Consider the following 144,179-nt stretch of genomic DNA (forward strand, 5'->3'; position numbering starts at 1 on the left):
CACACAGCTAAGATAACTGTGTAGGAGACACAAAGCTTCACCTCAAAAGTAACTCATCATTATGCAAGGAACAGGATAATTCAAGCACCAGTTGCTGTTAAAGGTAATTTAATTCTCACAGTGATCAAAATTTACTTATTAGACCAATGCTGATCTTACAATTCATGAGGTACAGTTTCTGTTTTAATGTGTTAGTGTATCTGTAATTATACAGAATTGGTATTAGCTTTAAAAATATAGTAGATTTATCTTCTATCTGCAGAAGGTATTGTAAAATATGACACCAACTATACTTTACAAGAAAAATATGACAACTGTCATGTTCTGCATGTTACACTCATTGTAAATGTCTCAATATTGTACATGTACATGTTTTGCTGGCAGGATTTGTTAACCATCTGTGATACCAGGATGACAACCACAATCCCTCAAAGAAGTAAATTTGTACTTTTGCGCAGTTTGATAAATGTTGTTGCATATTTGGCAAGTGTCATATTATGAAATATAGTCACTGGACTACTTTAAATCAAACCGCCTTGCATCTGTCCTCAGAAATAAAAGCAATTTAATATTTCTTACTCTGGCATGAGCCTAAAGTTATAGGTGCACCCACCATTTAATTTTTATTTTCAAAGCAGATACATCCATTTTAACTGCCACTACTATTTATTGTTTTAAAGTAAGGGTACTATCATCATAAAGACTTAATAAAAAAATTACAATCATTAAGGGTGTATTTCATTTTCACACATGGTTTCTGTATGTGCTCTTTTTTTTTGTTGACTAACTAATGACAAAGTAAAATCTGTTAAAACTGATCTGTAATATCTGTTAAGTATTGCCTGTCACACAAGTTTAGATTTATTTAGAGCATGTATCCTTAATGTATATAAATTGTATTCATTGTATAAAATGCAAAAGTATATGTGTGTTCTATGTATACAGATGCCCAACAGGAATGTAATACTGTAATTGACAGAAAATAAGAAATATTGATGGTCCTAAAAAAAAGAGTTAATTAGGCCAGCTGCAGAGAAAAGGGCCAGATGAAGTGAATGGGCTGCTTCGAGCAAGGACGGAATGTTAAGAAATGAGATATAAAGTGTGATTTTTGAACTGTTCGGGACTCAGCCTGATTTGGCCGAATTGGGTTGAGTCCGTGTTGTTGTTTATTGCAATAAAACAATAAACTCTGTTTGCCCATCCTCTTGACTCCTGAGAGCCTTCATTCCGGGTGAAGACCTCTGGTGCGTCTGCCGACATTTTTCTCTTTGACAAGAACAGACAACTGAGGCTACAATTTGCACGGGCTTGCCAAAAATGTAAAATAGAAGATCAGAAAAACATTGCCTCGTCTGATGAGTGTCAATTTCTGCTGCAGTATTTGGATGGTAGGGTCAGAATTTGGCATCAACAGAATGAAAGTATGAATCCATTCTGCCTTGTACCAACGATTCAGGCCGGTGGTAGTGGTGTAATAGTGTGGGGGATATTTTCTTAGCATACTTTTTAGTACCAGTTGAGCACATTTAAATGCCACTTGAGTATTGTTGCTGACCCTGTCCATCCCTTTATGACCTATGACCACAATGCACTTATCTTCTGACGGCTACTTCCAGCAAGGTAAACGTGCCATGTCACAAATCTCATGTCATTTCAAACTGCTTTCTTGAACGTGACAATCAATTCACTGTACTTAAATGGCCTCCACAGTCAAAAGATCTCAATCCAATAGAGCAGCTTTGGGATGTGGTAGAACAGGAGATTTGCATCACAGATGTGCAGCGGACAAATCTACAGCAACTGCATAACGCTATCATGTCAATATAGACCAAAATTCCTGAGGAGTGTTTCCAGCACCTTGTTGAATCTTTGCCACAAATAATTTTGCCAGTTCTGAAGGAAAAAGGGGGTCCAATCTGGTACTAGCAAGGTGTAACTAATAAAGTGGTTGTTGAGCGTATATAATGTATATACTGCTCAAAAAATTAAGGGAACACTTAAGCTTCAGGGATATCAATCTGTCCAGTTAGGAAGCATAATCGATTGTTAATCAACTTCACCTGCTTTGGTGCAAATGAAAGTGACATGTGCACTGGAGAGGCAACAGCAACACAACCACCCAATAATGAATGGTTTTGCAGGGGTGGCCAAAGACAATTGGTCTCTCTCCTTTTCCTTCCTGACTGATTCTTCTGTAGTTTTGCATTTTGCTAGTGTCCTTGTCACTACTGTTTGAAAGAGGAGGTACCTGCAGCCGATTCAGGTTGCACAGGTAATCCGGTTCCTCCAGGATGGCACATCCATACGTGCTGTCATAAGAAGGTTAGCTGCGTCTCTCAGCACAGTCACAAGAGCATGGGGGAGATACCAGAAGATGGGCCATTGCACAAGGAGAGCTGGACAGGGCCCTAGAAGGGCATCAGTCCATCAGCCGTACTGGTATGTGCTCCTTTGTGTGAGGAGGAACAGGAGGAGCACTGCCAGAGCCCTACAAAATGACCTCCAGCTGGCTACTGTTATGCATGTTTCTGACCAAACTCCATGAAGGTGGCATTAAAGCCCGACATTCTCTAGTGGAACTTCTGCTCACAGCCCATCTCTGTACAGCTCGATTGGCATTTGCCAGAGAATACACAATTGGCAGCTCCGCCATTGGCACCCTATTCTCTTCACAGATGAGAGCATGTTCACACTGAGCGCATGTGACAGACATGAAAGAGTCTGGAGACTCCGTAGTTAACGTTATGCAGCCTGCAACATCATCCAGCATGACTGGTTTGGCAATGAGTCAGTAATGGTCTGGGGAGGCATACCTTGGAAGGTTGCACAGACCTCCATGTGCTAGGCTACAGTACCCTCACTGCTATTAGGTATCAGGATGAATTCCTCAGAGCCTTTGTCAGACCTTATGCTGGTGCAGTTGGCCCTATACTGCATTTTGGAATCTTAATCTGAGGCTATACAGTATTTATCAATACTGTATAGCTTAAATAACCATGCCATGTCAAAGTAAAAATGCAATTGTGTGGATCTTTCTGATTTATCTATGTTTACAAAGTCCTTACATATGCAGTTTATTTATTCTTTTATATTACAATTCAATTGACAAGCACAAACCAATGCATACATTTTCAAATTTTAACCTATGATTGTGCATTAAAATCTAAAATTTTTACTTCCTACATGTAATAATTTACATTTATTTATATTACATTTTATCTGCTATAAATCTACCCAAGTCTATATTCTGTCCAGGATCCTCTGTAATGAGTTGGCTTCAAATCAAAGAGCACTTGAATCTCAAGTACCAGATGTTGCTAAGAATATTACACTACATACATTATCCACCATTCCACCTTAGTTTAGTGTCTACTTAACCAGCTTCTTATTTATATCCTTATTAATATTGATTGTATATATTGAAAAGAGCATTAGCCCACGTACTGAACCTTTAGGGACACCACTTTTAATATCAGCTAAAACAGAAAAAAGTTCTTTGGATCATAACCCTTTGCACCTGGTGTTTAAACCAATTTGTGCCCATCTCCTTACTCCACCTTGATCATTCTCTTCTTCATTTTGATGTTGAGCCTTGTGTGGGGGACCTTATGAGAATCTTTCAGAAAATCAAGCTAAATAAAATTCAGTCACTTTCTCCTTGTCAGTTTGCAATCCCTAATATGCCTCAAATGGAGTATTTACTACAGGTGCCTTGTGACAGTCTTCTACCTATCATATCCTCATGGCTGGCATTTCCAGTGATGTTTTCAAATATCTAGCAATGTTACTTTTGATCCAGAATCTGTATATCACATTGGTGTAATAAATCACTTCTAACTGAAAATACATGTTTTAGTTTTCATGTAATAAAGTTATTTTCTACTGGGGAAGACAGTGGTTGCCAAGTGGTTAGAGCTGTTTTATTACAGTTCCAAATCTCTGTGTTCAAATTCTGGCACAGACACTGTGTACTTTGTACTTTGTACATTCTACCCATGTGCACGTTTTTTTTCCTATTCAAAATTCTATACCTCCTTCCCAAATATGTGCAAACTCAGTCCATAACCTGTTTTGACCTGACCCACAATGAGTGTGTGGATGTGTGCTATATGATGACTTTATTTACTGTTAGTATCTATCTTTGTTTGAGACTGTGAAAAAGCTTGAGACCCTTATCTAAGAAATTCTGGTACTCTGAATTCAAGTGCTCTTTGAATCCCTTTGATTTGCAGTTGTCATGTTGTGCTATGCTGTGCTGAAAGTTATTCAGTGAAGAGTTACTATGGAAGAGAGGAATAAAGCAGCTTACATTATAGACATGCTATATCGATATAAGCAACATCTGCCTGAAGGACACATATAACTTAAGGCAGTAACCAACCATGGATAGGACACAATCTAGTAACACCCACATTTAGTCATGCTCAGCCATTTTAAATACACTCAATAACCTATAATGTGCATCTTCAGAATGTGAAATGAAGGAAAAATTCTACACAAACAAGGGGAAAACAGGCATACTCCTTGCAGATAGTAATAGTTTAAAGATTTGAACCAATGGTTCTCAAGCTGACACAAAAATACATTTACATACATTGCAGTGATTCAGAGCTCTTATTTCTTCTCAGCACCCATACAACCTGATCCTTCTCCATTTCATACTATATGCTATTCAGATTTTTTATTCATCTTCTTTTTATATCCATTGCCCTGTTGGTGGTACTACCATGAAAAGCTTGCTAATATTCTGACTTATCCCAAATACTACTGCCCAAATTTTGTATAGTATACCTTGGGGTGCTTGCACTACTTACTTGTTTTGATAGTTCTGCTATCTTCCTATTGCTTTTAATACTCAATTTAAAATACATCCCTCATTTCATCTTCTTTTTATTCCATTTTGCTCTGTGAGGAATAATGTAGCAACACAGACTTCTATAACCCCTCAACAGTCTCAAGCTACTTCTTGGGAAATTCCAGGCATTCCCAGGGTAGCCAAAAAGTAAAAACTCTCCTCTGTTTCCTGGATGTGACATTTGGATCCATCCCTTGATTTACATCCAGTATACTTATAGATGGCCAAACCACCTTAACTGGCTCCTCTCCATCCAGAAATAAAGTTGCTCTCCTCAAAATTCCTCTTGCGTTGCTGAACTCCTCATCCTATTAGACTGAGCTAAGCAAAGTTATATAAGAACCTTATTCTCCCAGACATAACCTAAAGCTCATGTCCATAAGTGAAAGTGGGAATATTGACTGACTAACAGATTGAGATCCTTGTCTGAGGACGTTGCTTCACCATCAGCATCCAGCAGCATGCATCCATGTTTGCTACTAAACTGATTGGTTTCCTAATCTCAACATCACCTGCTTACTTGCAAATAATACTCCAGGTTAAATTAATTTCTTTTGAGGCAGATGCTCTTGATTGTCTTTAAACATCTTACTATTCTTTCCTGTGAGAGAAAAAATGACATCATATTTGAAGGTACTTACTCTCAAACCTACCTTGTATTTTTTTACATGATTGTACAGTATGTTGTAATGACCTTTTTCATGCTTTCATTTGATCTGTCACATCTGACTACATCATGCAAAGACTAGTTAATACAGTGGTTCACATTACCAGACACATTACCAAACTTTTGAGTTAACAAAAATATTAACTAATTTTCTTTTGAAATTACTAATTGAGAAAAATAATCTTTAAACACAAGACAGTCGTTTTTGAGTTTGATTTTTAAATGTTGTTTTGGTTTTGGCTATCAATTTCATAGTTTTTTCTGGTCTCAGACCTCTGCCTGTTAATGAACTTATCTTAGTGCAACCCCTAAAGGTTACTTTCTTTCCTGGTTTTAGGAGTTAATGGATTTATTTTGCCTCTTCCAAAATGGTCTCAATCCATACTAGCTATTAATAGAATGGAATATTCTGTGTGTTTTACAAAGCAGTAATGAAAAAAAGCAGAAAAGTACAACTGACTTAAAGTCTTTCTTTATATGGTGTTAAAGTGCCAGACATCAAAATGCCACAACAGATAAAAACAACATCAAAAGCTTGATATCAGCAGTGACCACACACATTGTGTTGAGTCCTGTTTGTTATATTCTTAATTTATTCTGAATTTTAAACATTACTGTTTGACACCATTTTGTTTTCCGTTTCAGTAATTGCTGCTTTTGTAACTCTCATTTCATGTTATTGGCCAATTATAGTTGCTCTGTCAATTAGTCAATTATATCAACTATCCTAATACTCTCATATTACTCTCATAATTTTCTTATAGTATCTGACATATGCAGCTATTAAGGACTTCGTAAACAGGATGCAAGCACTCTTTCAAAATTTAAGAAAGTATCTACAAGTGGTTCTGTTCTTGACTTTAAATATTAACCACAAGGTCTGAGCCAAATACAGCAATCACAGACACCACTGTCAGAGGTTTGCTTTAATTTTAGTTTCAAATGTGTACACAGCAATATGGCTCCTCTATATTTGTTTCACAGATTGTATGCTATATTTAAAAGAACAACAGTTTACTGGATTTGCCAGTAAGAAGGGATGGGATAAGGGGGTTCCCTTAACATTAAAACAGCCTTTGCCATATTTTCAAAGTGCAAACATGGACAAATAATCTTTACATATGATTGTTTTTGTTTTACTGAAGTATGGAGGGCTTGTAAGATATGTCTGGATCATACTCAAGCCTGAAAAAAGATCAAATTTTGATCTTTTGATCTCTTTTTGACCTTGATCATTTTACTCTGTGTGTTTCAGGGCAAAAAGATTTACATGTGACACTGAACTTTCTTCTGTGCTTATTCACTAAGAGCACAATCAATTTTTGCTTTGTAATTTGCATGTGATTAATATGACACATCACCCTATGTACATAATGGGGACATTGAAAACATATTCAAAATACAAGATTTTCAATGGGAAAATTGTTCTGTTTTTAGCATATTTTAGATCAAATTAAACACATTAACCAATAAATAAAACTGCATAATGGCCCCTGTAGCTGCAACATGGAACTGGCAGGTGGTGTGCCCTGAAGGGGAGATAGTTCAACAGATTGTCACAACACGGTCACAGGATCAAAATCCAGGGTTGCACTACCATATGGCACTATACAACTCATGCCTGTCTTTATATTTAAAAAAGTGTAAAGCCTGAGGTCAGCATTGACCATGAAAGACAAATATTACCTATAGTTTATGAGTTGCAGTAATGTTTTTTAGCATCTACTGATAATTATTTTCCTTTTGTATAGTTTGTTTAAGAATTTATTTTCTGTTTTTAATGTATTTTAATAGCCAAATAACTATAAATATATTTGAAAAATGTTGGATTTTCATGTAAAATGTGGGTATTTTCCATGTCTTTTGATATTCCTTTTGTCTGCATTATTTTTTAACCTAAATTAAAGTGAAAATAGCATGATTCTGCAGGAATGTGCATTAAGGAGTAGCAGATTATTCTCAGACTCTGTTTTATTTTATCAAAGGAGGCATGGATCTTTTTGGTTTGCCAGCTTTACAGCAGCAATAAAAATAACACAGTCTGACATTAAAAGTAAAGAATATTTTAGCAACTCTGACCTATGTGGAAATATACAGCCGAGGATCTACAGGAGGCAAGCTGTGGATAATGGAACAGCATAAAAGGAATGGCATCACAGGTTGGACTGGAAAAGAATGAGAAGAGAGCTCATTAAGATGGCAGTTACACTGAGGAGGTTGAATTACTTCACCAGGAGTCTCCAGAGGCTGCCAGTAGGAGTAAGTCAGGGTCCCCATCACAAATAGCGCTAATAACAGATTTTTACAAGGACCATTAACATAAAGCATTCCTGGAAGCGGTGAACTATGAACTTGTGTTGGGCTAAAACTCAAGGAAGAGGATTCCACTGCCAGGAGAACTGATCTAATTGCCAATTTGGAGCAGGCCCAACAGGATCACACAACTAAATGGGAAGATGGCCTCAAAAACACTCAAGATGCAGACAAGATATTGTGCTCTCTCCTTTGGCTGTATCTGCCCAAAGACACACCCCAGCATGATGGTGTTGCATCTGTCTAGGACACATGCAGATAACTTATAAAATGAAAATGAAGAACATGAACATTTGAAAATCAAAGTTGGTGGGAAACTTCAAGGACCGAGTGTAGAAGGGACAGCCCTGGGTCCCACGGAAGGCCAAAGATCCCAAAAACACACAAAGATGCATGCACTAGAACACCAGTAGTCATGCTTCAATTAGGTAATGGAGACTATTGCCCCCTTCCCACTTTTATTAATGGAGAATATGTGAAAACCCTGGCGAGTTATACTAGCCAAGGAATGATAGTATGCTCTGACATACTTCTGAAAGACAGTAGACTCTCCACCATCTGAGTACAGTTTGTTGCTGCAACTGAAGAAGCTCTAGCGATGAAAGGAATGGCAAAAATCCACATTTAAATCAAGGAGCAACAATGGATTCTATGTACCTAGGTTGCAGATGTAAGTGAAACCCACTTTTGGGGTATGAACTTTATAAAAAAACACTGGAGTGTCAGGTGACATGAATATAGGCATTCTGACTTGCCTGGACAGAAAGGTCAAAACACATGGATGGTCAACACAGAAGCCCATTGTTTCACATGATATAGGCAAACTTTCCCTTACAGCACTCCTTAGATGAGTTGCTGGTATATGAACATTCCTTGTGGGCTGTATTGAATAAATTAAGGGCAGTGAACCTGAAATTCCACCCCAACAAGTGCCACTGGCAGCTAAAGACTTCCCTCTGCCAGGCTTCCATATTAGCACCTACTGACCCAAACCTACTCTTCACATTGTATACTGACACTAGCAGCATTGGCATTATGGCTATTTTGCCTCATTTGTACCAGCAAGCCAAAGGATTGGTGGCCTACTTTAGCAGTTAGTAAGTCTGAATGCAACCACTGTGTGATGCAGAGATGTCTGCCATGTTGGAGTCTATTTGACAGTGCCGGCACTGTCTCTGCATACTGCCCTTTGTAATGCCTCTTATCCTTCTGCAAGCCTAAATGATAGGTATTCCATTGATTAGAATGGCTTCAGGTTTTCCAGTTCACCCTCCAAAACAAGGAAGGAAAATATCATTACAATGCAGATACTCTGTTGTGTAGACATGGTGCAAAATAAGAGTGCCAAGATTGAGCAGCATGAGCAAACGTAGGCTGTAGAAAAGAAGCTTAACTGCAGTATTTTACCATAGCAGAAAACTGCCAATACACCACATGGAGGACTCCTAGCTGTGCAAGGCACAAAGCTGGATAGATTTTCTCCTGGCTCACTGTTTTGTTGATAGTGGTCTATTTTATGAAAGGGCAGGAGGACAATGTTCTGGCAGTCAAACTTTCATTGAGTAGGTGATTATCAGATCAGGAGTACTGAGGGAATTACACTTGAAAATATCTAAAGCCAAGTATTTCAAGTGGTGTGTGGAAAAATTTGCCATCTGGAAACGTGTAACACACTACTTCATCCCCAAAGTGGAATGCTTCGTTCAAACTTTCACCACCCAGTTATCACTAGTTACAGAGCAAGACCAGTGTGACTGGGACCAGTATCATCCTTTTGATCATGACGGTATATTGCTCTGCAGCACAGGAACCTACAAACAGCACACCTGAAACCTCTGATGCTGGATTGAAAACTGTGGACTATAGCAGCTCTGACTTTCAGGCAGCCTCCCAATTGTGCAACAGTGCCTCTGGGCACAGAATATGCTCAATTGCTACAGGACAGAGTTGAAGTCACACAAAAGTTTGCCAGGACACAGTAACATGAAGCTGGCCACAACCAGAAAAGACATTATGACTTACAGGTACAGAGACTTCCCTTCTCTGTTTGTGACCACATAAGGGTGTACAGCCCTGAGAGGTTACTCATCTAAAATGGACATCTTTGAGTGGGCCCCGGTAGGTATTAGACAGAGTGGGACAGGCAGTTTACTGGCTGCAGTTACTGTCAGCAATGCAACAGATGTTTTTACATCCAGATTGACTGGTACTGTACAGGTCTAGGATTGACTGTGCTGTTGCACCGGTCATTGTGACAGATTCATAGTGGCCAGTGTGAGCTCACCCACTGCAAATGCACACCTCACAATGGAATAATTGACAAAATCCTTGAATGCAGCTATAGCTCCAAATAAAAAAGTTCAAGCAATTTACTTGGTGTCTCCCAAGGCCAACAGTAGGATTTACTGTAGTCAGGATTCCTGTCACACATACCAGGCCAGCAATTGTGGCTAGCTAGGGTCCCCACCTCAAAATGATAAGAAAGGTCCTTCCAAAGACTATTTACTGCTGGCTGTGTGTGTATGTCAGTCCATCCTTCATCATACCTGAAGATGAAACAGTACTGCATTACAAAAATCAAAAAACATAAAATTATATATTTCTGTGCACAAATTGTTCAGTTATAATTCAATCTGTGATTCCTAAATGATTCAAAAGACCCTTAATATTCATCGAATTAGCCAGCTTAGTTATACTTGAACATAAAAGTGCTTTTACACAATGATCGTTTATATCTTAATTATAATGAAACGAAATTCAGTCGCTAACTATATGTGTTCAAAGCAGCAGTTTACTATTTTCAGTTTCCATAGTACCGTTCATTATTAAAAGATCTACAAAATGTTAGTGATTAGCATCTATACCTTTGCGTAGGAGTGTGTAATGAGAAGAATGTGACTTTTTTTTTTTCAAAAGAGAAACTTATTTTAACAGTGACAATGCATTCACGAATAAAGTTAGACGAATCTTCATCGACAATTGAGGTAATATGCAAAGGTAAATAATGTTATCAGAATTTAGCTGGCCATACGGGTTCGACCTGTTTTTTTACATTTCCACACCTGAAAGGCTAATACCAGTATTGTCAGCTACTTATTTTCAAAATTCCCCTTTTTAACCCTACTGATAATTTAGAATTCAATTCGCTAATTTTTCAGATAATTAGCCCTCCCATTACTGCATATGCATAAGCAGCAGTCTGGTGTGGAGTTCAGTATTTTCCTCTGATATTTAATTAGCCATATAGAATTAAACCCTTTCTGAAATTCATCTTGCCTTTAATAAATATACGAGTGGCTGACTAACCGAAAACCACACGCGCCTCGTTAATGGATAACTATACAGGGCTACCTATCATTGAGATTGACAGTTTGATTTATCAATCAAATTACAACATTGCTGATCTTCCACCAATCAGATCATAATGGGCGGAGCAGAAACCGGAATTTCAGAATCACAGACGGGTGAGTGAAATTAAGCCGCCTAATTATATATCTAGCTCTTCGTTTCCCCCATCGTGATGTAGCGAGTGTTCAGGGGTAGTGGTATTTATTTTGAAAGGTGGTGGATTTGCGTTGACTTAGAAAAAAAAGAAACGTGCGGACAGTTTTGCCCTGTAACATGTTGGTGATTTTTTTTTCTGTAATCGAAACCAAGCGCAAGGGTTTTGTGCTTTCCACATTCGGGTCCATCTCATATCCTGCAGAAAGGACTTTGTGTGTGCGCTTTTAAGTCCTCCGTAGCGGCAGTTCCGTGAGACTTTTTAGTGGCTTTTTCCACTCGGTTATCTTTTAATCTTGTGTTGGTTTAGGAGTAATGTCATAGTGTAAATATTAATACATTTTTCGGGAGCTGTATGTGTCTTATAACAGAACGCGTGGTGTTTATGTATACTGTATGCTTATGGCGACGAGGACTTCCAGTACTCCCTAGATATTATCACTCCAGAAAGTACAGTGTGCTGTAAAGGCATGCAACAATAAAGTATGTGGAATTTGAGATTAATAAATCAAATGTGGTCTGCCGTCTTCCCCAGCTTTGGTTCTTCCCTTGCGTCCGATGCTGTCGTGGTAGGCTCTGTCCACCAACCAAGACACTAAATTGTATTAAAAGGTTTTGAGAACGTAGCAGGTCAATATGTATGTTTGATATCAATATGACTTATGTGTAACCTTTAGTTTGACTACATTTTAATAAAAATTATTTTAACACGTTTAGTCATATGACCGTATAAAAGTTGATATCAGTCATTGTAAGGTTTGTGCGTCAGGCAGAAGTTTAATTATTTACCCTCCCCTGCGTGCATTAAGAAGCTTTTACTATGCTTGAGAAGCAATAATATTCAAGTGTGTTCACTGCCCTGATGTTTATCATTTTAGAATTTTCACACACCGGTTCAGTGTCTTAGTTCTGTTCACATCGCAAGTCACATGTGGAGACTCAACTGGTAGCCTTGTCCTTTACATGAAATTGATTCGGCCACTAGGCTACTCTTTCTGCTTCATACTGGTATTCAATTTCAAGCTGTAAATCCATGTTTTGATGTGTGTATTTGAAGCTGTTGTCAAGAATCATGTTATTGGTAAGATAGGAAAATAATGTTAGATGAACTAACTTTGGATATGTGTGGCCTATACAATTCCTTGAAAAACTGCTCAGACTAGTTAAATCTTTTCACTTGTTGGTTGAACACAAATCGAAAACTTCCATACTCAAAGTTTTAGACAAACATAACTACATTAGATGTCTTAAACAGAGTTTATATTCCACACATCCATATTTGGTTGAACTAACCAGGAATGGACCAATGTTCTTTCAGGGCAGTACTATTGATTACAGTTCTGCTCAAAAGCAACTCTTCTCCCTAGCTTTATTTATTTTTTTGTCTGACTTGAGCAATTGCTCATGATAATGCTTTCTTAAAAACTGCACCATCTAATTTTTGTTTAGCTTTAACAAGATGCACAGTTTCTCTTGCACAGATTGCTGACACCACCATATTCACCCGAATAGACGTCTCTTAATTAGTGGTTTGTGTTACATTTATACCACAACTTGCAATTTGAATTTTGCCCAGAATATTCATTCTTTATCTTACCACTTTACCTTTTCCCTAACCAAATCTGGTTATACTTATGATTTCTGGAAAATTCTGGATGGAGCTTAAATGGTCCTTTTTGAGTATTTTTTCTTCATGCCTGTTTACCACAAAGGCCAGTGTTATCCAGAGTGTATAATACTTTTGACTAATACATGTTTACTCTGCTCTCTGCCACCAAATTCTTTTGATCTCTGGAAGGGTCTGTTCCTTTCAGTGCCTTCCCGCTAGAGTCTGATACTTGTTCTGATGCTGTGTTTTGAGTGACATTCTTTTCTAGACCTTGTCTGGGTGGTATGGTGCAGTTTACATTTCTTATTTATCATGCCAATGGTACTCAGAAATAGACTCAGATGCTTGAGAAAGATTTGTACCCTTTTCCTAATCTGCACACTTTCTTACTTCATGTGAGCCTTTTTTAGAATGTTTTCTTCTTTTTATACTTTTATGTTTATATCGTGCCAATTGTCTTTTAAGTAACTGAACTTTTATGCAAAAAATTAGACAATAATTTCAATGAACAAGCACAGGCCAACTGTTTAATCATCTTTTTGATGGGACAAAAAGATTGACCAGAATATGTGCAAGCAGCAAACTTTAGATTTTCTCTTTAAGATTTTTGCCCTTTTTGTTTCCTCAAAATTTTCCTTTTAAAGTTGTGACAGTTTGCAATAAAAATACATATAGGAGCAAGATGCTTATGTAGCATTAATAATCCTACAACATTTGAAAACCTTTAACATGTTTTAATAATTTTGCAAAACACTGTGCATATGCAGTTTAAGAATACAGTTTGTAAAAAAAAAATGTTAATAGTGCATGCTATAGAAATAAAATATTAAATTAAAAAAGTACTACAGTAAAAAGTAATTTCTTGATTTGATGGATAGATAGATACATACTTTATTTATTCTCTGTCATGGAAGTATTAATGATCATTTGTTTTAATATTTTTAAGGCCAGACACATTTTTCAAAACCATTTAGGGACATACTAGTAATGTTGTTCCCATAAAAAAATACATTGGAACAATAAAAATAACAATAATTACATAACATATCAGACATAATTTAAAAAAAGAATGAAGAGGCTGGGTGCTTTATGACAGAATTAAAATATCATTCTTTAAGACTTACGATTGTAGATTACTGTAAAATAATGAAATTTTACAACTACTTATTTTCCCACCTGTTTGTATACCTCATGTGTGTGTGATTTGAGTATCAGTCAACTTGTGGAACTTCTAGATAGTTATGCAGTGGTTATAAATCAAATGGGAAGTGATTATCAACTTTTAGAACAGTGTTTTTATATTTCAGTGTTAGTCTTGTAATAATTTATTAACACTCCATATTCTGTCTGTCTTTAGGATGAGGAGGTCCATAACTTTGAATCATCAAAAGTTCTCAATTTTTCAGAATGTCAGAGGCGGCAGGTGGCTTTAGTGAGGGAGATGCTTCTCCCCAGCCGTTAAGTCTGGGTGTGATCGGCACTCGTCTAGCACAGGTATGTTGTCTTACTGGCAAATGCTTTCTGGACTGACATTGATTTAATATGCTGCATTATTAATTTTTTTAAATGATTAATAAATTGGCAATTATAAAGCATTAACATTAATTCAAAAGGAAAACCTTTGCTAATAAAGTGTATAAATGAACAGCTTCATGTATTCAAAACATCCTAATATAACTGATAATTGTACAATTCAAAAGCATGCTTGACTTTGATAACAGAATGGCAATACAAATAGTTTATCTTCTCTTTTTCATACAGCGGTACCAGGGCTTTTTGGATAAATCCACCCCTCACATTTTGATTAGGTGGGGGATTACTGTCTTGTTATCAATACTTTTCCTGCTACGAATATTTCTTCTACAGGTAAGCAATTATCATTTTGCCAATTTGTTTTTAGTCTGCTTTGAAAAATTAAGGGTCTTGAGCAGGTGACAGTGCTGAGGCCGGCTTAATTAGAGCTGAGCGAGTGCAAGGTCTGGGCTGACTAACCATTATAACTGGAAAGTAGTGACTCAGACAAAATATTGAACTGGTTATTTTAGCTAATTCTGAAATAATATCTAATTACATTTCCTGTTTTCAGGGATGGTATATAGTAACATATGCTCTAGGAATCTATCACCTCAATCTTCTTGTGGCCTTCCTGTCTCCCAAAATTGAACCATCATTGATGGAGGATTCTGGTATGTATCAGTCACTTCTTTCTGTTAGGTTTCCAAGTTAGCATCAATTGCACTGTATTTATCTCTGCAGCATTGAAAGTCCTCCATGAGAGCATAAACTGTAGCTAAAAGTGCCACTTTTTTTTTTTGGCAGTTGTGTTTTTTTTTGTGGTTTGATTTTGCAACCATTTGTTTTGTCAATTTTGAAATATACATTTAGGTTTAGCAGTAGTTGTAAACATATTTGGATCAAAACATCATATAAGCTGCTTTTAACTGTTTATTATGAAAAGGAGAAATGTACACAGTCCTGGGCTCACCATTGTGATTCACATTTCAATATAGTCGCTCATCCTCACTGCCTGCAGTCAGGTTGTCTTCCTGCCAGTAGTAAGAACTCAGGCTGGCTAAGATTCTTCTTACATCAGAGATCTTGTATAGAAATTCTTCTTCTTGTTCTTTGCTCTATTTAAATATTCATTTATCCATCATTTCATTTGGGTCTCTTTTATAAACATTACATTGGTCCCATGTGTTGAGTGAAATGGTATCTGTCAAAAAATGATGTGTATATTGTTTTAAATGTATAAATTAACAAGCATTAATTACATTTTTTATTGCATCTGGAAAATCATACTAAAGGAAATGCTTAGAAATGCCAATAATTAAAGTTCTACTGAAGGAAGAAAAAAACAATTTAAGGTAAAAGGCACAAAGAACCTAGACTTTTATAACATAAATGCTGACATTTTATGTGGAAATAATGAAAAAACACATTCATTTAATATGTTACAGTGACAGTATTTGTGGATACTTGAAACTGTTCAGCACTTCTACCTTCATACTCAAACTTTTATTCTACGAATGGTAAAAGAAATTTCTCATCTCACATCAGTCACATTCAACTTTAAAAATTATAGCTTACCATAAAAATTATGAAATGTAACTGTTTATTTAATTTTGTAATTTGTGGTTTTGGTGCATGCTGTACAGTTTGGAATACTTTGCCAATGTCATTAACGTGGACTTTAAGATCATGATATATCAACTTATTTGGTAATAAGAATGGCACTACCACATAAAGATAAGCAAAATGTTATTTAAATCATCCATCTTTTTTCATAACCAATTTATCCAGAGCAGGGCTATTCCTGCAATCATAAGGCACAAAGCAGGAACAAGGCAGAGTGCCAGTCCATTGCAGGACAAACACAAGGGTCAATTTAGCAACAACGGTTCACCTAACCTGCATTTCTTTGGACTGGGAGAGGAAACTGGAGCACCTGGAGCAAACACACATGTACACAGGAAGAACATGCAAATTCCATGCAGGCAGGGATAAGAACCCTGGTGTTCTTACTGTGTGGCAACAGTGCTACCACTGCACCACCCCTTTTAAATCATCTTCTTTCTAATGATGGAAATACTTTTATTATTATAAATGAAATTGAAGCAAATAACAGTTTGTGTATGCTTCCACAAATGTACTAATGCCCTTGTCATAAGTCATTTCTGCTGCTCTGTTTAAATGAAGAATTTTCTTTGGCGTGAAATGCACTTGTTTATACCATGTGGTTTGTTGACTGTGCCCATGGTGTGCTTTGTTTCTTGGCTGACTTTAAGCATTTTGGTCTTTGCTTTATCCTTAGCAACTTTATAGCAAAAAGCTTAAATCGTTCTGGGCACCCTGCTGTTATAAACTGTCTTCCTAAGGGTTAAGGTAATGAGATGACAGTTATTAAGTAATACCTCTTCCTCAGATTGGGTTCAGTATCTGACATGGAGCTTGGCCTAGATGAGCTGATTTTTGAACGCATTAGGTGCCCAGAATTACTTAAACATCTGATAACACTGGTCTACAAAAAAATATTTTTTGTTTGCTTCTGGGAACTTCAGAGCATCTCTTTTTTAATTTTTTTTACACTGATTTCATATATGAAATCGGAATTAAGCTAGCATGTCAGGTTTTTGAAATACACATCATTGATGTTTTGACACTTTTGAATATCAATATAATATATCAACACGATATCTGGAGTTTGGACTATATCCTACCAAAATTGTTTTGATGTGTTTATTCTGAAAACAAACCAGAAGACGATGCCAAAGACACGTTAAAGTATATTTATGTCAATTTACCTCAATATAAAAGTGAGGTCAGCATGCCCAAAAATATTGGAGGCACTCCCTTTTGCTCTTGTACTGCACAGTTCTTTGCAAGAACCAACAGTAGTCACCCATCATGCTCGAAGTGAATTTTCCCTGATATCGGTTTTCCATCACCTTTATATCTTGATGAAATCTTTCCCCATGCTCATCTCTGACATCGCTTAGATTTGGTGGAAAAAAGTCAAGATAAGAATGTAAAAAATGCATCTTCAGTGACATTCTGGCTCACATAAGCTAATATACTTTTAGCATATTCTCCACAAGCTCAGCATAATTCTCTGCTCTGTGACTGTCAAGAAAATTCTGGACAACCTGCACGAATGAGGGTGCTGATTCAGTGGGCCTCAGTTTCTTTTTGAACTCATTGTCAATCATCACATCACGGATTTCTGGGCCAACAAAAACATCTTTCTTAATTTTGGCTTCACTTTTCTCAAGACCAAACATTTCTTAAATGCTGAAACGCATCGCCTTTACTGTCCAGTCACCCTAGTTGTCCAAGACCTGGAACATCATAACTAAAAAATGGGACGTTCTGGCTGAAAACGGTTTTCAGATTTGAAGTCAGCAAGTGAAATTTGTTAAAGTACAAAGGTGAAAGAATCCCAGTAGCAAAATGCTTGTTTACCAGTGCAATAATTAGTTAGTTACATTCATGTATTTTGTGAGCCACTTTATTTAATGTTAAATCGTATATTTCTCAAGTTCTTCTCCAATTGAACATGTAATATTTTTGTGGTGTATCTTAGGACAGTTTTTTCTGTCTTGTTTTAAGTTTATTCTTCACAGACACAATATAGTAAATGTGACATTTCATATACATACAGTATATCCAATTAAAAGAGAAAAATATTTCTTTGTTAACCACATGAAAAATTAAAATTGACAGCAAAACAAATAGTCACTTTGCTGAGCAGCCTCATATGTATACATAAAGGAAACAGGTAAGCACTGACCATTGATTGCATCACTATCCAGAGAAACTTGTCTTTTATTGTTAATATTTAATCAAAACCATTCAAGGGCAATTCCTGAAACTCCTGCTGTGTGCATAACTTGCTGAGCTACAAAGAGCTGTAAAGAATGGTCCATTATGTCAAAAGCTGCACTAAGATCAAGTAAGATAAATAAGCATGATCATATTAAGTATTACGATGAAGGTTGATTCTATAAGAAAGCATTTTATGAGTGTTGAAAGAAAAAAAAAACTTAAAGTTGAACTTGAAAGCTACTTTGCTCCCTGTCTAATAGCCCAAGTTGCTATTTTTAATGAATTTCAAAACTGACTTCTATAGCAATTGTCAAAGTGTGCAGGGAATTTATAAAGCATTAAAAGTGTTAAGTTTCAGACAGTAATCAGTTTAATGACAGTTAAGAACTAGATTGCTGTCTTTACCAAACTGACTCAGAATGCGTTTAATCTTAGTTTTGGAATATATACAGTCATGTGAAAACATTAGGACACCCTTTGAAAGCATGTGGTTTTTTGTAACATTTTTAATAAATGGTTATTTCATCTCCGTTTCAACAATACAGAGAGATTAAAGTAATCCAACTAAACAAAGAAAACTGAAGAAAAGTCTTTTCAAGATCTTCTGTAAATGTCATTCTACAAAAATGCCTATTCTAACTGAGGAAAAAGATAGGACACCCTCACATGTATTCCCTCTTAAATTGGCTCAGATCTCACACAGGTATATCACACCAGGTGCACATAATTAGTAGATCGTTACTCTGCATGTTGAATGAGGCTTGCCCTATTTAAACCTCAGACATTTAGTTTGGTGTGCTCCTGACTGTTGAAGTGAGAGTGAGCACCATGGTGAGAACAAAAGAGCTGTCAGAGGACTTCAGAAAAAAGATTGTAGCAGCCTATGAGTCTGGGAAGGGATTTAAAAAGATCTCAAAAGATTTTGAAATCAGCCATTCCACTGTCCGGAAGATAGTCTACAAGTGGAGGGCTTTCAAAACAACTGCCAACATGCCCAGGACTGGTCGCCCCAGCAAGTTCACCCCAAGAGCAGACCGCAAGATGCTAAAAGAGGTCTCCAAAACCCTAAAGTGTCATCTCGAGAACTACAGCAGGCTCTGGCTACTGTTGATGTAGAAGTACATGCCTCTACAATCAGAAAGAGACTGTACAAGTTTAACTTGCATGGGAGGTGTGCAAGGAGGAAACCTTTGCTTTCCAAGAGAAACATCGAGGCCAGACTGACATTTGCCAGAGATAAAGTTGACAAAGACCAGGACTTCTGGAATAATGTTCTTTGGACAGATGAGTCCAAAATTGAATTATTTGGACACAACAGCAGAGGACATGTTTGGCGTAAACCAAACACAGCATTCCAAGAAAAGAACCTCATACCAACTGTGAAGCATGGAGGTGGAAGTGTCATGGTTTGGGGCTGCTTTGCTGCAGCAGGACCTGGTCAGCTCACCATCATAGAATCCACGATGAATTCTACTGTGTATCAGAAGGTGCTTGAAGAACATGTGAGACCATCAGTTAGAAAATTAAAGCTGAAGCGGAACTGGACCATGCAACATGACAATGACCCAAAACATACTAGTAAATCAACCAAAGATTGGCTGAAAAAGAAGAAATGGAGAGTCCTGGAATGGCCAAGTCAAAGTCCAGATTTGAATCCCATTGAGATGCTGTGGGGTGACTTGAAAAGGGCTGCGTGCAAGAAACCCTCAAACATCTCACAGCTGAAAAAGTTCTGCATTGAGGAGTGGGGTAAAATTTCCTCAGACCGATGTCGAAGACTGGTAGATGGCTACAAGAACCGTCTCACTGCAGTTATTTCAGCCAAAGGAGGTAACACTCGCTATTAGGGGCAAGGGTGTCCTATCTTTTTCCTCAGTTAGAATAGGCATTTTTGTAGAATGACATTTACAGAAGATCTTGAAAAGACTTTTCCTCAGTTTTCTTTGTTTAGTTGGATTACTTTAATCTCTCTGTATTGTTGAAACGGAGATGAAATAACCATTTATTAAAAATGTTACAAAAAACCACATGCTTTCAAAGGGTGTCCTAATGTTTTCACATGACTGTAAAACATTCACCTTTTTTACTGGTGGCAGAAAGTGTAAACACAAGTTAATTGTAGATCTAAAAATTTTTTCCACTGCAGCAAAAAAGCTGCATGAAGTTGTATCAATGTCTTTTGGAAATGAAGTGAGTGTTTTCTGTGTGCAAAGCCGTCCTGAAAGATTATACCTTGTGATTTATCAAATAATTTATGGACAGTAAATTTTAATTTGGTGACTTTGTATCTGTGCTTCAGTTGTCATATTTTGCCATTACTTTGCAGCAATTCATCAGTACAGTGGAACATCGGTTCACGACCATAATTTGTTCCAAACCTCTGGTCGTAAACCGATTTGGTCGTGAACTGAAGCAATTTCCCCCCATAGGATTGTATGTAAATACAATTAATCCGTTCCAGACTGTACGAACTGTATGTAAATATATTTTTTTTAAAGATTTTTAAGCACAAATATAGTTAATTATACCATAGAATGCACAGTGTAATAGTAAACTAATGTAAAAACATTGAATAACACTGACACAAACACCCAGGCTCCCTGCTGAGCTGCACGCGCAGGCTCGTTTGCTCTCAGCTGCATACGCCCCCTCTCTCTCTCAGCAGCACGCGAGCCCGCTCTCTCTCTCTCTCTTTCTCTCAGCAGCACGCTCCCTCCCTCTCTCTCTCTCAGCAGCACACAAGCCCACGCTCTCTCTCTCAGCAGCACAGGAGCACTCTCTCTCTCGGTAACACTGCAGCAGTTCGAGCTATAGTCTTGCAAGCTGATCGCTGTATAAGCACTTTTTTTTTAAGCACAGGGAAAAAAAAGGAACATTTGAACAAATCCAAACTTTATTTAAAAACCAACCACAAGCAACCAAGAAAATAACATTACAGGAGTTCTATCTATAGCCTTGCAACCGATCGATGTATAAACACTTTTTAATGAGTTTTAAGCACGGGGGAAAAAAGTGAAAAGTATCACTGCAACAATTCACGCTACTAACCGAAAAATAAACATTTGAAAAATCCGTAATACAAGAACTAACCATAAACCACCAAGAAAACTAACCTTGCATTAGTCAAGTTCTGGCATGAAGTGAGGAGGAACTGGGTGGAGAGGAGGTACAGTTTTGAAGGAGAGTCTGGCTCCGTGATGGAGGGATGTTTTCCTTCAGGTATTTTCTCTCTTGTGATTTCTTGGGTTTCTGGTGTTTTTAGCTGTTTAGCTGGTGGGAGCGAAAGCCTCATGCAGCCATTCCAAAAACAAAGTCCTTGTGACCCAACCATTTCGTGTTTGCCCTCCACATCACTGTTAGTCTGGCTTTGTTTACATTGTGCTGCTTGAAAGCAGGAGGGTTCTCAAATTGGTAAATGAGTAAACTGGTAAACAGTTTTTCCACCTCTTCCAGCACTTGAGGCCTCTGCCTGGTTAATGCTGTAACTCCTTTTGCAGCATCAGCTGCTTTAATAGATTCTTTCTGCTTTAGAATAGTCGAAATCGTAGGTTTTGACTTCTTGTACTTGGCGGCAAGATCAGTAACATGAACGCCACACTCATACTTTTCAATAATTTCTTTCTTTACTTCGATTTCAATTTTCTGCAAAACTTTCTTCTCACCACGCTTCACTTGCTTAGAAGCCATGGTTAACTGCAAAAGCACACAAAATACTGTAGAGCACAAAGAGATCACAGGTAAAGCATGCACGTTTGACTGAGAACAATGAACAGGGAACGCCTCAACACGTGCTTAAATACAGTAATCGGCGCGTAAGAACCGGATGGGAAATGAAATAGAGCACAAAGAGTTCACAGTGAAAGCATGCACACATGTGCAAGCACGCACGTCTGACCGAGAACAATGCAACACTTGCGGAAATCATCAGCGCGCACAAACCGAAAGGGAAACTGGCTTGTTTGTATACCGAGTGTGTGGTCGTGAACCGAGGCAAAAGTTTGGGGAACTTTTTGGTTGTAAACCAAGTTGTACGTGTACCGAGACGTTCGTGAACCGAGGTTCCACTGTACATTGTGGCTGAGATCTGTACACATTCACATCACAACAACTTTCACAACAAACTTTGCAGGTGCTTAAATGGTTACTAAATAAGAAATATCCAATAATTATTAATATTTTACATTTTTTTTCTCAAATTCTATTGTGACTTACCCAATACACCTTTTTCGTTCTTCTGTCCATTTCTTTATGTCAGATATTTATTATACTAGTATTTCACCATAGGCCTGTTAATTACCAAAAAAGCTGATGATATTTCTGAGTATATGTAAAAGCAGACATAAGTTAAATTGTCAAAACACATTTTCATCAAGGCAGTGAATATGCCTTCGGCATGATGCATGGTGACACATAAAATGTGTCCTTGAAATATATCCTTGTTTGTTATGTAAGGAGCCTTGGGAAGGTTGTATTCTATGATCTGCAGTACGTAAAATATAGAAATGTGTGCATTGTATTTTTATTAATTTTCTTATTAACTTTTATTCAAAATAGCCAAAAAAATCCTGTTTAAATCATAATACAAAAGAGATCTTCAGGATGATTTAACAGTAAGTTGAGGCACTTAGTAATATGCATATTAAATATGAATGACCCAGCATTACTTTTTTGAAAATGTGTGTTTCAAAGTTAAAGTCACGGCAGATTTGAGAGTCATTCTAGTAGACCCATTTTATCTATGTTAAAATACAAAAACGTAATGTTGAGAACAAAAACTTGTTCTATAGAAAATCTCTAGTATTTTATTGAATATAAATTAGGTTTTTAATGTGCCTAAATGCTATTTAAAATAAATATATTGTCCCTTCACCAAACGGTCTTCCAAGACGCAAAAACAATGCAGAACAACACAAGAAAATGCTGCAAGAAGAAGAATTGGAAAGACTCTGTAACTGACAGTCACAAAGATTATCACCTTTTTAAAACAATCATAGACATTTTTACCATCAGTTATAATGAAAGTGAGCTATATAAATATAATTTAGTTATCACCCTGTTTTGTAAATACTGTAAATATTGCGACCTAGCTAATATAGCTAGTGAATGATTCCAGAGGTTTGGGAATTTACAGGTAAAGGCTGGGATTATAAAAAGATCTCAATTTATGTGAATTTCCCCTTGGGATTAATAAAGTATCTATCTATCTATCTATCTATCTATCTATCTATCTATCTATCTATCTATCTATCTATCTATCTATCTATCTATCTATCTATCTATCTATCTATCTATCTAATTCTGTCAATAACATCTACAATAGAGTATAGATGTTAATAAGATCTGAAACCTAAAATGGGCTATGTTTAAATAGTATCCTCCATAATGGTTGGGACAAAAATCCATTTTTCCTTTTTTAACCCTCTGCTCCATAGTTTAAAAATCCAAATCAAACAATTTACATTCGATTAAAGTGTACATTGCAGACTTTCATTTAAGGGTATTTGCATACATTTTGATCACGTGTAGAAATGACAACACTTTCTCTACATGGTCTCCCCATTTTAGGGCACCATAATGTTTTGGACGTAGCAATGGTAGGTGTATTAAAGCAGTCATATGTAGTACTTTATTGCATATCCCCTGTATTCAATGACTGCCTGGAGTCTGAGATTCATAGATATCACCAGCTGCAAAGTGTCTTTTCTGGTGGTGCTCTACCAAGCCTCTAATGCAGCCATCTTCAGCACCTGCTTGTTTCAGGAGCTTGTCTCCTTAAGTTTTCTCTTCAGGATATGGAAGGCATGCTCAATTGGATTTAAGCTCGGTGACTGGCTTGGCTGTTCAAAAATGTTCAATTTTTTACATTTGGAAAAACTCCTTTGTTGCTTTAGCAATATGTTTGTGATCACTATTTTGTTGTAGAATGAATTGTCATCCAATGAGTTCAGAGGCATTTACTGGAACTTGAGCAGATAAGATGTTTCTGTACACCTCAGAATTCATTGTGCAACTGCCATCAACAATTATGTCACAGATGAAAAGAAATGTTCAGTACCTGAGGCAGCCATACATGCCCAAGCCATAACACACCTACCACCATATTTAACATATGAGGTGGCATTATTTGAATCTTGGGCAGTTCCCTTTTATCACCACACATTTCTCTTGCCATCACTCTGTTACAGGTTAATCTACTGTTTCATCTGTCCACAAGACCTTTTTTCCAGAATTCTGCAGGCTCGTTTAAGTACTTTTTTTGCTAACTATATTCTGGCCATCCTGTTTTTGTGGCTAAGTAGTGGTTTCCATCTTACAGTATGGCCTTGTGACGGTGTGGGTTGGCTCCGCACTACCTGTTCCATCTAGAAGTCTCACCACTGTTGATAGTCCCAACCGAGATGAGCTGAGCAAATGAGGACACATACATCCAGACAAGGGGTAGGTGGAAAGTGAATCAGTGCTTTTCTTAAAATCAATTGAGAAACAAACACTGTTCAATAAGTGCAGTGCGGCAACACTTAAATAAATAATCCCATAAAAGTCAGTGATGGTGGAGATCAAAAATAAGTCACTAAATTATCCATTAAAATTAGGTTAAAATTCCACAGTAGGAATTGTTTTAAAAACACAGTCCCTGGTGCATCCCTTTAAAACAAACATCTCCCCTGCTTACCCTGAACAGGGCTTTGCAGCAGAGTAGGTGCCCAACCATCAGGCATAGCCAACCTTCATTTCAAAGCCAGAGTTCCTGTTGTCCATGGTTCCCCAGTCTTACGCAGGAGCAAGCCTTGAGTCACTCTAAACTACCAGGTAATGCTGAGCGGGAACAACCTTTTGCAGCCGTGAGCATCAACCTTGTGCTTCCTCAAGTGGTTCTCCTATCAGCTGCCTGCCTCAACTCTTCCACACTGGCTCTCTGCCCATCCTGCCTTCTTCTCCTGTACTTGAAACCTCCATCTTTCTCTTATTGATCTGTTCTCTTTTCTTCTTTTCTCCACCCTCTACTGTGAAAGCTCTTCTTATATGTGTCCTTCCTAATTGGGTGCAAGTGTGAGGTGCCGCTCCCTCTGAGGCAATAATGAGGCACCTGACTGACGTTTACATTCACAATCAGCCAAACACTCCAACCATTCCTGGAGTGATGCATGTTCACACACACCTGCCCCTGATCGGTGCCTGCACCTTATTTATTTAAAATCTGCATGGAGCCACAAACCACTTATCACAGGCTTCTATATTTTTGTTTATAAAGTCTTCTGTGGATAGTGGTCTCTGACACATCCACATCTGCCACCTGAGAACAGTATCTAATCTGTCGGACAGATGTTTGGGGCTTTTTCTTTACCATAATGAGGATTCTTTTGTCATCAACAGTGGAGGTCTTAATTTGCCTACCAGTCCATTTGCTGTTACTGAGCTCACCAGTGCTTTCTTTCTTCCTAATGATATTCCAGGCAGTTGATTTCAGTAATCGTAAGGTTTTGTTAACGTCTTTAATGGTTTGTCTTGTTTTTCAGCTTCATAGTGTCTTATTTGATTTTCATTGGCATAGTTCTTGTCCTCATGTTGAATGATGGCAACTACAGACTGCAAAGTTATTCTGTAGGTAGAAGTAAGTCTGAGTATCATATTACTGCACTAATGAAGCAATGAAACACACCTGAGTTATCACAAACAACTGTGATGCCAATTGTTCGAAACATTATGGTGTCCTGAAGTTGTCATTTCTACAATATATGACTAAAATGTATGTAAATATCTTTTAAAGAAAGTCTGCAATGTGCACTTTAAACACATCAAAATTGCTTGATTAGTAATTTTAAACTTTGTAGCAGAGGAGTAAATCAATTAAAAATATATTTTCCCCAAACATTATGGAGGAGACTGTATATGACTATATACCAAGAGTAAGGTTTTAAAATCAACTCTAAATTTAAGAACTAGTCATACTTTTTATTTATAATCCCTATTGTATTTTGAATTATTTCTTTCAGATCTAAGCACCAAAAATCCAATTTATTTTACCTTGTTATCAGGTTTTATAACTCCTCTGTATCAGTATAATTTCAGTTTTCAAATTATTGCATTTATAAATTGCACTCCATAGCATAAAATTGGGAAAATAGTGTGCAAACAAATAAATAAAGATGAAAATTATAACATTTTTATTGTAAAAACTATGAGAACACACAGGGTGAATGAAAAAAAAATCTGACCTGATGAAGTTACTGTAATTCTCTACTATCTTATTTACAAGTTTATACTCACTTTTGTAACTCCCCTTGATATTTATCTTTTTTTTCACAAGGCATTTCCTTACATTTGACTGTGAAACAGTCAATAAAGACAAAAATGAAAATAACATTTTAATTGCAAAAGCAGTGCAGACCTAGATAATGGATGAAAAAAAAAATAAAGCAAACTCCTTTTTGAAAAGATAAGTTATTTTAAGTTTCCAGTGTTTTCTTTATAAGTGTATGCACATCTTTTATAGGAGCAGACCCCCATAGATAGATATATAGATAGATACTTTATTAATTCCCAAGGGGAAATTCACATTAAGACACTCCATCCCATCATATCCTAGTATTTGTATGTTGAGGAAACATTTATATCCAATGTTACATATACATACTGTTTCTTTATGAGACTCTGTGAAGCGCCCTGGGCATGGGAAAGGTGCTATCTAAATAAAATGTATTATTGTTATAGTTTGGACATGCACAGAGCAGGATTGTGCTGTTATTCTAGTTGAAATAACAGTAAAATTAACATGGGCAGAGCTGATTAAACATTAAGCAAAATTAGCACGTGCTTAATGCATCAAGAGAAGGGGGCACGACAGAAATTTTTCATTGCCATATTCACCATGGACCATACGGTGTAAAACTACAAACAGTGCAACTTAACCAGCTTCCACAAAAAATGGCTCCCAAATTAAATGAAAAAATTGACATTCATATATTATATCTATACTAATAAAAGGCAAAGCCCTCACTGACTGACTCACTGACTCATCACTAATTCTCCAAGTTCCCGTGTGGGAAGATGGCTGAAATTTGGTAGGCTCATTCCTTACAGCATACTTACAAAAGATGGTCAGGTTTCATTTCGAAATTCTACGTGTAATGGTCATAACTGGAAGCTATTTTTCTCCATATAATGTAATGGAGTTGAGCTGGATGGCTGTGGGGCGAGTTTAGGTGTGACATCATCACGCCTCCTACGTAAGTACGTAGAGAACAAGGAAGACCTCCAAACAGCGCTGAACAAAAAACACCATTTCAAAATTGAGAAGGCAGAAAAAGATTATGAAGCAAGTGATGCATACAAGCGTATTCATAAATACAAGCATATTCACAAGTACAGCTACTGCGGAAACAAAGCACGACGTGAACCGTAAGTTTATATTAAATTAAATTCATAGACAGGCTGCCGCTGACGTTTGTAATTTAGTGCCTGCCCATATAAGGCCGTCCGTCAGCGGCAATCCAATAGAAATACTGCCGCTAAATATTCAAGGGTGAAGGACTGTGCTTATGCAGAGGAAGATGAGATGGTCAGGGTGGTGTTTGGCACAAACCCAGCGAAACTGTGAGAGAAACTTTTAAGTGCCGGGTCTTAGCTGACATTACATACAGCCGTGGACATCACACAAGATGGCACCAGCACAGCTGGGAACCTTCGATGCAAGAACACCAAGTGGCACACGTGAACTGACGCAGTGCACAGACAAAAAGCAACAGTTCCAAAGAGTGCTGAACAAAAAACGAATTACACAATTGAGAAGGCAGCAAAAAAATATGAAGCGTCTGATACATACAAGCATATTCATAAGTGCAGCTGCTGCAGAAACAAAGCACATGGTGGAAAAAGTGAATGTCCCGCTAAAGGAAGACAGTGTAAAAAAAAAAACCCATGCATGCAGTGTGTCACATCTCAGGTAAAGAGGAAGACGAGCTGTTTATTGATGCAGTAAGAAATGAATCGATGAATGAAACCCCTTATCTTTACAACGATTGACAAACAAGGAATGTAACTTGAACACAACACATTGTACAAATACGACCCTGATTGAAACAAATAATGAAAAGCAAATCCTTGATGACAGCAACACTCAATAACACTCACAAAACAATTACTGTATGTTGACAATCATGTTACGTTATTTTTAAAATGTTCCCTTTTCTTTTTCATAACTTCTTTAACACACTACTTCTCCGCTGCGAATATATATATATATATATATATATATCCCGATCTACATACTCTCAAATAGACAAGCCACACGCCGTGGCGCAATTGTAGAGGCTTCGCTTTTAGCGCTGACATCCGAGGTTCGATTCCCGAGAGGGTATGTACTGAGTATGTACGCGCGCTTCCCGATTCACTTTTACCTCGCATCTCCTGGGACGTATGAAAAAATATGCGGTTAACAAAGAATCATGTTATGTTATTTGTAAAATCTTTCCTTTTCTTAGCACAAGCACAAAAATAACGCATTTAATCACACTTTCAATTCCAAGCAAAGGGAACTTTTGTCAATGCATGATTTCCTGGTACATCGATTACACTGATGCACACATCACAGCTACAAAAATGTTAGAGTCGGAATGAAGCGCGTTCCTACGACTGATCGGAGGAAAATTTCATTTCAAAAAACTACCCGAGCGAAGCCTTGATAAAAGCATGGTTTTGTGCACACTGAAAAACAAGCAAAATTAGATGCATTACAGAAAGGGGACTTTGTGGCTCTTACTGGGCATCATTGGACTTCCGTGACCGTTAGTAATTCTAATTACATCTAATTACAAAATGTTCAATGATCACACTGTTTTAGCCTAATGTACAAAATAATTTTGGCTAAGGTTATTCAGAGTTTAAAAATTAAAATGGTCAAATTACCTTTTATGTTTCTGACTTATTTTTTTAAGAAGAAAAACTGCAGATTATGTTGAAATTTTGGTTATTATTTAAAGACAATACCATTCTGAAAATGTACTTAAAGTACTTAAACTACCAGTATATTTGTAAGTCTGCCCAATTTTAACCAGGGATGATATTTTTGTTTCTGTTTTGAATTCAAATGCAGTTTAAAAGCATTTTTTTTTTTTCAGAAATTAAAACAGCTTGAGTTTACAATATGCATGTCCATGTCTATTATTTGATTCTGTCGCCCACTAAAACCCTTTTAAATTAAAAAAAAACATTTGCGATTTGGGGCAAATTTACGTGTGCGATTACATACGATTAATCAAGATTAATTATTACACAGTCTCTAATTAATTGGATTCATTTTTTTAATCGAGTCCCACCCCTAATATATATATGTAGATATTTATGTACATTTGTATATATATGTGTATATACAGTATATATGTAGATATGTATATGTGTATATATATATTTATATGTATATGTATATATATGTATGTGTATGTATATATATATGATGTGTATATATATATACATATATATATGTTTATATATGTGTGTGTCTGTGTGTATATATATATATATATATATATATATATATATATATATATATACTAATAAAAGGCAAAGCATTCACTCACTCACTCACTCACTCACTCACTCACTCACTCATCACTAATTCTCCAACTTCCCGTGTAGGTAGAAGGCTGAAATTTGGCAGGCTCATTCCTTACAGCTTACTTACAAAAGTTGGGCAGGTTTCATTTCGAAATTCTACGCCTAATGGTCATAACTGGAAGGTATTTTCTCCATTAACTGTAATGGAGTTGAGCTGGAATGGCGTGGGGGCAGAGTTTCGTGTGACATCATCACGCCTCACGTAATCACGTGAACTGACTGTCAGCGCAGTGCGTAGAAAACCAGGAAGACCTCCAAAAGCGCTTAAGAAAACATGCATTATATAATTGAGAAGGCAGCGAAACAATAAGAAGCGAGCGAGTGACATATACTACCATATTCATGACTGCTGCTACCTCGGAAAGAAAGCAAGGTGTAAACCTAAACTTTAAATTAAGTTCATAGATAGGCTACGCTGGCGTTTCACATGCCCACAGGTAATGCGGGATACAAGTTTAATGAGAGGACGCAGGATATAAACAAGAGTTTTGATCACTTTATAACTAAGTTAAAATTGTAGGTGAAGGGGTGTGCTTATGCAAATTCCGAGAGACTGTGTTTGTGGGGGATTGACAGTTAAGGCAGGTGGGGGAGTCACGTCATCATCTCCCCTCCCATTCATCTCATTTGGCTCTGAGCTGAGCTCTGCAGCTAACGCCGTCTTCCGAAGCAACTACGTCAGACTGCCACCAAATACTCACAGAAAAATCCACAAGTTAATACACACGCTGTCTCTATAGAGTTTCTCCACACTGAATCCTCCAGGCACTACTTACAAAAGGTTACATTGACAATCGTGTTACGTTATTTTTAAAATCTTTCCTTTTCTTAGCACAAGCACAGCTGAGAAGCTTCGATGCATGTGCTCCATAGCGTTAAAAATAATGCATTTAATCACACTTTGCATTACAAGCAAAGGGGAGCTTTTGTCAATGCATGATTTCCTGGTACACGATTACTTTGATCAAGCGCATCCCGATTCATTTTACCCTCGCACCACCTTAGTTTGAGAAGAAGTATGAAAAAATATGAGGTTAACACAGAAAAACAGATCACCAATTCAAGCTTTATGAATAATCGATTCGCCATCAATAATTGTTTTGGTAAAGCCATCCTCCTTCCATTTTATAATTTTTCCGCCACTAGCCATGATTAAATGAACGGTAAAAAAGTAAGAGCAAAGCTGATTGACAATGTCAATCATGTTACGTTATTATTAAAATGTTTCCTTTTCTTTTTCATTACTTCTTTAACACACTACTTCTCCGGTAGGGTAGGGTATTTTGATATATATATAATATATGAATGACCTCCAAAGAGCGCTGAGACTTTTGATATAATCAACGTGTCTGCAAAAACTGTGGTCTCCTGCCCTGCAAAAGTCGAGCATCCAGCGCACGTGCATAGCTGTGCCGGCCTTTGAGACGCTGACTGCGCTTCTGCCTTAAGTCAAAGTGAGCACTTTTAATTTTTCATCCTCCCCCTGCGCTATAGCCCAGACAAGTGCAAACACGGAACCCCTTTTCTACACCACGGCAAAATAATATTAAGGCGATTCACACTTTCTTTGCACGATATCGATTATGAGGTCCTCACCCCGGATTATGAAGACACGGACACGAGTGGAGGACTGACAATGCCATCACAGCCGATTAATGGCGAGGACGTCTCACCAGTCTACACAAGACCCACGCGACTGTCCCAAAAGGCGATCATAACGTCAGCGAACATCTCTCTATACTATATAAAAGAAAAAGGCAACTTTCCTTTCTTTACACCTTTTTCCTTTTATCCCAAACCAAAGCCTTTCTCGCTTAACACTGCAGAGGACACAAAACTAATTTTCTTTAAATCCCGGTAAGGCACATTACCAGAGGCACAAATTTGAACGTTCACATAGAAAATGTAATTTCTATACCACAGCCGTCGTGTAGCGCCTTTCAAAAGGGATCTACTACCGAGAGATGATCCATATACATTTTAGCTGCTGTTAGTTACTTACCTGTTTTGTTACACAGTCTTTAAAATGTAGTTTACCATAACCACTCCAGTAGTGCTCAATGTACCTGTACTTCTTAAAAGCGTTAATGTTTTACTGTTTAATAACTTATAGACTATATTTTATTATTTCTCCCTTGCACTCAGTGACCAAAGCTATACACACACATATATAAAAGCTATACACATAAGTATATGTATGTGTATATATATATATACATATATATATATATATACACACACACACACATACGTATGTACGTACATACATACATACATACACACATATATATAATTTGTGTGTGTGTATGTATGTATGTGTGTGTATATGTAGATATGTATATAGGTATGTAGATATGAAGATATGTATGTGTATATATATGTGTATATATATGTATATATATATATATATATATATATATATATGTATGTGTGTGTGTGTGTGTGTGTGTGTATATATATATGACAGCAGCAATCCAAGCTGTGAGAAAACAGTAAAAGGAGGCGTGTCAGACGTTGTGGTACATTTTCTGATGCAGCTACCGAAAACAACTTTGTGACGCTGCCACCAAATACACAAAACAATTACTTTGACAATCATGTTACATTATTTTTAAAATGTTTCCTTTGCTTTTTCATAACTTCTTTAACACACTACTTCTCCGCTGCCAAGCGCGGGTGTATATATATATATATATATATATATTGTGAACGGTACCCGGGCACAGACAGGCGGACATGTTGTTATGACACCACCACACGTTTATTTACAAATTATTTACAATATTGGGTCACCAAGACCCCCAAACAATGGTCACAAAGACCCAGTCCGTGCACAAACCCCAAACACTCAAAAGTCCTGGCCACAATGCCTTTCTTGGCGCCTCCACTCTCCACTGCTTCGTCCTCCTTCCACCCGACTCCAGCCCTGAATGACGGGAGACGGCCCCTTTTATGGAGGACCCGGATGAGCCCCAGGTGTTCCCGGCAATCTTCTGGCCACGCCCCAGCGTGGCGGAAGTGTCGGCTGTCCTCCGGCTGCTCCCGGGCACCGTCCCAAGTCTTCCCCAGCACTTCCTGGTGTGGCAGGAGTGCTGGGGAAACAAATCCCAAGGCATTGGGGCCTCCTGGCGGTGGCCACGGGCCCCTACAGGGAAGAGCTTCCAAGCCCTTGACCCGTGGCTCCCAAAACAACCCGGAAGGCACACCCCGTGATCAGGCGGGCTCTGACCCTCTTCCGGTCCCTCCTGGCGTCCCGGCCGGGTCATAGCCCCTGGCATCCCTGACAGTATATATATATATATATATATATATATATATAGAGAGAGAGAGAGATATATATATATATATATATATATATATAGATATAGATAGATAGATAGATAGATAGATATGAGAACAACATATATATATATATAGATAGATAGATAGATATGAGAACAACACTCATATCAATGACAAAACAATTACATTAACAATCATGTTACGTTATTTTAAAAATTTTTCCTTTTCTTTTCGTACCTTCTTTAACACACTACTTCTCCGCTGCGAAGCGCGGGTATTCTGCTAGTATATATATATATATATATATAAATATGACAACAACACTCATATCAATGACAAAACAATTACATTAACAATCATCTTATGTTATTTTTAAAATATTTCCTTTTCTTTTTCATAACTTTAACACACTACTTCTCCGTTGCGAAGCGCGGGTATTCTGCTAGTCTATACTAATAAAAGGCAAAGCCCTGAGTTACTGACTGACTGACTGACTCACTCATCACTAATTCTCCAACTTCCCGTGTAGGTAGAAGGCTGAAATTTGGCAGGCTTATTCCTTACAGCTTACTTACAAAAGTTAAGCAGGTTTCATTTAGACATTCTACACGTAAAGGTCATAACGGTCGACAACGTCCGCCATGTTGAACTTTCTTATTTATGGCCCCATCTAAACGAAATTTGGTAGGCGACTTCCCTGCGCTAACCGAAAACCAATGTACGTACTTATTTCGGTGGTATGACGCCACTGTCGGCCGCCATATTGAACTTTCCAACGGTCTTTGTTACTTATGGGCCCATCTTCAAGAAATTTGGTACGCGGGTTCCCAAAGCTAACTGAATCGTACTTACGTACATATATACGTCCATAGCCTGCAGCTCGGTCACTGTGTGAGGCGGCGTTGGGTCCCCCATCCCAATGTCTCCCACGTTGTTGGCTGCCTGCCTATATAAGGCCATCTGTCGCTCCGGTCTCTACATTCCCTTCCTTGTTCGCCACGGGATTCAGGTCTCCCTGCTGATAACTGCAGCCTTTTTATTTAATCCACGGCTTCTCCGCTGTTTTATTGTTTGTTTATTATGATTTATAGTTATTGTGTAGGTATTTTAGACTTACTTTACATTATTCAGGTACCCATTTCCTTTATCGTTCCAACCGTACCCCCATTAACATGTCTATCGAAGTGATCACCATCGATCAAAGAACTGTCACTTACTGAGTGGTTTCCATGCCCTGAGATGGCACCTGCCTTTTCCATTCTCTTTGTTACATATTGCATGGCCATATCAGGCTCACTCTTGATATCCGGAGGAACATTGTGTGTTATGTATTGAATGACTGGGACAGGTTCAAGGTGTGGACTGATGACGGTACAGGAGACAATTATACTACACAGGAGCACTATAAGAGTGAAATGCTTAAGCCCTTCAGCTATAGTTCTGCATGTGAGTTGATGGCTGCCGCTGAATTGTTCAGTTGTTGCTTTCAAGTGTACCGAAATGGCCAAATATTTTACACCTTTCGACAACCGCCAATGCTTTTTAAACATCTTAAATTCACAGGTGATGATTTCAGTAGTGGACACTTTGGTGTTTATGAATGTTTAAACTCTCAAAAGCTGGATGTGAAGTTATCGATTAAACCAGTTGTATGCTTACAACGCTTGACAGATGCCGAATGTCACTTCAACACAAGTCCTGCAAATACTGTCGTAATTGAAACAAACCATGAAACTCAAACCTATTATGACAGCAGCAATCCAAGCTGTGAGATCTGAAACAAGATTACTTTTCACATGGCCAACTGTACGTTGCATGCTCAAGAGTAAGCTCAGCGCACAGCTTGGTCATATTACAACCGGAGTGCTGAACTGACAATATGGTATACAAAAAGATCCTTAACAAATAATTATTGGTATATTTTCCCTCAGTTTAAAAAGGTTTAATTTTCTTTTTAATAAAAATTTTAAGGCAGTACTTCGCCGCTGTGAAGCTCGGGTGTTTTGCTAGTTTACAATAATAATAATAATAATAGACATCATTTAAGTCTATAAGTATTTGGATAGCGACACGATTTTTACAATTTTGGCTCTGAACGCCACCAAAATGGATTTGAAATGAAGAAATCATTAGGTGGTTGAATTGTAGACTTGCAACTTTAATTCAGGGAGTTTAATGTAAATATCGTATGAGCCATTTATGCATGTCAGACATTTTTATGTATGTTCCTTCCATTTTTAGGGATCCAAAAGTATTTTGATAGTTGACTGACAAGCTGTTCCATAGCCAAGTATGGGCAGATCCCTTATTATTTCATTAACTGTTAAGCAGGCAGGAGGTCTGGAATTGAGTCCAAATAGGGAATTTGCAGTGGGAAGCTGTCACTGTGAACTCTCAATATGAGGTCCAAAGAGCTGGCCATGCAAGTAAAAACAGGCTATCATTAGGTTGAGAAAACAAAGCAAACCAATCAGAGAGATAGCAGAAACACAAGGAGTTGGCAAGTCAACCTTCTGTTGCATTCTTAAAAACAAGGAACATACTGGTGAGTTCAGCAACACCAGAAGGCCTTGACAACAATGGAGGACAACTGTGCTGAATAATTGTAGAATTCTTTCTTTGGTGAAGAAAACCCCTTTATGGAATTTACAGTAGCCAAACCAAGAACACTGTCCGGGAGGTAGGATATTCATTGCCAAGATCCCAGTAAAATCCCAGTAGAACAGTAGCTTCTGAAATACTCGGACCAGTCCATCTGGCAACAACAACTGTGCCACTTTCAAGGTAACTTAAATCACCTGTCTTCCCCATTCTGATGTTTGGTTTGAACTTCAGAAGGTCATCTTTATGGCTTAGAGTTGTTGCCATATGATTGGCTGATTTGGTATTTGTGTTAACAAGCAGTTGCACAGGTGTACCTAATAAAGTGGCCAGTCCGTGTTTATGGTATGTAATAAATAATATAAATAGACATGGCTAGTGGAAGATTTGAGCTGAATTAGTGGTCGTATTGCATTTTCTATACAGTGCATCCAGAAAGTATTCACAGCGCATCACTTTTTCCACATTTTGTTACAGCCTTATTCCAAAATGGATTAAATTAATTTTTTTCCTCAGAATTCTACACACAACACCCCATAATGACAACGTGAAAAAAGTTTACTTGAGGTTTTTGCAAATGTATTAAAAATAAAAAATTGAGAAAGCAAATGTACATAAGTATTCACAGACTTTGCCATGAAGCTCAAAATTGAGCTCAGGTGCATCCTGTTTCCCCTGATCATCCTTGAGATGTTTCTGCAGCTTAATTGGAGTCCACCTGTGGTAAATTCAATTGATTGGACATGATTTGGAAAGGCACACACCTGTCTATATAAGGTCGGCTGGCCATCTAAACTGAGCGATCGGGGGAGAAGGGCCTTAGTCAGGGAGGTGACCAAGAACCCTATGGTCACTCTGTCAGAGCTCCTGAGGTCCTCTGTGGAGAGAGGAGAACCTTCCAGAAGGACAACCATCTCTGCAGCAATCCACCAATCAGGCCTGTATGGTAGAGTGGCCAGACGGAAGAACCTCCTTAGTAAAAGGCACATGGCAGCCCGCCTGGAGTTTGCCAACAGGCACCTGAAAGACTCTTGGACCATGAGAAACAAAATTCTGTGGTCTGATGAGACAAAGATTGAACTCTTTGGTGTGAATGCCAGGCATCACGTTTGGAGGAAACCAGGCACTGCTCATCACCAGGCCAATACCATCCCTACAGTGAAGCACGGTGGTGGCACCATCATGCTGTGGGGATGTTTTTCAGTGGCAGAAACGGGATAGGATAAAAGGAAAGATGACTGCAGCAATATACAGAGACATCCTGGATGAAAGGTCAGCAACCTTTACGTTTTAGAATTTGCTCTTATATGCATTCATATCACGCTTCTCTTTAGCATATTTCTGCAGCATCATGTGGAATTTTTCATTGTTATTAAGTTTTGTCAATTTAATGTCAGACACTCTCCATTTTTGAACATTATTGGGTATATATAACTAGAAATTATTGCATTTTTGTACAATGTAATTGCCAATGAAAAGCACTTCACTTTCATCAACAGGTGTACCATTAGGGGATAGGATCTTCTCTGAATCAGAGCTGGTGACTTGAATGCCAGGGTTAAAATGTGTATGTCTTGCATCCTATCTATAACTTTATGAGCACATTGAGGCCAAAATCACTGCAGATTTTGACTACTCTCTCATTACAGTTGGAAGGCATTGTAAAACTTGAAGCTAAATGAGATATTCTTAAATGTTAAGAATAAACTGAGCTTTATGTAAAAAAAGTCAGTATTTCTTTTTCTTTTTAAAAGAAAGTTTGGATAAATATGCTAAAGAGCACATCTTGCATTTAAAGCCTGTATTGGAGCTACTTTCTTTTGATGTCAAACAAAAAAGTTCAGAATGCTATCTTGTGCTTAAATTTAACTCAAATGATTTTTGGATAATCTTTTTAAATAATGTAAAATCATTGAATAAAAACTTTAGTTTCTTTATAATAAAAACAAGTATACACAGGAAATGCTGGATCTAGAAAAAGGATGAGTACTGGAATCTTTACTTGAAGATGTTTTTGGCATTTTATGAGAAAATTTCCAAAAATGTGATGTATGATTATGGTTTAGATTGCATGTGCTTTAAAGGGCATGAGATGGGTGTGAAAAACATGGGTTTAATTATGAGCAAAAACATATGTTTTGCTCATAGCTAAACCCATGGTTCTCTACACCATAAACTTTCCATATATTAAGGCATTTATTGTGTAGTTGACTATAGAGACTCATTCTTGTTTTAATAATGCTATATAAATGGCCAGTCAATCCAGAAAAATGCAATATTTACTTTAAAAGAAGATCTTTTGAATAAGATTTTACAGAATAGGGTACTTTATGATAGTACTTTAATCAATGTGCAATTCTTAAGTGTAATTGTGATATGCACAAAGATATGAGAAACACACAAGCTGCAAGTTTTATTTCATATAAAGAGTACACAAGAAAAAAGGAGGCTATGTTTAATAAATCTACCAAGTAGAACCCTTACCTATTTACTGGCTACTCAGGACCAGAGTTGTCTATAATGTTTTCTTCTTGATTTTTTTTTTTTGTGTTTTGATAACTGGATTGTGATTGGTTCCTGATTCGTATTTAATTCCTGAACTGTGTCGGATACTAATGTGACAATGAGCAACAATTTGTACTGTTTAGTTGTAATTTAGAAGTGTGCGCAATTCCATTCACTTTGCACTCAATAAATACCTACACTGTCAATTTACATTTAGATAATTGTTGTTGTATGTATACCTTATTAGCATAATTACGATTATTATAAATCTTGTTATATGTATACTTGTCTTTTTTTTGTTTCCTGCTTTAACCCAGGATTAGTAAAGTTTCTGTCAGTACTATCAGAATACTGCATGCCCAGTATTATCCAGAATATGGGCATTTAGGGAAAAGATTCCAGTACAGGTATTATCAGCACCAAGAGTCAATTCCAGCAGCATAATTGAACCTCTACACTGTCCAGAGTTACCTGCAGCTTTAAGGTACAATTGTGAGAACAAACACTCACACCCCAACGGGCCATTTAATTTACCGTAACCAAAAAAGAAACAAGAATACCAGGCATTGGGGATGGGAGGGGATATGTGTTTAACGCAGGGATCTTAAGTCGTGTGGCAGCAACTGCTATCAACTGTTCCACTGTGTTAGTCTGGAATATTTTCAATTCATTTTTTTATAGTGTTCTTCAATTTGTCGAGCATTAAATTGTCAGAGATAAAGTACAGAGTAAACTGGATGCATGAAGGAAATTGTCTGTATGTCTCTTACGTTTTTTATGGTAACGTTGAATATTGCCATGCAGATCGCATCTTCATTACCTCACCTAAGTTACAGGGGTTGCTTTTTTCCTCCTGTTCAATGATATACTTTTTAATTACTGAGTCTTTGGCATTTACTAAAAATGGCATTTGAGCTGTTCAGCATGAAACCTCTTTCGGATAAACTTTGTTAGCAGATAATACTGCTTTTTGTATCTTATTATTGTATATGCAGGCAGTGGGTTGACAATACAAATGCTGAAAGTTCAGTCCAAACCATTTACATAGTGTAGGAACCACAGATATTCAAATGCACTTTGTAAACAAATCTTGTCTGGCCTTTAAACTCTAAACCTTTTGACACATGTAGCTACTTCAGAATCCTGTCCTGTTCATCTTTTATGCTTGTTTATGTTGACAAATGTTTTTCCCTATGTACACCTCCCTTGCTTTGCAATGCAGGATATCTGCTTGCACAGACAGTGAATTTCAGCAGTTGAATGCTTATTTTGTTAGTACAATCTTGAAGTGATCTCTATTTTCTTCCAGGTGATGAGATGACCTTGCCAACTCGACATAATGAGGAATTTCGACCCTTCATCCGTCGTCTACCAGAGTTCAAATTCTGGTGGGGAAAGCTTTTGTTACTTACCATCCTCTGATTCTCAGCGTTATTGACTGAGAAGTGTTATGTATGCATGTCACCCTTTTGTGATACGAATCTTCATCTTCTTTAGGTACTCTGCAACAAAAGCCACCCTGGTTGCCATGGTGATGACTTTTTTTGACATGTTCAACATTCCAGTGTTCTGGCCAATCCTAGTGTTGTACTTCATTATGCTTTCGTGCATGACCATGAAAAGACAGATTCGGGTGAGTCTGCACAAATCAAGACAGGTCACCTTTATACATTTCTGGTCAAATTCAACTTCTTTAGTTAGATTTACTGGTTTAATTTGAGGATCTATTAATTTATATATGTCTTGGTTATAGCATGTATGCCCTTAACTGACTGGTTATTATTCATTTTGTGAATGAACTATAACCTTACATATTCTTCACTGTATTTATTAATATAAAATTACCCTGATATCCAGTATGATTTGCATGTCAACAGATATGCTTGGTTTGTTCTGCTGAGTTTGTCCACATTTAAGAAATCGTGTAGTGTTCACACTGTTGAGGGCTATGTAGTAAAAGCAGCATCTAAATTAGCAAATATTTATGATGTAACATCTAGACAATACTTAACTCCCCAAACTTGTTGTGCCGCTTGAGTGTCCCAAAGCACACAAGTATTGAACAGTTCCAAAATGCCCACTAGAGGGGAAAATCCTGCCAAAAATCACTGGGTAAGGCCAGATATAATCTTTATAAAATAAAATGCTCTGAAATAATACAAAGCTCTGTGGAGCACACAAAAAGATCTGCCAGTAAACCAAGGTGAAAAAAAATCCCAATATGAAATCCAAGGGGAAGACAAAAATCAGGAGAAGATCCCACCTCTTAGGGAACCACACACAAAACAGACAGAACATAACAAAAGTTACATAGACCGAAAATAAGTAAATAACAATATTGGTATAAACAGAAGAATCAAAATTGAACAAAACAGATATTAAACATGATTTTGAACTGGAAACCCCTGGCTAAAAGAAAGTAGTGCTGAACATTGAAAATCTAATGCATTGCAACAAGAGACCTGTGGAATGTTTGCTTATCATATTTGCATGTCACAGTTTTACTCTGGTTAATTTAAACAAGTGCTTAAGTATTAGGAAGCATCACTACATATTATTCCTTACCCATTTTGAACTAATACATTTAGTTTTAACTTAACAAAAAAATGACAAAAAAAAAACATGTATAGTTCCTTTTAAAATACAGTACATAGTATTGCTTTTTAATCAGTGTATTTGAATAGTCTTCAGTTAGATTTTTACCTTAATTTTCGGTCAACTAATTTTTATTGAAATGACAATTCATTTGCTCTGTCATATGTGAATACATTGTGATTTGCACTAGTGTTTACTGATCAGAAACAGAATTTCAAACACTAAGTATAATGGAAAAAATATCATGATTTTAACAATATAGTCTGATGAGAATAGAGATTATTATATATTCCATTATGTTATATATTTCATTATATTATTCATCTGTCCATTTTCTGCTCAACGTTGAGCAAAGCCAAGGCCTGGTTTCACTGATTGCTTGGCACAAAGCAAGAACAAACAGTGCACTAGAAGGCAAAAAATGCCCAATATATAACAACTATTAATTATCTGTTTTATGTAGAACCTTCCAAAATGACTAGAGAATATACATGTAAACATTGTTGTTTCTTTACCTCTCTAAAATACACAAAGTATGGAGACAGATATTTAATTAAAACGTTAATTTTAGAAAACAATGAAAAAAGAGTTAATTTTTGTGATGATGAATAAGAAACAATTTTAGTCACATGGGTTTCTCAGGTACTAAACATATAGCTGAATGAACGTTTGCCTGGAGTAAATGATATAATATAGCATTATTAAAAAAGGGAAACAGTTATTATACTTTGTATGGGCTTGGTGGTAGTGAAGCCCAATAAATATGGTGCATGTTCACTGTAATGTTTCTTACGTACAAATTAAATCATCAAAGATGTGCATCCTTTCAGGACCAGTTGTGGTGTAGACTTTGTGGAATTGTTTTATACCTTCCACTATCTGATGCATGCTATAAGATCTATACCTTATTTGATGTCCAGAATAATTTGAAAGCTCTGAATACCCATTGTTCTCTTCTAGTAACTTTACAGAATTAGCAAATATCGCCACCAAGGATTAACAATGCATTATCATATCCATCAAATGTAGGAATAGTCTCAATGATCAAGCTTAAACTGGACATAATTTAGTGTGCTGGATAAGCTGTTTATTCATTCACTGCAGTTGTCCCAGGATGAGGTCTGGATTGAACAGAGTTTATGTGTTTAATTGTTTTTATGTAGGACAGGCATATTATCTTTTTTTTTCTTTTTTATTATGTACTACTTGTTCTGTGTAGGGGTATTGGAGGGGTTATGCTGTTTTTCTGCTCTAGTTTCTTATTGTTGTCCTTTTTACCGCAGAATAAAATGATCTGTTCACAAATAAGAGATACATATATATCAGTCCATCTAATTTTCTAAAACTGCTTTACCTAGTTTATAGTCATTGGAAATTGGAATGTGCTGTCAGTATTAGATACAATGCAAGAGCCTATTCCCCCACTGCACCTCATGCGTACTTTAAAGATAATGCAAAAAACCTAACTTGCTTCATTCATTTACCATAGCAACTGAAGCCCAGATTTATTGGAAATGTAGAAAATCTAATTACTATCAGTAGTATGAGGCCAGAAATCACTTATTATATTTCGGACAGCTTTCAAGATTGTTTTATTTTTATGAAACATGGTTGTGTTCGATACAAATACACTGATCAGCCACAACATTAAATACACCTGCCTAATATTTTATAGGTCTCTTTTCTTCTGTCAGAATAGCTCTGATCCATTGAGGCATGGGCTGCACAGCATTAGCAGTAGATCATTTTAGTTCTGTGAGTTGTAAGCTGGGGCTTGCATGGATTGGACTTGTTTTTCAGCACATCCCACAGATGATCAATTGGATTGAGATCTCTGGAATTTGGAGGCCAGGTCAACACCTTGAACTATTTGCCATGTTCCTTAAACTATTCCAGAACAATTTTTGCAGTGTGGTCTGCAGCAATCTTTATGGTAGATGGTAGGTGGAAAAGTAACATCCACATGAATGCTAGCACCTGAGGTTTACCAGCAGAACATTACCTAGAGCATTACACTGCCTCTGCCAGCCTAACACCTCCCCATAATGCATCCTACTGCCATCTCTTCCCTAGGTAAATGACACACATGCACCCAGCTATCCACATGATCTAAAAGAAAATGTGATTCATAAGACCAAGCCTCCTCCTTCCATTGCTCTGTGGTCAAGATCTGATACCCACATGCCCATTGTGGGTGCTTTTGGCAGTAGACAGAGTTAGCATAGGCACTCTAAAACAGTTTGCTGCTCTGTAGCCCCATACAGCAAGCTGTAAAGCACTGTTTGTTCTGACACCTTTCTCTCATGGTTTACATTAAGGTTTTCAGCAACTTGCACTACAGTAGCTTTTGTGTGGTATCAAACCAGACAGGCCAGTCTTCGCACCTCATGCACATCAGTGTGCCTTGGGACCACATGACTCTCTCTCTCTGATTCACCATTTATTCTTCTTTGCACCACTTTTGGTAGGTACTAACCACTGTACACCAGGAAAACCCCACAGGACCCGCCATTTTGAAGATACTCTGACCCAGTTGTCCATCACAATTTGGCTCATGTCAGGGATGCTAAGATCCTTATATCTGTCCATTTTTTTCTGTTTCCAACAGATCACCTTCAACAACTGACTGTACACTTGCTTCCTAATGTATCTACCCATTAGCAGGTGACATTGTAACAAGATTATCAGTGTTTATTCAGTTCAGCTTTCAGTTGTTTTAATGTTGTGGGTGATTGATGAATATGGACATCATAAATTCACTGAAAACTTGTAAATGGCCTACTACACTTGCTTGAAGTTTCACACATCTACCTTCTGCAAGTCCAGGTTGTCAACTGAATATGACAGAACATAAGAATATAACACGCAACCTTCTGACCAGTGGGCACACTTTTTACTGTGAATTGCTGTCTAATGCAGGCGGAAACATGGGCAGAGATTAAGGGGTGGCTGGGATGGCCTAACTCCACTAACAGATGCACTATTTTACTAAAGTGAATCTCCAGTAAAGGGTGTGTCTTTCTTAAAAGTTTCTTTTTAAGGCCACAGCTACAGTAATGAAAATATGTTCATAACCAAACAGTACAGTAATTAAATCTGTCTCGCCTTAAGAAAGTTTGTCTGTTCTTAAAACAAACAAATAAACTTCCTGTATAATTTCAATTATTATGGATTAGTTTGTTTCAAATTTATACTGAAAAAGAGAGGTAACTTCAACTTACGTATATTTTGCATGCACCATTTTCCTCTTTTACAGGTTGCATAGACACTCCTATCTTCAAACAGATCCACATTAGTCAGTACAAAATATTTAAATAGCCACAGAGTTCTACTCTTGGCATATGACTGCATGAACAGTGGGTTTGCGGACTGAGCAAGTCTTACACCACTGAGACAAAATATTTAATAAAGCCAACTGTCTGTTGAAGTAAATAAAAATTTTAGAATGCTCCAACTTCCAAAACATTCAATCCAATCCCAAAATGCAACTGAATGTTAACAACATGTGTTAGTTTTCTAACTTGTTTAAAAAATAAGAAAGTACTGTACTTAACAAACGAAAAAGTAAAGTTGATTAATTCATTTACTCACTTACTAACCAACCAAACACTATTTCCCATTTAGTTAAAAAGCTGAAATTTGGTGTAAGATATATCTAGGTCAGTAGGTATTTCAGTAAGAACATTTCAGTATATCAAAATTTATCTCAAAAATACTGTAACGGATTTTATTGAAATTTAGTGGTGTTATAAAATAAAGAAAATTAGCCAGCACACATTTTTTTATTTCTTGATATTTGTCAATAATAATGTTGTAGCGAGGGGCCTATTCTAGTGCACTGCATCCTTTTCTCAGCACAGCAAAGAGAAGTGAATGTGCAGAGTTATGGGGCTTGCCATTTATGCAAATTAAGGCTGCCAGCAGTGGCACTAGCAATAGGGTAGAAGGAATGAAGAAGGTGAAGTGTTATGCAAAGTAAAAAGAGAGGGTATCAGGGCTTGAAGGACTCTTTGATTTAATATACTAATGTCAACCACTCCTCAATATATTATACTACAATCAGCACACTCTAATATCCAAGGGTCACAGCCACACCCCAGCTCCTTCATATCATTTGCTAAAATAAATACACTGAGATCTCAAAGGGGAACCACTAAACTAAAATGTCATGTAAAATTTATAACATATTGTAAGGGGTAATAAGACGTTGACAACACAGAGTATTTCCTGTATTGTTTTACTTCAGCTACAGGATGGGATGTTATGAGGCATGAGCTGTGAAGTGGAAGGAAAAAGATTTAACTAAGTTCAAGTAAAATATCTTTAGCAATAAAGATCAAGTTGGGTTGCCAGGGAGGGAGTATGAATATTAGAAGTGGTTTCCTTATGTGAAACGCAAGCAGGTAGCGACTTTATCAGTTTAAATACTGTTGAAGCTCCGCAAGTGTGTCCTATATGGTCAAGGGAGAGAGGTGGAGAACTGTACATATACAGAACTATAGTTTATAGTTCACAAGATTATTTCTTTTTGCAAAAAAAGTAATGTTTGAACATAAAACTGATGAAAACACGAAAAGTAATGCTTGAGTGAATGACATAAACAAATAAAAATAATAAATACAATAAAAAAATAGTAATATTAATAATGAAAGTAATAGTAATCTCTCAAAATTCTTATTATTCTTACTGATTTTCTTGTTTCAATTTAAAAGAGTACAGTTTCTTCTAGAATTGTGTTTTGCAGTGACTATCAACAAAAGCTAAAGCCAGTCAGTAGGAAAAGCAAGAATTGGTCAATGGCAGGAATGTTAGACACATATAACTTTATTTGTCCCCTGGGGGAAATTTGGCATTTTACAGAAGCTCTGTATAAATAAATAAGTTAGTAAGTATGTGTGTGTGTGTATATATGTGGGGACCTTAAACATGAGACTTTGTGCCAAGAGATTGACCCAGGACTGTCTCGCGGGGATGTAGAACATGAAATTCTTGCAAGACACACCCTACTTACAACCATTATCAAATAAGACCACGGGCAGCAAAACACTCAGTCATGTAAAGACTTTGAGCACACACAGATCCAGGGCTCTCAGTGCATATAAAGCGTATAAGGACAATACGCTATAGATGAAACATCGAAGACAAAGCGAAGAAGAAAGAGCAGTGCGAAGAAAAAAGACTCAAAAGTGTTGGAGAGAAAAAAAATGCAAAAAAGAATAATCATGGTGCAAATTCAGAAAATAAGGAAAGTAATAAGCAGCCCCGAACAAGTGGAATTGAAAAAAAGCACATCCAATCGGGCTCAGAATTAAAAGACAAAGTAGAACTTCATAAAGATGTTCAAAAACGTTGGCGCTATACACATGCAGAGCAGGTTAGAGATTATGAAAGCAGTGGAATTCGAAAGGCTTAAAAAAAAGTTGGCTCGATACAAATGCAGAGAAAGTTAAAGAATATGAAAGCAGGAAAATCAGAAAGTATCAAAAAAATGAAAATAAAGATCGCAGTAACGTAAACAAACGGAAATTATTACTCAAAAAAAGGGAAAATAATCACCCCGGACCAGGTGTCATTGAAAAAAAAGCAAGACAATGCAAGGTCAGAAATAAAAGACAAAGAGTAGAAAACAAAGTAAAACATCATAAAGAGGTTAAAAAACAAGGGGGCCAAACACATGCAGAACAGATTTGAGATAATGAAAACCGTGCAATTCAAAAGATTCAAAAAAAAATGTAGGCGTGATACACATGCAGAGCAAGATACAGAATATGAAAACAGAAAAAAATGAAAGTGTCAAAAAAAAGAAAGTAAAGATCGCATTAGTGCAAACAAAGAGAAATTATTACACGGAGAAATAACGAAAAGGTAAATAAAGATTGATTGTATGGACATAGGCGATATGTCAGAAGTATGTAAATATTGTAAGGCTTGGAAGTTTAAGTCAGAGAATTTCAAAAACGGGGTTTACCTCACATGCATTTATTGGTTACTTTGCAAAAAAAATTATTAACTGCTGATGATGTGGATCGTTTTGTCTGTCCTGAAATCCTAACAGAGAAACCTATCCTGAATTATGGTACAAAGTCATTAAACACATGTCTCACAGACCTCATTTAAAAGATTCAACATGTTGGAACTCGAAAGATTCTAAATAATTGTTTTTAACGAAGTTCTGAAATAAAAGTGAAACTAATGAAATAGCTAAAGAAAAAAAAATCTTAAAAGTGTGTATCCGGAAAACCAAACACGGGGGTTGGCGAGTGAAGCCCCCTAGTGTATAAAATGCCCACTGTATGGTCAGAACAAACATGAAAATGACCAAAAAGGAAGGAGAATTTAAAAAGAAATAAAAGAAAATTTCTGACTTGGCATTCACAGTCAGAGTGAGGTATTGCACAGGCATATTGTTGTTGTTATAAAGGAGCCCGAGTAGCGTTTCTTTACACACTTATACTGAATGGTTCTTTGGCTGAAAGTACTCAGTATTAGTGCGTCAGAGAGAGCATGTGCAACATTGTTCTTAATGGCACTCTGTTTTAACATTCTCCTTTGCTACTACCTCTAGGGAGTCCAGAGTATGCCCCATAACTGAACCTGCCCTTTTAATTAGTTTATTGATTTGGTGGGCTTCTCTAGAAATGATGTTACCAGCCCAGCACACCAGAGTGTAGAAAATTGCACTGACCATAACAACTCCCTTTGAGGGAAAACTACAAATATTGTACACAAAATGAAGTACTGAGTTACTTACATAGCAATTCTGATTAATTTGATTAACCGACTCACTATAACTGAGACCCACTGTCTTTGGAAATTTCCTGGTTGAAGCTGGGTAACACAGTTTGTCAAAACATAAGATGGATCATTGAGGGAGCATGCACATTGACAAGTTCAGCATGAGTCCTTTGCTTTTTGAATAAACTTCCTGTGATTCTAACAAGGACATAATAGCTAAAAACAAGGACAGATGAAGTAAACAAATGCAATAAACCCTATATTGGAGAACGTTAGGCTGTAAAAAGGGTGACTGAATTAAGCAAATTCAAAAATAATAAATTTGGGCTATAACTTAAGTACAGTCATATGAAAATGTTTTGGAACCCCTCAATTCTTTGGATTTTTATCATTGGCTGAGCTTTCAAAGTAGCAACTTCCTTTTAATATATGTCATGCCTTATGGAAACAGTAGTATTTCAGCAGTTACATTAAGTTTATTGGATTAACAGAAAATATGCAACATGCAATATGCATCATAACAAAATTAGACAGGTGCATAAATTTGGGCACTCCAGCAGAGACATTACATCAATACTTAGCTGAGCATCCTTTTTCAACTATAACAGCCTCTAGATGCCTCCTATAGCCTTTGAGTGTCTGGATTCTGGATGGAGGTATTTTTGACCATTCTTCCATACAAAATCTCTCCAGTTCAGTTACATTTTATGGCTGCCAAGCATGGACAGCTTCCTTCAAATCATCCTATAAATTATCAGTGATATTCAAGTCAGGGGACTGTGGCGGCCATTCCAGAATATTGTACTTCACCCTCTGCATGAATGCCTTTGTAGATTTCGAACTGCGTTTTGGGTCATTTTCTTGTTGGAATATCCAACCCCTGTGTAACTTCAACTTTGTAACTGATGCTTGAACATTATCCTGAATAATTTGTTGATATTGAGTTGAATTCATCCAACCCTCGACTTTAACAAGGGCCCCAGTCCCTGAACTAGCCACAAAGCCCCACAGCATGATGGAACTTCTACCAAATTTGATAGTAGGTAGCAGGTGTTTTTTTTTGGAATGCGGTGTTTTTCTTCCGCAGTTTCTGTTTCTAAGGTGCTTAAATATAATTAATAATCCCCACAACCCCGATTGACAAGCAAATATACATGTAAGAAAAGGGGATACAGGAGGAAATAACAAATAACACTGTCCAAAAAAACTGTGATACTACTTTGCAATGTTGAAATGAAAAGAATTGGTGAGGCACAAGGATGTGATGATTTTCAAGGTGTTATGGGGGGTGAAACAGTATGATGGAGGTGCATATAGTGTCATGGAAGTGTTGCATGTTAAATGTAGTTTCGGTAGTCAGGAAAAACTGGTTAGAGCCTTATTATGTGTTTGCCATTATGCCATAATGTTGAATCTAAATCTGTAACAGATGTGCAAAGAAGCATTTTGTATTAAATTAAACATGCACCAACAAGGGTGAATTCCTTGTCAAGTTAATAGTGGTTCAATGAATCTCAGTCTGCTGATAGCATTAAAGATGTGTTTGTTGGACCATTGAGAACTTTAAGAACACCAGAAAATATCAATAGAGTGAGACGGGCTGTAGAGCGGACAGCTGACTTTTGCGTTTAGCACAGTGTCAGTCAGCAGTGTTAAACACGTCAATCTGAACTATTTGCTGAGTTTGTAATCAAGATTTATCCTATTATCGGTATAAAATTTAAGTAGAGCATAAATATTTAGGAATAATTTAGCTACATGACTCAGTGTTACATACTGTTAAATGAAAACCAGGATATGATTAACAATTTAATAACTCCTTCAGAAGAATGTATTGTTAATGGTGGGGCTCATTTGAAAAAGGTTTTTTAAAAATGTTATTTAGGACAATATAAATAAATAGTTACTTAATTAAATTATTTTTTCACTACTGGTACAGTATTCCTTTTCCTGCACCTAGAGTCAAGTGACTATTCATACAATGAGTTTTGAAAGGGTAGTATCATAGCTTTATTAAAGCATTTACACTGGCAGTGATATATTACAGGAATATGTTCACTGATCTAAATGACAGTGATTGTTTTATTAATAATATGTTTGCTTTCCCCTTTTCCATTTTAGTGACATTCATATGAGAAATATGCTTGAATTTAAACAAAAAGCTTTGTGGTTTTTAATATATAGCCATTGTTGTCACTATTATTCTTCTTGTGTCCCAGTATGGTATAAATTTTCTTATTTGGACCCCAGATTAAAATGTTTAATAAGCTCTGCTCTATGGACCTTGCGAAATTAGACTAACATTTAAACTGAAACACACATTTTAAAAATATCTGATGAAACTATTATTATGTATTTCTACCTCAGGAAGTAAATCATTACATTTCTTATGAACATGCCAAATTTGGGTGGCTTACACTAATTCAGACTGTTTTTCAATGTTTCAGTCATTTTAAATATTTCTAAAACAGCAAAGGTTCTAATTTTTACTGCATTTTCTAGTAGCCTGATTACATTTGTTGTAGATATTTGTAGTTTTTTTTGGCATTCTATGATTTTTATATAACACTGGTACCATAAATGTTAATAAAAGTTTTTTTAATGAGATAAATTTAATTTTGAATACTGACTGCTTTTGTTTTCTGTTTTTGAAGTAAGGAATTAAAAATGTATTTATTATTATTCCTTTTTCCTGTAGCACATGATCAAGTTCCGGTATGTGCCGTTCACTCATGGCAAGACTCGCTACCGTGGCAAGGATGATACTGGCAAAGTCTTTGTCAGCTGAATCGCTGGACACCTGACAACAAATTGTTGTTGATTCATGTTTAATCCTAAAAAGTACCGTTAAAAAGACGATGTAAATAATATGTGAGTTGTCTTTGTATAAATTAAGTACATTTCCTCTGTTTAATGTCACGGTGTTAAAGCCCACTGATGTAAACATTGGTTAATAAATCAGGCAAACCTGGGGTGCTAAAAACATTTAAACAACTGTAATTAACCATTGAGTGGATGTAAATATTTCAAATAAAGGAATGAATTAAAAATATTGCCATCAGTTTCCTTTTTGTACACTGTTTGCTGCGCTGGCCATGCCCTTGAAAATCAGTTGTATTCCGATTACGGCATCTTGCGAGAGTATTTTGGAAGTCGCAGGAAAGCAAAAGAGAAATGCTTACTCGAGCCAACGACCACTACATTTTCCACACCAGCTCACTGCGCAGAATCGTCTGTTGTAGACTTGGCAGAGGCAACTATGACGAGAAAAAAAAATCCCGGAAGTCAATATCACCCACGGGCACCTCACCGGAAGTAATGTCTAATCCCGCCTCAATCTGTAATAAAGCCTCAAATGCCGGATATGATGCAATGCGTATTACGGCATGAAATAATACTAATCTTTAATATTTGATTATTACAATATATAAAATACTTCATTTTGTCTTAAGTTTTTAACAAAACCCCACTGACTTTTTTTAACAAAATGAATTTTATTTGTATGTTTTAATTTAATTTGTCCTTACCAGCCGGAAGTGACATATGTCGTTAATATGGTTAATTTGGACCTCATCTTCCGGAAGTGTGGCTGAAGCGCCTCAACCCCCCCTTTCCCGTCAACTGTTTTTCGTTGTTTTGCTACCTGATCAATAATCAATCCTGATTTCGATCGATTCCCTATTGGGGAGTTGGTTTCTACCTCGGTTTTGTTGTGTCTGTGGGCCCTGGGTCCTCAGCGGCCCTAACCCGCGTCTCCGCTCCTGCAGCCGGAAGGAGCTGTGCTTCCCGGCCGATTGCTGGATCTTTTTTTTTTTTTACGACTGAATTTTTTTTCTCTTTTTTTCAATTTTTTTTTTTCAAAGACAGAAGATTTAAACCCGGAAGTTTTCCCCGGTCGCACACAAACGGGGTGAGTACTACACGCACTGGGTGTACTGGGCGAGCGTACTGGGCAATTTGACTATAATTAATGTTGTGTTTTTAAAAAAGGAGAGAGAGACTGAATGAGAGAAACAATCGCCTTGAAACACATCTGCCCAATGGATTCCAACTTTTTATGGTTTAAGATGAGGAAAGCTGTGAATTTCACTAATAAAGAAAGTAGTCAGTCTATAATGTATGATTTAGTTCGGTAGTTTTATTTACACGATGTACGTTTTAGTCTAAGTAAAAAAATAAAATCCCACCCCGTTTTAGCAGTGCAAACTTAGGGCGAGAAAAAGGTTTGCCTTTCGCGGTTCTAGTACAAATGCATCGCAGCGCAAAATTTCTGACTTTGTTTACTGGTATCTCACACGTTTCGTTCTATTATATTCAAATTACAATTGTTGGAGGCCGACTTCACGTTAATCGTTTAGTGTTTATTTAAATTTTAGTGAGACGAAACTCTCTAAATGTTTAAATGAAATTGTAAGCAGATACCAGCGTGTAGTAGAATCTGTGATTCTTCATTTACAATAAAAGAAAAAAGCAAGCCATTGGAATTGTCATTGAGGTCATCTTCTGTTATGCCGAGTACCACTTACTAAAAGGATTCAAAAGCAATGTTGAAATAGGACATTATTCATTAGAAAGGATCGTATAAATAAAAATGTATTCATACTATAGTTTTATATTATTTAAACTATCCTCAGCAAAACGGAAAAGTGTGCTTTGACTTGTTTACGTACAGCTTTTGAATTAGAATCAGGTTTTATTAGTTTTGCCCTCCTAACCATTAAAGTTTCTTCACTTAAAAGTCTGAGCATTCTTCTTTGGTGGTGTAAGGACTGGCATGACGAATTAACTGAAAGGCTTTTAGCTCGATAGATTTTTTTCTAGTTTATTGGAGAGTTCTATTTGGAGTGGCACACTCTTTATGTGCGCGAGGGGCAAGCACTTTTACTCCAAAACCTGAAGTATATTAAGCGTAAGCATGCAAAGGACTTTTCGTCTGTCATATTTTGTTCTCAATAGAATTTTTAGATACTTTATAACATTATATTGACGTCTGATATTTGTTAAAACTGTCTTTTACATTAAACTGTTTTAAATTGTATGAGTGCATGATGGTTTACCACATGTGTTGGTCTGAATGATGAAATTGTTATAAAATGTGCAAGTTTTTGTTCAATTTTGTATTGATACATGTAATATGTAATACGAAAAATTAATAAAATACTTTGCTTGCAGTTGATCATTTCTTTTCTTGTAAATACAATGTATTATCCAGAGATGTTATTTACATCCATGGTGTATTAATAACTTAATTGGCAACTTGTGATAAGTTGTTGAGTGAACAATTGTAATACAGTATAATTTGGACTGTTTCTCATTATTTGCAGAGTTTAAGGAATAGTGTTTTATTTTAAATATTTCTGGAAACTTGCACAGGGGATAAACCTGAGCAAGACCTCAGAATTACAAATAAAAAGGAAGCATTTCCTAATTTTGTATATATTTGCACACATACTGTAAAGTGCAGTTTCTGGTTCCACCCACTATGTGACTGTGAGCAACTCTCTTAACCTTCCATTAGAGTGTAAGGAATAGTGTTTTATTTTAAATATTTCTGGAAACTTGCACAGGGGATAAACTTGAGCAAGACCTGAGAATTACAAATAAAAAGGAAGCATTTCCTAATTTTGTATATATTTGCACACATACTGTAAAGTGCAGTTTCTGGTTCCACCCACTATGTGACTGTGAGTAAGTCTCTTAACCTTCCTGTGCTCTAACAAAAAACAAACACGTGTCAGTACTTTTAATTGTAATAATAAAGTATCCCCTGTAGAAATGTGCGATATAAATAAAGGCTGTTTGTATTGGAATGAGAGTATGTAGTAACATGTTTATAATGTATTCTCCTTCAACGTGCTATTTTATTTATATACAAGTATAAACTTAGAGTGAGCAAAGCTGTGGTGTAGTGAATTTTGCTATTGGCTCACACTTTCAGGAAACTGTCTTTGAAATTCTGGCAAAGCCACTACTGTGAATCTAATATATTCTTTTCATGTCTGCATGTATTTTCCCTGAACTGCAATACTGACTTATTGTAGCAGAAAATGCACACTGCACATATCTACTGGAATTTCATCAGTTCAGTCTCACAATTTCAAACAATAAACGATTACATCTTGCCTGATGAAGCGGCCTGAGTTGCCTTGAAAGCTTGTATATTGTAATGTTTTTAGTTATCCAATAAAATGTGTCATTTTGCTTGGCTTTTCTCTACAAACAAAAAGAAAGCAACATTTTTCATCAATGTTATGCAAATAATAATGGAAGCATTCAATCTCAAGTGTATGCCAAGTACAAAGTTCAGACTACTGCTAAAAGTATAAGAGTAATCTAATAATGATTCTGCATTCATGCTGAAACAAACAGTACACTTTAAGAAAATGTGATAAAAGGATATAAACATCTCATTCTCCAACCTGCCTAATCCAAGAAGCCACTGTTGCAAGGCTTTACTTCAGTAGATACTCATTTGGGACCAGTTTAGGGGTGGTAATTAATGTAACATGCACGTCTTTCCATATGTATGTAAGAGTGGATTACCTAGAGAAAAAAATACAGAGAGATATACAGACAGCATTGCATACATTAGACAAAAGTGCAGAGCACAGTGGCAGCATTCTGCCCAGTAGAAGGAACATTGAATGTGAAGTCTTGGATTTGCTGTAATTATTTTCCAGAAGATAAAAGTCAAAGAAGGATTATTAGGCAATAATTACATGGCTATAAAAAAATACGAAACTGCAGAAAAGCACTTTTTGATGTGTTAATTATATATATATATATATATATATATATATATATATATATGTATATATATATATGTATATATATATATATATATATATATAAAATTTTTTATACATTTAACCTCATAATTTACAGTTATTTTAGAATTCATTTGCACCTGAGAGTATTTGTATCTTTTTAATGCTAGACCTATTGTAAAGTTATTTTCCATTGTTTTTAATGACAATCTTTCATCCAAATGCTTTAGCAGTGAGTGGTTTAGAAAACTGTCTACAGCAGTTTTTGAGCAGTTTCAGCCAAAACACATGTTCCATAGAAACAAATGTTAGTACTTGTAAAATGCTGTTGTAAAAAATGAGCATTTTTGCAGGAAGTCAATTCCTCATCCTGGGTGAACCAGTGGTGAACAGCTTATTAAGACTAAAAAAATGAAATGCAGGTGTCTTCATGCACCTGTGTGTTTTGGTTGTCTTGTGACAGCTGTTGATGAAGAGAATATGTATGCAACATAGCTTGCCATCCGGTGACAGGTACTGAACAGATGTTATAGGCATACATTTAGTTATAATCAGGTTAAAGTTTAGTAAGTTTAGTTCAGATGTTTTAACACTGGCTGACTTAGGGCAGAAAGAACTGTCATTCCTGCCTCAATTACAATGCTAGTATTTGCATGTTTTGTCAAGAGCTGTCATGATGATGACATTTAAGTTGGCAATTATTTTCCATACATAAAAAGACAATTAAATCATTGACCAAAATTATATGTTAATTTTTTACCAATATTATAGAGTAAAGCTAATAATAATTTAACAATACACATTCACCTTATGAAGAAGAGACATTTATTGGCTTTGAATATTGTAACATATGCATAAATATTGCATTGCTTTGTAAACAAAAATTGTACAGGGCAAATATGAAATCATTAACAAGCTAAAAATGAACAATGTAATAAGGCAGAACCTGGCCATATCCCTGTCATCCTTAACCACAGCCAACCATTCTTCTCACTGGCTAGGCCGCCTCTAGGCAAGGAACACTAACATGTTGACCATATCTGTCTCAAGACAGCATCTCTTTGGTGTTACAGTGTTGCCAGCCTTACTGAACATTCTGTCAGTGGCAGTACTTATAATGTAAGAAATAACATAACTGCATTAGTTTAAAAAATGTGTGTTACTATGGAATATTATTCCCAAACCCACCCCCAAAATATAGTTTTCTTGCACTAGTATTACCTTTATCTAGCAAATGTGTTCCCTGCAGCTCTTGGAGTAGACCCTGGTTTATACTTTTTGCATGAAGCTTGTGCGAGGTCAGGAATATTTTTATAGTCAGCAGGTGACAGTGTTTGGTCAATGTCACATACCTAACAATATCACAGTAGAGGAAGTGAGACTTTGCTGATCGAAGAAGAGTTGTGCCTGTTATTACCATCTTTAAGAGGAAAAAGGAAGGTGGAGTAACAGACTCATTAACCAAAAGCGCTAAAGGGAGGGTGAGAATAATATATTTTTGAATATGTGACCTACATGATGAAGAGATGCACTTTAAATATTTTTGCATGTCTATATTCTGCATTGATGTCCTGCTATGTCATATTTAGCCCTTCATTCATCATTCTGACACCCACGCATCTAGCCTTTCCACAAAATTCATCACTTTCAAAAACCCAGCACTATTGGCGGCATGTTTCTGTGCCTGGCATCATTTTTTGCCATGCAGCTCTTGCAAACCAGAATGCATCAAGTCAAAAGGTATCGAACAAAAGTTATACATATTATCCTAAATATGCCGTGTGGTAAATTTAATCTGCCCAGTTTAGGGTTACAGGGAGCTAGTGATCATCACAGCAGCATTGGGTGTAAGGCAAGAAAACGATGTGCTTTAGCAGCCAGCCAGGAGATGTGATCGCAGGCCTCTAGTGCTGTGTTTGCACATTTTCTCTTCGTTGTCCAGCGAGTTGCTTCTTATAGCTGGTTTCTCCAGCCATTCCTTCCCCTCGGACAGCTCCCAGATGCCTGTAGTCCCTCTCAGTTCCTGTTCTAGGTTAGCTACAGTATTTATGAAACACAAGAAAATCTTTAAATTTGCTTGTGTTTCTGGTCAATTTCATGAAGGTTCTTGGATTATATTATTTAATAACAAATGCTGGCAAGTGAAGTGTACAGTTTTTCATACAAAATAAGAAAGAATACGCAAAAGTAATATACTGTTTGTAACACATTACATTTTATAATAAGTAACTAGGTAACATATTTAGTTAGTTTCTTTGTAAACTACATTCCGTGGGTTATATTATTTAATAACAAATGCTAGCCAGTGAAATGTACAGTTTTTCGTACAAAATAAGAACGAACATGCAAAAGTAACATACTGTTTATACACATTACATTTTATAATAAGTAACTATCCATCCATCTATCCATCCTCTTCCGCTTATCCGGGGTCGGGTCGCAGGGGCAGCAGCTTAAGCAGAGAGGCCCAGGCTTCCCTCTCCCCGGCCACTTCTTCTAGCTCTTCCGGGAGAATCCCAAGGCGTTCCCAGGCCAGCCGGGAGACATAGTCCCTCCAGCGTGTCCTGTGTCTTCCCTGGGGCCTCCTCCCGGTTGGACATGCCCGGAACACCTCACCAGGGAGGCATCCTGATCAGATGCCCGAGCCATCTCATCTGACTCCTCTCGATGCGGAGGAGTAGCGGCTCTACTATGAGCCCTTCCCGGATGCCTGAGCTTCTCACCCTATCTTTAAGGGAAAGCCCAGACACCTTGTGGACGAAACATTTCAGCCGCTTGTATTCGCAATCTCGTTCTTTTGGTCACTACCCATAGCTCATGACCATAGGTGAGGGTAGGAACGTAGATCGACTGGTAAATTGAGAACTTTACCTTACGGCTCAGCTCTTTTTTCACCACGACAGACCGATGCAGAGCCCGCATCACTGTGGACGCCACATTGGTCCACCTGTCGATCTCATGCTCCATTCTTCTCTCACTCGTGAACAAGATCCTGAGATACTTGAACTCCTCCACTTGGGGCAGGATCTCTCCCCCAGCCCTGACAGGGCACTCCACCCTTTTCCGGCTGAGGTCCATGGTCTCGGATTTGGAGGTTTCTGATTCTCATCCCAGCCGCTTCACACTCAGCTGCAAACTGTTCCCGAGAGAGCTGAAGATCACAGCTTGATGAAGCAAACAGGACAACATCCTCTGCAAAAAGCAGTGACCCAATCCTGAGTTCACCAAACCGGACCCCTTCAACACCCTGGCTGCTCTTAAAAAATTCTGTCCATAAAAGTTATGAACAGAATCGGTGACAAAGGGCAGCCCTGGCGGAGTCCAACTCTCACTGGAAACGGGCTTGACTTACTGCCGGCAATGCGGATCGAGCTCTGACACCGGTTGTACAGGGTCTGAACAGCTCTTATCAGGGGGTCCGGTACCCCATACTTCCGGAGCACCCCCCACAGGATTCCCCGAGAGACACGGTCAAACTGCTTTTCCAAGTCCACAAAACACATATAGACTGGTTGGGCAAACTCCCATGCACCCTCCAGGACTCTGCTAAGGGTCCATTGTTCCGCGACCAGGACGAAAACCACACTGTTCCTCCTGAATACATGGTTCGACTCTCCGATGGACCCTCCTCTCCAGAACCCCCTAATAGAATTTTCCAGGGAGGCTAAGGAGTGTGATCCCTCTGTAGTTGTAACACACCCTCTGGTCCTCCTTTTTAAAGAGGGGGATCACCACCCCGGTCTTCCAATACAGAGGCACTGTCCCCGATGTCCATGCAATGTTGCAGAGACGTGTCAAACCAAGACAGTCCTACAACATCCAGAGCCTTGAGGAACTCCGGGCGTGTCTCATCCACCCCCAGGGCCCTGCTACCAAGGAGTTTTTTGATCACCTCGGTGACCTCTGTCCCAGAGATGGGGGAGCCCACCTCAGAGTCCCCAGGCTCTGCTTCCTCATTGAAAGGCATGTTAGTGGGATTGAGGAGGTCTTCGAAGTACTCCCCCCACCGACCCACAACGTCCCGAATCGAGGTCAGCAGCGCACAATCCCCACCATATACGGTGTTGACACTGCACTGCTTCCCCCTCCTTAGACACCGGACGGTTTACCAGAATCTCCTCGATGCTGTCCGAAAGTCATTCTCTATGGCCTCTCCAAACTCCTCCCATGCCCGAGTTTTTGCCTCAGCAACCACCAAAGCCGCATTCCACTTGGCCTGCCGATACTTATGAGCTGCCTCCAGAGACCCACAGGACAAAAAGGTCCTATAGGACTCCTTCTTCAGCTTGTCGGCATCCCTCACCGCCGGTGTCCACCACCGGGTTTGGGGATTGCCGCCACGACAGGCACCGACCACCTTATGGCCACAGCTCCGGCTAGCCGCCTCAACAATAGAGGCACGGAACATGGCCATTCGGACTCAATGTCCCCCACCTCCCACGGGACCTGGTCGAAGTTCTGCTGAAGGTGGGAGTTGAAGCTACTTCCGACAGGGGACTCTGCCAGCCGTTCCCAGCAGACCCTCACTACACGTTTGGGCCTACCAGGCCTGACGGGCATCTTCCCCCACCATCATAGCCAACTCACCACCAGGTGGTGATCAGTTAACAGCTCCGCCCCTCTCTTCACCTAAGTGTCCAAGACATGTGGCTGCAAGTCCGACGGCAGGACCACAAAGTCGATCATCGAACTAAGGCCTAGGGTGTCCTGGTGCCAAGTGCACATATGAACACCCTTATGCTTAAACATGGTGTTCGTTATGGACAATCCGTGATGAGCACAGAAGTCCAATAACAAAACACCGCTCGGGTTCAGATCGGGGGTAACTAGTAAGTAACTAGGTAACATATTTAGTTAGTTTTTTTGTAAGCAACATTCTCCCAACACTAGACATGATTAAACGAGCACCAGTCAAATATTACATGGTGGAAATAGTGATAGAAATATGACATTTCTGTTTCACCCAGCTAGCTTTATACACATGAATGGAAACAATTCTAATGATTATCCAAAGTAGTCATGGTCAGCTCAAATAACTGCAATTAGGCAATTATGTAATAATTGTGACAGGCTAGGTTCTGCCCATGCATTTCTGAATTGATTGTAATTATTGAATGTGTTTAACTGTGTATCATTATCTGTTTTAACAATGAATAATAAATGAGTCAGTAATATTTCTCAATTAACAAAATACATTAAGTCCTTCATGTGCTGTAAAGTAATATCCATCCCATTTTTTCATTCCAAACGTGTGCTTCTGAAAATTCACGCTGTGATCATTGAACGCTGCACCAACCAACTGATTGTTTAGTTTGACTTTGGTGTGGAGTGAATGCTTTGTCACTTTTAAAGACTGCAAATCTAAAACTGGACAGGAAGCGAGAAAAGAACTTTGAAAATAATAACACAGTCTGAAAAGCAGACTTTACGGGAACACTCTTGAGAAAGGGAGCACCAATTAAATCACCAATTAAATGAGAGGTTCAGTCTCACATGGATACAGAGGAAAGGCACTGAAGGTACACATAGGCAAGAGATAGCGAATATATTTTAATTTTTCTCATACCTGTCTCCAACAGTTACCATGGCTAGTCAACTAATAACTACAAACGTGTACAGGTATATACTACTGTATATAAAAGTGAAAGTTGGGTGATCAAATTTATTAAACCAAAAGGAGAAAAAGAAACAAATTTAAATGACAGCTTTCCAAGAAAAGATACACCTGTCAGTGGTCCATGTTCCTTTGAAAACAGTCAAGGAGACCAGCTGGCTGCCCATCTCCTCGTGGGTGTCCTTCAGTACAGTACAGAACATGCTGATGTCTGTAATTGTACAGAGAATACATGCACCTGTCACTTTTCCTGCCAGAGCTTGTCAACTATCTTGTATATCATTTCATGGTTCTGTGGTGTATTTTTGTCAAGTTAGCAGTGCTGGTGCAGCAGGATACAGAGGAATACTGAGAATTGGAAAGGCTTAGTAACAGCTGATAATGATTGCCGTAATTTCAAATGACAAAAATAATGAAACAGTACCATATACAGCTTCCAATACCCTATATTTAATTGTAAGAATGATGGGTATCCTTGTTAGCTTTAGCATAGAAATCATCTTGTGATCGCACTTTATACTGTGCACTGTGAGCGTTAAATTTGTTTGGGTAAATGGAGTCAAAACCAATTATGGCTTTACATGTAAGGAGAATTATGAAATTGTCTCTAAATCTAATTGGATGTCAGTAAAGAGAGGCTTACATCCAGGCATTAAATATTAATACTTATTCTAGGTAGAATCCTTGTGGCAATAGTTTGAATTAGCTGCAAGTTGGAAATAGAGTGGTTTTAACATCCTTGAAACCAATTCATGACCTAACTGTTTTGTATCCTATATAACAGAAAATCGCCTTCATTTCTTTTATTGCTCAGCTGGAAAAAGAACACCTTAGTTCAATAATATATAGTAAATATTAAAATACCTATCAGTCACCAATTTAATACTTAAACTACATCTGAATTGAGAAAAAAAACACATTTATTTCAAAATTCCAGTACCTCTGCGTTCACGGAAAGTCCAAAAACTTAAGTCTTCATGTCATTTTGAAAGTTAAAGATAAATTTAAGTTGTCTGTGTCAAAAGATGTGCCATGACGAAGGTGCAAGGACCATAAAGAATTGGGCAGTAGATGTGTTAGTTGTTCATTGGAGACCAACCGTACAACACTCTCCATAATGTTTCGGACAAAGACACATTTTTCCTTGATTTACCCACTGCTTCCCAGTTTAAAATTACAAATCAAACAATTCGGGCATGATTAACATACACATTGAAAACTTTAATATAAGGGTGTTTGCTTACATTTTAGTCATAATTACAAGACTTTTTACTGTATATGTGGTCCACCATAGTGTTTGAGATAATTGACAATTTGTGATTACTCAGGTGGGTTTCATTTCTTCGTTACTACAGTAATAAGATACCTAGGGTTGCTTCTACTTAACAGACTACCTTTGAAGTCTATAGTTGCCATTGTTCAATATGAGGACAAGAGCTGTGCCAATGAAAGTCAATGAAGTAATTAAAAACAAGAACAAAACCATTAGAGACATCAGTAAAATGCTAGGATAACCTAAATCAACTATCTGGAATCTCATTTATTAGAAAGAACACACTGGTGAGCTAAGGAAGACCTCCACTGCTGATAATAGAAGAATCCTCACCATGGTAAAGAAAAAGCACCAGATGCCTGAGCGACAGATCAGAAACAGTCTTCAGGAGGCAGAGGTGTATGTATTAATCCTCAGAAGAATTAATACAAATACCACACTACAAGATTCAGACTGCTAGTTTCCTACAAAAACAGGATGGCCAGATTACTGTTTGCGAAAAAGTACTTAAAGGAGCCTACAGAATTCTGGAAAAGGGCCTTGTGCACAGATGATACAAAGATTAACCTGTATCAGAGTGATGACAACATCCAAGTGTGGACATGAAAAGGAACTGCCTAAGATCCAAAGAATATCACCTCATCTGTTAAAGATAGTGGTAGAGGGGGATATTATGGCTTGGGCATGTATTGCTGCCACAGGTACTTGCACACTTATCTTCATTGACGATGTAACTGCTGACAGTAGTTGCACAATAAATTATGGGGTGTATAGAAACAGCAGTGGCAGCAATTCTGCCTTGTAATAAGGAGAACATGGGTTTGTGTCCCGGGTCCTCCCTGTGTGGAGTCTGCAAAGCGCTGTGAGTAGTGAGAAAAGTGCTATATAAATGCAAAGAATATTGTTATCTTGTCTGCTCAAGTTCCAGTGAATGTCTCCAAACTCATACACCTACAATTATACACCTACCATTACTATATCCTAAATATTATGGTGCCCTCAGATAGGGAAAATGGGTGGACCATATACAAAAAGTGTTTTAATTTCTATATGGTATGACCAAAATATATGTAAATAATAAAAGTCTGCAATGTGCACTTTATTTACATCTGAATAGTTTAATTTGTAATTTTAAACTGTGACAGAGACGGGTAAATGAAGGAAAAATCTAATGGAGGGCACTGTAGATGTTTGGCTGGTCCGAGGGTCTGAATCTGATGCATTGCATAATTAGTAGACAGCGGAGACTGTCAGACAAATCAATAGGATACTACACACGGTCTGTTTTGGTCTGAGGAAGCTGCTATTAAACCAAACTCATATGTTGCCTTTGAAGCAAAATTAAGTAAAAAGAAAAATCTATTCCTTTACATGAGTTTTCCTGGGTTGGTAAGTATGTATGTGTGGTACCTCCATATCAATCAAACACTATTCAAGGTCTGTATGCTAGCTTACTACCACTTGGTGTCCATTAATCATGTTGCATTTTACATCATTTCTCAATTTTTGTACTGTATTCATGTAGCCAAGCTTTGTATTCATTAAATATGTGAATGTCAGCACAGAAAAATACATTTGCATTAAATCAACATGGCTGCTTTTAGCAATCTGTGCAGCTAACCACAATTAGTCAATATTCAGAAGTAATCACACCACAACAGTAGATTTTGAAAGAAGAGATAGTGTTGAAATAACAACTCCAGTGCTTTGGATCTATGCACCCTACCCTGAGCAATTCTTTTGGAATTAATTCACACCTGAGTGGAATATGAATCAACATGCTTTATGTATTCTTGAAGTCAGATTAGTATTTGGTACCTACTTGATGATAACTGTAAGTTTCAGCATTTAATTCAATGTGTTACTTCTGACCTCAATAAAGACTGATTCAGGGATGTAGTCAGGTATAAGTAGATCTTTTAGAAACTGTAAAAGAGGAATGTGCAAAAACAGGCCAATGAGTCAGAGATAGTTGATGGCCATGGTTCTGTCATTGTGTGGTGTGGATGTGGACAAGTTTAGCTGTTTTAAGCAATGGTGAGTTGGAAGTAGTGTTTGGTCATTCATGCAAAAACTTTAGAGAACACCAATGTACATAAACATCCTCCTAATGTTTTTGTTTCTTTTGTAGAATATTCCTATGAACTTATTCATGAATAAACTCTTCTTTATAAAAATATAGACACAATTGTAAACTTGATTATTTAGAATGCATAAAGACTACACCTTAAAAAAGTAATTTAAATTAGGGTAGGGAATGGCACTGACTAACTTCCAGTTCTATCCTGGTTTGTGAATGTGTATATTTTAAGACTTTGGAAGAAAGCACAAAGAAGTTAAGTACTACCTGCTTGGTTAGGTTTGGAAAGAAATACTGTTTGACCATGTTTGAAAGTATATTATCTAGCAAAAATAAAGCTGTAAGGAATATTTCAGCACATTTTCACTCTCTTTCAAAAAGTTTCTTTTTTGATGAATTAAGGCAGCATTTTCAATTTTAATTTCAAATAAAGGATAGAAATATACAGCTTGCAAAGTATATTCGACATCAATCCGTGCAAAGAATGGTGTAGTTCAAATAAAATTTACATACCACATGGTATATGTTTGACATAAAGCATCTGACTTTTACCTAATACCCCAATTATAACCAATGATGTGAAGCGTCTGACTCAGTTAGCCAAGTGTTTTAAGAATGTTCCAAGCTCAGACCTCTCTTGCCGCCTACCTGTAAGACATGATGGTTATATGAATGAATATTTCACATTGTTACTCTTACAGCAGTGGTTGAAATATTGCAAAATGGGAAAGGATTGTATAATGAAAAATCTATTGTCACAAATTATACTATATTGCTTACTTTTCACCTTATTTAGTTGAAAAAAATTCCAATTTGCCTTATCCTGCTTTTTTTTTCCAAAAAAATTGAATTTTCAATTCATGGGTCTGTCCAAGCTGTCTTTATTGTGGCACTTAAGTATGCCTACTGGGCCTTTTGTTAAACCCCTAGATGCTTCAAAATCTTTGAGTGATAACCTCATAATAGGTTATTCAATTTCATAATCTTACAGATGGGTTGAGATTGGTGTTGAAGATGAAATTGAATTTGATATGAAATATTGTATCATTTACTTTGTGCTCGATTGTACTGTGCCATACTTATTCTAATGTTTTCTTATAATACAAGTAAAGGTGAAAAGAATAGAAATTTCAGATAGAGATCTGGGAGGATACCAATACATAAGAGAATTGAAAAGAAAGACTGAGTTGAGTGTAATTAGCAGAATATTGATGAAAAATCCTAGGGATGCTCTGCTCAGGTTTGTTATAGGGCCTATACCAATTGCCAATTTCATGTTACTGAATTAGATGATTCAGATTTTTTTTCTTTATCACTGTAAAAAAAAAAAAAATTACACTACGCTCCTTCATTTCCAGATGTGTAGAAGCCTTAAGTTCTGTATTAAAGTGAAATTCTGTAGGCTTATTATTGTTCAGTGTGCATTTAAATAGTAAAATAAAATTACCTTAAAATACATACTTTAATAAATTATGTCTAGAAAATGTTTATTCACAATCAATATGGCATAAATGTAATACTTATCTGAAACAAAGCTTAATTTAAAAAAGTAGATTTCACCATTTGTGTATAAATGTGTGTGTATATACTATATAATATATACAGTGAACAGTTCATGAACGTCTCGGAACACGTACAAATTGGTTTACGACCAAAAAGTTCGCCATACTTTTGCATTTGTTCATGACCACACACTCGGTATACGAACACGCCAGTTTCCATTTCGGCTTGTGCGCGCCGATGATTTCTGCTTGTGTTCAGTCTCTCACTGTGCATTCCCTGTGCAGCCAGTGAGAGAGAGAGAGACACACACACACACACACACACACACACACACACACACACAGAGAAACATCATGAGAGAGAGACAGAGACAGACACACGCGTGTGCGAACGAGAGACACACGTGCTCACGAGAGAGACATACACACACACACACGAGGGAGGGGGAGAGAGAGAGAGAGACACGGCTGGACGCATAAGGCCGAGAGGGCAGTTAAACAATGCACAAGGCTTGTTTTTAAAGAGACAGATCCGAGCATTGTTTTAACCTCGTATTTAATGAAGACTTTTTTCTATTGGATTTTAACCTCCACTTCACTTCTGTTTACAGCGTTCAGTTGGTAGCGTGCATTGTTGCAATGTTACTTTTCTTGGTGGTTTATTAAATTACGGATTTTTCTAATGTTCATTTTTTTTCTCTGTGCTTAAAACTCATTAAAAATAGTGTTTTTAGCGAGCGGTTCGTAGTACTGTAACGCAGACTCTTGCAGTGTTAGTTTTCTCTGTTGTTCAATGTTTTCTCAGTGTTATTCAATGTTTTTACATTTAGTTTACTTTTAGTTTAGTTTACTATTACGCTGTGCATTCTATGGTATCATTAACTATATTTGTGCTTAAAAATTTTGAAAAAAATAAATATATTTACATACAGTTTGTACGGTCTGGGATTGTATTTATATACAATCCTATGGGGGAAATTACTCTGGTTCACGACCAAATCGGTTTACGAGCAGAGCTATGGAACAAATTATGGTCGTGAACCGAGGTTCCACTGTGTGTGTGTGTGTGTGTATGTATGTATATGTGTGTGTGTGTGTGTGTATATATATAATATATATATGTGTGTGTGTGTGTGTGTGAACAGTGGTGTGAAAAACTATTTGCCCCCTTTCTGATTTCTTATTCTTTTGCATGTTTGTCACACAAAATGTTTCTGATCATCAAACACATTTAATCATTAGTCAAATATAACACAAGTAAACACAAAATGCAGTTTTAAATGATGGTTTTATTATTTAGGGAGAAAAAATCCAAACCTACATGGCCCTGTGTGAAAAAGTAATTGCCCCCTGAACCTAATAACTGGTTGGGCCACCCTTAGCAGCAATAACTGCAATCAAGCGTTTGCGATAACTTGCAATGAGTCTTTTACAGCGCTCTGGAGGAATTTTGGCCCACTCATCTTTGCAGAATTGTTGTAATTCAGCTTTATTTGAGGGTTTTCTAGCATGAACCACCTTTTTAAGGTCATGCCATAGCATCTCAATTGGATTCAGGTCAGGACTTTGACTAGGCCACTCCAAAGTCTTCATTTTGTTTTTCTTTAGCCATTCAGAGGTGGATTTGCTGGTGTGTTTTGGGTCATTGTCCTGTTGCAACACCCAAGATCGCTTCAGCTTGAGTTGACGAACAGATGGCCGGACATTCTCCTTCAGGATTTTTTGGTAGACCGTAGAATTCATGGTTCCATCTATCACAGCAAGCCATCCAGGTCCTGAAGCAGCAAAACAACCCCAGACCATCACACTACCACCACCATATTTTACTGTTGGTATGATGTTCTTTTTCTGAAATGCTCTGTTCCTTTTACGCCAGATGTAATGGGACATTTGCCTTCCAAAAAGTTCAACTTTTGTCTCATCAGTCCACAAGGTATTTTCCCAAAGGTCTTGGCAATCATTGAGATGTTTCTTAGCAAAATTGAGACGGGCCCTAATGTTCTTTTTGCTTAACAGTGGTTTGCGTCTTGGAAATCTGCCATGCAGGCCGTTTTTGCCCAGTGTCTTTCTTATGGTGGAGTCGTGAACACTGACCTTAATTGAGGCAAGTGAGGCCTGCAATTCTTTAGACGTTGTCCTGGGGTCTTTTGTGACCTCTCGGATGAGTCATCTCTGCGCTCTTGGGGTAATTTTGGTCAGCTGGCCACTCCTGGGAAGGTTCACCACTGTTCCATGTTTTTGCCATTTGTGAATAATGGCTCTCACTGTGGTTCGCTGGAGTCCCAAAGCTTTAGAAATGGCTTTATAACCTTTACCAGACTGATAGATCTCAATTACTTCTGTTCTCATTTGTCCCTGAATTTCTTTGAATCTTGGCATGATGTCTAGATTTTGAGGTGCTTTTGGTCTACTTCTCTGTGTCAGGCAGCTCCTATTTAAGTGATTTCTTGATTGAAACAGGTGTGGCAGTAATCAGGCCTGGGGGTGGCTACAGAAATTGAACTCAGGTGTGATACACCACAGTTAGGTTATTTTTTAACAAGGGGGCAATTACTTTTTCACACACGGTAGGAGTTTGGAAGGTTTGGATTTTTTTTCTCCCTAAATAATAAAAACCATCATTTAAAAACTGCCTTTTGTGTTTACTTGTGTTATATTTGACTAATGGTTAAATGTGTTTCAGATGTGATCAGAAACATTTTGTGTGACAAACATGCAAAAGAATAAGAAATCAGGAAGGGGGCAAATAGTTTTTCACACCACTGTATGTATATATGTATATATATATATGTGTATATATATATATGTGTATATATATATATATATATATATATATATATATATGTGTATATATATGTGTGTATATATATATATATATATGTATGTGTGTGTGTGTGTGTGTATATACTGTATATATAATATAAAATTTTGTGTCGAGACGTGATAATCTCGGAGAGACACTTTGAAGTCCCATGGGACTTCTTGCATGTCACGCCCTACTTACAAACAATTTCTTGGGAACACTTTAACGTCCCATGAGGCAAAGAAGTGAGACAAAAGGACAGCTGCTGTACAGACTTTTAAATGATCATCACGCAGTGCGACATGCAGATCACGCATCACGGCAGCATCAGCTGCTGTACAGGCTTTTAAACGATCGACGCGCAGCTCAACATGCAGATCACGAAGCACAGCAGCATGTGCTGTACAGGCTTTTAAATGATCGACGTGCAGTGCAACATGCAGATCACGCCGCTCGGTAGCAGCTAGCAGACCGCCAGCAGCTGATCTGCCTGCCTCTCATTAGCATGTGTTTAGCCCCCCCTTCATGACTGTTGCTAAGAGATTTTTTCAAGTCCCACCCTCCTCTCAACCATTTACGGTTAACAGCCCATGGCCATGGTCTTCTCCCCTCTCATTCGTGTGAATGCTTTTGTCAGACACAGTTTCTGTGCTCTCAGCTCTTATACATTTTTACGTTTTCCTCACTTTAGGTTCCCAATTAAAGAAGACTTATTATGTCCAAATCTTATTCAAGAATGTCATCCCGAAGGGTTATCAACAGAAGAAATGAGTACACGGGTAATCCTAGCAACGAGAAATGATGAAGTCAAATGAATTAACGCGAAAATTGTCGATCGGTTATGTGGCAGATTGGTTAAATGTGTATCGATGGTCTATATGCTGAAACAGTGGGTGGTGATGGTGTTTAAGACGAAACTATCAACTTACGATATCCCGTAGAATATCTACAACCGTTAAAACCGTCTGGTCTTCCAATGGCTGAATTACTGTTGAAAGAAGGATGTATTGTAATGTTGTTGCGTTATATATTTACAGTATGAGTGATGGGCTATGCAATAAGACAACAACATTTATTTATATGGCACATTTTCATACAAACAGTAGCTCAAAGTGCTTTACATAATAAAGAATAGAAAAATAAAAGACACAATAAGAAAACAAAATAAGTCAACATTAATTAACATAGAATAAGAGTAAGGTCCAATGGCCAGGGGGGACAGAAAAAACAGAAAAAAACTCCAGATGGCTGGAGAAAAAAATATAATCTGTAGGGATTCCAGACCATTAGACTACCCAGTCCCCTCTGGGGACAAGATTAGTTGTATTCAAAATTGGTCTAACAATTCTGACATGTAAAATTTTAACAGGAGACAATAAAGGTAATGTAGTACATCTTCTTCAGCAGATAACATTAGACACTAAAGGAGATCTTGGTATGCCATTCGTATTAAAATGTTTACATTTACACGTTAGAATAGCTTTTGCTATGACAATTAACAAATCATACGTTCAAAAAAGTCAGTTTATTTATTAGAGAGAAAGAAACAATATTCACTCATGGCCAGTTATACGTTGTGTTGTCACGATGCAACTTCAAACAAGGATTCAAAATTCAATGCAATATTGACGAAAAGTTAATTCCAAAAATTGTTTTTACTGAAGTCTTACAGTAAAAGTGTAAGTTTAAAAAGTATTTCCGTGTTAATTTCAAAGCCAAACAGAACGAAAATGTATAACGCAACGAATACCTCTAATGTAACATGAAACATAATTTTCTTTCAATTTATTTTGTCTTACCATTTTGTACTATGGTTAATTACTTGCTGTAATGTAAAATAGCTCTATTATGCATATGTAACAATTTCCATGAAAATAACAATCTGTTTAAATTGTACATCCACTTCCCCATACACGAGTGGCAGAACCGCGAAGTGGCTAGCTCCTCATGCCCACCCTGGAGTTAGCGAGCAGAGGGCAGAGCCCTCTGTGTCTGTGTATGTGCAGATCTTTTTCATTGCTCCTGGAGCAATATCGGTAGTACTTGGCACAGCTGGAATTTTAGCATGGAATTATATGTATCCCACCGATTATTTCAAAATCCTACATGGTTTAACTTGATAAAGCAGGCAAATCCCAGTGCTTTTTTTAAACAAAAAAGTAGGGTTATCATCATTGCCACTTTTTTGCTATTTTGGAATTACATGAGGAATAAAAATGCATGATTTCTGCATTTTTCAAGAGCATACATGACAAATCAACTGTTGTTTGAGTGAGTTAAAATAATGATGAGATACAGTGACATGCATAACTGCAATACAGTAAGTGTAGCTTTATATTCATCCAAAAATTTTTATAAAATGCAATAAAGAAACTATAGCTTTATATTTATCCACAGTGTCACAAGCTGTCTAGTAAAGCAGATGGCCTGCTAGTAGTTTGGGACGGACCAGGAATGACGGGGTAATAAGGGAGGTACAAGAGAGGCAGATGTACAAGAAAAAAGTATTTTTTGTATTCAACAGTAGTAAAAACAAAAATTGCTGATGTAAATGGTTTACACAAAAAATATAGTCCCAAGACAAAACAATTCGAATTATGAAAATGCAAAGAAGAAAAACAGAATGTGTAAAACACAGTGGCTGTTACCCTGATGTTAAGTTCAGGTAAAGGTATCAGCAGCCTTAAAATAAATCAAAATTGGATTCTGTTTCAGTCCATGTCATAAATTCAGCTCCTCAAAAAAAAAAAAAAATCTTAGGAGCTGTTATTGGTTCTCAGGAATCTCAACAACCACCTGCTCAAGCACTTTTTAACATGGCACACCTCACTCACTCTAACACTTTGTCTCAAATCTCTTTGATCTATAGTTCCCCACCTTTTCTGTCTTGTGGCCACAACTGTACTTATAAAGGCGTCTCGATTCCTCCAGCAAGCTTTCCTATGCACAGGGAGTTACCATTTCGTGCCTGCCAATGGAATCATACACCTTGAACAAAAATCAAAACATCTGACAGCAAAATACACATATTGAAACACTAAAAAAATTATATCTAACCTCGAGGTTACTAAGACACAAAAGAAAACGTTGCCATTCACATGCATTATTAATCCAAAATGGACTCCCCTATAGCTGTCTTTTGGCTTTCCCAGACACCTGCGACTGCCTAGCTTTTCTGCCACCTTTAAAACACTGGCCAGTGAACATGGAAAACTATGCACGTGGCTGGAATGAATATCGGAATATCTGAAAAAGCAAGAAGGAAGCAATCTGCCGCTAAGTCCAAAACCTTGTCAAATATTTTTTTTTTTTCGCACTGTAAACTCCCTGACATATTGCTTATTGCGGCTCACACATAATGCTATCTGTGAAACTTGTGGTTCATGGTGAGGCTATAGCATCATACACAGATTATTATGTACAAGGCTACAGTTGTCCGTCCAACAATCCATTTCCCAACTGACTTCTCTAGTTTAGAATCACTGGGAATTGGTGCTTATCCTTACCACACTTAACATAAGACAGGATCCAACTTGTACCTGGTGTCACATACATTCATCTATAATTGTACTGCAAAAAGCTTCTCTATATTTTCACTCTAAAATAAAATATATCTAGTTAGTGTTTCAAAACTTCCACATTGATCAGAGATTCATGTGGCTCTATTCATAATTCTGTGAAGCATGAGGCAGATCTCCCTGATGATAAGACATAATGACAACTAATGGGTTAATGGAAACGCATAATTGCAGAAATCTGCAGTTACTGGGGCTACATTGCATGAATCAGCAAATTCTAAATGTATGTTTATATTTGAGTTGGAGTAAATGGGATGCCATCTGCAGTTCAGAGTAATTTCTGTACATGCGGTCAGTCCAATTCAATAATTGACTGGATTAATACACAGGCGTAAACTGAAAAAAGTCTCACTAATTAAGTGAAGTAGTCAGAAAACAAGAGAACAAAGGCTGTTTTGCATGAAGTCTAAAATAATGGTAATCCTAAATTTCCATTAGATTGCATAAGGGTAGCCTTAAAGTTTTAAAAGAATCTAAAAAAGGAGAGATAATTTAGAAAATTAAAGTATCAGGTGTTTGTGCAGCAGGGCTGGATGAAATACCAACAGAACTGTGAAAGAGTTTAGGAGAAGAGGGAGTAGATGTGTTGTGGGTTATAATGCAAAAGATCTATGAACAGGAGAGAATACCAGAGAAGTGGAGGAGCAGTATGAATGCATCCATTTATAAGGAGAGGGGTGATACTCAGGATTGTGGAAACTATAGAAGGATAAAGCTGATGACACTCACAATGAAAATTTGAAAAGGGTTATCGACAGAAGGCTTAGGGCAGAGACCAGCATAAGGGAAGAGCAGTTTAGTTTTATGCCATAGAGAGGAACAACTGATGCAGTCTTTGCATTGAGACAGCTGTTAGAGAAGCAGCGAGAAAAACAGAAAGCATTGCATATGGTGTTGATTGATTTGTAGGCCTATGATGATAGAGGTCTGGAGGTTTTAGAGATGCATGAGAGTGAAAGGAACATCAAAGAAGTAGGTGAGGATTGACCAGTATATGTATGAGGGAGTGACGACACAGTGTTGGTGTAATGTGTTAGCCTGCAGGGAGAACTATTGAAAAAAGTGGATACATTTAAATACCTTGGATCAGTGGAAGCCCAAGATGGAAAACTAGATGCAGAGATAACACATAGAATGCAGTGTGCATAGACCATTTGGAAGAAGGTAACAGGAGTATTTTGTTATTGAAAAATTAATGGGAAAGTTAAAGGTAAGGTTTTTAAAACTGTGATAAGACCAGAAATAATGTATGGATCTGAGACAAGGGTAGTGAAGAGAGTACAGGAGAAGAAGTTAAATGTGGCACAAATAAGAATGATGAAATAGATATTATAGAAGAGATGGACAGAATAAGAAATTAGACAATCAGAGATACAAAAGAAGTTGAGGAGATATCTAAGAAAGTATTTGGCAATAGGTTGAAGCGGTATGGACATGTGATGAGAGAGATGTGGGCAAAAGAGTGATAGGAGTGGAAGTACAAAGGAAGAGAAAACAAGAGTGTCCAAAGTAGAGGTGGATGGATAAAGTAAAATAAGATCTGAAGGAAAGGGTTTAACTGGTGAGGAGGTACAGGACTGATCTGTTTGAAGAAAGTTAATCAAGAATATGAACACCACATAGAAGTGGGAGAAGATGAAGAGGGAAAAAAAGGAGAGAAATAAATTTCAGTGAGTTAATTAGTAAGTGTGACGTTAAAACTGGGTCGTCCTTGATGATCATACCATTCTTTATAAACTCTGTGTTGAAAACACCCCCACCTTCCTTTTGTTAAGTTTAAGCCCTGCTTAGGAAATGAGTCTCGATAAGATCATTAGCTGTTGGCATAGGAAAGTCACTGAAACAAGAAACTTGGTTGAGCCAACGGAAATCATTACAAAATTTCTGCGACCTGCTGGTTTAGTTAACAGAAGGAAGTACTGCATTTGTGGCCAGACAACTAGTATTTTGCATCCAATGTTCTAATCCTTCCCAAATCCTTCTTTCTCTACAGTATTGACTGGTACTTTACAAGATCTTTGACATGCCAATATCATTCATTTGTAGATTCTGTTAATTTTTACCGGTATGAGTTTTTTCTTTTCAAAAAACATAATGGAATAAAAATGTAACCCAACATGCACGATCAATCAATTTATTGTGACTTCTGTGAACAGCAGAACTCAAATTACACTCTTCAGTTGATATTGCATGATCCATAGGGAGATCTTGTTTTGTCGTTAATATTGCATGATCCATAGGGAGATCTTGTTTTGTCTTAGAAGGGTAAGGGGGCGCTAAGATGGGAATGTGTCTGTTTCAGTTGCAGTGTGTAGCTTTTTACATCCTATTCTGTCTCACCAAGCAATGCTAGGGACAAACCTAAAATTAAAGCACATCTATCCACCTGTGAAGCACTCTTCTAATATAGCAACCTTTTTTTTTTTTTTTAAAAAAAAAAAAAAAGTTCATTTTGTGTGCTGGATAGGGAAGATCCATCCTTCCCATCGTTGTAAAAAAAAAAAAAAAGTTCATTTTGTGTGCTGGATAGGGAAGATCCATCCTTCCCATCGCTGATGTGTACAAATCCACTCCACCTTCCAGAAAGCTTTAAAAGCTACGCAGGCACAGAGACATCTGTTGGAGCTCAAGATGTAGCTGCCATACTTGTGGAATCCTTCAACACCTTATTCAACCTTTCTGCAAACCTGCAGAGGATATCATTACTGTGGAGGACATCCTGCACAGTCCCAGTATCTACAAAATGAGAAACCCCAATGCTCTTAAAGATTACAGACTAGCAGCTTTCACATCAGTCATTACAAACACCTTTGGGAAGCTGTTCCTGAATAAACTTCAATCCTTGGGCACAGAACAGTTGAATCCCAAGCTGTTTGTCCCACAGTCAAAATGGATAGGTGGTGCTATCAATTATGTGCTCCACAGTGCCTGTTGAATAAGCTCAAAGCTATCCTGGTAGATATTCACAGTGTGCTTTGTCACGAACTACCTAAATAACAGAAAACCGTTTGAATTCCAACTTTAATTGAACATTACAAAGGCATATTAGTTAGCAGTGAATCTTGCAGTATGCCAAGCAGTGCTGGAAATCAATAGTCGTCATAATGGAGGAAGAGGTGGAGGTGTTGGGTTTTTGGGAGTCTGTCCTAAGAATTTGTAGTTGAATAGATGACACCTTTTATTGGCTAACTAAAAAGATTACAATATGCAAGCTTTTGAGGCAACTCAGGCCCTTCTTCAGACGAGATGTAATTGTTGAAATCCTGCCTGAAGAAGTGGCCTGAGTTGCCTTGAAAGCTTGCATATTGTAATCTTTTTAGTTAGCCAATGTAATAAGAACTCAAGCAAAATGACACATTGTACCATGTTAGCCATTATGGATAAAACACCCTAGTACTAGTTTAATAGATTTAATAAAAAAGCAGACCTGTGGAACAAAAAAGGGATCAGAACAGGCTGATGCTTTGAAGGAGACTAAAGTCTTAACAATGTGTGCCACAAGATAATGGAGATGTTCTACATGTGCATATTGGTCAATGTGCTTGGAGACCAGCCAAGAGGATGCTGAGTGGATGAATAAACTGGCCAGATGCATTACATTACTGGCTGTGGACTTACTGGTGACAGTGGCAGAAAAGAGGCTGCTAGTAAAATTATAGGTTGCTATGGCTAATGCTACCAATGGTTTCCGTGATATATAAAGGAGCAGTTTTTGTCACAATGTTGTTCTATCATGGTGTACTAAAAGCTGCTACTCAAGCAGTATTTGCTTATTTGATGTCTCCCACATTTCCACATTGACATAACTATAATATTAATTTTATTATGTGAGGATTATTATTATTATATGTGTATGTTTTTTTTGCATCTTGTGATTATGTAGTAGTTGCTGTTTTGTTTTGTACTGTGTTTTATTCTGTATGTTGTTTCTGAAGAAAGTTAATTTTCCTTCAGGGATCAAACAAGATTAGTTGACTAGTCCATCTTTCAGTTTGTTTTATTTAGTTTTTTTTGTTTTATCTGTTTACACGTCTGTCATTCTGCCTGCTTTACTTCTCCTGTTTTAACATGCCAGGTGCTGTTCGCTCTGCTGGATGTTGGTACATTCCATGTATGTGGTAGCTCAGTGTTAAGTGTTTAATAATAATAATAATTAATTTTATTGATAGCCTTTTTCAATGCTTAAAAAGCTTTACAAGTTCAGTTGTTAAACTTGTTTACATGTATTTATACAGTTGCACATAAATAAAGTAACTTGCTTTTGGTCACACAATATGTAAAATATGGGAGACTGAATCTGCATCTTTGTGGTTTAAGGTCCATGGTCTACCTACTACACCACACAGCCTGTTTAATTGCAATATGGCATTAAGCATTCCCAAATTTTAAATGATCTTGACTGTAATTTATTGTAAACCTAATTTTTAATTGTTGTAGCTGTACTTGTTGTTTAATTCAAACATTGCATGTTCTGACATATACCATAGTATACCATAGAGATGAAAGTATTGCTGTATTCAGTGCTTTGTACCTGTCAAGTAGTGTTGTATGCTGTGTAAAGTGAGTGTGACAGACTGACCAATCAAGCACCTTTTAAGTTGCAATGCTGGAAGAATATATTTTTTCTGATGTTCATTTACACTTTGCAAGATTACAACATTCTAGAACTACACACACATTTAGCAATTTTTTAACATGATAATGCCAACAAATGGACCAGTTATAACCTGATCATGTATTTGTACAGCAAGAACATATAATGGTCTACTGCAGTCACTGGCCAATCAGTTGTACACCTCTGATGTATGCAGGGCAATGCTAAAACTGCTACCTGATGCTATATACGTTTTTGACACAAAATCTGTGTTGTAAGCTCACATCAGTGGATATATGTAACCAAAGTAAGCCAAATGTGCTAGCTGTTCTGTCATTTAAAGAAACTTTTCAAGAGTTGAAGCAACAAACTAGAAGCTGATTAGAATAGATGCATAATAGACACTGATTAGAAAGAAAACATTTAGAATCCAGGAGTCCTTAAAAAGTTCCTCAATTTGAGAAGGTTTCATCCAGTGCCTCATATGAAAATTCAAAACACATCTCCTTTACCGATATCTCTCCTCGCTCAGACATTTTATTTGTGGACTAGAATGAAATTTATTTCGAACTGTAAAAGGGTCCTCACAGGGGCAGTAGGTTACGTTTGGAGGATGCTGGACCGGATCCTGCTTGTTAAAAGCAAAAGCCAGCAAACTTATTTTCTCCACAGCTTTTTCCCAAGGTTGATTCATCATAGGTAAGCCCTCAAGACAAAGTAGAGTTACACATGCATTTTATAATTTTAATAAATGACTTAAAAGTACAATATAGTACCAAAACAGACAGTGACAAAAGAACAAAACATGAGACATTGAACATATTTGAAATGTTCATCCAGTATATTTTACTTGAAACTTGCTTTTAAGCATTTTTTATTCAGATTTTATTACTGTGCCTAAAATATCCACAGAAATTAACTGCAATAATTATACCTACATTTAAAAAAATAATAATTAATTAGTTTTTTATTTAATACAACCATACTTTTGTTTTTAAATTCTTTTTTTAATTAGGAGCAGAATGTAAGTTTTCTTTTGGAAAATAAATCAAGCCTTCCTAGGCAATGAGATGGTGTAGCATCAGCAAAATTCATGTTCTGTTACTGATCATTATCAGTATTTTTTTTTATTGGCTGAAACCATTGCTGCATTTTTCTGATTCAAAGTAGGTTAATACAGACGTAGTTTCTAGTAAATTACTTCATTACTGACTCTGATGTGCTCAAGTCTGCCATTATCTAGCTCATACAACTACACTTAGTGAAGCATTCCCTGAACACATTAAGACAATTTTGCCTTTATTCTGGTCTGAAAAAAATGCTGCTACTTGCTTTAACTGATTTAAAGCAGCCAAACTGGCTTGGATTAGATTAGGTTAGGTTAGGTTAAGACATGCATATGTGTTAATTGATGACTTGAATTTGTCCTGAAAATGAGCAATTATTGAGGTATGTGCTGTATGATTGAATGGCACTCCATTCAAGTTTGCTTCTTGTCTTCTGAGCATTATAGCCCTGATAGGCACCAGGCCCCTGCTACCTTGAAATGGATAAACCTAATATGAAAATGTATGGATGGATGATCTGCCTTGTGCTTAATATCTTTTCTTTCTTGGAAACTTTACAGTTAGGGTGAACCTCTGCAGTATTACTTTGCCAACGTCAGAAAAATTGTGTACATTGTGGAATGAGGAATATGGGATGTATCTGTTAAATTGTGGAATCCCACCAACCCTCCTAGGACTAGTTTAAAGACTTTCCTTCACTTTTGTGACTAATATTAGTATGTGAGAAAACCTTGTAGTGAACTACAAGTAAATATTACAGGTGAAGTCTTTGAAATGTTATGTCACGTAGTTTGTGCAAAAATTGTTGTTAGTGGTTGTTTGTTTTGATCTTATTCAATTAAGACAATTAGGGTGAAAAATAGAGTTAATGTGAGGATGTGGCTAGCTTGCTATTTATGGGCTTGATTTATTTTCTACAGTGCGTAGTTTCTTTAATGCAGTCAGACATTTTGGGAAAAATATTGAATGGATGAGATGGTAACAGGTGTACTCTGGCACAGCAGACTTCCTTATCTGCTTGAAGCAGTCTTAAGCTCCTTATAGGGAACAGCAAGATACACCCAGCCCAGCTGGAAAATTTAATCCTTCCAGGCTATCTTAGTCAGATGTTCTGTTTCGATGCACAGACTTCCTCAATAGGATCCCCTATGCACATCAAGGGTCTCTATCAGATGAGAATAAAAAGACAGTTTATTATCCACAGGAAGCAAAAATGCAATGTTCAAGTTCCAAATCTTTATACTCTTCAAGTTGTGGCTGCATCTTAGTAAATCATAAATACAAAGGTAGATATTCTCACCAAGGAGAATCAGCTATAACATTAGAGTACTTTTCCTTAGTCTTAGCAAGTCGGAATCAGTCAGCAGCACACTCCCGTCCATTCTAATCACATAATGTGACATGCCCAGTGACTCACTCCAACTCACCATATCTTGAACATGGTGGGGGATAACAATTCCAAGTAGACCCTAAATACTGTCTTGAGACTTCTGGGTGTGTTCAGGTAATACCCTGTCAATATCACTACTAAATGGTAATTATTTTATTGCTCCGCACAAGCATGTGACCTGAGGTAGATAGAGAACTTAGTTAATCCCGAAAGACATTGTACACCAGCAGACATAAAAAGGCACAAACATACTCTATATATAACAAGTATAATCATAATCCCAAGTATGTTAACCAGGTACAAATAGACATAAAAGATAAATTATTCATAAGTATATTAACAAAGTGTAGATATTTACAAAATGTAAAGTGATTTGAATTGTACATACTGTTCTTATCAGTTATAATTTCACAGTTCAGGATGTCAGTCATTGGCACTATATATTGCACATAGTGACAAGACCATTTAGTCTGTTGTTAACCTGTGGCACACATCTGTGGTATTAGGTAAAAGTAACCTTGTTTTGAAATGCAGTGCTTGTTGAGTGTGGTCTATTACAAGGAAAAAAATCTAATAATAATTTACCACTCAGACTCGGATAAGGCAAGTCGTTCCCAAATAGTAGATGATTTGACTAAGCCTTGGCCTGGATGAGCATTTGGTAGGTTTATTAATGTTCTATGAAAATGATTGGTCAAAATTATACCCCAGTCTATTTTCAAATTATTTACAAAGCAATGTCCAATGAGCCACAGATCATATATCCACCTTAACCAGTTAAAGCAAATATAAATATGCTGCATTAGCTTTTTCCTACTTGCTATATGAAGTCTATAGCAGCTATGGAATAGGTACTTACAACCTGAGCCCAGTACATTTCATTAGTGACATTTTGAAGTTGAACATTTGTACTACTATTCATTTAGTGATTGCTAACATGCAGCCATAAAAGTATGTAGTAATTGATTGGAATGGTATATTTGGGAAGAACTTCTGTATCATTTATATAAAGTAAAATACTGCAGGAGGTGGTACATATGCCATCAGTTTTTCACAAAACACACAGTGCAAAAAGATGCTGCATGTAGTTTTTGCTGGTGGCTGTTTTCATTACTGAGATAACATCTGTGCAGTTGGGCTAACACAACATAATTTATAACAATGAAAGCTTTTTTTTTCCTTAATATATTTGATAACTACTTTTTGCAACCTGATGAGGAGGATTTTATTGTTACTTTGATTGCATGTCTCTGTTTTTGTGCTGCAGCCTCTCATATGGAGAGATTTTTCAGCTTTGTACAAAACGCATTTAATATAAATTCCGATCCTTAATCAGTATCTTACAATATTTTAGGTAATGGTTAGATAGAAAATGTGTGTGGCAATAAGGAGAGATTATGTTATTACACAGCATTTTGAAGTCAAAACAGAGAATTTAATTCCCAGGTTTATTGCTCTGTAAGAGCCATAAATGTAAGTTCCTTTAATTACTTTGATTTGCATGACAAGACAAATGACTTGGAACTTTTTGTTAGAGCAGTGACACATTAGAATGAGAGGAATTATCACTGAAATAACATGTAGGGGCATTACAGCTTTATGCAGTGCATACATTAAACAACAGCCACTGCTGAAAGATAAATCAGTTTTTTGTTCTTACAAGTAAGCTTTTGTTGTACATTTTTTTCTTGTAAACATCTCAGAATTTTCATAATGTAGTCTGAATTAAGTCATGTTGTAGCTGTATTATAAAGCATGTATTGTGACTTCAAAATATTTTTTGATTGGGTCACGTCTATATTTTGGCCAGATAAGTAGTACTGCCTCCAAGAGTTACCCTACGCAAAAATCACTTGAAATTCAGGTCTTTTTGTCAAGTATGTGAAACTACTGTGCAGTTAACAGTGCTGAGAATTCATAAATAAAGGATGAACTTTGAAGGGTAGAATAGGTGTTGTAACTGCATAAGAATATGTTGATTCACTTCAGGATTAACAGGAACCAATTTGGGTCATTGAATTTTTAAGCCTAATGCTTTTGTAAAACCAAAATAGATAACCTTTAGAATGTTTTACATTCTCCCCAAGAAAACCATTTTTATTAAGGTATTAAAACTATGCACTGTTTGCTTTTTTAGGTACACTCTGCTGTCTCTCTTGCTGCTGCACCCATAATTGAGAATCATGCGAGTGTTTTATTTCTCTTTTTAGAGGTATTTTATTGGTCTTTTTGTGTTCTGAAAAATGTATTCTTCAGGATTTATATTTTCATGCAATGGAAAAAACTGATGAACTGATTTTTCTTTTTTAAAGTAGTAGTGTTTGGTCTTATTTTTTTGCTGTGGATTTTTTTCCTTTGTGTGTGAATATTAAATGTGTTTGCCATTTCCTGGCTCAACCGTTTTCTCCTCTCCTCTGCCCTTAATCAGAGTGGACTAAAAGGGCTCACTTTTTTCCGTCCATCTAGAAGCTTTTATTCTATTAAGCAAATTCTGCGTATTCCAGTTTGTTTAGCTTGCCACTCACCATTCACCTACACACCCCATCTTGCCATTTGAGTTTGATTTCCCCATTTTGGTTCCAGAGTTGCTTTAGTGGCAGTGCATTGTGTGTGCCTGGTGATATGCAGTGTTCACCTATCATGTGCTTCTCAGTGCTGTCCTTGTGTGCTGTAATTGTTGTGTCCTGCTGTGTTATTGCATGTTTCTCTGTTAAAACACAGGTTGTATACAGCTATGACAAGTATTTCTCTTACAGGAATGATGGAAGATTCTCATTTCAATCCTTCGTACTTCTGGTCACCTGTACCGACAGTCCAAGGACAGGTAAGCTGAAAATGATAATAGTAAATACTTATTCTCTGCAACTGAGTGGTTCCTGTTTCAGAGGCCAGTGATCAGGAGTCTTTGGAGACATAGTGGCATACATTCAGTGCCCTCCTCTTTAGCATTCATATTATCAAACATATTTTTACAGGAGACATAAGCAATTTGAAACTTAAATAGAAAATGAATATGAAGCAAACACACAAAATGTCACTTTTTATTTCTAGATTTTGTACATAAATGCTTGAAAATTTTAAAATACAGTCTTAACTTCTTACTTGAACACACCAATACTTTTAAATATTTGGTTTCAAAGGTTTTGCATACAATAAATTCCTTCAAGATTTGAATACTGTCATCTCTACACTATGGAAGTTGTTGATCTGCCCTGTTGCTTGCTAAATACTCAAGTGACTTCTTACTTATTTCAGAATAGCTCACATTTTTGATATTGTTATGCCCAGATTGTATCCTGTAATTCTGACTGAAGTTTTCTTTCAGACTTTTTAAAATCCTTTTTTCACCCCATTGACAGTTGTGTACTTTTTTTAATGGTTTAGCCATATAGACTTCAAATGTAACATCAAAAACAATACTTAATTGAAAAGCAAACCTTCATGTTTTTCTACGTGTTTAAAGTCACTGCAACAGGATACACCTGATCAATTCAAAACATCAGGCAGCCAACTGTGCTAGTAGCTTATATTCCCACACAAATTAGGGAGATGGAACACAAAAGAGATATTATTCAAAAACACTAAAGATACATGCAGAAATACTTTGAAACAAAAGAAGATGGTTTGCATTTTTTATCCCCGTTCATGAATTGCTTGGTTATACATAGCCAAACGCAACAATATTAACTAGAAAATAAAACAGAAAATAAACTATACAGCAGTGTAAAGTTTGCAGATAACTGAAATAAATATAAAAACTACTTTATACCTTTGTTTCTCCATTTGTCATGTACTGTAGTCTAGATTTTTCTCCCAGTTTATCCATTTTGTTCACCAATTTTGTGTGTGTACAATAGTATTGGATTGGTACCAAAATTTTGACTTTGATGTTGATGCCAGCTTTCAGACCTCAATATCGGTACTAAAGTGGTTCCATAGCAAATAAAGGATCACTCTGAAACCCCCAACTTATTCCAGCACTCTTTCTAGTTGCATCACATTCAAGTCCCTGTGAGGTCAATGCAATAAATGGGTTGGGGGTGTGAAATCTTGAGCATGTCAAAGCAATGAGGGGGATGTTGCCATGTACATATGGCGACTGACACAAAGCATGATGTTTATTTTCTGGTACCTAAAATACTGTTACCATACTATTTTTAATTTTGGGTTTTCTTGGTACTTTTCCAGTATCGGTATACCGCTCAACCCTAGCATATAATGATTAATATATCATCTTAATGAAAATGTGTACCCTACCTAACCAAGAGAAGTCTTTCTATACAGTAATACAAACTTTTAATTTCATGTGGCTTAAAAATTTTAAAAAGGATCAAGTAGGAATTTCATTTTTAAAGAACAAGATGATAGATCCACAGTATGTGTATATACCACATTTTCGATTTTTAGAAGTTTATGAAGAGCATAAATTCTACAAATAAAAGGTTTTCTTTATTTAGTCAGCTATCAAATTATAGTTCTGCGGCTTTTGTTTCTATTTTCTTCAGAATTTCTTTAAAATAAACCTAACAAAAGTTACTTTAACTAATAACTGAAGAAGAAATGTTGTGAAACTGTCAGTTAAAGTATGTTTCTTTTTATATTATGTTCCTACTTATATAACATGTAACTTGTGTGCTCCTTTTTTGCAGATAGACAACGCCATGTTCATTAACAAAATGAAAGAGCAGCTTATTCCAGAGAAAAGCAGCTTTTCTCATGGTGGTCCTGCCCACTACCCCACTGCTGTGCTTACTGTGCCAGGTTCGGCTGTTACCATGGAGACAACCTCTGGGGGTGCAGGAAGAGGATCAAAACAAGAAAATCAGTCAATAGCAGGGCACCTGCACACTCCCCATACCACCCAAAATATCACTGTTGTGCCAGTGCCTTCTACTGGTATTATGACGGCAGGTAAACAATATATATGATCTTTGAAAGAATAGAAACAAAATATAGAAAGGCACTGCTTTAATAGTTTTGCAGTTTTTCAAGCAAATATAGTTATTAAAATTCCAGGAAAAACATTTCTCCATGTCACTTGTACTATGGTCTATTTTCTATAGTGTATTTGTTCAGATTTTGTTGTGTATAAAGTAATAAACACTTAAATTAATAGTAATTACAGTTGCAGATTAATAATGAAAATTGTGAATAGTTGCTGTTGATTTTTTCAATGGGGCAGTGCAGGAGTGAATTGACAAAGTGAACAAATAGTAGAAGTCTGGAGCTGTGTACTAGAGAAGGGTATGGCAATGTTTCAACCTCTTTGGTGTTAACCCCAAGCGTGACTTTGGCTCGAAATTCTATGCTATTACAGTAAAACAGGTTTGGGGTAATGTATAATGATACGTTTTATAGTGTTAAGTGTTAAGCTCAAATAACTCTCATGAATGTATTCTGATGCTATCTTTTGGATAAAATAACATTTGCTGCAAAAAAAATATTTCTTTGCTTTCTGCCACTTTATGTTAACTCTGAGGTAATTCATCAGTATTCATGAGTGGAGAGGAGCCGCCAACAGATATCACAATGGCAAACAAAAAGCCATAAAGACAATTTTAAAGTGAACTGAAATTAAATCATTCCTTGAATTGAGGGATTGTGGTGATGATATGAATTGGTCATCAGATGTTGACATTGAAAGTGATACTAATGCATAATACAACACTGTATGACTGAACAGTGGTGATATGCATGGTAATTTGATTACTTGAAGCTTCACCATGTTGCAACAGTAGCTGTGTGATGAAAAATTCCGATTTGAGTGAATGCTGCCGGGACTGGTTGCCACTGCTCGCAGGTAACTAGACTGTTGATTTTAGCTGTCACTGGTGATTTTGATGGTGATATTGCCATTATTGCTCATATCTCTGCGTGGCTGCGTATGCATTAGCTTCAGCCTAACCCCGTTTTGAAACCTTCCTGGTTTGTTCTCTGGACGCCTGAGCTGCTTGTGGCCTCGCCTACAATGTGGAATGGTAGGATATTCACCTGGTTTATGTTTGTTTGGTGTCTCCTGTCGTTCGCTATCCAACCTGCGATGGGCCTGCTCCAGTACTCAGCTTCTGACCCTCTTCGCCTGTGTATCCCCCAGTCTGTGCCTCTGCTGTCTGTGCTGCATTTCGACCCAGACATCATATTTCTCCCTTGTCGGAGATACATCCATCATGGGTCCCGCCAGAGATTCCAAATGGACACCTTGAAGGGAATTAACTCCTTCTGGTCTAACTCTCAGCGCACTCCACGTAACACAGATAGGAAAGCTGACCACAGCGTGTTGGCCAACCTAGCTTGGTCGGCTACCACCGCTGCCAAATGTGACAGCACCATTGTCAATTTCGGTCTACTGAACATCTGCTCGCTCACTCACGAGCAAGGGGCATCTCATCCAGGATCTCCTCATTGACCGTAAGTTTGACTTTCTCTGTTTAACTGAGACTTGGCAGCAACATCAAGAATATTCTCAACTTAATGAATCAACCCTCTGGGTTTGTTTACATTTGTCAACCCCGTGCCTCTGGTCGTGGAGGAGGTATCGCAATAATTTATTGCGAGAAGTGAAAAGTCTGGTTTTCGCCCCCTTCACAGTATAGAAATGTCACTTGTTAAAATTACCAACGGCCTTCTTATGGCTGCTGACACTGGTTTAATTACTATTCTCATCCTTCTGGATCTGAGTGTGGCCTTTGATACTATATGTCATACCACTCTCCTTAATAGATTATCTTTGATTGGAATTACCCACACTCCACTTGATTGGTTCAGATCCTACCTCTCAGGCCGTACTCAGTTCATTCATCTTAAAACTTTCACATCCCAACCCATCGCTGTTACTTCAGGTGCCTCTTCTTTTATTATTTCCCTTTGGCCTATCTTTATCGTAAATATAACATTAATTTTCATTGTCACTGCTGATGACACCCAGCTCTGCCTTGCTAGTAAATCCACCTCTTCTTTTCCACCATCTTCGCTTATTGACTGCATTGCTGAAATTAAATCCTGGTGTTCTTCAAATTTTCTTAAATTAAACAGTGACAAAACTGAGGTTCTCCTCATTGGTTCAAAATCATCATTATACAAAGCCGAAATCGTTCACTTACTATTGATAACTCCTTTGTTTCCCTATCACCTCCAGAATTCTGCAGCTTGCATTATAACTCAAACCCCATCTACTCACCATATTACTCTGGTCTTGCAGAAGCTTAATTGGCTCATGATTAAGTTTCAAATTGATTTTAAAATTCTGCTGTTAACATTTAAGGCCATTCATAACCTTGCCCCTCCTTATCTGTCTGACCTTCTTCATGTTGCCATTTCCTCCTGTAACCCCAGATCCTCTTCCTCCATCCATCTGACGGTCCCTTTCGCCCATCTAACCACCATGGGGAGCAGAGCATTCAGCTGTTCCACTCCCAAGCTCACTACCTACTGAGCTTAGAAATATCAAATCATTTTCAACCTTCAAAACTTAAAATCCATCTATTTAAAATGGCTTTTTCTCTATGATTACAGTGGCTTTGTTTGGTATTAATATTTATATTTTCTGATGTTTTAAGTTGTTTATAATGTGTTTTTTATTTATTTATTGTTTGTTCGGTGTCCTTGAGTTCTTAGAAAGGTGCCTTGTATAAATATAATGTATTATAAAAAGCTAAATAATTGTGATCAGGTGCAAGGACAAACAAGATGTTAGCCCCCTAAGCACAATTCTCAATGCCACGACTGTCGTTATTCATATTATGGATGTCACTAAGCCATGCTCTTTGGTCATGTCAATCATGCAGGTTAGGCACTGACATTCTGCCTTCTCGTGTGCAAGCAACAGAAAAAGATATAAGAAAAGATACAAGAAAAATGTGCAAAGAAACATTACTGTTCTGATTGCATCGTCAGGCTGTGCATTGGTGACCGTCACAATATACATCACATAAAGCTTGTCATAAATACAGCAGTGGACACTAGACATACCTCTTCTTCTGTATTAATATAGACAATGTTTTGATATTTACATGTTTCTGTTATACATAATAAGATTTTTTTCTTGTTGAAAAAAATATAAAATTTTTAGCTTTTTTTTTTCCTGGGGTAAACATAACACTAAGGAAGCTACATCTAAGGTGCAGTTAACGTAAACATTTTATAATGCAAACATCACTGTCATATTTGGCTGTATGTCAATATAATTTGTGAAAATATATGCCATTTTGGCCCACTTATTTTGAAAATTCTAATAACTGTATTCCATTGTATTTTGAGAAATCAAATATTTTTAATTACAATCATAATGTTTACTGTGTTTTATTAGGATTGAAAGACAACAGAGTTTAGAGTTTCTTTCATTTGCCAGATGTAAATGGCAATCAAATATACAACAACTTTCATATATGGAAAAAAATATTTCTTAGTTGAGCACAAATCAGTTAAAGAGAATTACTAACATCTGCTTTAATAATATGGATAATAATTATGCATGATTTGGGGTTGCCTTTTTCATTTGATGATAACATGAAGGTTAGATTATTGGCCCAATCGTTCTAGGGACACATCATACCACAAATAATTGTGGAATCAGTGTTTCTTGATACCTGGAAATTGAGACATTGGTTAAAGATTAAGGACTCCACCAATGTTCAATACCATAGTTTCTTAATGGAAAATGACAGTAGTCTTTCCTTCCAATAGTATCCCTCATGTCAGTGATTGTTAAGATGAACACATAAAATTGAAGTCCTAAAAGTCCATCTGTTCATGATTCCACTTTCAGAACGAAACTGTCGGTTCAATTAAGTTTTATTGGGAGGATCTAAATCTTTAAAACCCACAGGTATGGATGAGTTGAAACAGCTCTAGAAGGTATAACAGATCAAAATTCTTTTAAAGCACTTCAAAAGACTGAAAGTATTATATGAAATGTCATTTTACGATCATTGCTTCTAAAGGTTGTGTAACCACCTATTAGATCCAAGAAACAATTACTGCTCCACAAAGGGCATTTGATGTTGCACATGTTTCTTCAAACAAAAAAAGAGGAATGATTAACAATATTGTGTTGCATGTTCATTCTAGGTAATTTTAGGTTTTGAATATTAGTTTATTAACATTGTGACAATGCAGAAAACCATACTGGACAAATACTTTTTATGGCTTTTTTAGTGGGGAATAAACACCATAAATATAATGTATCTTCTTCTCTCTGAATCATATTTCCTTTTTGCTTTTTTCAAGCTGGTCTTGTGATCACTACTCCACAAGGAGCATTGGTTTCCAGCCCTGCCAATTCAGGTCAGACATTTTCTGTGGCAGGTGTTGCTGGTCATCATACTACCACTATGATTGTATCAGCTCTGCATCCTTCATCAATGCCAACTTCTACAGGTATGTCTCAACAGGTATACCTCTTTAAACATTGCTCAGTGTTAAAGAATGACCTCCCTGTTCAGTAATAGGTGCATGTCATGATATTTCCTAATCTACAATTTAAAGATCAGATGTACTTTCTTTTTGTTGTTTGCCCATGCAGATGAGAAATCTGTAATAACTTACTGTCTTGTACAGGAGACAAACAAAAGCAGCAAGTCTCAAATGAGGAGACAGGGAACTCGACCAGTGCCTCACAATCCAGCTTACAAACTGGACAGCAGTCCAGTCAAACTCCAACACAAATGCTGGCAGTACATCCTGTGCCTCTGGCCACCCCAGGGAAAAGAGGACGCAAGAAGAAACAACTAGGTCGTGGAGGTCTTGCCTCTTCAGTGGTAACAGGGCATGGACTAACACCTGGTAATGAAGCCTTGATCTTAGCACATCTGGCTGCAGGGGGACAGGTGAGAAAATGAGAGGGAATGTGACATTTCAGAGCAGTGTTACTGAAACCTTTTTTGTGTGTACATGTAACTTATTTGTTTGACAGTACTACTGGTTAAAACCTTAAGAGGCACAGTTAACACAATATTTAAAATATAAAATTAAAAATAATACAGCTATAAGGGATTTTTGCTTTTAGCCATTAAGCCCCAGTAGGGCCTGTTCTCTTTTTGTAGTTCCAGTCAGTTAAAATGTGATACATAAAAATAGCTTCCCAAAGTCCATCAGGAAAGGCCTGGCAAATTTTTCAAGAGCAAGTCAATTCTCCTTGTTATCTCCCCAGCCTGCTGTTCGTTTATACCACATGACTCTGCAGCTTTCAGATCTTTGTCATATTTCTGGCTGTGTATCTTTTTTTTTTTTTTAATAGATATTCCAGACTGACCCATCCACTGATAATACACACATGGCAAATAATTCCATTTGTTTCATCGGTTAAAGATTTATTTTTAATTTTGAAAACAATTCTGCAGTTTCTATTTTAAGTAAACAATGCTCTGTTTAAATTTCCAATAAGAACAAGTTGTCTACCTGTCTGTATTAGCGATCATGAGAGACTAAATGGTATTTCTCAAGCCATAAAAAACTGCTTATTACATTCTTAATCTGCCAGGATATGAAAAATTTGAGTTAACATTCAATTTGATGTATTGAGTAAATAGTGTTCTTGTCAATGACAGCTTCAAAAGCAATATGTTGTATATGGAAATAAATGAGCTAGACAGATCTTTTTATGTATGCACTACTGGCAAGGAAGGCTCTGTGCGAATCTCGTTTTGTTATCACTCATTTCAAATGCTTCAGTAAAAATAAAAACAGCAGACCCTTTATTTATTTATGCTGTTCACAATATTATGATGGTTTATATCTTGGAGAATCACCAAATGTAGCTAACTGTGTTTCTATCAAAACAGTTTGGCAGGTTTTTCTTTTTTCCTTATTCCTACATTTAAGTTATGAACACAGGGTAACATGCATTTAGTGCAATTAGTTTTCACTAAGTAAAGTTATGTATGTAAGGCAGCAACATACCTATCCCAAATATTCTTTACCACTGCGATAGTGCTTGACATGAAAGACTGGGCATGAGGAATTTTGATGTCCTGCATCTCCTCTTTTTTCTTCTTATAAAACTTTGTTTAATTTTTCATGTATAGTGATTTTTTTTTTTGCAGTTCTGGATGGATTTATACTGCACACAGAAGTGAACATTGTGTGAGCTTTGTGCATCTCTGTCATAAATTGCCAAAGTTTAAAGTACTTATAGTTTGCATACTTGAAGTATGCATGTGAAAACTACAGCTTTACAACATATTTAACCAGTTCTGCTTAAAAAACACACACACACCACTTTGCATAGCATCTTGGAACTATTCAGTCTTTCTAAACCTCACTATCCACTGACATGTATACCTGTATTGACTGTTTCGCATAGTGCATTCTTGTTAAATCATGCTTCCATGTTTTCCTTTTTCAATAGCTGCAGTAAGGGAAAAGTCTGTCTGCACATGAAGTGCAAATTAAAATTTAAGAGAGAAGCTACTAGTCATATGGAGTTTAAAGATTTACACATTGCCTGATTTTCTTCATTTGAGAGAGAGGCTCAACAGAGCACTCATATTTCAAATGTCTGTTTCATGGATAAAAGACTGTCCAATTCATTGAAGGCATTGTAAGCTATCCGACTGAAAATATGAACAGACTGTTCTTGGGCGTTCATGTATAAAATGGTTACATGAAAAATGCTGCAACATTGCCTAGTAATAAACATAGTTTTGTCAAGAACAGATTAGTCTAACGTAAATTAAGCTGTAGTTTCTACTTACAGTGCATCCGGAAAGTATTCACAGTGCATCACTTTTTCCACATTTTATTATGTTACAGCCGTATTCCAAAACGGATTAAATTAATTTTTTTCCTCAGACTTCTACACACAAAGCCCCATAATGACAATGTGAAAAAAGTTTACTTGAGATTTTTGCAAATTTATTAAAAATAAAAAAAATTGAGAAAGCACATGTACATAAGTATTCACAGCCTTTGCCATGAAGCTCAAAATTGAGCTCAGGTGCATCCTGTTTCCCCTAATCATCTTGCAGCTTAATTGGAGTCCACCTGTGGTAAATTCAGTTGATTGGACATGATTTGGAAAGGCACACACCTTTCTATGTAAGGTCCCACAGTTGACAGTTCATGTCAGAGCACAAACCAAGCATGAAGTCAAAGGAATTGTCTGTAGACCTCCGAGACAGGATTGTCTCGAGGCACAAATCTGGGGAAGATTACAGAAAAATGTCTGCTGCTTTGAAGGTCCCAATGAGCACAGTGGCCTCCATCATCCTTAAGTGGAAGAAGTTCGAAATCACCAGGACTCTTCCTGGAGCTGGCCAGCCATCTAAACTGAGAGATCGGGGGAGAAGGGCCTTAGTCAGGGAGGTGACCAAGAACCCGATGGCCACACTGTCAGAACTCTAGAGGTCCTCTGTGGAGAGAGGAGAACCTTCCAGAAGGACAACCATCACTGCAGCAATCCACCAATCAGGCCTGTATGGTAGAGTGGCCAGACGGAAGCCACTCTTTAGTAAAAAACACATGGCAGTCCACCTGGAGTTTGCCAAAAAAGAACCTGAAGGACTCTCGGACCATGAGAAAAAACAAAATTCTCTAGTTTGATGAGACAAAAATTTAACTCTTTGATGTGAATGCCAGGTGTCACTTTTGGAGGAAACCAGGCACCACTCATCACCAGGCCAATACCATCCCAACAATGAAGCATGGTGGTGGCAGCATCATGCTGTGGGGATGTTTTTCAGCGGCAGGAACTGGGAGACTAGTCAGGATAAAGGGAAAGATGACTGCAGCAATGTACAGAGATATCCTGGATGAAAACCTGCTCCAGAGTGCTCTTGACCTCAGACTGGGGCAACTGTTCATCTTTCAGCAGGACAACGACCCTAAGCACACAGCCAAGATATCAAAGGAGTGGCTTCAGGACAACTCTGTGAATGTCCTTGAGTGGCCCAGCCAGAGCCCAGGCTTGAAAACTGATTGAACATCTCTGGAGAGATCTTAAAATGGCTGTGCACCGACGCTTCCCATCCAACCTAATGGAGCTTGAGAGGCGCTGCAAAGAGGAATGGGCGAAACTGGAAAAGGATAGGTGTGCCAAGCTTGTGGCATCATATTCAAAAAGACTTGAGGCTGTAATTGCTGCCAAAGGTGCATCGACAAAGTATTGAGCAAAGGCTGTGAATACTTATGTACATGTGATTTCTCAGTTTTTTTATTTTTAATAAATTTGCAAAAACCTCAAGTAAACTTTTTTCACATTGTCATTATGGGGTGTTGGGTGTAGAATTCTGAGGAAAAAAATGAATTTAATCAATTTTGGAATAAGTCTTGTAACATAACAAAATGTGGAAAAAGTGATGCGCTGTGAGTACTTTCCGGATGCACTGTATTTAATTGTTCTTTTTTTGCCTTATAATGCATTTTTAATGCATTAGAATTACAAATAGTAAAATTAATTCTGACTAGTTATAACTGATCTTAACACCAGCACTGTGCTTTTATTCAGCAAAACATTATGAGCACAAAATTATGTTAAGTATAATGAAGAAAAACTGTAAGGGTAATGAAACAATATCAAAGACTTGAACGAATTACAGAATTTTAGGCAGTGCAAATAGGAAAAAAGCAGTAAAAATTAGAAATTAGATGAGCTTACACAAGACACTCAGTTGTTATTTAAAGTTAAGTCTTTTAAGAAATTTCATTTTCTGCTAGCAATTTGTATGCAAACTACTCTTATATACAGTGTAATTATGTAACATGATGTTGCTTGCTGTGGTGCCAGGCATTTAAGATATTAGATACTGGCCATCGGACCTTACTTTTAGTCTATGTTAATTAGTGTTCTCTGATTTAAATTCTTACGTTGTCTTTTTTCTCTTTATTCATCATTTAAAGCACTTTGAACTACATTATTTGTATGAAAATGTGCTATATAGATACATGTTGTTGTTGTAGATCATTTTTGACATTGGGCAAATTATTTAATCTCCTGTAACAATATAAATATATAAATAATGATACCATGTGCACCTGTAATTGCATTGAATAAAAATATTTGTTTAATATATACACTCCACGTAAGTGGCGTAGTGGTAGTGCTGCTGCTTTGCAATAAGGAGGTTGTGGGTCCGCTTCCCTGGTTCTCCCTATGTGGAGAGCACTTTGAGTAGTGAGAAAAGCGCTTTATAAATGTAAAGAAATATTATTTATTATCTTGTGAGTAGGAAAATGCTCCACCCTCTTCACCATATGCTTAGAAATCTTATAAATGCTTGTCATCACATCATCAACTTTTACAGGCAGAGAGTCAAAGGGATTCCTAGTCCTATGCAAAACTATATTGAAATGTTAATCGGAGAGTTCTGTATATTATCGTTATACACTCACCTAAAGCATTATTAGGAACACCTGTTCAATTTCTCAGTAATGCAATTATCTAATCAACCAATCACATGGCAGTTGCTTCAATGCATTTAGGGGTGTGGTCCTGGTCAAGACAATCTCCTGAACTCCAAACTGAATGTCAGAATGGGAAAGAAAGGTGATTTAAGCAATTCTGAGCGTGGCATGGTTGTTGGTGCCAGACGGGCCGGTCTGAGTATTTCACAATCTGCTCAGTTACTGTGATTTTCACACACAACCATTTCTAGGGTTTACAAAGAATGGTGTGAAAAGGGAAAAACATCCAGTATGCGGCAGTCCTGTGGGCGAAAATGCCTTGTTGATGCTAGAGGTTAGAGGAGAATGGGCCGACTGATTCAAGCTGATAGAAGAGCAACTTTGACTGAAATAACCACTCGTTACAACCGAGGTATGCAGCAAAGCATTTGTGAAGCCACAACACGCACAACCTTGAGGCGGATGGGCCACAACAGCAGAAGACCCCACCGGGTACCACTCATCTCCACTACAAATAGGAAAAAGAGGCTACAATTTGCACAAGCTCACCAAAATTGGACAGTTGAAGACTGGAAAAATGTTGCCTGGTCTGATGAGTCTCGATTTCAGTCGAAGTCAGAATTTGGCATAAACAGAATGAGAACATGGATTCATCATGCCTTGTTACCACTGTGCAGGCTGGTGGTGGTGGTGTAATGATGTGGGGGATGTTTTCTTGGCACACTTTAGGCCCCTTAGTGCCAATTGGGCATCGTTTAAATGCCACGGGCTACCTAGGCATTGTTTCTGACCATGTCCATCTCTTCATGACCACCATGTACCCATCCTCTGATGGCTACTTCCTGCAGGATAATGCACCACGTCACAAAGCTCGAATCATTTCAAATTGGTTTCTTGAACATGACAATGAGTTCACTGTACTAAAATGGCCCCCACAGTCACCAGATCTCAACCCAATAGAGCATCTTTGGGATGTGGTGGAACGGGAGCTTCGTGCCCTTGATGTGCATCCCACAAATCTCCATCAACTGCAAGATGCTATCCTATCAATATGGGCCAACATTTCTAAAGAATGCTTTCAGCACCTTGTTGAATCAATGCCACGTAGAATTAAGGCAGTTCTGAAGGCGAAAGGGGATCAAACACCGTATTATTATGGTGTTCCTAATAATCCTTTAGGTGAGTGTATATTATAACAGAATATTTTTGGCTTTTAATTTTGAGATATCTGGCATATAAAATTATTTATTATACTGTGTAACAACTTTAAGAAAACTTGTTTGCCATCTAATTAAATGAGATATAAAACAATACATATTACTTTGTTGCCAACTAATGTTTTTTTTAATGTATTCTGTTTAAGAAAATTAAATCTGTGTTCAGTCTGTTTTAAACATACTAGGAGTTTCAAAAATGCAGATAATGATACCATCTCATTATTGCATTCCATCTCTTCCAGTATTTGTTTTCTGCTTGTTCCTTGACTTTATATTCTCTTTGGGGCAGAAGGGGATCTAACAGTTTTATAATTATTTATTAAAAAATGAATCCATCCATTGTCAAACTCAATTAATGAAGCTTAGGAATGTTAAAATTCTGAGCCCATCCCAGCAACATCTGGTACAAAACAAGTACACTTTATCACACACCTGCAGTCCAATTTAGCTTCCACAGTTAGGCTAACACACACATCTGTTGGATGGGGAGGAAATCCACAATATCTAGAGGAAAACACAGATAGAAGGAGAATCTTACAGATTCTTCATAGACAGTGTCCCAGGCTACGTTTTTAACCTAAGAATCTGGAGGATCAAGGTAAGCAGTGAACCACTACAAAGTCTAAAATACTTAGTTGAAACTGTTTCTTCAGCTGACTAGATTAAGAATTGTCAGGCCATATTCAAAGTAAAGACTGAGTCAGTTATTTCCAAATGTTTAAAAAGCATTTGTAGATGGTAAACTACTTAAGTGGATTTGGTAATGGAGGATTGTTTTTCATTGCATTCTTCACTCAGAATTTTAATGGGAATTAAGAAATGCAATACAAGATGGATAGGTTAATGTAAATTAAGTAAATGTACAGCACAGGAGATTAGAAGAATTGGGATGTGATATAAAAATCATTGTGAAACTTACATGAAGGAATAGAGCACATATGTAACAGGTCAGAATTGATTGTATGGATGCAGACAGTCTCCAGAGATTCATACCATTTCTTTTTGATGTGTTAGCATTCTAGCACTGACCCATATGACATCACTAATGAGGATGATGATACTGGAACAGGAAAAGATGGGAACAAATCCTACCGGTAAGTTAGTTTGATGCAAATTGTATTTGTTTTCAACTCCACCTTCATCTTTTGTGTTTGATTATTTCCAGGAGAACATTTAGTCTTTTTTTTAATGTGTACCGTATCTACTATAAAGGAACTATTGGGTGTCAAATACTCCCTGGTTTTACTTGATTTCACTTATTGAAGGTGAATTGTTAGAGAACTGCTTATGCTGATATTAGAACTTGTTTACTTTTTCCACACATGGTGATTTTAACTTTTTTATTCTCGAATTAAATCCTTATTGTAATATTTTTTTAAGAAGGAAATATTAGTAAAGAACAAAATGATACATTTTACTGACTAAAATGATTGAAGAATAATGCTGATATCTTTTTGTGAATCAATATAATTAATTATAATTTAATATAATAAATTATAATTAAACAATTTATTTTATTGAATAACTTTTAGGTTTATATAGTATATGTAGATTCCAGTGCCAACTTTAAAATTAGTATAGTTATTTTGTAATTATTTGGTAGTCTCTGGTCGATGAGAGCTGGAAGTCGGTGCCATTAACATCCAGAACAAGGTAGAAATTAGGCTTAAGAGGATCCCAGTCCACTGCAGGGTGCATACATAGTTACACATAAGAAGTCCTGGGAAAAAAATAGTTTTATTTTTATGTGGGGTATCAGTGAAATTTTCTTTTTAAAAACTTGAGGCTACAAGCATGTTCAGTTTTGCCTAAAATAGAAATGCCCCCAAAATTAATCAGTTTTGGTTCCAAAGCAAATTCTCTGTCGACCTCTGTCTAAAACCTATTTGTACTACTTAAATCAAGGATGTAGGAAGAAACACCATAAGTTTAAAATCCCTCAAAGTACTATCGACAATAGAAATTACAATTGTTTATTACCAAAACCAATGTTGCATATTCTTCTAATGCAGAATCTTCATCTGCACTCTCTTTATATTTCATGTAAAAACTAATCTTTATCCTTTAGGCTTCTGAATTGTAGATTTGTCAGTTTGTGACTTCTGGGTACCCCAGTTCAAAATCAATGGTCTATTGTATGTTCTTTGAGTTGTTAACAATATGATTTCTAGTATTTATTGACCATATCTCTGTATCTTTCTTCTAAAGTGACCCCTTGAGTAAGTTGGTGATTATTAGGAATATGCCAAATAAATCCTGCTTTAAATTCACACTTGTCTGTTTATTTTCTTTTTTAGATGTCGCATGTGTGCTGTTACCTTTTTCTCAAAGTCAGAGATGCAACTACACTCCAAGTCGCACACAGAAACCAAACCTCACAAATGTCCACATTGTTCTAAGACATTTGCCAATTCTAGCTACCTGGCTCAGCACATCCGTATCCACTCTGGTGCCAAGCCTTATACCTGCTCTTATTGCCAGAAGTCCTTCCGCCAGCTGTCACATCTTCAGCAGCATACAAGGTCAAACAGTACTGCATAATATATTTAGTTAGTGGTTTCTGGATTGTAACAGATCTTCAGATCAGCATATTCTTTCTACTCAGTTAACTTTTTTGATGTCTGCTTTTTCTACACAGAATCCACACTGGAGACAGGCCTTACAAGTGTGTTCATCCTGGCTGTGAGAAAGCTTTCACTCAATTGTCTAATCTGCAGGTAGGTTTCATTTTTACTTTTCTAACATTTTTGCCTTAGGGCACTGATATGAAATCTGAACTTGTAAATATGGCTGTTTACTAGGCAAAACTTTGTTTTATTTAATTATTATTATTATTTATTTTTTTTGCTTATTTTTAGTCTCATCGTCGGCAACACAACAAGGATAAGCCTTTTAAGTGTCACAACTGTCACAGGGCCTACACTGATTCTGCATCTTTGGAAGTGCATCTTGCTACACATACGGTGAAACATGCCAAAGTTTACTCTTGTGGGATGTGCAACCGTGCCTACACATCAGTAAGTTCATGCTTGGTACTATCAACTAGAATCATACCTATTTTATTTGCACCATTATGTTAATCTATGATGTGCACTATATGCTACTGAAGCACTAAATTTTATCATTCCATCTCTAGTGTGTGTCAGACTAAATTCTAACTTTGTATGTTTTGTCAGGTTAAAAGTGTAGATGTGCCTGCTCAAGCTTTATAGCAGTTTGTGTTTTTAGGCCAGTGACAAATGTTATAGGAGCGTTAGTATTGAATTAGTGTCTAAGCAATATCGTAAAAAAATGAATGTCATCAACATGCAGAGAAGCCATTCCTTCTATTGTTTAACATTTTGGGATAACAAGGTGTAAATTTGTGAGCTGCCAATGATAATACAACAGCCTTGGCAGGCAGTGAAGTCAGTTGTGGAGAACAATCAATACCTGTCGATATCATAGCTGTTACGATGGAGTGTCCAGTTTGTTAATTATTTTAACAAAGTTCAAAGGCCTATGTCAAGCTTACTCAACTCAAAATGTAACATTTGCCAATTACATGGCAATATTTCTTTTCTCTGATTTCCATTCGGGATTCAATTTTCCTTAAGATTTCAGAAGAAAATAGGTACAATGACCATTATATTTCTTTTTAATGATGCTTTGCCTCTTGATTTTATAAGGGGTAATAGCATTTTGTGCTCTGAAGATGTGTAATGTTTTTTAGAGAACATGTTTGAAAAAGAGAATTTTGTCCTGTTTTGGAACACATTTCATTTGGTCACAGTTGTGCTTTGAAATAATGGAAGCACTTCTTTTTATACCTTGCTTTTCCTTTTCCTTGACTGATAAACACTGAGCTGAAATGGGGCCTTTGCAAATCTGAAATAAAAATGGAAGTGTTTTTGTTTACTGTCTATTTTTAAATTAGACATGCCAATGAAGACATGGCTTTCAGTGTTGGCTTCTACTTGAATAGCCTTGCTTTATGTCACCCAAAAAAACTAACATAACTTTTAGATGATAGATATTCTGCTCAACACCTAAGAGCAAGTTATGGATGATTTATACATACTTAGTCTTTAGGTATTTTTAACATATACAGAATCACTTGAAAGTTAGTGAACCCTTGAGAAATTTTGATATTCCTGCATAAATATGACTTAAAACATCATCAGATTTTCAAACAATCCTTAAAGTAGATATGGATAAATCCATCTAAACAAATGAGTCAAAAATATCATACTTTCAATGTCAATGTAATTTATTTATTGAGGAAAATACTCTAGTATCACATATCTGTGAGTGGCAAAAGTATGTGAACCTTTACGTTTAGCATTTGCTGTGACCAATAACATTTCTGGTATATCTTGATCAGTCCTGCACATAAGCTTGGAGGAATTTTAGCCCATTCCTACAAACAGAATTGGTTCAACTTGGGGGTGTTGCTGGGTTTTCACAAATGAACTGCATGCTTTGGGTTCCTCCACAACGCTTCTACTGAGGTAAGGACAGGACTTTGACTGGGCCTTTCCAAAACCTTTATTTTATTCTTCTCAATCACTCTTTGGTGGAACAGTTTGTGTATTTGGGGTCGTTGTCTTGCTGCATGACCCATTTTCTCTTGAGATGTAGTCTTTGGACAGATCTCCTGAAATTCTTCTTTAGGATTCGCTGGTATAATTCAGAATTCATTTTCCTGTCCACAATGGCAAGATGTCCAGATGCAGCAAAACAGGCCCAAAGCATGATACTACTGCCACCATGTTTCACAGATGGGATGAGGTTCTCTTACTGGAATGCAGTGTCTTTGTTTGTCCAAATATAATTCTTCTCGTTTGAACATAAAACATTAAACATTACTCCAATAGATTTTAGGTTTGTCCACTGTAGATAGGAAGCAATGTTTTTTTGGAAAGCAGTGGTTTTCTCCTTCCAATCTTGCCATGCAGACCACTGTTTTTAGGTGTTCTTCTGTTGGTGGACTCATGACCATTAACATTAACCAATGTGAGAGAGCCTTTTATTTGCTTAGAAATTACCCTTGGTTCTTTTGTGACCTCGCAAATAATCACATGCCTTGCCCCTAGAATGATCTTTGTTGGTCGACCACTCCTGGGGAGAGTAACAATAGTCTTATATTGTGTACAAATGGAGGAAGGTTGTCTGACTATGGATTGGTGCAGTCCAAGCTCTTTAAATATGGTTTTCTAGCCTTTGCTAGAACATTGAGCATCATCAGTTCTTTTTGTGAGGTCCTGTGAAATGTCCTTTGTCTGTGTCATGAAACAATGCTATTGCACAAATGTGTTTCAAGGTGAAGCCCCTGATAGAACCCTGTTTTTTTTGTGTATATATATACTGTATGTATAAACAGGGTTTCCATTCATACCTGATTGTCATCACATTGACATTGCTCATGACATTGATTAACACCACCTGACTCTAATCTCACCTTCAGATTACCTATTAGGTTCACATACGTTTGCCACTCTTAGATATGTAATGCTGGGTGCTTTTCTTCAATAAATAATTGACCAAATATGATACTTTTGTTTAGCTTGGTTCTCCAAACCTACTTTTAGGACTTGTGTGAAAATCTGATGATGTTTTAAGTAATATTTATGCAGGAATATGGAAAATTCTCAAGGGTTCACTAACTTTCATTTTGAAATTTTAATCAATTGTCCATGCTATACATGTAAACAGTGTTAAATTAAATAATTACCTTGAAAACTGTATTAGTATTTTCAGCAATGCTAGCTTTGTGTAGTTGCAAAAAGTAAGAAAAACGTTTTTAAGAAGCAATCAGACCCTACACCTTGTGTTCTATAAAGAATACTGAAAGTTAAAGAGTGCAGATAGTCCAGAAATACTATCTTGTGTATGGAGCTTGCAATAGCTGAGTGATTTTTCAGTTGTTTTTGTAAGACCTCTACTGTTATTGTGTTAATGCCATATTGATATCTATATTTTGCATAAAAGGCAGCAATTATCAGAAAAATTAAGTGGTAGAAAAATCATCCCCCATTGAATATCTAATCACAGATACACTTGCAAGAGCTTCATTGTTTATCACAGTGCACAGATGGGAAGATAAGCTCTCATGAAAATAATTGTTATGTCTAGCTCTGTGTGTAATAAAATCTGTTTGCCATGTTAATAAGATATCATTATTTTCTCTTTGTGTTCTGCCCATATGGTCTGTTTTCTGTAAAGCATTTTTTAACATACTTTTAAATAGTTTACCTAGATTAGTCTGAACATGATCTATTTGAGTTAAAAAGTGTGGTAGTACTTCTATTTAAACCTCCTAATTTTGGGAGATGTACTAATCAAACCAATATGTGCATGTAGAATGTTATCACATTTTAACTGAAAAGAACAGCAGAAAGATTATTTAAGCCAATAAGTACTACTGCAGTCTCACATTTTACTTTTAACTGAAACAAAAATATCAATCTTAGACAAAGACTTGTGTTTGGGGGGTGGGGGGATATGTGTATTAGAGCCTAATTTACATAGCACTAAGGATATAGTTTTTTGCAAAAATCCTTGATGTTCATGTCCATCCATCATCTAACCCGCTAATACAGGGTCATGGGGGTCTGCTGAAGCCAATCCCGGCCAACACAGGGCACAAGGCAGGAACAAATCCTGGGAAGGGTGCCAGCCCACCGCAGGGCACACACACACACATACACACCAGGCACACATTAGGGACAATTTAGGATAGCCAATGCACCTAACCTGCTTGTCTTTGGACTGTGGGAGGAAACCCACACAGACATGGGGAGAACATGCAAACTCCACGCAGGGAGGATCCGGGAAGCGAACCACTGCGCCACCATGCAGTCTATCAAGCAATATTCATACCCAGGTTAATACAGTATCTACAGATCATTATATTTTATCAAAATAGTCCCAAGAACAATTCAGGAAGCAAATTTAACAAAAAGAACCCTTTAAGCCAATCACTTTTTAATTACAAACACTGGTATTTAGGTAATACCATTCTGTCTTCAACTTCAGTATATATACTAAGTTTAAAAGTGATTACTTAATTTTGAGGCATATCATTGGTCCATGATTGGTTTTCACCATAAACCCACTACCACTGGGATAGCGTCTGGCCACTTGTATCCTTAAATTGGATAAAAAATGTTATAGTATGGTTAATAAGTTGTTGTTTATTTGTCAGATGACAGACTAGACTATGAGCACATGTATTGACTCAGAAATCTAAAATAGAAATGAAAACATAATGTCATATTGTTATGGTAACACGCCTGTACAAAAAAAGAAAACTGTATTCCTTAAATTGAATACTCATCCATTCATCTATCCATTTACAGAATCTGCTTAACCAAATTTTGGGCTTGCTGGGAGCCACAACTAGTTGCTGGCTGCATCAACCATAAGGGAAGATCTTGCCCTACTTGAGACACCAGTTAGCCACTGGGAACAATCATGCTTACTATGTCTGCACTCACTCACTTGGACCAGGCAAGTTTAGAGCTGCTAGTTAACTCAACTTGCTTAGTTTTAGAAAGTGAAAGGAAGAGCATTATGCTTAGAGATAAATTCACATACACAAGAATAGATTGTGCAAACTCCACACAGTGACCTAGTCAAAATTCTAACAGAGTGGGATGACTCTGTGGTTCAAACTGTACATGAATTTACATTTTTTGCTTTGCTGAATGGACTGTTATTTTAAAAATTGTTCTAATGTTGTAACTTCATGTTTTGAAGTAGGACCACTAACTACTGTGCCATTGAGCATGTGTGTATGGCTGCTCTGTCTTAACTTTGTCCCACTGGAAGTTAAAAAGACATGTCTTAAGATGTAGCTAGATGGTAGTGAAGTTGAGGGGAAAAAACTCCCCTTGACAAAAATTCTATGAGAAAACAAACCTTAGGGGGTGAATAAATAGTTTCACTGACCCTGGCCAGTTTAGAGTCTGTCACCATGATGGTATTAGGTTCAAAACACTTTTATCTTTTTCAGTATATGCCAAGGGAAGTACCATGGATAAAAGCAGCAATTGTCTCAGGAGCCACAAAGGTTTACTTAGAAGAAAATAAAAGAAAGAGAAAAGGGATAGATAAATGATTGTTAGCTATAACACAGTCCAGAGTCACGGGCATCCATGTGTCTTGGAGGTAGAGGAATGTATCTCTGGAGATGAATGCTTATGCATCAGAGAGATCACTGACACCACACTCGACTAAGGAAGTCAAGGGGTTCATCAATGGGGGCAGTTAAGTTAAAGTTGTAAGTTGTGCACATTAAATAAAAAGTCATCATTTTGAAATTTTTGTCTGCTTTCAAAGAGTATACAGTTGCAACCCCAACAGCTAGCAAAGATTTTCTGAGAAGTCTGGGATTCTACTACTGTAGTTATGGTTCTTCCACATATTTCCTGTCTCAAATGTTGGTGCTGCTGCTTGACAGCTGAAAAACATCCTTGATTAGAGGGCGTTCTTTTAGGCTGGCTGATTAGCATGTTCATATGCATCGTCTTAGTAGCATTTAGAATGTAATAATATTCATATATTGGCAACAACAGAACTTATTTGGATGCAGCTTTAGTGAATTATACCATTATTTGTTCTAAGGCATGTCATTTATAGTTTCATAAAGGTGATCAAAGGCGTCTACAGTATTTAGCAATGCATTGAAGAGTATCTTTTTAGTTACTGTTAATAACTGATGTCAACTCTTTATCTCTTTTTATTCTACAGGAAACCTATTTGATGAAACACATGCGGAAACACAATCCAGACCCTAACTCACAAGTCCAACCCAACCAGTCCAACCAGAACCCCACGCAGCAGCAGGCACAAAATGCTCAAGGACAGGGACAGAACAATCCACCACAGTCTCATTATGGTCAGCAGAACCAGTCTGATCCCAATCCAGGCCAATGCCCATTTGACCTTCACCAGTACAAGACAGTGACAGCCCAGGAGCTCCAATACAAACAAGTCCAGAGCCAGCAGGACCATCAGCATAAGGACCTGTGCTTAACTGTGTCCACATCTGCCATCCAGGTGGTGGACCACTTGAATTCCTAAGTAGAATTGATGAAAGGGGCAGGTGGGGAGAATATGATAAAAGGTTGTGGCAAAGCTTTGTCTAAACGTTTGCCATCTGAGATCCAGCCAGTGGAAATGTTGACTTTATACAGAAACAAGAAATGGAGCGGATGGAAAAGGGAAAACAGTTAAGAGGCCTAATGAGCCATTTGTCTGGCTGTATTACAATGGGTGACCCTGCTGCCTAAACTGAAAATCAAAAGTGATTAGAGGAGGAAGGAGGAGGATGGCCAGTTATTCAAGTGCTTGAACATCTTGTCTTAAAGGAAGAATAGAGAAATGGCAGCTTAGGCCTGTTTGTCGATCCGCTGTCTACACGTCTGGACAGATTTGTTTTTTGAACTTTAAAGTCCATGGTCTAAGGATGAGCTCAATAATAAAATGGACTAGATTTCATTTGCTCCACAAGACGTGCCCACAGCCATGCGAGGGTGAGGCCCATGAATTATTTCTTAAAGCCCATCAAGATACTGAAGGTTCTAACTGAAATTCATCAAGGCGGAAAACACTTCCAGAAAGAATATGCATAATGTAAACGTTCACGTCTGTTATATTCCCTTTTTTATCCCTCCTGTGATGCAATATATTTATGGATCTCAGACACTGTACACATTACTGATAAGTCTCCCCAGTGACTGTCAGCTCCAATGTATACTAGCAAATTCTCCCACACTTGGAATTGGCATAATGTGCTTAGACTGATTCTCTCAAAGAAGGTTGCATATACAATATGCAGTATGTTGACTGTTTCTTGCAAACACACACACTCACCACAGCCTTTGCACACAGATTCGTTATGCCTGTCTATAATGGCTGTAGGTGCTATGTAATTATTGTAACCACATCTGTCTCTTCGAGCTGCAGGGGCCACTGTGCTGTTAAATAACCTGTAACTAATTGTGTGTTGACCTCCAGATGTTTATGATTTCGAAGGGGGCGGGAGGGGGGCAAAGCTTGTTTATATTTTAATTTTTTATTTGTTACTTCATCATTGATATTTTATTCTTCCTCAGTTTATTTGTATTTTAATCTGTTATCTTCCTCCTGATGGCTCAATAATAATAACAGTAATATTAATAGTAATAATATTAATAATAATGAACCTTTTCTCTTGTAAAGTACTGGAGTGTAAAGGGAAAAAGGGGCTGATTGTTGGCTGGTTTGTGACATTGTGTCAACACACTGTCCAAGTCGGTGCATTGCTTCTTGTTCAATTTTAAAAATACAGTAAAATCAAGCCAGTGTTTCTTGTCAAGAAAATAATTAAAAACATAATAAATCATTTGAAAGTAATTTTTATGTGTTATGTAGTTGTTCCAAGATTCAGCTGCTCGTCAGTATTAGCTTACTGTATATCTTTCTGCAGTCTTGATCACATTTCTCAATACTGTTGTAGTTCAAGGCTTTGGCTCTGTGGACAAACTTTGTCTAATTTGATCTTGACAAAAAATGGCAAAATTTTTCAGTGGACATAATTGTGAATGCTGCCTCTGTTTAGAGCATGGCTGAGTAGATATTCAACAAAGAGATTCATTCAGATGTGAGGGAGGTCCAATTTGGCAAGGTACACTTGAATCTTAAATATGGATAATTCTGGTGGATCAAGTTGAGGTTTTCAGTTAAACTGTGATGACATCTTGTATTCATGTCAACTAAAAAAATCTGCTAAGAGATGCAATTCAGGAACTTTGCGCCTGCAGTGAGGCCGGCCATTTGCGTCCTGATCTCGTTAAGGAAGGGTCGTTTATAGGCTGTCTTTCCACGCACGTATAGTTTTTTTCTGCTTGCGTTCTCAATATGCCACCTTCATTTTTTTTATTTACTGAATGGCATATCTCCTGGAAAACATGCATTAGGGTTAATTAATTAAGGTTCATTCACTCTTAAAACTAAAAGGCTAAATTTTATTCATCCATTTTCGAACCCGCTTCATCAGGTTAGCTGCACCAGGCACAAAGTAGAATCCTGGATGGGACATAAGTCCACTGCAGGACAGAAGAACATGCAGGGTCCACATAAACAGCCTACAGGCCAGAATCAAACTTGGGACTCAAGAACTGTAAGGTAACTGCACTAACTAGAAAGTTTTTTTTTTGTGTGTTTTGTTTTAATGTTATTAATTTTATTGCAATCCATACAAATCCATTTTTTACAAAAAGAAAAATTTAGTTCAGGACAAATTGATCCCCACCCCAGAGAGAGAGGGAGCAAGGCAAACGGCGTGAAATTTAAGACTTGTAAACATACCTAAATTAATAAATTTGATAGGCCAATAGAAATGAATGCAGAAGACAAAGAAATACAGAAATAATTGCTTTCTCTGTGCTTTAAGAGCTTATTTTAAAATGTTACTGATTAGATCCTGCCATGTTTTGAAAAAAGTCTGTACGGATCCTCTAACTGAGCATTTGATTTTTTCCAATTTCAAATAGTATAACACATCGGTTTCCCACTGACTTAAAGGAGGAGAGTTTGGGTTCTTTCAGTTTATCAGAATAAGTCTGCGTGCCAAAAGTGTAGTGAATGCAATCACAATTTGTTTGTCTTTCTCCACTTTAAACCCATCTGGAAGAACCCCAAACACAGCTGTTAATGGGTTAAGAGGGATTGTGAGTCCAAGGCTGTCTGAGAGGTAATTAAAAATTTTTGTCCAGAATAATGTTAATTTGGTGCAGGCCCAGAACATGTGACCCCGTGAGGCTGGGACTTGATTGCAGCGTTCGCAGGTTAGATCTTGCCCTGGAAACATTTTGGAGAGTTTTAGACAAGACAGATGTGCTCGATTATATAATTTTGAGTTGTATAATTGTATGCTTTGCGCATATGGAGCTCGAGTGAATTCTCTGCATTGCTACTTTCCACTCCTTTTCTGATATATTAATTAAGAGATCTTTTTCCCCAGTGACCTCTTAGATCTTTGAAAGGGAGGGACTGTAAAATGATTTTATATATTGCAGAGGTGGTGTCTGAGTCCTTGAGATTAAGCAATATTTTTTCCAGCATGGATGAGGGTGCAAGATGAGGAAAATCGGGAAGGTTCTGTTTAACAAAGTTCCTGATTTGATGATAGTGAAAGAAATGTGTAGTTGGAATGTTAAATTTGGAATGTAATTGTTCATAGGATGCAAAGACGTTGTCAATATAAAGATCTCTAAGCAAGTTAATTCCAAATTCTTTCCAGATATTAAAAACTACATATGTTCGCGAAGGTTGAAAGAGGTGGTTCTCTTGCAGAGGTGCCACAGATAGAAGCTTCTCCGTCTTGGAATGTTTTGAAATAAAAAAAGGAGCTTAGGAAGAATATTCATCTTAACAGTGTTAATTCTTCCAGCTAGTGTGAGATGAAGGGTTGACCATCTATGCAAGTCTTGCTTAATTTTTTCCATGCAGACAGCGAAATTTTGTTGATATAGAGCTTTATGTTTACTTGTGATGTTTACCCCTAGGTATTTAAACTGTTCTGCAATGATAAAAGGTAGGGTGTCTAATCTAATATTATATGCTTGAGAATTCACTGGAAAGAGTACACTTTTATTCAGATTAATTCTGAGACCAGAGATCTTTTGAAATTCTGTGAGTGCTGTTAAGACTGCAGGCACAGAATTTTCTGGGTCTGATATATACAGTACCATATCATCTGCATATAATGAAATTTTCTGTTCCAGTTCTTCTCTGATAATCCCCTGTATCTGATCAGTATTTCAACAGTGTATTGCCAGTGGTTCAATAGCAATTTCAAACTGTAGCAGTGACAAGGGGCATCCTTGTCTAGTACCACGTTCTAGTTTAAAGTAGTCTGAGCAAGTTTTGTTGTTGCAAACTGAAGCTTCTGGGTTAGTATACAGTAATTTGATCCATGCACAAATGTTTGGGCCAAACCCAAACTTCTCCAATGTAGTAAAAAGGTATTTCCATTCAATCATGTCAAATGCTTTTTCTGCATCCAATGATAATATTTCTGGGGTGTTTGATTTAGTTGGTGAGTATATTACATTAAACAGGCGTCGAAGATTTGAAGATAAGTGTCAGCCCCTGATAAATCCAGTTTGATCTTGTGATATTACCGAGGGGAGCACTTTCTCCATCCTTCTAGCTATGATTTTAGAGAGTATTTTAACATCATTATTCAGAAGTGAAATTGGTCTGTATGATGCACATTGTAATAAGTCCTTATTTTGTATTGGTAAAAACGGTGATTAGTGCTTAGCAAAGAGTTTGGTTATCTCTGGCTTCTGTAAATGTTGCTAATAGGAGGGGAGCTAGCTGAGCGGAGAATTTCTTGTAAAATTCTGCAGGGTAGCCATCAAGGCCTGCTGCTTTCCCGCCTTGAAGTGACTTTATAACATCTAGTAATTCTGATAATGCCAGAGGTTTATCAAGTTCCTCCACACTAAAAGTGTCTATTTGTGGTATTTGTAATGTATCCAGAAATGCATTAGATTGTGTATTGTCTTCTTTAAACTCAGTAGTATATAGGGATTTATAGTAGTCTCTGAAAGTGTGCATTATATTTTTGTGGTCGACAATTTTATCTCCGTTCGCGTTGGTGATTACTGAGATTGCGTTGCGCACTTCTTGCTTGTGAATTTGTTGAGCTAAAAGCTTATTAGCTTTCTCTCCATGTTCATAGTAATGATGTCTGGATTTATAAATTAGTTGTTCAGTTTCTTTAGTTGTCAAGAGGTTTAGTTCTGAATGCAGAGCCTGCCTTTTCCTATGTAGAGTCTCGCTTGGTAGTCTGGCATGTTCTTCATCTATTCTAGTAATTTCTCTTTTTATCTCTGCTACTTTCTTGGTTTTTAATTTATTTCTGTGGGAAAGATATGAGATAATCTGTCCTCTTAAGAAGGCCTTAAGAGTTTCCCAGGGTATTCCTGCAGAAGTCTCAGAGGATGTATTTGTCTCTAGGAAGAAATTGATTTGTTTGGATATGAATTCTGTACAATTCTCGTCTGCTAATAGAAGCGGGTTGAGACGCCATCTGCGAGGTGAGTGTGTGGGGGCTTAGTAACTTTAGCTCCAAGATCAGAGGTGCATGGTCAAAGATAGCAATACCATCGTATTTGCAAGATTTAATCATAGGCAAGAAGTTATTATCTGCAAAGAAATAATCAATCCTTGAGTAGCAATGATGTACTGGTGAGTAGAAAGAATATGTTCTTGAGTTTGGGTTTAAAAACCTCCAGGTTTTTAATATCCATTGAGTACTTTGGTGGTAGGTAGATCCTAGAGGAATTAGTTAGAATTTACATAAACATATTTTTAATCAAATTTTATGAAAAAGCTAGTTGCAATTAATACACAAATACTTTTGTTACTGATCCATGGCCCTATTCACATCCCCTGCATCAACTAGAACTTGTAAATGATGATCAGAAAGTCATCCTGAGAACTTTGAGCCATCAAGTGAGATCGGCACTTAGTTTAGGGTGTGTTGGTGGAGGATTGTGCTAATAAAGGGCAACCAAACATTCCAAAGTACTCTAGTTCTGTACTGACACAAAATCAGATCTTCCTAATTTTAAATGATACAGTGTCTGGTATGTTTTCTTCCCATTGAGAAATATTAAATGTATTATTATTTTTTCAGTCAGTGAAAATTGCAAACAATTGAAGTTATAAAAGATTTTATAGTAATTTGCTCAAAGCACGATACTATTTCATTGCAACTCCAAAGGTGATCGATAAATCGGGATGAAACATCAGTCCAGTAATTCTTATTCCAAAATGTATGAGCAAAATGTGGCACCTGAAGCCAATTCTCACATGTAAAGTCTAATGTTGGTGGAACTCAGTCAATGAGAGCTACGTCATGTAGAATAGAGTCATATGAAAAAGTCTGGGATCCCCTCTTAATTCTTTGGATTTTTGTTTATCATTGGCTGAGCTTTCAAAATAGCAACTTCTTTTTAATATATGACATGCCTTATGGAAACAGTAGTATTTCAGCAGTAACATTAAGTTTATTGGATTAGCAGAACATATCCAATATGCATCATAACAAAATTAGACAGGTGCATAAATTTGGGCACTCCAACAGTTATTACATCAATACTTAGTTGAGCCTACTTTTGCAAATATAACAGCTTCTAAACGCCTCCTATAGCCTTTGATGAGTGTCTGGATTCTGGATGGAGGTATTTTTGACCATTCTTCCATACAAAATCTCTTGAGTTCAGTTAAATCTGACGGCTGCCGAGCATGGACAGCCTGCTTCAAATCATCCCATAGATTTTCAATGATATTCAAGTTAGGGGACTGTGATGGCCTTTGCAGAACATTGTACTTCTCCCTCTGCATGAATGCCTTTGTAGATTTCAAACTGTGATTTGGGTCATTGTCTTGTTGAAATATCCAACCCCTGTGTAACTTCACTTTGTGACTGATTCTTGAACATTATCCTGAAGAATTTGTTGATACTGGGTTGAATTCATCTGATCCTCGACTTTAACAAGAGCCCCAGTCCCTGAATTAGCCACACAGCCCCACTGCATCATGAAACCTCCACCAAATTTGACAGTAGGTAGCAGGTGTTTTTCTTGGAATGTAGTGTTCTTCTTCCACCATGCAGAGCGCTTTTTGTTATGACCAAATAACTCAATTTTTGTCTCATCAGTCCAAAGCACTTTGTTCCAAAATGAACCTGGCTTGTCTAAATGAGCATTTGCATACAACAAGCGACTCTGTTTGTGGCGTGAGTGCAGAAAGGGCTTCTTTCTCATTACCCTGCCATACAGATGTTCTTTGTGAAAATTGAGCTGAATTGTAGAACGATGTACAGATACACCATCTGCAGCAAGATGTTCTTGCAGGTCTTTGGAGGTGATCTGTGGGTTGTCTGTAATCATTCTCACAATCCTGCACATATGCCGCTCCTGTATTTTTCTTGGTCTGCCAGACCTGCTGGGTTTAACAGCAACTGTGCCTGTGGCCTTCCATTTCCTGATTACATTCCTTACAGTTGAAACTGACAGTTTAAACCTCTTGAGATAGCTTTTTGTAGCCTTCCCCTAAACCATGATACTGAACAATCTTTGTTTTCAGATATTTTGAGGGTTGCTTTGAGGATCCCATGCTGTCACTCTTCAGAGGACAGTCAAAGGGAAGCACAACTTGTAATTGACCATCTTAAATACCTTTTCTCATGATTGGACACAACTGTCTATGAAGTTCAAGGCTTAACAAGCTAATCCAACCAATTTGGTGTTGCAGGTAATCAGTATTGAGCAGTTACATACGTTCAAATCAGCAAAATTACAAGGGGACCCAAATTTGTGCACAGCCAGTTTTTCACATTTGATTGATTTAATTTCATACAACTAAATACTGCTTCACTAAAAATCTTTATTTGGAAAACACCCCAGTACTCGGATGTTCCTAGGAAATGAAAGACATGCCACTGTTATCTTATTTGTTAGAAGTAAATTGTTATGCAGGCTGAGAGGGGTTCCCAAATTTTTTCATATGACTGTATGTGCAATTTTGAATTAAGCCCTGTCTGGGACATACTGACGAAGAGTGCATTCTCTCTAAGATTTATTTCCATTTATTATTACACGTTGCCTGAGGAAGGGGCCTGAGTTGCCTCGAAAGCCTGTATATTGTAATCTGTTCATTTAGCCAATAAAAGGTGTCATTTTGCTTGACATCTTATTGCATCCATTATGGCCAACAGGGTATACCATCCTACTACTATATTTATTCCCTGAAATAGTGACTCAAAGTCCAGTCCCGAGGACTATTTCAGGTTATATAAGCTATATTGTTGCTAAAGCAGTATGATGAAGGGGGTTCTTGAGTCATCCCCAATCCCAGAGTGACACCAATGAGACTAAAGTGGGTTACAATGAACGTGGTCTAGTAAACAAATTCAAGGAGTGGAGTCAAGAAAAAGCTCAAAGGAACTACACAAATGATCAGCTTGGGTGCCTAATGCACTAACCCAACACAAACAAATTCCAACACCTTCACTCAGCTATTTCTAAATTGTTTTCCTTCCACAGTTTGAGCCCTTGTTAGTCTTTATCTTCTCAACTCGAAGTTCAAATGGCCAACGGACAGAAGGGGCTTTCAAATCCCAGCCAGGTAGTACATTGGGGTAAACAGCAGAAACAACCTTTATGGACAGGACTAGCATAATCTTTCTGCTGAAACTCCTGTAATTGTGTCAGTACAGTCCCTGACCCCGTGATTCTGTTAAGGGTACAGACAAACCCTAGGTTACCTACCTGTGATCATGGATTCCAGGGAGTCACATCTACAAAGCCTTCTCACATTCAGGGGAAAAACCCAACCCTCCTAGTGGTGTCCTTCATACTTGCAGTTAGGTCCATAAATATTTGGACAGACAACTTTTTTCTAATTTTGGTTCTGTATTTTACCACATTGAATTTTAAATGAAACAACTCAGATGCAGTTGAAGTGCAGACCTTCAGCTTTAATTCAGTGGGTTGAACAAAAAGATTGCATAAAAATGTGAGGAAGCTAAAGCATTTTTTTAACACAATACCTTCATTTCAGGGGCTCAAAAGTAATTGGACAAATTAAATAACTGGAAATAAAATGTTCATTTCTAATACTTGGTTGAAAACCCTTTGCTGGCAATGACAGCCTGAAGTCTTGAACTCATGGACATCACCAGATGCTGGGTTTCCTCTTTTTTTTTTTTTTTTAATCCTTTTATTAATTTTATTACAATCCATACATAGCAATCAAGTTTTTACAAAAAGAAGAATTGAGTTAAGAACAGATCGATCCCTGCCCCTGAGAGAGAGAGCAAGCCAAACGGCGTAAAATTTAAGGCTTGTAAACATGCCTAAATTAATAAATTCTCTGTGCTTTATAAAGTTATTTTAAAATATTACTGATTAGATCCTGCCATGTTTTGAAAAAAGTCTGCACAGATCCTCTTACTGAGTATTTGATTTTTTCCAACTTCAAATAATATAACACATCAGTTTCCCACTGACTTAAAAGAGGAGAGTTTTGGGTTCTTCCAGTTTATCAGAATGAGTCTGCGTGCCAAGAGTGTAGTGAATGCAATCACAATTTGTTTGTGCTTCTCCACTTTAAACCCATCTGGAAGAACCCCAAACACAGCTGTTAATGGGTTAGGAGGGATTGTGAGTCCAAGGCTGTCTGAAAGGTAATTAAAAATTTTTGTCCAGAATAATGTTAATTTGGTGCAGGCCCAGAACATGTGACCCAGTGAGGCTGGGGCTTGGTTGCAACGTTCGCAGGTTGGATCATGCCCTGGAAACATTTTGGAGAGTTTTAGTCGAGACAGATGTGCTCGATATATAATTTTGAGTTGTATAATTGTATGCTTTGCATATGGAGCTCGAGTGAATTCTCTGCATTGCTACTTTCCACTCCTTTTCTGATATAAATTGAGAGATCTTTTTCCCAGTGTCCTCTTGGATCTTTGAAAGGAAGGGATTGTAAAATGATTTTATATATTGTAGAGATGGAGTCTAATTCCTTAAAATTGAGCAATATTTTTCCAGCGTGGATGAGGGTGCAAGATGAGGAAAATCTGGAAGGTTCTGTTTAACAAAGTTCCTGATTTGAAGATAGTGAAAGAAATGTGTAGCTGGAATGTTAAATTTGGAATGTAATTGTTCATAGGATGCAAAGACGTTGTCTATATAAAGATCTCTAAGCAAGTTAATTCCAAATTTTTCCAGATATTAAAACTGCATATGTTTGTGAAGGTTGAAAGAGGTGGTTCTCTTGCAGAGGTGCCACAGATAGAAGCTTCTCCGTCTTAAAATGCTTTCTACATTGGTTCCAGATTCTAAGTGAGTGGAGCACAATTGGGTTATTAGTGTATTGCCGATAACGTGTGTTTATTGGAGCACAGAGCAAGGAATACAAAGAAGTACTGCAGGATTTTACTTCTATTGCGGTCCAAGCCTGTGTATGTTCTTCTATTTGTGTCCAGGTTCTTATCGCCTGTATATTTGCTGCCCAGTAATAAAACTGGAAGTTAGGTAGAGCCATGCCGCCTTCTGCCTTTTGTCTTTGTAGGGTCGCTCTTTTGATGCGTGGATGTTTTGAATTCCAAATAAATGAGGTTATTGTTGAATCTAATTGCTTAAAGAATGATTTATTAATGTATATTGGATGTTTTGAAATAAAAAGGAGCTTAGGAAGAATATTCATCTTAACAGTGTTAATTCTTCCAGCTAGTGTGAGATGAAGGGTTGACCATCTATGCAAGTCTTGTTTAATTTTTTCCATGCAGACGGCGAAATTTTGTTGATAAAGAGCTTTATGTTTACTTGTGATGTTTACCCCTAGGTATTTAAACTGTTCTGCAATGATAAAAGGTAGGGTGTCTAATCTAATATTATATGCTTGAGAATTCACTGGAAAGAGTACACTTTTATTCAGATTAATTCTGAGACCAGAGATCTTTTGAAATTCTGTGAGTGCTGCTAAGACTGCAGGCACAGAATTTTCTGGGTCCGAAATATACAGTACCATATCATCTGCATATAATGAGATTTTCTGTTCCAGTCCTTCTCTGCTAATCCCCTTTATCTGATCAGTATTTCGACAATGTATTGCCAGTGGTTCAATGGCAATCACAAACAGCAGCGGTGACAAGGGGCATCCTTGTCTAGTGCCACGTTCTAGTTTAAAGTAGTCTGAGCAAATGTTATTGATGCAAACTGAAGCTTCTGGGTTAGTATACAGTAATTTAATCCATGCACAAATGTTCGGGCCAAACCCAAACTTCTCCAATGTAGTAAAAAGATTTGAAGATAAGTGTCGGCCCCTAATAAATCCAGTTTGGTCTTGTGATATTACCGAGGGTAGCACTTTCTCCATCCTTCTAGCTATGATTTTAGAGAGTATTTTAACGTTGTTATTCAGAAGTGAAATTGGTCTGTATGATGCACATTGTAATAAGTCCTTATTTTGTTTTGGAAAGACAATGATTAATGCCTTGCGAAAGGTTTGTGGAAGAAATTGGTTATCTCTGGCTTCTGTAAATGTTGCTAATAGGAGGGGAGCTAGCTGAGTTTTTTATCTCTGCTACCTTCTTCGCTTCGGATTTATTTCTGTGGGAAAGATATGAGATAATCTGTCTTCTTAAGAAGGCCTTAAGAGTTTCCCAGAGTATTCCTGCAGAGATCTCAGGGGATGTATTTGTCTCTAGAAAGAATTTGATTTGTTTGGATATAAATTCAGTAAAATTCTCGTCAGCTAATAGAAGCGGGTTGAGGCGCCATCTGGGGGGTGAGTGTATGGGGCTTAGTAATTTCAGCTCCAAGATCATAGGTGCATGGTCCGAAATAACAATAGCATCGTATTTGCAAGATTTAATCTTAGGCAAGAAGTTATTGTCTATAAAGAAGTAATCAATCCTTGAGTAGCAATGATGTACTGGTGAGTAGAAAGAATATGTTCTTGAATTTGGGTTTAAAAACCTCCAGGGATCTGATAAGTTGTGATCAGTTATAAACTTTTTCATTATTTTTGCAGTATTAGATGTTGTTCCCCCTGTGGTGGAAGTCCTATCTAAAAGTGGATTTGAAACACAAAGTCCCCAGCCATTATAACTTTATGAGTGTTCAGATTGGGAATGGATGCAAATAAATGTTGTATAAATTCCTTATCATCAACATTAGGTGCATAAACATTTATCAAAATCATTTTACAGTTAGATAAGTCTCTAATGACCATTATATATCTCCCTTCAGGATCCAATACTACATCTGATGCTACAAATGGAACGGTTCTATGTATGAGAATTCCCACCCCTCTAGTTTTCTTTGTAAAACTAGAATGGAACATTTGACCAGTCCAGTCTTTTTGCAGCCGGAACTGATCATTGCTTAGTAAGTGGGTTTCCTGTAAAAAATACTATTTTAGCATTTAGACCTTTTAGGTGAGAAAGTACTTTCTTTCTCTTTAATTCGTGATTCAGGCCTTTAACATTCCAGTTTACGAAGTTAACTGTCCCATCATGGAGACACTGATTCTGAGTTTTTGATGTCATTTTATAGTCTTAACTGGAAGTGAGATAGTTTAGGTCTTAATTTCCTATTTCCCCAAGAGTTGTTGCCATGCAGCTTATAATTACGTTGATAGTTATAATTCTAAAGATTAAAAGGATAGATTAGATATAGATCAGGCCTGCTCTCTTTCTCTCTCCCCTTAACCCCCCACCCTCCCTTTTTGCCTCCCCAAGTGAGGCTAAAACCCACTTCACGCAGTCCCAGTCCTCTGACATACCCAGAGACAGAGCACGTCCAAAGCACAACAAACAAATATAGAGATATCTGTTACCAATACTGTATAGTCTTTAAAAGAGAAAAAAAGAGAAAAAAAAAGAATTTTGCACTTAAAATATATATATAGTCTTCAGCAATTTTAGTGCATTAAGATGATACCCCCACTATTATGTATCAGAATAGTCTCGGGATCAGCTTTCTTAATTCATTTTCTGCTTCTTCCTTGCTAGCGAAGACATAGAAATGACCTTGCTATTCCACTTTCAGTTTTGCCGGATACAGGAGGCTGTATTTGACACTGGCTTGCCGTAGTCGCTGTTTAATATTATAGAAGGCTGCGCGTTTAATAGCTGTTGCTGGAGAGAAGTCAGGGAAGATACGAATGTGGTTATTTTCATATATAATATCTTCCTTGTTTCTGAGGAGTGCCATCACCTCTAGCTTAAATGATAATCGTTCAAAACGAACTATAAAAGATCTTGGTCGGGGTCTGACGGTGTTTGATCCGTGTACGCGGTAAGCTGCTGCTATCTCAGATTCTGCTTTAAAGTCGCCCCCGATTATTTTAGAAAAAAATTCAGCTGCGAATTTCACAGTTTTTGAACTTTATCGATTCTCCGGCAGACCTTCAATTCTGACATTATACCTTCTACTCCCATCTTCTCAAGCAGCCAGTCTGTCTCCAAGTTTTTCTCCGAGTTTTTGCATTCGGAACTGACATTTGCTGCTCTTTCCTCGGCACTGGCAGCTAAATGTTCGGCCATTTCAATCCGATTTGTGAATGTCTCCTTAAGATGCTCCAATTGATCAGCAAGCGTGCTCAGTTTAACCGAGTTTTCCTGAATGCGCTCTTCAATTTTACCCAGCACCTGTCGAAGCTTAAGTTGTACCTCTTGATGCAGCCGTTCATTTGCCTGTTGGAATTCCTGTCGCAGCCATTCATTGGCCTGTTTCATCTCCTGTTTCAATTCCTGTTTCAGTCTCTCAAGTGCTGTTGCCGTTGCTTTCTCATTAGCCTTCTCGCTTTTCTTTATATCTTGCGTGAGCTCAGGGAGCAACACCTTCAGTTCAGATAGTTCAATTGTGCCTTCTTGTACCGTAGATGAAGCAGCAGACTTTGCTGAAGCCGGTGTCCCCACTGCTCCAGGCTCGCATAATTGCGTATCTGAAGCCGCGGACTTCCCGGCCCTTTCCAGTTTCAGGTAATCTTCTCCAATCGGCGAGCTATCCACATCTGCACTCACGATCGCACCTTCGTACCCCTTTTCGCTCTCAGCCGGCGACAATGTAGCGGGCCGTGGTCCCGAGGAGTCTGTGCTTTCGCCCATCTGATCCAGGTCTGTCTCTGATAGGCCGTATCTTGAACTGGGGCTTGCTGATCGCAGCTTGGATGTAGCTTTAGTTTTCGATTCTTTCGAACCCCCCTTCTTGTTGGCCATGTTTATATGTGCTTACATATACTGTAGCGGTCCCTCTCGGGTTGAATAAATACAGGATATCTCAGAATAATAAGCAAATAATATGAAAAATAACACCACTGCTAGCGGAGCTCCACTTCAGACGTCCATCTCTCGCATCGGACGAGACCAACCTTTTTTCCCCCTTTTTAATGCTCTGCCAGGCCTTTACTGCAGCGGCTTTCAGTTGCTGTTTGTTTGTGGGCCTTTCTGTCCGAAGTTTAGTCTTCAACAAGTGAAATGAATGTTCAATTGGGTTAAGATCAGGTGACTGACTTGGCCATTCAAGAGTTTTCCACTTCTTTGCTTTAATAAACTCCTGGGTTGCTTTGGCTGTATGTTTTGGGTCATTGTCCATCTGCGTCATGAAACGCTGCCCAATCAATCTGACTGCATTTAGCTGGATTGGAGCAGACAGTATGTCTCTGAACACCTCAGAATTCATTCGGCTGCTTCTGTCCTGTATCACATCATCAATAAACACTAGTGTCCCAGTGCCACTGGCAGCCATGCACGCCCAAGCCATCACACTGCCTCCACCGTGTTTTACAGATGATGTGGTATGCTTTGGATAATGAGCTGTTTCACGCCTTCTCCATACTTTTTTCTTGCCATCATTCTGGTAGAGGTTGATCTTGGTTTCATCTGTCCAAAGAATGTTTTTCCAGAACTGTGCTGGCTTTTTTAGATGTTCTTTAGCAAAGTCCAATCTAGCCTTTCTATTCTTGAGGCTTATGAGAGGCTTGCACCTTGCAGTGCACCCTCTGTATTTACTTTCATGCAGTCTTCTCTTTATGGTAGACGTGGATATCGATACGCCTACCCCCTGGAGAGTGTCGTTCACTTGGTTGGCTGTTGTGAAGGGGTTTCTCTTCACCATGGAAAAGATTCTGCGATCATCCACCACAGTTGTCTTCCGTGGACGTCCAGGGGCCTCATGTATAAATGGTGCGTACGCACAGAAATGTTGCGTAAGAACTTTTCTACGTTCAAATCGCAATGTATAAAACCTACACTTGGCGTAAAGTCACGCACTTTTCCACGGTACCTCATACCTTGTCGTACGCAAGTTCTCGGCTCGGTTTTGCAGACTGGCAGCACCCAGCGTCAAAGCAGTGCTACTGTTCCTGTGTGGTTACTCCTTATCTTCCTGATGCGGCTTTATAAGTACACTGAAACTAACCGCATATTGTTTATTAGTGTAATGCATCTGATTGTAATTAACTTGTAACAATATAATGGTCCAGGGAACAGCCATAGTATTCCAAATACCATAACTGCTTTAGTGTTGTTACTCTCACTGTACCTTCTTCTTCTTTCAGCTGCTCCCGTTAGGAGTTGCCACAGCGGATCATCTTTTTCCATATTACTCTCACTGCACCACTCAGAGTATTTATATCACTGTATCTGAGTGTGAATCACAGCAGCAGCTGATCAGAAAGAGAATTATCGGTATACAGCATCAGGCACACGCTGTCTCAGCCACTGCAAAACGTTTCAAAGCCTTTCCTGTACAGACCTCGCGGTTCAGAAACAGTTTCATCCTAAGAACTATAAACACACTCAATCAATTGCTCCTTGTAGAACTGTTTGTACTTATAAGTACAATTATCTCACTGTAAACTTGCACTACAGTTATAATATTACACAACCTGTGCCACTTTATAAAGCATCGTATTTACATACGATATCTTTTTAAGATGAAATGCAGCAAAATATGTTTATTATATTATACAGATAAAACTTTAACTTCATTTAAATAATCTATATTCTTCACTGGGAGTGTCGTGAAAGATAGAATAATTAAACATGCACCACGAAGATATTTTAATGTTCCTTAAACGTTTTGAAGAATCGGCGCTAAGCTTACAGATGGCTTAACGTCTATTACAGAGCTGATTGTATGGCGATCAGTTACTTGGAGAAAGAAAAGCAAGGACTCTTGGGGCGGCCACGCCAATATATATTGAATATAAAACAGAAAGAGAAAATAACAACACAGCTAAAAACGCAGTGACAAATTTTGGCAAAAGTTAAATGCTTTAGTCATGAGCACGAGGCGGCTATGCAGTGTCTGCAACGGATGTGGCCATCCACCGTGCATAAGCTACCTTACTGACATTGGCGGGCGAAGGAGCCACCGATTCTTCCTTTGCCCAGTGCCACCACAAGCCTAGAGCCGTCCCTGATTACTGCTGCAATAAATTATTTCATCAAAGTGAAACACATGTTTAATAACGTGCTTTAACTCCTGTCATCATGAAAATGATATCACGTATACATCTCAGTATTTTAGTTATTCAGAGAGCTGTAATTTTTTGGTTTTTTCTGTTTTCGCAGCTTAAGGATGGCTTCTTTCACCTGCAGGGAGAGCTCCTTTGACCGCATGTTGTCTGTTCACAGCAAAATCTTCCACATGCAAGCACCACACCTCAAATCAACTCCAGGCCTTTTATCTGCTTAATTGATAATGACATAACCACACACCTGCCCATGAAATAGCCTTTGAGTCAATTGTCCAATTACTTTTGAACCCCTAAAATGAAGGCATTGTGTTAAAAATGCTTTAGTTGCCTCACATTTTTATGCAATCTTTTTGTTCAACCCACTGAATTAAAGCTGAAAGTCTGCACTTCAACTGCATCCGGGTAGTTTCATTTAAAATTCATTGTGGTAATGTACAGAACCAAAATTAGGAAAAAGTTGTCTCTGTCCAAATATTTATGGACCTAACTGTAAGTGGCAGTGATACTGACATGGCCACGGGTATGTCAAAGGCCCAATCCCTGTCCTGAACAATACCAAACAGTTTACAGCCTAATCCTTGTCCGGCCTCAAGACGCAGTTCTTTATCAACTGAGTATTTTTTGAGCAATGGGCAGTGTAGCATTTTGGGGCAAGGTGTTTGGTTTTTAAAAAAAGAGTTTATTCTGGTCACTTAGCTGGCTTGTTCTCTGTACATTAAAATGCATGGAAACAGTTGTGCTATTTTTTTCCCCTAAAGCACCTTATAAAACAAGTTTGTGTTTGTTTATAGTTTTTCTGTTGGAAAATAAAAAAAGGAAGGTTGCTAAACGGAGTTCATGGAGCTAAATCTCTCCTTGGCGGGCTGTTTAATGCATTCTAGTGCTCCAGAGTCTGAGCATTTGTTACTTAATAATTAAACTGAATACCAGGCATGCAACAATGGCAGCTATTTTAGGTCTCTGTGGCAGTGATTCACAAGTTGGGGTCCTTACCCATTCAAAATAAACTTTGCAGTTTTTGTATGCACTGTCTTAAAGATTTATTTAGCCAAGAATCCATTGAGACATGGATATGAATGTGGATAGTGCTGCATTTTTATTTAAATCATGTAATGATGAGGGAATTCTGGTCCAGCTTACAAGATCCTTTCTGGGACTAATCCAAAAAACTGCTGAAATGTATTTAATATAGATGTATATTTAAAGTATTATGTAAATATAACTTAAACCTGTGTATACTGGTGTAACACCATGAATTGACGATGTTCCAGTGTGGAGTAATGCCTAAGACACTAGCCTTTAAAATGCTTGAGTTGATTCTGTTCCTGTGTGTGACTCTGAGCACGTCACTTCACTGGTCTCTGCTGTACATGTAAAAAAATTACACCATATGACCAGAAACATGTGGACGCTCCTGCAAATTACGGAGTTCAGGCGTTTGAGCCGCACACGTTGTTAAGAGATGCATAAAATCAAGCAGGTCACCATGCAATCTCCAGTGCCAAACGCTGGCAGTAGAATGGCTCATACTGAAAAGCTTAGTGAATTTCAACAAGGCACTGTCATAGAATGTCACCTTTGTCACAAGTCAGTATGTGAAACGTCTGCTGTGCAACATCTGCCCGGTCTGTTGTTAATGGCAGCAGACTCTGGACAAACCAGCATATTAATTTTGTTAGACTTCAGTGCAGCATCTGACACTGTCAGACATGACATTCTACTGTCCAGAATGGAGAACATGCTGGGTATCTCTGGCACTGCCCTCCAGTGGTTCAAGTCCTACCAGACTGATAGGCAAGAGTTTGTTAGTCTTGGCAACAGCAGATCCAGCTCGGCGCCAGTCATACAAGGAATTCCTCAGAGCTCTGTCCTCAGCCCTTTTCTCTTCTGTATTTATATGCGTCCCCTTGGTTGGCCATATTATTGGACTGGGCTTTCATTTTTATGCAGATGATACTCAACTCTACTTCAATGTTAAAAGTGGAACTTCATCAGAGCTTTCTCAGCTCACAATCCGCCTTAGTGAAATTAAAACCTGGATGGAGCAGAACTCTTTAAAATTAAATTGCAACAAAACTGAACTCCTGCAAATTGGGACTAAAATGCAACTTAATAAAATGAGCTCCTTCCCAGTCCATCTTGGCAGTGATCTCATCAGACCTGCCTCTACTGCAAAAAATCTTGGTGTCCTTTTTGATTCCTCCCTCTCTTATTCCGCCCACATAAATCACATTAAGAAACTTTCTTACTTTCACAGCCATAGCATATCCCGTGTTCGCTCCTTCCTCTCCTTTTCTAATGCTGAGAAACTTGGCCATGCTTTTATCACATCCCACATCGATTATTGTAACTCGCTGTTGGCAGGTGCCCCTTCTAATCTTATATCACAGCTCCAGCGTATTCAAAACTCGGCTTCAAGGGTCCTTACGCGAACCAGCAGCAGCGAGCACATCACACCCATCCTGCTCTGTCTTCACTGGCTCTCTGTGTCTTACAGAATCGAATATAAAATCCTACTAATAACCTACAAAGCCTTAAATAACCTCACGCCAAACTACATCAGTGACCTTCTCTATCACTATGTGCCTGCCCGCCCACTACAAGAGCATCTGGCTGCAGCCACTGTAAGGTGTTGAGCTCCACAGTAAGCGGAAACACGTGACCGCCACAGTAGACGGAAAAACACCCCTCTTCTACTATCTTAAGCTTAGGCATGCTATTTGCCTGTTGCTGCCTTCCCCATTGTTTTTTAAGGTTAGGATTGTTGATTGGGTAGGTCCTATATCAGTTAGTCCCATTTAGTCTTTTTAATTTTATCCTGCCTTGTACGTCCGATTGTTCGGGTTGGCTTCATTTAGTTAAAATAAACCGTTTTCATCGTACTCTTGTCTGGAAAGGTGTTCATCCATGTGTGTTTTTAGAAGGATTTTTTTAGTTTGCGGAAGAAATAGCTTTTTAAGTTGGATCCTGTCCTGCCTTGTGTTACTTGTTGTCCGGGACAATTTCTGGACATTTCCGCGAACGGTTATTTTATACGCTAAAGAAGGAATATGCCCCCTCTCCCACTATCTTAAGCTTAGACATGCTATTTCACTGTTGCTGCCTTCCCCAGTGTTTTTAAGGTTAGGGCTGGTGATTGGGTAGGTCCTATATTCATTCGCCTACTGTGGAGGTCACGTTTTTCCACTTACTGTGGAGTTCAACACCTTACAGTGGCTATAGCCAGACCCTTTTTGCCCACTAAGGTCCTCTGATTCTGGCAATCTTGTTGTGCCCCACACTGATCTACACTCCATGGGTGACAGGGCCTTCAGCTGTATAGCGCTCAGACTCTGGAATTACCTACCAAAATTAATTAAATCAGCCGACTCCATGAATTCTTTTAATAAACAACTTAAAACTCATCTGTTCAGGAAGGCTTTTAGCTCTACTTGACTTTATTACCCTTCTCTCAGATTACCTCTCTGCCAAGATGCTCATGTAACCTGTATGTGTGTGCTAGACCATCAGTTATGTTGTCTGTTAGGCTTTTCTCTGAATTTACTGTCTTAATCTTCTTTATTTATTTATTTGGTTTGTACAATGCTATACGCTGTATACCCTGCCGTTCTCTCTTATATTCTGTAAGTGCCTTGAGCATAGGAAAGGCGCTATATAAATAAAATGTATTATTATTATTATTATTATTACCTGCTGTTACTGTGAAGTGGAAGCATCCAAGAAAAACAACAACTCAGCCACGCAGTGATACACCCTGCAAACTAACAGAGTGGGGCCATCGAGTGCTGAAGTGCTATAATGTGTGTAACAAAAAAAACTATAGAAAAATGAATATACTGTCTTATATCACTAATGACTAAGTTTCAAACTGCCTCTGGAAGCAACGGTGGGTCTACCGCCTCATAGGATGGGTTTTGTTGGCCAGTCAGCTGCACAATGCAATTTGAAGCATCGGCTGGAATGGTGTAAAGCGTGTCCTGCCATTGGACTCTGGAGCAGTGCAAACATGTTCTCTGGAGTTATTAATCACACTTCAGACAGGCAGACTGATGGATGAATCTGGGGTTGACGGATGAAATGTGAGCACTCTGTTCTGGTCAGTAGTGCCTACTGTAAAGTTTGGTTATTTTTCAAGGTTCGGGCTAGGCCCCTTGGTTCCAGTGAATGATACTGTTGTTGTGGTGTGAAATTGTGTATGTAAGTTGCTAAAAATTTTATATTTGTAAGTCTGAAAAAGCAAATATAATAATAGTGTTTTATTCATGAGCACAGCAACGTTTTGATGTTTATAGAACCATCCCCAAGTCTTCAAGGCAATTTGGCGAGAGGGATACGTGCAGGACATTCAGTGAGACATCTCCACGGGTAGCTGGTAAGCTTCAGCTAACAAAATGGTATCCACTATTTGAGGATGTAAAAAATGGTAGTAGGAGGATGACTATGTTGGACTGAGAGCCTGTAGGCTATCCACAAAGCCATAAATAAAGCAATTGGGGGAATGTGTCACACCAGAATTCTATGGGTCTAAAGTTGGCTGTTTGGGATTAGTTTGAATCAGAGGCCATTTTGTACCACAACACCCTATTGGTGTAAGGATTTGGACAACAAAATGTATACATTTCATCGCTTTACCCCTTCCACTCTCTCACACTATTACCACAAAAAGGACAACACAATGAAGAGCACAGCTCAGTAGCCATATTGAGACAGGTACTGTATGTGACCTGTCCTGAAGAAAGCTAGAAATGATTACTTAACTAAAGACATTTCAGTAACTAACAAGTCTGTGTGTCGCCTGAAACTACACATCAGTATTTATCAGGTTGTATGGTTGCCGATATTTACATGTACTTTGTTTATCGATATTATTTGATGAATATTATCAATAACAATCATTTGAATGCCTTCACAAATAATCATTTAAAGTTGTAACTTAACTCCTGCTTCTCTTTTACTCTATGTAATTACCTGAGTTTATAGATGCAGAAGGAAAGGTGGGGAGGTTATAAAGTACAATACCTTATAAACAGTGAAAAGTCTATGGGATTTGAGGCATTCTGACAAAGGCTACACAATATTTTTCATCTCCCAGTTGCTCACATTAGTGGTTGCCTCAGCGGATCATCTTCTTCCGTATCTTTCTGTCTTCTACATCTTGTTCTGTTACACCCATCACCTGCATGTCCTCTCTCACCACATCAGTAAACCTTCTCTTAGGCCTTTCTCTTTTCCTCTTTCCTGGCAGCTCTATCATTAACATTCTTTTCCCAATATAATCAGCATCTCTCCTCTCTGACTTTGTCTCCCAACTGTCCAACCTGAGCTGACCCTCTAATGTACTCATTCCTAATCCTGTCCATCCTCATCACACCCAATGCAACTCTGCCACCTACAGCTCTGTCTCCTTCTTTCTGGTCAGTGCCACTGTTTCCAACCCATATAACAAAGCTGGTCTCACTACCATCCTGTAGACCTTTCCTTTCACTTTTGTTGATAAGCATCTGTCACAAATTACTCCTGACACTCTTCTCCTCTGCCCATTCCACCCTGTCTGTACTATCTTTCTCACCTCTCTTCCACAATCCCCATTACTCTATACTGTTGATCCCAAGTATTTAAACTCATCCACCTTTGCCAACTCTACTCCCTGCATTCTCACCATTCCACTGACCTCACTCTCATTTACACACATGTATTCTGTCTTGTTCTTACTGACCTTCATTCCTCTCCTCTCTAGAGCATATCTCCACCTCTTCAGGATCTCCACAACCTGCTCCCTACTATCGCTACAGAACACAATGTCATCAGCAAACATCATAGTCCACAGGGACTCCTGTCTAATCTCATCTGTCATCTTGTCCATCACCATTGCAAATAAGAAAGGGCTCAGAGCCGATCCCTGATGTAATTCCACCTCCACATGTAGAAGGAAAATTTTTATATTAACATAGAGAATAGCAAATTAACATAAAAAAGCCATAAAAAGTAATTAAAAGCTTCTAAAATATTAAGATTAAGCATTAATTAGAATGTTGAGAAATATGATAGGTCGAGCAAATAGTTAACTAAAAATCAGTTATATTGCATTATTTTTTAAACTTACAGCAAAATATCTAGTCTAGGAAAGAACAGAAATTGACACATTGAAACCAGCTTCGGACAAGATAAGAGTTTGAGGACCCCTGTGATTCAAGGCTAGGAAGCGATAACACAGAGAAGATGACTCTGAAAGGTGCGTATCAAAAACCAGCTGGGTTGATGAATCAGCAGAAAGGCAACAAAAGGCTTTTGCTGTAAGCAGGGTCACGCTGACATAATGCATGAAGAGAAAATCTTAGTAAATTCAGGCATTAGCAAAAATATTAGAAGAATATATTAGAAATTAACTTTAGTGTTGAAATTAAGACAAAACAAGCATGCCAAACAATGATTAAATGAAAGCACATACTATACTTCTTTTTAATTAAAGCTTAAGCTTCAGGTCACTATTATAAAAAAGTTTGGAAGGTTTAAGAAAGGAAATGATGAGAGGAAACCCATATATGGAATTGAAGCCTTGGCCAGATAGAGAAAATGGGAACAGCATAGAAAAATAAGAATACCTCGAGGGGGCCAGTGATAGGAAAGTAAGGAGATAATAAGGGTTCCCATGGAAACTCAAGGTTCGGCCGGACAGGAGTAGAAGGGAGTCAGAGAAGATGGGTAAGAGAGCTCATTCAAGCGAGGTCAGAAAAGATAGGAAATGACATAAGAAAAGCCCAAAGATGGTAAGAGGAAGCCATCCACCCAGTCTTAGACCAATCAAAATAAGCCGAACAGACACCAAGAGGAATAATGGACAGTAAAACCAGGTGCAGAATGAGCTAATCGAACAAGGTAAAAATGATAAGAAATTGTTATAAAAACTTCAATTGCTGTAATGTTCAGGGCTCAATCTCATTCGACTGAATTGGGTTGAGTCCATGTTGTTGATTTACAGTGATCCCTCGCTATATCGCGCTTTGACTTTCGTGGCTTCACTCCATCTACATCTAATATATATCACGGATTTTACGCTGGTTCGCGGATTTCTGCGGACAATGGGTCTTTTAATTTATGGTACATGCTTCCTCAGTTTGTTTGCTCAGTTGATTTCATACAAGGGACGCTATTGGCAGATGGCTTAGAAGCTACCCAATCAGAGCATGTATTACATATTAACTAAAACTCCTCAATGATATACGATATGCTTCCCTCACGGTGCTTGATTGTTTGCTTTTCTCTGTCTCTCTCACTCTCTCTGCCTGACGGAGGGGGTGTGAGCAGAGGGGCTGTTTGCACAGAGGCTGTTTGCCTAGAAGATACGGACGCTCCTCTAAAAATGCCACTTTATCGCGGTGCTTCGGCATACTTAAAAGCCCAAAAGCACGTATTGATTTTTTGATTGTTTGCTTTTCTCTCGCTCTCTCTGTCGCTCTCTCTGACATTCTCTGCTCCTGACACACATTCCTTTGAAGAGAAGATATGTTTGCATTTTTTTAATTGTGAGAAAGAACTGTTATCTCGGTCTTGTCATGGAGCACAGTTTAAACTTTTGACTAAAGGGTGTTATTTCATGTCTAGAGGGCTCTAATAATGTTAACAGTGTGTAAGAGTTCATAAGGGCTTAAAATATATAAAAATAACCATACAAACATATGGTTTCTACTTCACGGAATTTTATCTATCGCGGGGGTTCTGGAATGCAACCCCCACGATCGAGGAGAGATAATTGTATTGCAATAAAGCCTTAAAACTCTGTCTGTCTATCTCGAGTCCTAATAGCCTTTATTTTTAGGTAAAAAGCCCTCTGATGATGAATTTTTCGCCATGACACACATTGAATGCATCCTTCACTCCTACCGCAGACCTCACCACAGTCACACTTCCCTCGTACATATCCTGTACCACTCTTACATACTCCTCTGCCACTCCCGACTTCCTCATACAATACCACAGCTCCTCTAGAGGCACCCTGTCATATGCTTTCTCCAGGTCCACAAAGACGCAATGCAACTCCTTCAGGCCTTCTCTGTACTTCTCCATCAACACCCTCAGAGCTAACATTGCATCATTTGTGCTTTTTCTTGGCATGAAATCATACTGCTGCTCACTAATTATCACCTATCCTCTGAACCTAGCTCAACTACTCTGTCCCATAACTTCATGCCGTGGCTCATCAATTTTATTCCCCTGTAATTATTACAGCTCTGCATATCCCCCTTATTCTTAAATATTGGCACCAGTACACTTCTTCTCCACTCATCAGGCATCCTCTCACTTTCCAAGATTCCATTAAATAACCTGGTTAAAAACTCCACTATCATCTCTCCTAAACACCTCCATGCTTCCATATGTATGTCATCTGGACAAACGGCTTTTCATTTTTCATCCTCTTCATAGCTGTCCTTACTTCTTCCTTGCTAATCCGTTGTACTTCCTGATTCACTATCTCCACATCATCCAACCTTCTCTCTTTCTCGTTCTCTTCATTCATCAGCCACTCAAAGTACTCTTTCCATCTTCACAACGCACCCTCCTCAGTTGTGAGTATGTTTCCTTCTTTATCCTTTATGACCCTAACCTGCTGCACATCTTTCCCAGATCGGTCCCTCTGTCTAGCTAATCAAACAAAGGCTACACAATAAAGAATACAGAAGGGTAAAGCAGAGTAATATAGAAGTCTACCAAGATAAAACAAGCATACCAAGACTTCCAACTTTGTGGACAGAATTTGAGGAGGCCCTTAACTGTTCCACTATGACCGTGCCCCTGTATGCAAAGCCAGGTCCATAAAGACATGGAGGAACTCAAGTGAGCCACTCAGAGCCCTGACCTCAACCTTCTTGAACACCTTTGGCATGAATTGGAATGTCAGTTGTAGGACAGATCTTCTTGTCAAAATATCAGTACCTGGTCTCACAAATGCTCTTTTGGCTGGATAGACACAAATTCTCACAGACAGCTCCCAAAGTCTTGGGGAAAGTCTCCTCAGAACAGTGGAGGCTATTACAACCATACATTTGGGCAACTCCATGTTAATGCCCATGTTTTTTGGAATGGCATATCTAACAAGCTCATATAGATGTGATGGTCAGCTATTCACAAACGCTTTGTCATAGAGTGCATCTGTAAGCTGCTGGAAGTTGTCTTGAATCAGCCAAAAGTTTAATATAAGCACAGAGACTTATACCTTTGTCAAATTTTAGGAGGTTCATCTGTTGCTTGTGGAAACAAATCATTCTTCCCAACTCATCAATCTAAATTCATCAAACATTTACAAAATATTATGAAGTTGAATTTTTCTTGTCCATATGGTCCTAATCTCTACCACACTACTTGGTTATTTATTCTTTTTACATAATTGTGTGAATTTTTTTTTTAATGTTTATGTGAAATTGAAATTGAACAAATATCCATCTGGGCACCTGTGATCTTTTTGTTGAACTCATGTTAAAATAACAGTTGGAATTCACTGTACTAATTCCCTTCCCTTTGCACAAGAAAAATAATCTCATCTCTGCTGTTTTTGTCAATTTTAGACCTATTTCTAAATTGCCTTTCTTAAGTAAAACTCTAGAAAAGGCAGTCATTACCCAGCAAAATGATCGCTTGAATAAACATGCTTTTCTTAACAAGTTTCAGTCAGAATGTAGAACAAATCACAGAATAGAAACTGCACTCGTTAAAGTAGTAAATGAATTGCAGGTTAATGCAGGCAGAGGCCATTTATCTGTTCTTATCCTCTTAGATCTGAGGGCAACATTTGATAACATTGGTCACAATATTCTTATAAATTGCCTTAGTCAGTGGGTGGGCCTCTCTGGCCGTGTCTGAAATTGATTTGAGTCTTACTTAACAGGTAGAAAATTCTTTGTTAGTTGTGGTAATTATACTTCAAAGACACATGAAATTCTATATGGTGTTCCATAAGGCTCTATCCTGGGTCCTCTGCGCTTTTCGATTTACATGCTTCCGTTAGGTCAGATTATCTCAGGGCATAAGGTGAGCTACCACAGCAATGCTGATGACACACAATTGTATTTATCATTAGTGCCTGATGACCCTGAATGTCTTGGTTCACTGACCCAATGTCTTACTTGTGTTTCTGAATGGATGAGTAGTAATTTTCTCAAATTAAATAAAGAAAAAACAGAAATCTTGGTTATTGGAAATAATGGATGTAGTGAGGGTAATATAAATAAACTTGATTCATTAGGCTTAAAAGTTAAAACGGACCTAAAGAATTTAGGGGTAATGATTGACTCTGATCTCAATTTTAAATCACATATTAATTAGATTACCAGGGGCCTCATGTATAAACGGTGCGTATGCACAGAAATGTTGCGTAAGAACTTTTCCACGTTCAAATCGCGATGTATAAAACCTACACTTGGCGTAAAGCCACGCACTTTTCCACGGTACCTCATGCCTTGTCGTACGCAAGTTCTTGGCTCGGTTTTGCAGACTGGCGGCACCCAGCGTCAAAGCAGTGCTACTGTTCCTGTGTGGTTACACCTTATTTTCCTGACGCGGCTTTATAAATACACTGAAACTAATCGCATATTGTTTATTAGTGTAATGCATCTGATTGTAATTAACTTGTAACAATATAATGGTCCAGGGAACAGCCATAGTATTTCAAATACCATAACTGCTTTAGCGTTGTTACTCTCACTTCTCCTTCTTCTTCTTCTTTCAGCTCCTCCCGTTAGGAGTTGCCACAGCGGATCATCTTTTTCTATATTTCTCTCGCTGCACCACTCGGAGTATTTATATCACTGTATCTGAGTGTGAATCACAGCAGCAGCTGATCGGAAAGAGAATTATCGGTATACAGCTTCAAGCACACGCTGTCTCAGCCACTGCAAAACGTTTTTAAGCCTTTCCTGTACGGACCTCGCGGTTCAGAAACAGTTTAATCCCAAGAACTTTAAATGCACTCAATCAATTGCACCTTGTAGAACTGTTTGTACTTATAAGTACAATCACCCCACTATAAACTTGCACTACAGTTATAATATCTCACAACCTGAGCCACTTTATAAAGCGCGTATTTACATATGATGACGATATCATTTTTAAGGTGAAATGCAGCAAAATATGTTTATTAAATTATACAGATAAAACTTTAACTTCATTTAAATAATCTATATTCTTCACTGGGAGTGTCGTGAAGGATAGAATAATTAAACATGTACTACGAAGATATTTCAATGTTCTTTAAACGTTTTGAAGAATCGCGCTAAGCTTACAGATGGCTTAACGTCTATTACAGAGCTGATTGTATGGCGATCGGTTACTTGGGGAAAGAAAAGCACTGACTGCAGTGACGGCTACGCCAACATATATTGAATATAAAACAGAAAGAGAAAATAACAACACAGCTAAAAACGCAGCAACAAATTTCGGCAAAAGTTAAATGCTTGTGTCATGAACACGAGGCGGCTATGCAGTGTCTGCAACGGACGTGGCCATCCACCGTGCATAAGATATCATATTGACATTGGCGGGTGAAGGAGCCACCGATTCTTCCTCTGCCCAGTGCCACCACAAGCCTAGAGCCGCCCCTGAGTACTGCTGCAATAAATTATTTCATCGAAGTAAAACACATGTTTAATAACGTGCTTTAACTCCTATCATCATGAAAATGACATCACGTATACATCTCAGCATTTTAGTTATTCAGAGAGCTGTAATATCACGAATGTAATGGATTCTGTGTCCAGTTGGAGGAAGAGAGCCAGTTTAAGAAGCAAGTAGTGATTCACACACATAGAGCACATAGAAGATCAAATACAAAACAAAGCATTTAACGTGCTACTTTAATTACGATGTGATTTGAGAAACTGGTTAATTAAACTATTTTAAGATGAAGTTTATGATGTTCTACTTTAATGGCAAAATAAACTACGTGATTAAAGTGGAAATGTCGAGATTGAAGTTGACATTTCGAGCTTTTTCCTCACTGTGTGCCTTTTTTTCTCTGTACCCTAATAAACTTTCATATGACACTCAGACAGTGGGCTTACAACTTGGCTTTTCACAGCAACTTTGATATGTGACTTCTTTTTTATTTCCGGCACTGTGTGATTTTGTGAACGTGAGCATTTAAGTTTCTCCAACACGCTATGTCACTCGATCAACTTCCTTTTGTTGATTATATCACGGTTTATTTGAACAAATAGTATGTTTTTACTTTGCGTCCACTTGGTATTCGCTGAAATTCTTATATTTTCCCCCTTGCTTTTCCCATTGTCTTTTCACAGAAGGCTGCGCTTAAGGGCGATTTATATTGATTTGCATATTTAAAGAGGCGTAATTCTGCTTATGGTTTACAAAGCCTTAAATAATCTCGCTCCAGCCTATATTTCAGGATGTCTTACATCTTACACTCCAAATCGTAACCTTAGATTTTCAAATGAGTGTCTGCTTAGAAGTCCAAGAGCTAAACTTAAAAGAAGTGGTGAGGCGGCCTTCTGCTGCTATGCACCTAAAATCTGGAATAGCCTGCCAATAGGAATTCGCCAGGCTAATACAGTGGAGCACTTTATAAAACTGCTAGAAACTCATTATTTTAACATGGCTGTCTCATAGCTACATTTTAGTGTATCCTTGTTAAGCTACAGATCTACATCACTACTGCCTGATCAAAGCACCGTGCAGTCCCTACATTGATGGATTGAAGGCTAGAGGTCCACATAACCATCATCATCTAATTCTTCCGCGTGAAGTCTGAAAACCATGAAGACTGATTTAGATCAATTATGTTAGGTAGAACTCTCAGTAGGGGCTGGGTGGTCTCCTGGCCTTGGAACCCCTTCGAATTTTGTTTTGGTTTTTCTCGGGCCCATCTGGAGATTTTTTTTCTTTGTTTGTTTTTTCTGTTCTCCTAGCCATCTGTCCTTACTTTATTCTTTGTTACTTAGTATTTCCTAATCTTATTTTTGTTTCATATAAACGTTTCCTTCTTCATCTTGTAAAGCACTTTGAGCTACACCATTTATGAAAATGTGCTACATAAATAAATGTTGTTGTTCATAATTTAAACACTTCAATTATGGCACCACTTTTTCTCAGTCTACTTAAAATAAACAGATTAAACTCCTTCAGTTATTTCTCATAACATTTTGGCCACACAGTCCTGGGGTTAGCCTAGTTGCACTTTCTCTCACGCTGCTATGTCTTTTTTAGGTGTGTTTGGCATAAAATGCAAAAAGCACCTACTGTCATGGTCATGTCTGACTGTCCACCTAAAATAACTTGGCTCCCAATGAACAGACTTTGTTGAAATTTGGTACACTACTTCCTCAAGGGAAAATTCTTCAATCTGGTCAGAATTATCCTGAATAGTGCGTGCTGTTTGAAATTTGAAAAACTCTCATTTTAAAAGCACTGGTGAATTTTCAATATTGTCTGTGTAAAAACAGTGAAACATTTTATGTGACCTCAATTATTTTTATTAATTCCCTGTCATAAATGTACACTTTGAGAGAGCTTATTTGTCCTTGAATATTTTGTACTAGTCAGGGTACCTGATGCAGCCCGTGGTGTAGTACATCAACTACATTTCTCAATAAAACAGCCTCTGGTTTTATTGTGTTACAAATGGGGATTCGGTACAAAATTTGGTGGAGTTAGGTTCATGTCTGTGGATTTACATACTGATATATCATGTGTTAGATATTTTCCTCTTTTACTTGTCTGATAACCACTCCTGACAATAAAACACACCCAAATGCAAGTTTGCAAAATGGTAGAAAAGTTGCGCATGTGGGTGGGAAAACATTGTGTTTTGTTTTATTAGAGTCCTCTGCTTTCACCTTTGGTACTCTTTATTGTGTAGACTGCCTCAAATCCCATAGACTTACCACTGTTTATAAGGTATTGTACTTTATAATTTCATTTCATTTGGACTAAGGCTTGGAATCAATTAAAAAAATGAATTCATAGCATAAATGTATTGTAGGAGGCACGTGGGATGGACACGCATCCCAGATGGAAGGCCCCAAGCAAACAGAAAGCCATCCCAGCCAAAAGAGGGAAGGATGGCGCATCTGCACAAGACTATCCAAAGGGATGGATGGACATCCCAGCCAAAGAAGATTCCCTACCCAGGAGGGAGGCCCCAAACAAATGGACAGATGTCCCAACTGGATGTGTATCTAATACTTTCCCTGGCTTGGAGAAAAGAAGACAGGGAAGGACTGTTGCAGAGGGGTATTTAATTCCCCAAGGTGTTAGATGGCAGCAGCCCTCCATATCGGCAAAAAATTCAGGACCCAGCAGGGAATGTCTGGAGTTGTAGTCCGGTGTCAGAGCCCTGCTGGAGTCCATGGCTGCCACTATGGGGTTCTGGAGGGAGATGCACTCCTCAGTTCAAGGGATTTCCATATGACCCGGAAGTACTTCCATCAGGCAATGGCCCTGCCACCAGAAGTACTCCCAAGTCCTCAATAAAAGGGGCTGCACTCCCTTTTTCAGGCAAGTCGGGGCTGGGAGGACCCAGAACAACACCCAAATGAAGTACAATGGTGAGAGGAATTGTGGAGAACTGATTGGAAAAGAAAGATTCTGTGCTTGTTACTTGGATAAGTAAGGGATTTTTGGATTAATAAACATTCATTATTTGAACCCGGGACTTTGTGTGTGTTCATGTTGGGGTTTGGGGCACACTGACCCGGTGGTGCCCGGTTCCATCACAGTATGTAATTAATTGTGATTAATCACATCTGACATTAAATCATGTGATTATAAAATGAATACATAAATCATAAAGTAAATACACACCGATTCACAACAACTAATGTAGAATAAACACAAAGGAATTAAAAAAAAGGAATGTCATAGATTAAAGTTAATGACCTTAAACCTAAACTTTTAACAAACTACTGCTTGAGCAAGTCCAACCTGAATTTGAATGTCTTCCTAAAAGGAAAGTTGAAAAGAAGGCAAAAAGAAAACGAGGCCAATGTATTAATTATCAGATTGGCATATGATGCACAGACGTGTAAAAATAAAAAATGATGGAAACGACTGTTGACTTTGAAGGCACTGCTGAAGACTGATTTAATTGAAAGGATGCGCATCTCTTAAATGAGCATACATTAAAACATGTGTTAAATCTCGGCAAATACTAACCTCAATTATTCATCACCATCAGCAATTGAAAATTATACACAAATGCTGTGTTTGAGAACTTCAGACTCTGAGCTGCCTGTTTTGATGTCCTCCGTCCTGCCCCTTCAGGTTACAAAAAGTGTGCCATCACAGAAAAACGCTTGGAAAACACTTCTCTGCCTACACTTTTGCTCCTGGCATGCTAAAAAAGATATCTGCTATCTCGCTGCAAAACTGACACCATGCATTACTTGGCTGGTTATATTGTGTTGTTTGCCTAAATTAGCAAAGATACTGCAAACTGGAATAAAGCGTAGGAATAATCATTAAACTTCTATTTCATAAAATGTTGTCATTATATTAGGGCAGTCAGCACTGTAAGCTGGTTGGCAGACTGGCAATACTAGAAACTTATTTTGAATTTAGTGCCGCTCAAAGATAACTTATGGCATTAATTCAATCTTCTTACAGAAACATGAAATAAAAGAAAGAGAGACAGTGTCATTTTTTCTTTCCTCAAGCATTTCTCCTCATTCCCGCCCTGTTCCCTTCGACTCCCCTCCACCTACGTCATTATGTATACACCAAGAAAATGAACACCAATGCTACGTATTGACATGTGGACTTTCATTGTGGTCCACATAATACGAAATGTTAAAGCTTTAAATGAAATTTTTAAAGGTTGTATATAAATACGGTACTAGATATGTATGTAATTCTGTAGGTACATACTTACATTTTTTGTATTATTGTTTCGTAATGGTAAAAAAAAAACCCATGAAAATATGACCCTGACAAAAACACTGCCTGAGGAGTTTGCTTCGCTGCCAGCTCAGGATGAAACAATATTTTTTAATGCGTTAAACAGGCCACATTAATTGCAAAAATGTACACATTAACTTTCCCAGGCCTAGCTTGGACATGTGCAGAGGAGAGTTGCTGGGTATATTGGGAAAAGGATGCTAAGGATGGAGTTACCAGGTAAGAGGAAAAGAGGAAGGCCTAAGAGAAGGTTTATAGATGTGGTAAGAGAGGACATGCAGGTGATGGGTGTAACAGAACAAGATGCAGAAGACAGGACAATATGGAGGAAGATGATCCGCTGTGGCAACCCCTAATGGGAGCAGCCAAAAGAGGTTGAAATACTTTATAAATTCACCCCATCTTCCCTTCTACATTTATAACCTAAGGCACTTATATAGAGTTAAAGGACAAGCAGGAGTTAAGTTAGAACTTGATAATGTATTGTTGGTAATATTCAGAAAATATTATAAACAAGGAAGCAGAGTGCATGTGAATATTGACAACTATACAACCTGATAATGCTAGACTTGTAGTCAGTTTATCATTTCTAGTCAGCTTTCTTCAGGACAGGCCGCATGCCTGTCTCAATATGGATGCCAAGTTGTGCTCCTCATCATTGCATTCTCTTCATGGCCATGGTGTTAGAGAGTGAGAGAGATAGAGAGGTAAAGATTAATACATTCTCTGTCCAAATCTTTATGCCAATAGGGTGTCATGGTACAGGTTGGCCTCTCATTCAAAACCAATCCCAAACAGCCGGCTTTAGACCAATAGATTTCCGGTACAACTCATCTCCCATTTCCTGGCTCTTGCAAGGCCAAACACAGTCACCCTTGCCAAGCTGGTCTGATACTCCATCCTCCACACTGCCTTTTCACACCTGCCCTCAAGTAATGGATACCAGGTAGTTTACGGCTTTCCTGTTCGGGATGCCAAACCGGTTTGAGGCATGCAATAAATTTCACATCGTCAGTCACTCCTAATGACTCGGATGGGTTTGGTTCGTTAGACATGAATACATTGATGTTCTCGTCAATGAAATCCCGAAACACTCATATTACATTTGCTTTTTCTTACTTACAAATAAAAGACATATAAAATATTTATCAACTTATATACAAAATATAAGTAACTAACATGTGCAGGTAGTGAAACTCTGCAACACTCACTTAATCTCCTGCTGCTTGACGTTGTACCAGGTAAGCTAAATAATCATCAGTATCATAAACATTTTGCACTCCTTATTGAATTTATGTTAATATGTGATTGTGTAGTTCTATGCTTTTAAGGAGGGGAATAGCGCAGAAGTGTCAGACAATGATATGAGCTCGGAATTCCAAACATGGATAAATAACAACTAAGATGGAGGTTAAGAGAGTTTTTGTTTTTCTGTAGAATAGACACAATGAACACAGGATTCCATAGAGCAACTGGCTGAAACTTGACTTTTTCAGAGAAATACTTTCACATCCCGCAAGAGATTTAATCACGCCCAGGGCCGGAAATAAAAGAGTAGATGACAAAATAGAACGTCATAAAGAATTCAAAAATGTTGGCACGATACGCATGCAGAGCAGGTTAGAGATAATGAAAGTACTAAAATTCGACAGTCTCAAAAGAATGATAGTAAAGATCACATTAGTGCAAATAAACAGAAATTATTACTCGGTGAAAGAACAGCGAAAAGAGATTGAATATATTGTTCAGATTTAAACCTGAAGTCAGAGACTTCTAGATCATCTAATTCGTGTTGCCATCAGGGAAAAGTAGTGTTTCTTCCCAATGAAGAGGTGTATTCACAAGAATTACAAGATTTGTTGTTTCGTGAAAGTGAAATCCACATAAGCGAGCGTCAGAGACGAGAAGTGGCTTGTGTGTAGAGAAGGCCGGGGGGGGTTGATGAGCAAAGCAAGCAGGGGGCGAAGCCCCCTAGTTTTTTAATAAGAAAAATCAGAGGAAAATTTATCTCTGAAGACAACCCTGGGGTCTCATTTATAAAACCTTGTATGGATTCGAGTTTGCAAATATGCACAAGGTAAAAAAAACAAAAAACAGGAAAACATGAATAAAAAACCAAATCTGACTTTTAAAACCTGGACTATGCACATTTCTATGCAACTTGGCCTTTATAAATCAGAAACACCTTGTAAATGCACATTTGGGAACACACCTCGATGCTAATCCACCTCATGTATATGCAATCACAATGCTGAAGACATTCATTGGCTGGTAGAGCAGCCTCCCTCCCGACGTGTCAAGACCCCACCACCAGCATTCAACAGCATCCACATGTGCTCTGTAACTAAGTGGGCAAGGTCATACGTGTCTCTCCTCTTTGTTCTGGGGCTCTGGGAAAGGCGTAAGTCGTCATTGTTGGAGTGGGTGTCCGCTATTACCTGGCACATGTAATGACACGACTGCTGATACAATGAACAGCATAGAACAAAAGTGAAACTGAGGTCTACTAAAGCTAGTTTGCCTCTTAATAGAGGAATCACAGGTTGACCCAGGCTCCAAGTGATGCATGTCAGCCTCATCTTGGCAACACATATGACTTGTGCATTAATAGAATATAGCAGCTTATAGTTAACAAAAGCAGCTTCATTCTCACCAGGTGCCCTTATTGCAATATCAAATTTTTATCAATGTCAAAAACAAATAGCAAGGAAACAAAAAAGGGGAAAAAATTACATTTCATGGTAATGTGAAGAAACCCCACGTACCAGAACTCATTGCAATATGAGTGCAGTAAACCTATCCAGTTACTTTAGGACAAATGAACACATATGTTGGGCAAAAATATGCTGTGATTTATATATGTACACACAATGTAGATGTAGCACCTCTTCACTCAGTTAATGGCTTCCAGCACAGAAGGCATGATGGAGTGCAGCTTGGCTGAGATTTTCCTGACCTGTCAGCCATTCTTCTTGAGAAGTGACATCACTTAACCAATACAAACTGATATAAACCCCAAAAGAGTTCTTCAGTATAAATGTGAAGCGTTACATTTGTGCTTGAAAGTTTGTGAACCCTTTAGAATTTTCTATATTTCTGCATAAATATGACCTAAAACATCATCAGATTTTCACTCAAGTCTTAAAAGTAGATAAAGAGAAACCAGTTAAACAAATGAGATAAAAATATTATACTTGGTCATTCATTTATTTCCTTTGACGTTACTTAATATACTGACCTTTAAAAGCCTCCACCTTTTCCCTTTAACCCTCAGTTCTCTTTTGGACTTTGGTTTATGCACATCAGTTCTATCATTTATTTTGCAATTTAGCAGCCAGGAAACCAAATATACAGGTGGCTGCCCCAACCCTTGCTATGGCTCTTGTGCGAGTTTGTGACAGTACATTCTCTTATCAGTGTTATTTTTAAAAAGAGCAAGTGGTCATTACATACTTAATAAGATAATTAAAAATGCTGAACACTCAAAACAGCCAAACAAGTCTCCAAAAGCACCGGAGTGCGTCCATTTTCTATCTTGCTGTAGTGTGGGGGCCATTTGAGGGTGTGTTATGAAGCTTAAACTCACCTTCTGTTGACCTGCTCACCAGACATCGTGATGTTTAACCTAACATCCCATCAGCCTTCTTACTTGTTTCGACACATTGTGCTGATGAGGACACTGAGCAGCCCACAATGACTCCTAGATCTTTCCCATAAGGTGTACCTTCAAATTTGTCTTCAGATACAACATTTTTACTTCCATATTGGAATCTTTTTAGTTAGCCAATAAAAGGTGTCATTTTGCTTGACTTCTCACTACTTCCTATCTGTAATACTTTACATTTACTTAGACTTTGCTTATACTTTAAAAGTATCTGCTCAAGCTTGAATTCTGTTCATGTTCCCCTGTAATGATTCAGTTGACTCTTAGGTATCTGCCATTCCAGCTAATAATGATAACAATGCATTTTATTTATATAGCACCTTACGAAAGCTTACAGCACTAGTTGGGTGTCACGTGCAAGTGTATCCAGCTTGTTTGTTACATTTTTATCAATATTTATATCCATCCATCCATTATCCAGCCCGCTATATCCTGACTACAGGGTCACGGGGGTCTGCTGGAGCCAATCCCAGCCAACACAGGGCGCAAGGCAGGAAACAAACCCTGGGCAGGGCACCAGCCCACCGCAGGGCACACACACACACACACACATCCACATACCAAGCACACACTAGGGACAATTTAGGATCACCAATGCACCTAACCTGCATGTCTTTGGACTGCTGGAGGAAACCGGAGCACCCGGAGGAAACCCACGCAGACACGGGTAGAACATGCCAACTCCACACAGGGAGGACCCGGGTCTCCTTACTGCGAGGCAGCAGTGCTACCACTGTGCCACCATGCCGCCCAATATATATACTGTATATATATTTTATAAATAAAGAGCAGTGAAGGAGCCCTGATGCCTGAGGCACACCACTTTTCCTTGCGTCAAAACCCTTCACTTTGTTTAGTTCAACCATTTTTTTCCCCCATGTGCACAACACACTTTGAGCTCCCACTTGTTTTAGTTTCTCTAAAATGGTAGCTTATTCAAAGCTTTTTGAAAACCAAGATAAATAAATAAACACACAGATAATGCCACATGTGCCTTTCTAATGAAATGCATTTGCTTGTCCGCCATTGTTTTCAGCTGGAGTTCTTCTTTAGGTCTACTGGATCAAAGGGGAATTCTGTAATAAAAAAGTCTGTCAGGGAGGAAGAGCAACTGCACAAATTCCTCAGCAGACACACCGTCTAAACCCGTGTTGACTGTTCGCTAATACACCAGTTCTTGATACGTGATGCTAAATCTCTTTCTTAATATCTCCTTCCATGAATTTCTCTGTGATACACATTAAGCTTGCCGGCCTATAGTCACTTGGATTAGCTTGATCAATATTCCTTTCTTTCAAATCCCCCAAAAACTTTTAAAACTCCAAAACACCATTTTTAGTGAGTTTTATGGTTGTGAAATTGCATGCAAAAAGTTTAGCATCAATTTTGTGAAACTGTATAAGGAAGAAAACTTGACTGTTTCACTCACCACTACCTATTATTTTGTGATTTTATGAGGTCAGGTTAGGTTGGGGAGCATGCACTGGTAGAGCACATTGCTGCACCCACCACATGACGAAACAGCTCAGGATCCTGGTTGGCATTCCCCCAGCCAGACACGTGGTCCAGTCCCATCTTCCGGAAACGTCCATCTATCTGCGTGGGCGTCCCCTTGGCATGATCCAGCCACTCGGGTTCTCAACAATGAGGATCCTGTCAGCTCACCCTTGGGTAATCTCACCACATGGCCATAGTGCCATAACTGATGCTCCCCCACAATGCAGGTAATGTGCCTCATTAGGGATTCCGTGAATAACAGCTCGTTATACATAAAAAATAGAGCAATATTTGGACTGCTGGACAAAGACAGTCAGTGGCAGTGTGGTGTGTGCACTGTGTATACATGACAATAATCTTGAAATTATGCAACATTTTTATCAAAGCAAAACTTTACATTTTAAAAAAAGCCAAAGCTATTGTATGCCTACACATCGTTATTAAGTGTGATAGAGAGAAGTTAACATTAAATGAATTAACCTTCAGTTGTCTTTATGACGTTATCAATTCCCGCCACTGGTGCTGTCTCCTATAATAACATGGAGACCTGCATCGATGTCTGGGCTCTCCAATCCTCTTGGCCCACCTTCTGCAGATGTTTGTCTATGTATTCAATTATTGAAGAAACCATCCACTTTATTAATGTGAGATTAAATATCTATTTGTGAAACCACATTAGAACAGAACACACAAAGACGAAGCAAGGAGTTACCCCAATTACGGAATGCAATCTTAAACAAAAAGAACAAATTCTGGACTCATGAGAGCAGAGAAGTTGATAGAGAGCTAGTGTAGATGGTGGATAGGACACTAGCATTTCAGCCAGCAATGGCAAAAGGGTCAACCTTTAAAAAACACAAATGTTTTCTTTCTTACTGTAACCCATTATTTAAAAAAAAATGGATAATGCCAGGGGCTTCATTAGTTGAAATAAAATTTGCATTCTGTAATCAAGAAATTAGATGTTATTTGGGGTTATTGCTTTTTATTTTTATCAAATTTAAGTTTATGTTTCTTTCCTATTAGAACTATTGGTCTCCATCAAAGCCCCTAAATTTTATGGTTTCCTGCAGAAACCAATGGTAGTGGTATTATTTAAATGTTCCACCAACATGAAACACGTTGCCACTCTAACCATATTAAAATAAATAGCTTAACTTTATTTAAGAGAAAATAGAAATCAGTTTATGAGATATACTCCTTAGGGCTTGTTTATACTTCATGCTCAGAACGAGTCTGCGTACGCATCATGGCTGCCACGCATTCCCAGCGTTCATTTGATGTGTTCTCTAAGCTCATCCTCAGAAATTAACACAACGCGTGCGCAAGTTGCAGTGCCAACAAAAAGTCTGGAAATGTGATGTCAGAGTCTCTGTTTACTGTCTACATCTGACAGAAAGACGTTTTGAGAAACCTCTGGGATCGATTTGAGCGCTTCGATGTTTGATGAATGGCTCGATGTGGTGAAGCAAAATGCTGACATACAAATGCATTCGTGCTGCTTTTATATTCAAGCGTTGCATATTCCCGATACATTTTAAAAGTCTCACATACCATCTTCTGTGCCATCTGTTTTTTTTTTTTTTGCACCTTCACAACAGCATCAGAATGCACGGCAGTGTCTTTATTAAGAACAAGGTGAAAAGGTCTGTTTCGTGATTATAGTGGAAATTTCAGCCTTAATCTCGAAATGTTCACTTTAACCTCGTAGTTTAAACTCATTTACTCATTAAAGTAGACCGTCGTAAAACGTCATCTTAAAACCGACCCAGTTGTTAATTGTTACGTGCTTCTGGGGCTTCCTCCTGAACTGACAGCAGTGGCAAGCAGCAATAGATCACCACACAGAACACATTAAATGTATGATATTCCAGCTCTCTGAACATTTAGCATCCTTAGATTTATACTTGATATCACTTTCATGATGGAATGCATTAAGGTATGTATGTTACATTTTACAGATAAATCATTAACTTTGTACTGTTAATAATTACACATACAGTATGGGGGAGTCACGGTGGTGGAGCAGTAGCACTGCTGCCTCTTGGTAGGGAGTCACGTCGCTGGTGTTCCCTGCCTGGAGTTTGCATGTTTTCCTGGTGGGTTTCCACAATGTGCTTAGGTTTCCTTTCAAAGACATGAAGGTTTGGGGATTTGGTGATGCTAAAATAATGCTTGTGTATGTATATGCTTGTGTTCACCTTGCGATGAGCTGATACCCCATCCAGTTATTGTTTCTGCCTCGTGTCCGATGCTAGCTGGAATATGCGCACCTTTGGATTGATGGTTTTAATCATGAAACATCCATCCTTTTCAGAGATATTGTGGTAAGGTGTCCTCGGAATTTAATGGATGTTTCAGGCACTTCACAACACAGCAAAGCTGAACTTTTTCTCACCGTGATGATATCTTGAACTACCACTTGGTGGAATCTTCTAGATTTACGTAAAGTACCCACACAAGTATAAACAGTACACCGCTTGCATAGCAGTAGTGCCCGCTGGAGCATGCAGTGTGTCACGTGAAGTATAAACCTGGCCTTACTGGGAGCGCAGACCATTTATTCAATTGTGCTCCTAGTTCCTGGAAAAAATGCTGAGTCAAACTCATAGGAAACATGATATACTTTGAGAACTGATTTTACAGTAGTTGAAGAAAGAAAAAAGAAGAGAATAAAGAATTACCAGCTCAGGACATCATAGCCAGGTCTCATCAAAGATACTCTCCAGGGTAGATATGGTATGCTTTGACTTGCCTAGATGGAAGAAAATGTAGGACTGTCATGAAAACACACCATGAAGCTCTTTTGAGGGTAAATTACATTAACAACCTTGTACGAATTCTCCTTCTTTGCCAGGCTTGGGACGGGCATCTAAAATCACCCATACAGTAGGTTCAGTTTGATAGTGGAAATTGATAAAATCTCATTTTTGGGTCCCCTTCCACAATCTTCATGGTTCATCTGCCCATACAGTCATTCTGGGGTTATCTCTCTCTTTCTCAATGACACCCATCAGATGCATCCCCTGACCTGTGCCATCCTCACCTTGTCTTTGCCCCTGGCACCTCATTACAGCAGCCATAACCCATAAGCCATAATTGTGTGTGCAGTCTGGGGTCCATAAGTCTCCAGGTGTAACCCAGCGGTAATGGGATGCACAGAAGCACTCGGAGCCTTGTTTTTATTATTACTGCTTATTACGCAGATGCCTCTACCTAAGGCGCCATATGTTACAAATGTTTATATAAATACGAGAGCACAGAGCAGTTAGGTGATTTGCTCAGGATCACTAGTGGGGATTGAAATGGCAAACCTACTGTATATATGAAAGTCCAGCATGCCAGCCAAAACCTTACACAACATTTATTGAGCACAGCTGTAACTTTAAAAACATTTCGATAATCTGTCAAAGGTCCGTCTCGCCATTTTTACAGCATCTGTTTCAGTGTTTTAGTTAATTCTCCAAACTGCAGCCGGCTATTGTGTAAGTCTGCACTGAGACTGATGCTGGGGTTGATTGCTTTGCTCAGATGCGGCTCTTTATGACCTCTAGCTATTTCATTTTACACTTTTGTGCTCACAGTAGAAATGAGAAGATCCAGAATGCAGCGGTTATTGAATTGTCACAAATCACTGATCATAAAATAATGAGTTTCACAGTCTTCTAGCAATGCAAGCTGGCAAAAAGTAAAACTATTAAATTTAATTTATGAAAAGCAAAATGTTCTGCAGTTCAGGAAAAGCCTTCAAGAAATAAAATGGGACAGCCTTCTGTGTGTAAGACCCCTATAAAGCTACATGGCAGATTTAATAGAATACTTCATACAGGGTGACTGGAGGCAGTAAAATAATAAACGGATCCCCCTTTCAAATGACTTAAGGGTGTAAGAAAAACTAAAGGAAAAGAAATCTCGATAAAATGAAATAAAGAGAACCGACATGAGTGTATAGCACATTCAGAAAGACCCCTTCATTCTTTTCACAGTTCGCTATTTGTCAGCCTTGTGCTAAAATCATTTAAATTCATTTCTCCACACATCAATCGACACTCAATATCCTAGAATGACAAAGTGACAACAGGATTTGAGATATTTGCCAACTCATTGTCTGCAGAGCATCAAGTAACATGCTTGTTGGAATATGGACAGTGAGAGTCGGTCTTCTCAAGATGGAAAAATGGAAGTGAGAAAAATAGAGATACAAAGAGAACAATCCTTTGGTTTCCCATCACATGTCAAGGACTAATGGGCCATTGT

The 144,179-nt window shown here is 37.7% G+C and overlaps 2 protein-coding genes across 6 annotated transcripts; both read left to right on the plus strand.

Moving 5' to 3' along the window:
* The first annotated feature begins 11,205 nt into the window (after positions 1-11,205).
* Positions 11,206-50,654, plus strand: LOC120535759 (protein RER1-like). Of its 5 annotated transcripts, none has more exons than XM_039763801.1 (7): positions 11,206-11,302; positions 14,306-14,442; positions 14,710-14,814; positions 15,035-15,134; positions 39,584-39,662; positions 39,772-39,907; positions 50,303-50,654. In XM_039763801.1, the coding sequence occupies exons 2-7, from the start codon at positions 14,356-14,358 to the stop codon at positions 50,390-50,392; spliced, it is 597 nt and encodes a 198-aa protein (XP_039619735.1). In that variant the 5' UTR covers positions 11,206-11,302; positions 14,306-14,355; the 3' UTR covers positions 50,393-50,654. The 5 variants fall into 5 exon arrangements, with proteins under 5 accessions (XP_039619735.1, XP_039619737.1, XP_039619739.1 ...); XM_039763803.1 differs by lacking the exon at positions 11,206-11,302 and adding an exon at positions 11,383-11,461; XM_039763805.1 differs by lacking the exon at positions 11,206-11,302 and adding an exon at positions 11,496-11,591.
* Positions 50,655-50,734: 80 nt separating this feature from the next.
* On the plus strand, positions 50,735-104,039 carry znf384b (zinc finger protein 384 b). The gene is made up of 10 exons (XM_039763800.1): positions 50,735-51,514; positions 81,029-81,096; positions 82,922-83,183; positions 87,498-87,647; positions 87,828-88,096; positions 94,841-94,920; positions 96,124-96,348; positions 96,465-96,543; positions 96,685-96,843; positions 102,560-104,039. The coding sequence occupies exons 2-10, from the start codon at positions 81,031-81,033 to the stop codon at positions 102,890-102,892; spliced, it is 1,623 nt and encodes a 540-aa protein (XP_039619734.1). The 5' UTR covers positions 50,735-51,514; positions 81,029-81,030; the 3' UTR covers positions 102,893-104,039.
* Positions 104,040-144,179: the final 40,140 nt, after the last annotated feature.

Source organism: Polypterus senegalus, chromosome 9 (assembly GCF_016835505.1).
Source record: "Polypterus senegalus isolate Bchr_013 chromosome 9, ASM1683550v1, whole genome shotgun sequence".
Taxonomy (NCBI): Eukaryota; Metazoa; Chordata; class Cladistia; order Polypteriformes; family Polypteridae; genus Polypterus; species Polypterus senegalus.

Excerpts from the sequence above, each read along its gene's own strand:
- LOC120535759 (XM_039763801.1), top strand. The coding sequence starts at position 14,356 with ATGTCAGAGGCGGCAGGTGGCTTTAGTGAGGGAGATGCTTCTCCCCAG. Across the intron at positions 14,443-14,709 it reads TCGGCACTCGTCTAGCACAG|CGGTACCAGGGCTTTTTGGA; the intron begins GTATGTTGTCTT and ends TTTTTCATACAG. Across the intron at positions 39,908-50,302 it reads CCATGAAAAGACAGATTCGG|CACATGATCAAGTTCCGGTA; the intron begins GTGAGTCTGCAC and ends TTTTTCCTGTAG.
- znf384b (XM_039763800.1), top strand. The coding sequence starts at position 81,031 with ATGATGGAAGATTCTCATTTCAATCCTTCGTACTTCTGGTCACCTGTA. Across the intron at positions 94,921-96,123 it reads GATGGGAACAAATCCTACCG|ATGTCGCATGTGTGCTGTTA; the intron begins GTAAGTTAGTTT and ends TTTCTTTTTTAG. Across the intron at positions 96,349-96,464 it reads CATCTTCAGCAGCATACAAG|AATCCACACTGGAGACAGGC; the intron begins GTCAAACAGTAC and ends TTTTCTACACAG.